The 144,179-nt window shown below is 34.4% G+C and overlaps 1 protein-coding gene across 7 annotated transcripts; it reads left to right on the top strand.

The window, feature by feature from the left end:
• The first annotated feature begins 53,602 nt into the window (after nt 1-53,602).
• LOC138377389 (platelet glycoprotein 4) lies at nt 53,603-125,641 on the top strand. 7 transcript variants are annotated; one of them, XM_069462273.1, is made up of 16 exons: nt 89,340-89,578; nt 96,489-96,582; nt 97,070-97,263; nt 106,775-106,935; nt 110,997-111,144; nt 111,585-111,764; nt 113,006-113,097; nt 115,067-115,113; nt 118,161-118,230; nt 119,135-119,322; nt 120,074-120,192; nt 120,905-120,978; nt 121,393-121,447; nt 122,567-122,731; nt 122,812-122,850; nt 124,863-125,641. In XM_069462273.1, the coding sequence occupies exons 3-14, from the start codon at nt 97,144-97,146 to the stop codon at nt 122,729-122,731; spliced, it is 1,419 nt and encodes a 472-aa protein (XP_069318374.1). In that variant the 5' UTR covers nt 89,340-89,578; nt 96,489-96,582; nt 97,070-97,143; the 3' UTR covers nt 122,812-122,850; nt 124,863-125,641. The 7 variants fall into 7 exon arrangements, with proteins under 7 accessions (XP_069318375.1, XP_069318377.1, XP_069318378.1 ...); XM_069462272.1 differs by lacking the exons at nt 89,340-89,578; nt 122,812-122,850 and adding an exon at nt 83,305-83,358; XM_069462270.1 differs by lacking the exon at nt 122,812-122,850.
• Nucleotides 125,642-144,179: the final 18,538 nt, after the last annotated feature.

Below are 144,179 nucleotides of genomic sequence, written 5' to 3'. Positions count from 1 at the left end.
CCCCTGTCAACGCAGGATGCAGGTCTACCCCTAAAGACTCAGACTCCAGGCCTACCCCAATACTAGGCCAGCACCTGTGGATTCAGGCCCAATGTTCATCAGAGCATCAAGTTAGCCCCTCTGAACCCAGGCCTTAGGCTGGCCCCCAGAGAGCCAGTTGCAAGCCCACCCACCTGCTGACCCAGTCACCAGGCTAGCTTGCTTGAAAACTCCAGCAACAAGCCCGCCACAGGTGTGCACTATGCAACCTTCCCAGAATCTCTGGGTGGGCTCACTGGTGAAAAACTTTCCCAGAGAAAACCAGTCTACAAAGACTGAAAAAGTCCCTATTCTTCAAATGCACAGATACCAACTCATAATAATCAAGAAAAATCAAAGAAACATGGCACAGCCAAAGGAACAAAATAAGCAGCAGTAACCAACCACAAAGAAATGGAGCAAGCAGATTTTAAGGAGAAAAACTTCTATGGTTCGAATATGTCCTCCAAAACTTCATTTGTTGGAAAATTAATCCCTCTACCTTCTTGAAGGGTTTAATGGATTAATAAGGGCTCTGACCTCATGAATAGATTAATGTCACTATCACAGGAGTGGGTTTGTTAGAAAAGCAAGCTGTCTCTGGCTCTCTTGCTCTTGCTCTCTTGCATGTGATGTTCTCCTCCATGTTATGATGCAGCAAGAAGGCCCTCCCAAGATGCCAGTACCGTGCTCTTGGACTTTACACTCTCTAGAACTGTGAGCTAAATAAGATTTTTTCTTTATAGATTCCCCAGTCTATGGTATTCTGTTATAGCAACAGAGAATGAACTAAGAAAGTCAAGAGCTTAGGTTTGAATATCATATATTTGAAATAAGTATTAGACAGCCAAATTCAGTGTTCAAGTAGGTCATCCTATATATGAGTCTAGATTGCAGAATCATGGCTACAGTATAATTTGGAAGTCATCAGCAATTCATGGCTTTTAAAGCTATAAAAATAGATAAGATAATCAAGGGAATATGTGAAGAGAGAAAAGAAGAAATCTAAGGACTATGTTCAAGATCACTTAAAGGAACTTGAGCAGTTGCTTTTAAGGTGGAAGGAAAAAAGTCAGGAGAATATATTGACCTCCTGGAAACCAAATGAAGAAAGTATTTTAAGAGATGGGAGTGACTCAGTCTGCTAAATACTGCTGATTAGTCAATTAAAAGTATATTAAAAATTAGTCCTTGAATCCAGCCAGGCCTATATTTAACATTTTCAAGGCCAGAGTATCTCTTGAGGCATATGTACTACATGTCTAAATATTTTCATTTTCAGTCAAGCTAACAAACTATTAAAGAAATATGTTATTTCCTCTTAGTAAAAAAATAAACTTCATAATGCTGTGAAAGGCCACGTTGAAACTTATCATCCTTTTATTTTTAGAGTTCTATACTTAAATATGAAACTGCGAAGATTCTGCTCCCATTTATCTCCCAGAGGAATTTCCAAAATCAGATGTTTGTGGAGGTATTAAGAGAGCTTGGATAGAGCTTGCCTGTGCAAGAGTTCTGTCATGGCAGAGTGCAGAATTGATAGTGGGAGGAGAAGGGGGCTCTCTGGCTACTGTTTGAACTGGAACATTGATCTTTTCCTCCTCTCAGTGATCCTGGTCCTGAACCTTCAGTTTGGAACTGGACTCTACACCATTGGCTCTCTTTGGCTCTCATGCTTTTGAACCACACCACTGGCTTTTCTGGGTCTCCAGCATGCAGACAGATCATGGGACTTCTCAGTCTCCCTAATTGCATGAGTCAATACCTTACAATAAATCTCTTTAACAATTTGTTGCAGTTTATTTAAATTATTTATATATCTAGCTTATCACCCATGTTAATTGGTAAACTGTAGATTTTGGAGCCAGAGAAATCAGAATTGTAATCCTGGTTTCATCATTACTTACAAGTGGCTTAATGAATGGTCATTATGTGGTTCAAAGGTGTTCCCTCCAAAACTCAGGTGTTGGCAATGTGATAGTACTAACAGTTAGGGTCTTTAACAGGTGATTAGGCCATCTGAGTGCCTTTCTTGTAAATTGGATTCATGCCCTTATAAAAGAGGCTTCATGCACTATTCACCTGTTTGTCCTTCTACCTTCCACCATATGAGAACACACTGTTTCCCCCCTCTGGAGGATGCGGTCCTCACCAAACAACCGATTCTGCTAGCACCTTGACTTGGACTTCTCAGCCTTCAGAGATGTGAGAAAATAAATTTCTGTTATTTATAATTTACCTGGTCTTAGCTATTTTGTTATAGCAGCACAAATGGATTAATGCACTCCATAAGCCATTTATGTTTTATCCTTTCATTAATTTCCTTAGGTAATTATATGGACACAATATTGTTAGGAGATATAGTCCACACTTTTGCCAGAAATACTGGGCATATTTGAACTGTAGAACAAGCGTATGTGCCAAATTGTAATATTAAGAATTTCAATTACTGGTTACTATCTGGGGAAATGGGTGCTCTTAAAATGTCTGGTAGAAATCTAAATTGAGACAAAATATTTGGTAAATTTAGTCTGTTAATTAATATTAAGAATCTAGCCTAAAGAAACAAAAATACTGATGTATAAGTGTATTTTTTTGCCAGGGTTGTCATAACAAAATACCACAGACTGGTTGGTTTAAACAACAGAAATTTATTTTCTTACAGTTCTGGAAGCTGGAATTCCAAGATCAAGGTGATGGCAGGTTTGGTTTCTTGTGAAGCCTCTGTCCATGGCTTGAGAATAGTTGCCTTTTGCTGTGTCCTTAAATGGCCTTTCCTTTGTGCATATCCCCGATGTCTCTCTGTGTGTCCAAATATCCTCTTTTTTATAAGGGTGCCAGTCAGATTGGATTAGGCCCACCCACCCTAACAACCTCATTTTAACTTAATCATCTCTTTAAAGGCCTTATCTCCAAACAGAGTCACCTTCAGAGGTATTGGAGGTTATAGTTTGAGCATGTTAATTTTGGGGGACACAATTCAGATCATAATAATAAAGTACAAGATCATTTTTGAAACAGTTTCAAGTTAGAAACTGCTTGAATAATCATGGTATGAATGAATGAATTATGATGTATTTATACTATAGAATCATAATGCAGCTATTAAAAATAAAAATTTAAATCTATAGTGATCAACCTGAAAGGCTGCCTGTCTTATATTGTTAAATAAGAAGAGCAAGTTGTAGGGAAATATAAATAGTGTGATCCTATTGTTGTAAACAACTAACAAAACATAGCTCCTTTACTTATGTATGTTTGTTTGTGTATGTTTGTATGATGATGGAGAATGTCGGGGAAAATATACTTCAGATTAATATCTTTACCAGGAATGAGGACAGTGAAGGGAGAGGGAGAATAGAGGAATATGAGTGTGGGGTACTATTAGTAGCTTTTTATTAATGTAGCTTTGAATAGTTTTACTTGATACAGAAAGATTTGTTTCTTTATGATGCCTTTGAAAACATTAATATAAAGTAATGGAACAATAAAACTTAAATATTTTGATCACTAGAACATACTATATGTTACTTGTACTTTAGTCAGAACTAGGCAATAGAATCTTCTGGAATGATGGAAATGTTCTGTGTCTACATAGTCCTATATAGTATCCACTAGCTACATGTGGCTATTGAGCACTTAAAAGGTGGCTATTGTAATTGAGGAAAAAGATTTTGAATTTTATTTAATTTTAATTATTTTGGATTTAAATTAAATAGCCACAGGTAGCTAGTGGCTTTTCAACATTATGTGTTGAGACTGTCTACGGACACTGCGATTTCCTGAATAATCTTCATCTGCAGAATCCATTCATCTTGCCACATGCAAGCCCTGTGACTACTGCGACAAGATTCAACTTCCTCCTTCACCTAACCATTACAAACTTTCACTGTATGTAACAACTTTGGCCCACTTTCTATGACTCATACTACATGAGTCCTAATCTAGCTTTTCTTTTTTCCTCACATGACCCCAAACATATGAAAGCTTATAATAAGTCACAAAGCTATTACTCTCCTGATACCAATTCACATTCTAGTGTTTTCATTCATCTTATTATTTCCATTTTCTATCTATTTATGGTCAGAGAGTCCTTACTAGCTTCTTGAAAGTAACAGGAAGAGAAATTAATCTATTTCAATAACTCTGCATTTTCTCTCCCTTTTTTGTACTGACTAAAGAATCATTTCATATCTCCATTGAACTATCTTTTCTCTTATAAATTCTCAAATGCCTTTTCTTCCTATTCAGCCCTATTTATATATCTGCTGAAATTCTGTACTACACTCATACTAGAGAATGATGCTCTTGAGGAATATATAGTTAGGGCATTAATACGAGTACACACGGAAAGAGAACATGTTATAAAAGGTTTTGGTAAATACTAAGTGAATTGTACACACACACACATAAACATACTTGTATGCACACACACACAGACAAGATTCAAATAATTTAGAGGATAGAACTATTACTTTTATATGGATATCATGAAATGTTATATGAAGAATTTATGACCTTAATGTGGCTTTGAATTATAGGTAAAATTTCAATGGATATAAGAATAGGCATTCAGAACATAGTTAAGAATACTAGAAGCTCATGGGATTTGTAGGCTACACACCAGGCAGACATACCATTCTCTTGACAGTCTTGATAGTTATGTAACGTTGTGTAAATTTCATAATATAAGTAAACTTATTTTCCTCCCTTGTAAAATGACAGACTCACAAAGCTCTTTTGAAGATTAGAAATAATGTCTATAAAACTCCTAGCATGGTGCCTGGAAGATCAACACAGAATAGCATTTATGGCTTTTCCAGATGAAGATGTCCTGAGATCTGGAGGCAGGAATTTCCACAGACACAGGTGAGATTGATAGTGCAGTGAGTTACCATGAACAGATCAGTTTTGTTTGAGAATTGTGTATATAAGGGAGCAATAGGAATCCAATAAATATAGAAAAATAGATTCAAATAGGATCGTGGAGGGCATTGAATTCAAAGGTAAGGAGTTATGATATAGGTTGGAAGCAGCCAATATTTTTGAGTGAGGGAGTACCAAGTGGAAGCAGCATTTTAAGAACGGGAATCTACTAGTGCCATGCCAGATGGATTGACAGAAAGGGGACTAGAAATAGAGATTCAAGCTAGGATCCTAGTACAGTAATTAAAATGGTAAAAATAAGGATGAGGATTAGAGCACTGAATGGAGGAAAGTAATTTTAAAATAACAGACAAATACCAGAAAAAATAAAAGATGCCTGATAGGAAGAAGAACATGGAATGAAAATTGGTTCAGTGAAAGGAACATCTTTTTTGGAGTCAGCGAGTCTTGGGCTCAAATTCTCTTTCCTAGATTTGTGACTTCAATCATATACTCAATCTCCCTAAGCCTCAGTTAGCTCATCTGTAAAATAAAATGATACCAGTTAATTTGCTATGGGATTGTAATATGATAAAATAGTAAGGTGTAATTTTTTGTTTCAGAATTGGGATAATGTTAGCATAAATAAAGAAGATCATGGGTAACAGAAAACACATTTGAAATAGAAAATAATAAGACTAACATTTTATTTGTTTGATTTAATATAACAGTAGTATCTCCATGAGGAAACATAAAACAGACATTTGAAAACTAATGACTAGTACTCAAGGGAGAAACTATTATTTTATTTTTTAAATGGAAGATATCTTAGAAGTATGAAGCAGAAATTAATGGCTACGATGACACCAAATTGTGAGGTTTTATAAATATGCAACCCTTCATCTCTGAGTTCAGACCATGAAGAACTTTATTTAGATCATGGTTTAATAGGTCTCTTAGCTAGCTGCTCTCACCTCTCCCATTCCTTCTCCATAACATGGCTAAATATATTTTCCTAAGCCCCATTCAGAAACCACTGATTTTGCAGGTTTGATATTCTCATCTCTCTGCTGTATGGCTCCAATATACCCTTCTACTCCCATATCTCACCACATTTCTGTACATATTTTGCTGTTCCAGGCAAGATCTCCTGGGGCTTTTCAATGTTTGTCAAAGTAAACTGTCATCATAAATCTCATACATCTTCAGGATTTCAGGGTGTATTTATTTTAAAATTGAAAATCTGTGCTATGCAAAGCAGAGCATTTCTTTTAGGTAAGCACAGATCTGGCAGTCAAGCTATTAGACTTATTCATGTTATGTGTTACCTCAATTTGGGTCAAATACAAAATGAGTAAGAATCAGATTGATTTTCCTCTGCCTTATCTTCAACAAATATTGCAAACCCAACCTTTTCTCATTATGGGAAGTGATACACCATTGGCAGAATGTAGACAAAGTCTTTATTATCCTTCATGGTGTTTGCTTAGAATGGACAGACAACATTACTATATAATCATTGGCTTAATTTTATTTTATTAATACCTGGAACCAGCTCCTTGACAGAGAGGATTACACTAATGTGAAATGAGTGAAATTATTTGCACCACCCTACCTCCCTTTTAAGAGTTTAATCTCTTCTCCTCTCTCTTGGTACATTCTTCTGTAAAGTTTCAGAGGCCTCCCACGACATCTCATTTTCTAAATAGCACACTTCACTCAAACCCTCCCACTCAACAGAACACCATAATTCTGACGTATTTTACCCCCTGAAGGTGGACGTTACCAAGGCTCTCTTAGTAAGCAGTATGAGATAATGGAAAGTGAAGTTCAGCTTGCTGAGCTTGTCTTCTTATCTAAATGTGAAAACATTAAAATCTATCTATTGTCACAGTGAGTGCACAAACAGACGACAGAATATTAACAAAGTATCTAGCATGTGGCAATTGTTCAAAAATGTTAATGTTCCCTTGTTCTGTGCCAAAAAGAGTTGTTGTGATAGCACTCACCTAGATAATCAGTGATGATTACATCTCTTACACAATTCTTTGTCTTGACTGGCCTAATGACATACTTACTAGAAGATCCCACACGGTATCCTGTTGGGAACACATGTTGGGCTGAGCCAACCAGGATTCAAGGGCTTACTCCCCTAGTTGCTAGAATGCTGTTGCCTAATAGCCAAGATCTGTCAGTTCTTTCCAGAAATTTCCCTCAGCTGAAGGATCACATACTTCCCTGGGGGATAGTCTACATCTAATGACTGGTGCTTCAAATTGGGGTAAATCTGAAGACCCATCCCAGCTTCAGAGCTCCCTGTGGGGTTGGCTGAGACCTTGTTATTGCTTTGTTGCAGCCCCATTTGCCCCTCTGATTAATACTGCTATTTACTTTCACTTCCCCCCAGATGTTGACCCTGAGAGCACTCCCTGATAATCTTCCTTCACACTAGTCTGTTTCAGAGTCAGCTTCCCAGGAAACCACACCAGTAAAATGCTCCAAGCCAAGTATGTCCAAAGCAGACCACCACCACTACCTCCACCGCCACCTCCTCCTCCAGCAAACCTGTTCTTCACACTGCATTTTATGTGCTGAACAGTGCTCTTTGACTCAGTTAATTGCCCAAGGCATCCTACTCATTCTCACTTCATTTCCCCATCCAAGGAAACACAGAGTTTTGACATTTTTAACTCAGTAATTTTTCTCTGACCTATGGCAGTTTTCCATTCATATTTCCATTGCTTTGGTTTAGACATTTAATTTTTCACTGCCTTATTGTAAAAAGGCATAATAAACATATGTTTTTCTTATGGTTCCTCTTCACGTTTAAAATATTTTATTATAGATTCATGTAGACTAACAGTGATTTCTCTAAGGCTCACATGGACACACTTGTGATTTACAATCATTTAGAGGACAGGAGAGTCTTAGATTGTTTGTTCAAAGGATCACCATTTCCTCCACACACACAAAAAATGTAGGTATTCAGAAGAGTAAATTTTTAAATAAGCTTAGATAGATTTAGCAAGGAATGTTGTATTACCAGAAACCAGAGTCATTGCAGTTGTTATTATTCTTTCTGCTTGGTAGTCAATGAGCTGAAGATCACGTTCTGAAACTAGGTCTTGCTAGGAATTGGAGCAGAAGGCCATGAGGACTTAGAAGCACCTGGAGGTTGTAGAAAGGAGGACACCAAATGGGAGCAGTCGGGAAGAATAAATAAACTGGTGTCACAATTGACAACAGTAAATTTCAAGTTCTATGAGGAGTGGCCTTTCTATAGCTCATTTGCTCTTGAAATTAATTGATCTTATTCATTAACATCACTCTTATCATCATCTTCCTTCACTTATGACACCCTTGAATGTCCTTTGAGAATAATACACCCATAGTTTTACCTGCAGTAATAGTTTTTCCGAGTAACTCACAGGTGAGAAATAACAGAAGTTAACTGCACATGTTCAGACATGTGTTACCTGCCTCTGGGGAAGAACTCATGTGTGAGCATATGAATCACCCCCCGACTGCCCCCACACTCATTCACTCAGGCTGCCAGATAGACAGCTGCTTGACTTGGTTATTCAATTCAAGAAGCAGAGGTTTGCCTTACTATAGTGCCCAGGGCCCTGCATGATCCAGCTCTTGCTAAACTGCAGCCTATTTTCTTGTCACCATCCCAGCTTCAGAGTTTCCTGTGTGGTTGTGACCTTGTTAGACTTTTCCATAAGAATCTTATTGTGATACTTATGGGAAATTCTAAGACCACACTCCCACTCTAGTCATACTAAGCATCTTAGCCACCACAGATATGGTATTTTTTCTCTGGATTCCAGGATTTTGCACAATTGTTCCCTCTATATTGTATATCCTTACTCCCTTAAACTCCCCCAATATTGACAGCTCTTTCTAATTTTTCAAGTGTCAACTTTGATGCCTTATCCTCTTAAAATAAAATCAAAAGAAAAAAAAAAAACCTTTCTACTACCCTAGATTGAGTCAAATACTCTGCTCTGTTCTCCCCTATGACTCTTGGCTTATCTTGCTAATAGTATTCACCAATACATAAAATTGAGTGATGTAATTTTGAACTCTTGAAATTCGGGCATGAAAAGAACTAGGGAAGATGCTAAATATTATTCACTATCGTAGTCAGGATCTTGGCATAGCACCTGACATATGGCAGGCATTCAAAATTTGTTGAAAGAAAGAGTGATTTCTGTGTTGAAATAAGTATTCTTTTGGCTACGTTGAAAAAAGTCAAATTGTTGATTTGAATGTGGTTAGACATAGTTCTAAGATATGGACTTTTTTGGAATTCTTTTTTATCTTGAATTTGTAATAGAAATGTAGGGCTCTGCATCTGTCAAGGTAGAACAAATCATATTTGCATTAACAAGCAATGCCAGAAGTCAATGTCTTGAAATATGAATGATTTATTTCTTGCTCACTGCCATAGTCTAAATATTTGTGTCCCTCTGAAATTTATGTGTTGAAAACTAATTCCTAATGTGACGGTATTTGGAATCGGGGCTTTGAGAGGTGTTTAGTCATAAGGCCAGAACCAGGGGGATTCGTTGCCCCTTTTACTATGTTAGGGAATAGCAAGAAGGCCCTCACTATGAGGAAGTGATCTGACCAGATACTGAATCTGCTGGTGCCTTGACCTTGGACTCCCCAACTTCCAGAACTGTAAGAACAAAATGTTGTTTACAAACCAACCAATTTATGGCATTTTCTTATAGCAACCAGAATGGTCTAAGACATTACACTATATGTGAATAAAATTACATGGAGAGAGTATTCATAGAATGAGAACATAATTCTAAAAATAGGGTTTTCCAAACATTTAACAAATAAAATGAAGAAAATTACATGATGAGAATAATTTATATCAGTTTCTGTTGCACCAAAATGCATTTATGTACACCTATGTGAACACAATTAAAGTTAATAACTGAATATTTAAGAATATTTATATATTTAAGCTATTGTCATTAACAAAATTTATCTAGGAAAGTGAGTCACTTGTCTTTGAATTATATGACTATTTTCTCTAAAGGAGTGATCTTTTACTTTTTAAAATTTCCAATAATCATGTTGAATAAACAAGTATGAAAGATTGTTTTCTTTTTATGTATATGAATTAGTCAAAATGGAAAACTTTCTCATAGAAGACTTTGATGACAGTTTGCAAATTATTTTCAACTTACTATATTTCTTTCAGGTTTTATGTTTTAGATTAATCCTAATCAAATTCTAAGACCTTATTTTTTTATGTTTTCCTGAAATATTTAATTATCAGCAGTTATTTCAGATATTTGGGGAATTGTTGTTTCCCTTACTGGTGTGCTAGTAATCTTTGGCTTATTTCTCCCAAGTGGAAAGAATGTCTTACTTTCAGAATTTTATTTTTTAACACCTTTTACTATTGAGAATGCAGATTATGGTATTTTGTTAAATGGTAATGTATATCACCTCCTAGTATTACTCAATTGTTTTCTAGCTTATACCACTGACTTTCTCCTTCTATAGGCAATATTCTCAAGACAGGACCAACGCTGTTAATGAGTGGAATAGGCAGATTGATAAATGTCTGATATAATTTGAGTGTTTCCAAATTTCTTCACAAACCAGCCCCTGTGTATCACACTCCCACACTGGCAGCACTTGTTAAAAGTAGCTATTTTAGCACTTTTATAAAGTTAACTCAATAAACAAATTTGTTTATCTGAGTTCTCTATGTTGCTTCTCTGTTTTCATATTTCATTTCTCAGAATTTTAAAGAACAAATTGTTAAGCTATTTTAAAACTGTAAAGAATAAGGAAGGGAGAGGCTTCAGTAACAGGGCAGAAACTATTAGCACAGCTCAATTCAATCACTCTCTTTCTCATTCCATAAGATTACTACTCAAGGAGAGATGAGAAAGGGTCAAGGAAAGCTAACCTTCTTCCCATGACTTGGAAATAATCCTCTCTTCTGTGAAGGGTGGGGGGATGTGTTTTCATACGTATATATCTGTATATCTATATATATCTCCACACACACACACACACACACACACACTCATTCTTAATCCTCATTCCATTCACTTATTTCAAAATCTCCAATAATTCATTTCTCTAATTACAATGAAAGGTAAATGGTAATGGAAGCCACATTGAATTCTATTAAAATTATTGCCATACTGCTTGGGCAAAATTATATGTGTCTGATTGACCTGAGGACTTCCTGAGTAGAGTGATTCCATTTTGTTTTTAAATTTTCATAGTACTTGCCACATCAAGCATTCAGTAAATATTAGAATAATAGATGAATGTATGAATTGATGAGTATACTTTAAAATATCATTTAAATATTAAAGTGATTTCTTGAAGAAAAATATAGAAAATCTATCTTTTGAGTGGTTTTAAAGAAGATTTAAAATTAATTTCCCAGTGAGATGATTCAAAATACTCAGATAAATTCACAAGATTGGTGTGAGTAATAAAGTAGTAACTAATAAAGATAAATAATAAGCAATAAAAATTAATAAGTTTTAAAAATGTAATAGATACATTTTAAAATGTAGGCCAAGTATCCCTTTGTGAATGAACTACCTTTATAAAAATGTGTTTTCCAAGGTCCTTTTGACAAGTCATGATGTACCAACCATAAAGGACAGATAATCTTCTGGCAATTCCACCAAGCAAAGCACATCCATATCAGTCCAAGTAGGCAATGATTGGGGCACCAAATATCTCATGGGAGAAGATTAATCACACTGTTTATGGAAAGCTCTTGGGTATGAAAGTTAAGTTGGGGGTGGTCTTCTTATTTGAAGGGGCAACACAGTTGCTTCAGAATCCTATGACCAATTAATTTTCCACCTTAGATCTGCATCCACCTAAGATCTGTCATATTATTTAATTTGCCTTTACTCCTTTGTCTAGTTCCTTCCTTAACATGACTGTATCTAGTCTTGATTGTCCTAGATTCATCAACTCTGGTGACCTTAAACATGGTTGAAATTATCTTTATAAACAAATGCAAAGAATATTTATGAACATGCTCTTTAGCCTGTTTTCGATAGCATAAAAAACAAGTACCATGCAATCTGGTATCAGACATAGCTTAGAAAAATATGAAAGGATCACATGAAAGAGAATATTTAATTAAAGTTTCAGAATTCTGTTTAGGATATCAAAGGATTCCAAAGCTTTAAGCTAATTTATCTTCAATTAATCATGTATTCATTATTATACACATTATTATAAACAGATGAGAATGAAAATGTTTCCATTTTTGCTATCATTTACTATATTATTCCATAAGTAATTCTGAAATTTTTGCAGAGAAATTTTAAGTTGTTCATTTATATCCTTTTTAATACTCCTTAAAATAAACTTTCTTGCATTTTATTCTCTTATTAGGCAATATAAGTGCAGAGGAGGAATCTTGGGCATTATTGGACTGATAAGAATCTCTAAAAGAATTTTTTTTCCTTGAACAAATCTGCAATTTGCCTATAGCCTAATTTCTCTAAGGCTTTAGCTTATTGACTCATCTTGACAACTAGCCAAAAGGGAATTCAAGGCAGGCACAAAGTGAAAAGTCACTGTTTTCTTCACTTCTGGGAATGCTTTTCTGGGTACCAAGTTGTTCTTGCTTTGTTTTAGCTAAAAGTCCCACCTAGGAAAAATTTATAGAGTGGAAAATTTGGGGGCTTGGGTTTTTGAGTTTTTTAAAACCCATTTTGTCTTTATAAGGCTCTCATTGCTGTTAGAAACTTCCCTTTCCTTATCTCCTCCTCTGTCCCACTGGATTCTGATAATCTTCTTACTTCCTTCTTAGCTTCTGCAAGAACAAACTGTGGAAGTCAGGGAACTTAACTCAAAGATCCTTCTGAACAGGAAACATGTTTTATTAATCTTTTTAATGTTTGTATCCCCTAGAGTCCTTGAGGCAAAGCCTTAACACATTTATTAACTGACTGCCTTACTAACTTAATGTCTACGTCAATGAGAAAATAAATGAATTAATAATCATAGCTATTGTTACAGATAATTTCCTACATTGCTTCCCACCTTTTTCTTTCAAGTTATTTTAGGAGGACAGTCATTATAATTAGATATTCACTTATTCTTCATTGTATTTTCCATTTTTAAAAATAATTCTTAATATTATTTTGGTTTGGCCTTTAAAATACTTGTTAAATGCATTAAGTTTAAGATTAAAGTAGTGTACCCTTATAAATATATGAAACCAATATTGTTTTCCTTTTCTTCGTTTCTCTTTTTTCTTTATATTTTGAAAATACTAGGGCCAAAGAAAGCACAATTTGTTCAAGTAAAGGAGGTATTTTTCTCTGGGAACAAATAGAATCCTCTTTCTTATGATTCTTTACCTGTCCCTATAAGGCTTTCAAGAAGTAACACTCAGAGCCTGTTATCCTTAAGGAAAATTGAGCAATGCTTTATTTTGCTTTCTGTCTCATGCTAGCTTTACAAACTCTATGATAAGAAAGAATGAAAGATGAGATAATATGTATCTCAGAAGTGCAAACTAAAAAAAAGAAAACATGAAACCTGGAGGCATTAAGTGAAATTAACTAGGCACAGAATGACACATAGGACGTGATCTTACTCTCATGTAGAATCTAAAAAAGTTGATATCATATAACCAGAGGGTAAAATGGTGGTTAGTAGGGGCTGGAATCCTCGAGGGGAGGACAGTTGAAAAGATGTTGGTCAAAGGATACAAAAATCCAGTTAGATAGGAGGAATAAATTCAAGAGCTTTGTTGTACAATATAGTGACTGCAGTTAATACAGTGTGTCGAATCTTGAAAAATGCTAAGAAAGTCATGCAAAGTGTACTCACCACAAAACTCATAACTATGTGAGGTAATACGTATGTTAATTAGCTAGATTGAGTCATTCCACAATGTATATATACCTAAAAGCATGTTGTACATAATGAAAACATACAATTTTGTCTGACAATTAAAAAAATACAAAAGACAACAAGAAAATAAAAAGGGAGTAATAAATGGAACTGTTACTGTAAAGAGAATGATCAAAATACAAATAAAGAGTATTGTGATGTAAGATATTAATAAATTAATGACATAAATATCTGAGAAAAGCCTATAAGTTTATGAAATATACAGAAAAACAGAAGCTTGGGATTTTATCGCTAGATGATATTTAGAGATTATGTAAATGCACACATGAAAAGTTTTTATGTCATGGATCAAAAAGACAGATATTTTTCTCAAATAAATCAGCCAGTTTAGACACAACACAAAATTAGAATCCAGGTTTTCCTACTTCAAGTCTAGTCAAGGATAACTTTAAAAAGATCTTTCATGTCATTAATATAAGCTCTCTGAATACAAGGATTTTGCCTTCTTCACTGTGTATCTCTAGAGTCTAGAACTAGGCCTGACCCTAGTATTGGTCACTCAACAATATTTGTGGGATACATGAATATACACTAAATATCCATTAAGACCTAATTTTTGAAGGGTTTATGATAATAAATAATAAATAATTAAGCACACATAAATAATTAAGATCCAAGGTATGAAAGCCCTATAAAATGTGATGTTATTTTCTTTAAATACTTGTGAAGTTTTATTAACTATTTTGAAACACATGTTAACTTCTGATAACTGAACATTTTGACCTATAAAAATGGCAATTTCAGCTGGGCGCGGTGACTCACGCCTGTAATCCTAGCACTCTGGGAAGCCGAGGCGGGCAGATTGGTTGAGCTCAGGAGTTCGAGACCAGCCTGAGCAAGAGTGAGACCCCCATCTCTACTAAAAATAGAAAGAAATTAGATGGACAACTAAAAATATATAGAAAAAAAATTAGCCGGGCATGGTGGCACATGCCCGTAGTCCTAGCTACTCGGGAGGCTGAGGCAGGAGGATCGCTTGAGTCCAGGAGTTTGAGGTTGCTGTGAGCTAGGCTGACGCCATGGCACTCTAGCCAGGGCAACAGAGTGAGACTCTGTCTCAAAAAAAAAAAAAAAAAAAAAAAGGCAATTTCATCTTTCAATTTAAAAATCAGACATAACTTCAATAATTCTAAGAATATTAAAATAATAATGCTATATTATGTTGAAAAAATAATCTATCAGCTATACTAATGATCTCTGATAATGGCAAAAGGGTTTTATTTTATCTGATTAGGCTAAATGGTTTAGCATAAGGATCATCCTAGGAGGAGCTTGTTAAAATAGAGACTTCTGAGTCCCTACCAACTGGGATTCCAGCCTGGAAAATCAAATCTAACTCGGCTTGGCATTCAAAGCCCTTTGTATCAAATCATGGCTTCTGTGTCCAACACTATCTCCTCATCAGGCCCCCTTTCTTCCCTCCAGTTTCAAGCATACATTATACATCCTTAAATCTCCTTGTCTTTGCCATCTCTATCTTAAATGCTGCACCATTTTGTCAAATTAATACTTATAAGCCCTTTCTTCATAGGTTTATTTAATTATTTATTATCTGTCTCCCCCACTATCTAGTAAAATCCCTAGTGGCAAGGCCATTCATTGGCATATATCAAGACCCGGGTACATTTCTCTGGTAAATAGAATGTAATCGATAAATATTTTTAATTTCCATAATTGAATGACATATGTCTACTTTTCTATAATGTGAAACCAAATAATCTAAATATGCAACAGATAACGCATATTCCATGCAGAGGAACTGCAGAGGGTGGACCTATTGTTCTCCTGGGGTGAGGGATAGTTTTAGGAAAAGCTTCACTGAATTGGTGCCAAGTCAGGGTTGAATTTATGATTGAAGGCTAGAGATTTTGTCCATAGGCAAGTACTGACTGAGGTTCTTAGTTTTAGTTCTCTTTGTCTCTTTCTCTCTCTCTCTCTGTTCTTAATCTCATAATGGAGCATGTGATAAATGTCTTTATTTCATTAACTTTTCAACTGTTATGGTTTGTTACTATCTATACCTTATTGTTCAAGAGCTCAATTTTATCTCACTTGGTAGTTTTGTCTTTTTTATATTTTTCTTTATTACAACTAGTGTGACTGTTCTTCTCCTTCATAGTGAATTTCTATTAGATTTCCATAATTCTCTTGGAATTTGTGCTCAGTATAAAAGGGAGTTGTCTTTTGGAAGCAACCCAGAAACTTTGACCTATAATTTACAACATTTACTTAATGACACAAAAGACAACAAACAAAAGAACATTTTTGAATGACCCTAGAGACTTTCCCCATTAAATCTAATTTTAGATTGTTTCAGTTCCTGCTATTGGAGGTCTTGGAAGCTGCAGTTCACACAGTGCTATCAATTTTAAGGAGAAGGCAATGGGAACATATGGGACCAAAGTTCTGTTTTTCATATTCTCCATATTAACCTCTCCCTTTAAAATTTAATCAGCATGAGAGGAAATAAAATTTTTTTGTCTTCATTGTACAATGGCAGTGATATCCTCTTCCATTTCCCCAGTGATAGATTCCAGATAGATTAAATTTTGTCTTTAAGTGTAAAATTTAAATCAGGCTGACTACTAAGAGCAGCTTGGGAAATATTTTTACCAAGCAGAGGAAAACTTTCTAACATAGAGCCAAAAAGCCAAGTATTGCTCTAAGACTAATCATAGGATTTACAATTCAACTTCAGAGTAAAATAGCTTGCATCAAAGAACTATTTGACATTTCACCTGCAATTTAACCCAGAGGGGAAAAATAGTTATGAGAGGAAGACTTAGGATTAATAGAGCTTTATATAGCTATATAAACTGAGAATTATGCTTCAGAATGTTTTCGGAATAATTATGAAGATGTAAAATTAGAAAGAAATAAACAGAATTATTAGAAACTCATTGCTTTTTCTGAGCTGTTTCTACTGATTCATGGAAAAAAAAGAAAGAACAAAGTACTTACAAAAATCCATAGTTCTGAAGAATTTTACCCATTTTTTTGGGGGGGTTGTTAAATAAGAAACATCAAAAATCTTTAAATATCAATTGTTCCATCCTGATGTGTGAAAAGTAGAATTGTCTAGACTGATATTTACTCCCTATATTGTGCACACTTAATGGTTCTACATTTTAATTGACATCAGAATTAAAAACAAGCTTTTTTACTTTAACATTAGAGAAAAATGTTCTAATTTTAAAAGAAGGAAGTCTTCAGTGATTCTATTCTTTTGATGAGTAATTGAATCTCTTTCTCTCTCTTTTTTCTTTTTTCAAGGAAGATTTGACAAATTTATATCAATTTCTAGGTCAATAAGTCTTAAGGCAGACATAATTATTGTTTTTCCTTTATTATTTGTTGAGATATTTCCAATATTTTTGTCATTGCCTGCATTCTCCTTCCAGATAGCTGCAGCAATTAGATCACTTCATCATTTAAAGAACTTTTTTTCCCTCCACAATATACAATACATGTGTACTATTTTAAGTAGCAATTGTTCTTATTTAGTGAGCTCCACTTGTACATGAGGGACTGTGCTAAGAACTTTGCATATGCCTCTTTCAACTTATAATGGTATTTACCTCCTTGTTTTGTCATGTGAAGTAAAGAGTTGATGAATTAAAACACTTTGAACAGTGGCCACTGGCCACATAGTAATCTCTAGGCATTAACTAATAATTAATATAATGCATTAATATATTACTTAATAGAATTGTTCTATAAGGTAGGTAACTTTTTAACATTTATATATTGAGGAAATTGAAGATTAGGAGTTTTAAGTAACTTGTTCAATTTCACAAAGTAAGTAGAGGAGCCAAAATCAGAATACATGTCTCTCTTATTCCAAAGCCCAAGTTTAAAATCTGCCTCTCCTATTGCTCCAGTGTTCCTCAACCCACATTGTGCCTCCCGGCATATACAACATAAAATGTGACGGAACCACAGCACCTTAAATCACATGCAAGGTTATGTGCATGCTGCTTACCGGAGAAGCACTTGCCTGAATTACACTTTACACATGGGATCTTTCATTCTATTTTGTTTAACGGAGGCTACTCCTCTTTTTAAGTCCCATTTCCGTTTTAGGTTTGTTGCTTTCTGCCTTTCCTGCTTTAATCTTCCCCCTATTGTGTCTTTCATCTGCAAGTTTAGAGGAGGAAGGTGACTCTTTTAAAGTAAAGCTATCCAGTCTCTCTTGGTGAAAACCAGAAAGTGCTCCCCAACAAATTCTCAGTACTCAGTAGGCAAGGCATGATACTTGCTTCACTTCATTTCAAAACTCTTTCTTACTTTTAGTTTACAATTTTAAGCAAGGTTAGGAATATCTCAAATGAGTTTTAGATTAAGATAGACTTTCTTAAGCAACTGGGTAAACTTATGTTGAAGAAATGAGACGCCAAAGCATTTTTAGTGAATCTGGCGCTCAGAACCAAATAACACATGATTCCTGTGATGAGAAAACACTCATCCTTCCACACAACAGCTAGCGGAAAAGTATTTCATTTCATTTCTTGTTGCATTACATGAACTTGTAAAAGTAAAACAAGGCAGAAAGGAGTAACTTGTAGGCAAAAAATCCACGTATCAGGGAAAAAATTTTGAGAAAATCTTTTTTGAGCACTAATTTTCATTTTTGATAGAATAGAAAATACCTGCTTATCTAAGTCGAGAGACCTTTTTGCCTGCTTAATTAAAAAGTTGTAAACATGTAATTACTGGGATAAAAATCAAGAGGAAAAGTCACCCTGCTACTTCCTGCCTTTCAAACAGGAATATAGGCAGACTTTCTGTTCTCTTCCTGTTCACTCAGAATTAGCCTCCATCCCACTGGCCCAGAGATAACCTTTTGTGATAACAAGTTTCTCTAGTGAGAATAAATTAATAATACTTTCTCCTGCAGAGACCAAGTTGCTGTAGAAATAGGGACTGCTTGTATTGATATTTCTCAAGATACTACTCTAAAATGATTACTTTGAATAGTTCAATGTTTTAAATGTGGTAAGCAATCTATCAGGACATATAACATAAATAATGTATAATACATCTAGAAATCAATATGATTCTATAATACAGTAAGGTGTCTCTTCTTTGCTTTTACCAACTCTGTGACACAAATCCTTGAATGAATTCATCAAGTCAAGTTGATACAACGTGACTAACCTAGAAATAATTGAAGAAGTCAATTACTTGTTCAGGATGACTGAACACTTAGTTTGAAATAAGAAATTTATAGAATTAACTTAGGAATATTTTTCTTTCATACCAAAATACCATGAAGAAAGTTCTAATTCAACTTTCAGGTGCTCAACTCTCAGTGATAACTTTTATTTATAAGACCAAATATATTATTCTATAACTTAGTAATTCATCTAAACATTTCTTCTCCTATGCAGTCACATCTCTTCTGTTCAGCCAGTTTTATCTCCAGTAAACACTTTTTATTCAATTTACCAAATTTTATGACCTTCAATTCTCCATGTATGACTCAAGAGTCCTATGCCATGCACATGTCTAAGCATGTGATCAGTGTGGCTATTGAGTTTTGGGGGTAAATGAATGTTGATTTCATTTGGCTGAAAGCTCAGATTCAAGTCTCAAGGATACTTTTTGGACTTAAAAAGTAATCTACTAGGGAATAATAATAAGCACCAATGTTTTTTCATTTCTCTAGAAAATTGTCAATAGTTTATGGAAAATTTTCATTTTCCCTTCCAAATTTTTCACTAGTTTCTCATGCTGAAGAATATTTTCTTATGGTGTTTTATTTTTGCTTTTACTATTGTTTATTATTATTTTTATTATCTTCACTAATTCTTTATGATGCCTAGTCCACTCATAGACAACATGTGCTAGATGAGTATCTCTTTTTAAAATTCAATTAAATATGCACGTTTTTAGAGTTTATTAGCTGAAGGCCTTTTTTTGGTGTGTTGTTTATATTGTTTACATAGATGAATGAGGCATGTACTAATCCCAACCCATGTAGTGCTTGCAATCTAGTAAGCAGAAATCAGTACATATACTCCAACTGGCTTATAATACAAGCCAAAAACTAGAAGGTGGAATGTGAGTCACATCCCATTTGTCATGTGAAAAAAAAAGAAGCAGAAGAAAGAAAGAAGATTTTCACCTTGGGAAATTCTTATATCCTTAAGGAACAAATTGTATTTCTTTAAAAATATATTTAACATTTATTATTAAAATTTGACCAATACATAAAATCAGAAAGTAAAGTGAACCATATATACCCAACCCCTCATATTTAGCTATTATTAACATTTTCCATAATTGTTTTGAAAAATGGGATTTTGGTGGTGAAAAATTTGGGGTGGGTATTCAATTAAAAGCAACTTTATAAGGAAAAATATCAGGATAAGGATATTCAGGGACTGTGAAAGAACAAGACATTTAGGAGGATAGGGGACAAAACGGAAACCGAGGTTATTTTATAGCTGATATATGGATCATATAAACACCAAGCTCAAGAATGTGTGTACATAAAGGAATGGTGGGGATAGAAGAAATCTAACTTCTTTTGTGTAAAACACTATGCTGCATCCTCCTCTCAGCTATCTTATTTCATATAAGATATTTTGGAACTTTTTTTTTTTCCTTTTTTAAAATTTTAATAGATTTAGGGTACAAATTGAACTCTTTTGCACGTATGTATTGTATAGTGGTGGAGATTCGGCTTTTGGTGTACCCATCACCCAAATAGTGTACATTGTACCCTCTAGGTACTTGTTCATTTCTAAGCCCTCCTACCCTCCAATGTCTCCAATGTCCATTATACCACTCTGTGTATCTTTATGAAGCCATCATTTAGCTCCCAATTATAAGTGAGAACATGTGGCATTTTTTTTCTGTTCCTGAGATACTTCACTTAAGATAATGGCCTCCAGTTCAATCCAAGTTGCTGCAAAATACATTATTTCCTTCTTTCTTATTGCTAAGTAGTAATCCATGGAATATACACACACACCACATTTTCTTAACCCACTCATCAGTTGAGGACACTTGGTTTCATTCCATATCTTTGCGATTGTGAATTGGGCTATAATAATATAATAATATATATCTTTGTATAATTTCTTAGGCAGTACAGAGAGTCAGTAGTATCTATGATCCTCGGTGGCTTAGGGAACAGTTGTTAGTTGATGCTGTGGGGAAGCTTTTCTAGGGACTTGAATGCCAGCCAAGACAGTCTTTGAGTCTCAGTGGTGGAAGCAGTGGGCTGAGTATGCCTGATTTTAGGCCACAGAGCAGCTTACTTTGGTAGCAGGTTTAGTGTGCCCTGGGGGGCCGATTCTTGGGTCTTCAGGTGGCTATCTCGGAAGCTGGTAATTGGAGCAGAGGGCCAGGTGTGTGTGAGGGGGTGTTCTCAGGCTCCTGAGCAGCTGGTGTGATGTCGAACATGGCAGTAGTGGTGGTTGAGCTACCCACTAGGATGCAAGTGGTCCGTGTTGGTGGTACTGGTAGCTGCAATGGATTGGACAGGCTAGTACCCAGCCCCACAGCTGCCTATCACACAATAGTGGGTTAAGTGGGCTTAAGTGTGCTTAGGAGAGCTTGGTCACCTCTGCATTTTGGCTTAATGGCAGCTATAGCTAAGTCAACTTGGACTCAGCCCAAGGGTGGGGCATGGCCCAGCATTAAGTTCTCAAAATGGTGCTGGTTGTGGGCTTGCAATGAAGGAGGATAGGGCCCCTTTCAGACAAGTGGCATGGACAAGAAACTGTAGAGAGTGCTGTCTGCTTGTGTCTCAGTCTCTTAGGAGCCCATAGTAGGGCAGTGGGAATTATCCTAGGTGGTGTAGGAGAGCTTGGGCTTCCCTGTCCCTCCTCAGCCGGGCAGGGTTATAGCTTCATCAGCCCAAAGTCAGCCTGAGTATGTGCACTGCCCAGCTTTAAACTCCCAAAATGGTATCATGGGGCTGTGATGAGAGAGGGTGGTAAATAGGTAAACAGCGTGGGCAAGAGGCTGGGGGCAGTGCCATCCACTTGCATCTGTCTCACCACGGCATGTGGCAGGGCAGGAGGAATTGTCCTAGGTGTGTGTAGGAGAGCTTGGGCTCCCTGTTTCTCCTCAGCTGGGTGGCAGCTGCAGCTGTGTCAGCCCAAATTCAGCCCGGGGCGGGGGAGGGGCATTGCTCAGGTTTAAATTCCCAAAATTGTGCCCTGGGCCTGTGACCAGAGAGGTCAAGGCCCTTCTCAGGTGGGCTGAAGTGGCAGGAAACTGTAGGGAGTGCAATTTGCTCGAGTCATGGCAGCTGGCTGTAGCATGGTGGCAGTGTCCCAGATGCATATTGGAAAGCCTGGTTTCCCTGCCTCTCACCAGACAGGTGGGGGCTGCAGCTGCATCAGCCCAGACTCAGTCCAAGGGTGGCGCACATCCCAGTGTCAAACTCTGAAAATGGTGGCTTAGACCTACAACTGGAAAGGTTGGGGCCCAACCCAGGCAGGCAGGTATTGTGGAAAATGCTGTCTGCTCACATCTCACAGCAGGGCAATGAGGACCTTCCTAGGGGTGCATGGGAGTGCCTGGGCTCCTCTATTCCTCCTTAGAGCCACTCAGTGACTGCAGGTGTGACCAAGGTTTCTCGTTATCTGTGGTCTCAGAATTGTGCCCAGCTCAAGTTGCTCTAGGCTCAGTTGCCTCTGGGATTCCACGTGGTTTCCCTTTTTGGAAAAACATCTCTGTGCAATCTCTAAGCAGTTCCTTATGTTAGGCCCAAGAAAGCATGGGCTGGGGGTTCTCTTGTAGCCAAAATAGTATTAATAAAAACTCATGTCAGAGAGTAGAGCCCTAGGGGCTTCTCTGTTACTGTTTCCCCACATCCAGGGGATTCTCCCGGCTGTTAGGCAGTCCCTGGCTAAGCAAGTTGCCCTGAACCCTCTCCTTACCCACTTGTGGTGCTTCCCATTGCTTCCCTGCTGAATCCTAGTGTTCTATCCTAGATGATCTGTTCAAAATATGAGACTCTGCCTACTATTCTGGTTCCTCTCCATGGAGAAGGCATGTACTATCTGTGTCTTGGTGTCCGTCCTATCTCCAGAGCTTTTTCTTTAGGTGACAGATCTTTGTAATCAGAATTTCTCTTTGGAAAGAATTTCTCACATATTGGGTTGCATGGCTTTCAGGGAAGAAAGCACGAATACGTGGAAGTCAGTTTGGGGTCTAGTAAAATAGTCACATGAGTGATAATGAAATAAAGCTGAGAACAAGGCTTGGAGGACAAGAAGTTGCAAGTACTCCTTGAGGTTAACTTTCAAGGACATGAAAATTGACAAGGTATGAATTATGAGAGAAAAGGAAAAGGCAAAATGAAAAAAATAATAAGCTGATATTCACTGAACACTTCCTGTGTGCCAAACACTGTACTAAATACTTAAATTATTTCATGTAATATTTGTAAACCTCAAATACAATTGTTTTTCCTATTTAAGGAGAAAACTGAGTAAGAAAGGGCTTAGTAAAATTTAATTAAGAAAAAAACCTTGCAAGTAGAAGATTATGTTGCAATTTCATAACCTATTATTTTTCTGTATTACCTCCCTAAATTCACTTAAATGCAAAAAGAAAATTAGGAGTGTTAGTGAAGGGAAAAAAGACGATCCTTTTAGTAAGGACAAGAGGAAAGACTGGCCATGGAGAATGATAATGGGTTTGGATATTGAAGCAGAAACTCCAGTCATCCTTCAATACTCATTCTCCTCTTTGCTGTAGTAAATCACCTTCCAATTTTTAACTAGTCCCTGGATGTCTAGAATAAAGAATACTTTACCAGCTTCTCTTGCAGGCATGTGTGAACATGTGACAAAATTCTGGCCAGAGGGAAGGAGGTGAAATGCTAAGTGTAGTGTCCAAGGAATGTCATTAAAGAACAAAGTTAGGTTCTTCTTCCATATCTCCTATCTGACAGGTAGTGTCAGATCCATAGGTTAAGGGCTCAGTTCCACAAGACTGCCACCACTTCAGACCCAAGTGCAAGTTCAGGTTGTCACCTGTGCTTCTTACTGTCTATAGATTGGAGGTTCCCATGACCCTCTTTGGGTTCCATCATTTGCTAGAATTGCTGACATAACTAACGAAAACAGTATACTTACTAGATTACCGGTTTATTACAAAGGATGTATTAAGGGATACAAATTAGCATCCAAATGAAGAGATACATAGGACAAGGTAGAGAAGGGTCCCAAGGATAGGAGCTTCTGTACCTCTGGAGTTTGGGGGCACTTCCTGGCACATGGTAGCATTCTCATTAACCAACCTGGAAACTCTTCCAGACCCTATCCTTTTGCATTTTTATGCGGACTATATTACATAGGCACGATTGATTAAATCATTGGCCATTGGTGATTAAGGGAATCTCTAGTCCGTTTCCTCTTCCTGGAGAGCAGGAAGTAGGTTTGAACATTCCAATGCTCTAATCACATAGTTGGTTCACTAGCAACAAGCCCTATCCTGTGGTTATCTAGGGGTTTTCCAGACACCTCATTAACATAACATAAACTCAGGTATGTTTAAAAGGGCTTGTTATGAATAACAGAAAATGTTCCCTTAATTTTTATTGCTATTATCACTTAGGAAATTCCAAGAGTTTTAGGAACTCTGTGCCAGAAATGGAATAAAGACAAAATATGTATTTTTTATTATTCTAAATCACAATATCACAGTGTCTAGGCCATCCAGAATACTTTTGCATTATATCTACCTGGTCCAATTTGCATAATGTCATATGGTCTCTCCTTACAGACACAGAGAGCGTTCTGCAGAATATGAAGATAATCAAGCATTCTCTGCACTATACTGTGACATGTGCCTTTCCCATATAAAGGCTGACTAATTTTTTTTATTCTTTTTATTTATGGAGATTGAAAAAATACATATGTTTTCTAGATCATTAGATATATATTCTACTAAGTGTCAGATATAATATATTGATGTGTTCAAATAAAATAACACATCCACACTGCAACCGCAATTGGGGCCACTTGGTTAAGTCTATGGTAGACCATTACTATCCATAGAGTTCTGCAAGAACCATTCAAATGAATTCAATGGGAATATCATGATAAGCACCACACACCATATTCTTAAATTTTTGAGAATGCTACTAATCCCTGTGATTCTATCTGGACTATGGTTTTGCATTTAAAATTTCAGGAGTGAGAAATTCTAGGGACATTCACTTTTTTTCTTATGCCACCCTAATAACTCTTACTCCATGGGTCAAGAAACAAATATAAGGGTTTTACCAGCTGCAAAATGTATCCATCCCAGTTTGGCACTTGGAGATCAAGAAAATACAGAGTAGGTCTTTGGACTTGAGCCCTAGACTCTCTTTTTTTTTTTTATTTCATCATATTATGGGGGTACAAATGTTTAAATTACGTATATTGCCCCTGCCCCACCCAAGTCAGAGCTTCAAGCGTGTCCATCCCCCGGACCATGTGCACCATACCCATTAGGTGTGTATATACCCATTCCCTCCTCCCCCCAAATGTGCCCAACACCTGATGAATGTTATTACTATATGTACACTTAAGTGTTGATCAGTTAATACCAATTTGATGGTGAGTACATGTAGACTTGTTTTATTACCTAGTCTACTTTATTTCTTCTATCTAACTGTATGTTTATATCAATTAAAAAACTTTCTTTATCCCTCCCCACCCCAATACCCTTCTCAACCTCTGGTAACTATCATTCTTCTCTCTACCTCCATGAGATAAATTTTTCTAGCTCTCACATATGAGGGAGAACCTGCAGTTATTTGTCTTTTTGTGCCAGTTTATTTCAGTCAATGGAATGACTTCCAGTTCCATTGATGTTGCTGCAAATGACATAACAATATTTCATTCTTTGTCATAGCCAAATAACATTCTACTGTGTGTGTGTGTGTGTGTATACACACACACACACACACACACACACTACATTTTCTTTTTCTTCTTACTTCAAAACATTAAGGATGTACAAGTATTTGCTACATGGGTGAATTGTATAATGCTGAAGTCAGGGCTTTTAGTGTGCCTGTCACCAGAATAGTGTTCATTGTACCCAATAAGTAAATCTTTATGCCTCATACACCCCTGACCCCCTCCCTTGCTTCATGGTTTCCAATGTCCTTAACATCTCTTTGTGCCCATGTGGACTCATTGTTTCGCTCCCACTTATTAGTGAGACTATGTAGTGTTTCTTTTTCCATTCCTGAGATACATCACTTAGGATACTGGTCTCCAGTTCCATCCAAGTTGCTGCAAATAGAATGAAAATTTCATTCTATTTTATGGATGAGTAGTACTCTACTGTGTGTGTGTGTGTGTGTGTGTGTGTATGTGTGTATCACATTTTCTTTATACAGTCATCAATTGATGGGTACTCAGAGATGTTGTTTCCACATCTTTGCAATCATGAATTGTGCTGTGGTAAACATTCTAATGCAGGTGTCTTTTTGATAAAATGACTTCTTTTCCTTTGGGTAGATACCAAATAGTGAGATTGCTAGATCAAATGGTAAGTCTACTTTTAGTTCTTTGAGGAATCTCCATATTATTTTCCATAGAGGTTTTATGAATTTGCAGTGTAAAAGTGTTGCTTTTTCACTGCATCCATGCTAGCATCTATTGTTTTTTGACTTGTTAAGAATGGCCATTCTGATAGGGGTTGGTAGTATCTCACTGTGGCTTTAATTTGCACTGTGCTGATGATTTGTGACATTGAACATTTTTTCATATATTTGTTAGTCAATTCACCATCTTTTAAAAAAACTCTGTTCATGTCTTTTGCCCACTTTTTAATGGAACTGTTTGTATTTTTCTTGCTCATGTGTTTGAGTTCTTTATAGATTCTAGATATTAGTCCTCTGTCAGATGTATAGTTTGTGAATATTTTCTCTTATTCTGCAGGTGGTCTATTTACTCTGTTGATTATTTCTTTTGCTGTGCAGAAGCTTTTTAATTGAATCAAGTCCCATTTATTTATTAAATATTTTTGTTGTTGCTGTATTTGCCCTTGGGTATTTAGTCACAATTTTTTGCCTATGCCAATGTCTAGAAGAAGTTTTCCTATATTTTAATTTAGAATGTTTATGGTTTCATGCCTTAGATTTAAGTCTATACTCCATCTTGAATTAATTTTGGTATATGGCAAGAGAGAGGGATCCTGTTCCATTCTTCTGCATGTGGGTATCCAATTTCCCCAGCACCATTTATTGAATAATGTCCTTTCCCAGTGTATGTTTTTGTTTACTTTGTCAAAAATCAGTTGGTTATAGCTATATGGTTTTATTTTTGAGTTATCTATTCTGTTCCATTGCTCTACATCCCTACTTTTTTATGCCAGTATCATGATGTTTTGGTTATTACAGCCTAATAGGATAATTTCAAGTCAGGCAATATGATGCCTCCTGATTTGTTCATTTTCCTTAAGATTGCTTTTGCTATTTGGGCTCTTTTTTGGATTCATATGAAGCTTATGATGATTTTTTTTTTAGATCTGTGAAATATGACATTGATATTTTGATGGAAATTGCACTGAATCTTTAAATAACTTTGGGCAGTTTAGGCATTTTAATGGTGTTGGTTCTTCTAATCCACGAGCAGGGATGTGTTTTCATTTATTTGTTCCATGATTTTTTTTATGAGTGTTTTATTGTTCTCTTTGTACAGATATTTCCCTTATTAGTTAAATATATTCCTAGGTATCTTTTCTTTTTTGCAGCTATAATAAATAGTATTGAGCTCTTGATTTGACTCTCAGTTTGACTGTTATTAGTATATAGAAATGCTACATACCAATGATTGACTTGGTTAATTTGAAACCCTTGTCTTCAGGCTTTGAAATTCTTTTTTTCTGCTTGTTATAGCCTGTTGTTAAAGCTTTCTGCTGTATTTTGATATTCCCTAAGTGACTCTTTCATTTCTTTACATTCTGTTAAGTCTTTTGTTATGTTGTCTCTTTAGAGAATTTTTCCTGAATGTCCAGACATATGCTTTGGGCTTCTTTGTGCTGTTTTTCAAATTTCTCATCAATTTCATCCATCACATTTGCAATCCATAATCTGAATTCCATATCTGACATTTTGAAAATTTTCTTTTGGTTGGAGTTCATTGCTGGAGACCTATTGTGATGCCTTGGGGGTGTTGAACTAGCTTGTTTTTGTTTTTTTTAATGTTGCCAGAGTTTTTATGCTACTTCTTTTTCATCTGAAACCTCTGCTCTCAGCTCAGGACAGTTAAGTTTGTGGTGTGCTTTTGTTTGTTTTGTGTATCCTTTGCTATTTTTTTCTTTTATTTTTTATCATTACACTTTGGTGGTTTTCTGTAGTGGTAACATTAGAGTTCTTTCTTTTCCCCATTTGTATGTTTCCTCTACAGGTGGCATGCCCAGGCATTAGGGGAAAGGTTCCAGGCTGAGTGGGCTTATCCTCAGCTCCCCCAGTGGTGTATAATAGACACAGGCAATGGTGTGGAGGGCAGGGTGATCCTTAGGATTCTCAGTTGAGTGCTTAGGTGGCAGCAGCTATAGAAGTAGTGGATAGGGAGAGCCTGTTCTCAGGGCTTAGGCAAGTGTGCTACAGCCCTACTGTTAGGGGAGGCAGGATCGCTGTTAATGGCAGTAGCCTATAGGGAGGTGGCTCTCAGGTTCTGGGGGACACTAGCTTTGGCCTTTGGTGGTGGCAGTAGTGATGGGAGAAGAGGTAGCTTTGGGGAGAGCCAGTCCCAAGACTGTACATGAGTATGCATGTTTCAGATTCTGGAAAGCACATGTTTTGCCTCCCTTTGTCTCGGGGCAGTCTGTCTGGTACACAACACCACCTGTTTTCCAGCATGCGGGACACTGTGTACTAGAGTGCTAGGGACCCTGATACTTTGTTGGGTCCAACTAGTGTCACACTGCTGTAGCCTTCAGGGTGGTAGCAGGGGGAGATTAGTGGTGCTCCAATGATGTAGAAATGTTGGGGCTGCCTTCCTGGGCCCCCTAAAACTGGGATATTCCCATCCTTAATGCTCCCTGTGTGTATTTCTGTCCCTGCATTTGTCATGCTAATTTGTGTTAATGCTGCTCTCTCTCTGTGCCTTTTTCACCAGACTGTGAACTTCTTAAGGGCTAAGAATATAGATTATAGTTCTTGTATCTTCCATGCTTAGAATGTAAGATGTGCTTTATAAGTATTTCTAGAATAAATGAATACATGAGATATTGTCTATTTTGCTAGATGACTATGATTCCACATCTGTATGATAGAAAGAAATGTGGCTGTGTAAAAGTCAAAGTACACACGCTTGAAGTTCTGACCTGGGGGGATGGGGTGGGGGAAGGGGATGGGTGCATACCTACATGATGAGTGCGATGTACACTGTCTGGGGAATGGACACGCTTGAAGCTCAGACTCGGAGGGATGGGGGAGCATGGGCAATATATATAACTTAAACTTTTGTACCCCCATAATAAGCTGAAATAAAAAAAAAATAAAAACATAAAAATAAAAGTCAAAGTACTACACAAGATGGGGGTCATAACTTCCTAATCTTTCTGTAGTCATTACATTATTTATTATAGAATTTCATATATGCTCTAACATTTCTATCAAATGACTTTTATAGAAGTTAAATTTATCTAGTGTAAATGTCTGGGGAGATAATTTGTAAGGGTCTGGAATTCTTAGAACATTGTTTTTGAGAATTTGCGGTTGTATTAGTTGTATTCACTTATCTCAGTTAACCACATTTAAAAGTTCAGTTTAAAAGATAATAATTGAAGTGATATACAACATGATCTAAAGTTTTTGAAAGAGCCTCATCGAATAATGATGTTAAAGTTATTTAAAATGGCTTTAGCCCATCAAAATAAACCTACAGATAAAAATAATTTTCAAGTTCTTCCAAATATAGCAGAATAATTCAGTCACCCATGAAGAGCATCTGACTTTTGAATTAACTAGGTTCCATTCAAATAGAAAACATTCCAAAACATGTAAGTCTTGGATAGTATGGGTTAAAATAAAGAAAATATGAGTGATGTGTAACTTTTAAAGAGTGACTGAATCTCTTGGTTAACAGAAAGTAGTTAGAATCAAATTTAAACAATACAAAATTAATTTACCACCTTCAAATCAAGGATATGTAATTTGAAACATGTTATTAAAACTGTGACGCAAATGTCTGATTGTTATTAGAGTAGCCCTGTAGCCTACGCCTGTTCCTGCCTTGCCTCCTTTCCCACTGAGACCTTAAAGAAAGTTTACTGAATTTGAGCCTGGGCTGCATCAGTCTTTGGATCTTAGACAAGCTAAGAAAACCTGACTGCAGAGGGTACAGTGACATTGTGTCTTCTGTATGCCAATTTTTCTTCTCTATACTAGAACCCCAGCTCTGTAGACCTTCTTGCTATCAAATCTTATCTTACCAGCCTCTTCCTCCATAGCCCTCTTTGACCACTTCCCTTTGCTGTCAATAGCTGGTCTTAGTCCCATTTGTATTATTTCTAATTGAGCACTAATTAGCACTGTGCTAATGTAAAACATGGCTTTAGCTACGAAATGAAAAGAACCCTTTCTCAAAGTAAAACCAAGCTTTCAGACACTAATGTCCTTATGGCCCATGATTAAGTTCTGCCTGTCATAAATATCAAATAATCAGTGTAAGTGCATTTTTTTTTTCAAAAGAGGGGGCAAATGGCAATGACTCAAGAGCTTTTGGCAATGGGAGATGAGAAAGGCCAATTCTAAAATAAAGGAATTTCACAAGAATGGGAGGCCAGGAAACCAAAATAGACTTCCACATACTTCAGATTTTTGTGTAGGAAGTATCCTGGGTGTTTTAGTTTTGCAAGGGTTTCATCTTGGGCGTTCACAGCTGTTCTGAGCTTCTGCTTGGTGCCAGGTTTTTTAACAGGCACTGGGACGTGCCACAGTGAAGACAAGGCTACAGGATTGGCAGGGCAAATATGTTTATTTCCATTTAACAGAAAGGAAAACTGAGCCCAGAGAGCCTTTCCAAGTGGCTTTCCTGAAGATCTTAGGGATAATCTTGACAAAACTACATCAAGAAAAAAATCTTATCATTTGTGACAACATGGATGAACCTGGAGAGCATTATATTAAGTGAAATAAGCCAGACACATAAAGAAAAATACTGAATGATCTCATTTATATGTAGAATCTAAAAAAGTTGAACTCATGGAAGTAGATAGTAGAATGGTGCTTATTAGGGGAAGTGGAAGGGGGGAGGTTTGGGATGTATTGGTTCAAGGGTATGAAGGCCCACTTAAACATGAGGAATAAGTTTGGGAGAGCTATTGTAATCTATTATAGATCATGCTAAATATAGTAAAAATAATGTATACTAGAAAGTTGCTGAAAGAGATTTTAAATATTCTCACCACAAAATTTGACAAACATATGAACTGATAGATATGTTAATTAGCTTGATTTAATCACTCCACAATGTATACATTATCAAATCATCATGTTGTACCCATAAATATATACAATAAAATATTGATAAACATTTCACAATATGAAAAAGGAAAAAGGATCCAGGTCTCCTCTTTGCTCTTCATTAAGACCATAACTACTACTTTAGACTTTAGCCATTAGATTTTTAATAAGACATTGGCATGTTTCTTCCATCCTGTGCTCATTTCCTTTTCACTTCAGTTACTACAGTATCGTTCTTAACCATTTTTCTGTCCTTTCCTCTACTTCCCAAGCACCTTTTGTTCTTTGCTGTTGTTATTGCATATGTCGCTCCATCATTTTAAATACATAGATACAGTCAGAAATTTCCATGACAATCTCTCCCCTAAGTGTGTTGGCCAAGACTTCAGGAAGGAAGGCAGGTGATGTGCCAGCATATTGCATAAGTGACTTGATCATGTGATCAGACACTGTGGTACAGGACAAAAAATGAACAGGGGGAGCAAAGTCAAGGGGGAAGGGAGAAAAACACAGAACAGCTACCACATTGCACTAGAAGCAGAGTAGGCTAGTAGATTCTTAGGCAACCACATTGTTAAAATAAAGAGTGTACTGCTAGAAAGAGGTGTCAGTAAAACTCAGAATCTAATTGTGTGAAGAGTTATTAGGCCACTTGATCCATGATCAAAGGCAAGACATAGACATGTCTTTTGCAACACAGAGCATGCACCCTGGACTTAGCATCTCCCTAGAGCACTTGGGATACACAGAGCTGCGGTGAGGGGTCTGGTTTACTCACTGATACTGTTTGTACCTTACTTTTCTCTGAAATTTGTTGCAGGTTTTGTTTCAAAGGATTATAGGAGAATTGAGAAAATTCTTAGAATGTTCTTTCATGCAATCTCTGAAGTGTCACTTGTTTTAAAATTTGTAAGGAAAGGAGTTCCCCTCCATGCTGGATTTTTCCTATTTCAGGCACCATTGTCTTCTGCTCATCTTCACAATCATTTTCAAATTTCATTACATATTTGGCAAAAAATGAATGACCAGTATACTCTGATTTTATATACAGTAAAACTTAGAAAATGAGCATGGTGAGGGTACTTGAAAAAGGCACTAACGTCTCTATCTCTCTCTTGTAAAAGAGCCTCAAGATTATGATATTTAAAAAAATCATCTTGTTTAAATTCTGCTGTTAGTAACTTTAATATTACCCATTATTTATACCCAAGACTTTGTAAATAGTATTACAAAAAGAAATATTCTGGGAGTAGGACCTATAAAAGATCTCTGGGTGTAGGAGAATTTAGGATATGAGCTCATTCTATTTATTCACAGCTTGATTTCTCTAGGGAGGAAAAGTATTCGCTTTTCATTACAGGATCTTCCAGGTAGAAAACAATTGTTCTTAAGCTTAGGACTTGAAACTGGTTTTTATTCAAGGCTGTATAAATTCTGGAGTTGGTAGACAATTGTAGAGAGAAGGTATAAGAAGGAAAAAAGGGGACAAAGTTTATAAAGGCAATGATTTGAAATGTTTTTTTAAAATAAGTTCTTAAGTAATCAATTGTGCAATCAACTCCCTCAAAATTGAATGAATACTAATTTTAAACTGAATTGGTACTCATAAAGTAGTCATAAAAATAATAGAAAGAATATTTTTTGTGAGACAATGCCAGTTCTATTTCTTGTACTAACATAAGTAAATAAACATTTGTATTTTTATTGCTTATACATTTACATGAACTAAGAATGTAAATATAACTCTGGTAGGTAACATAAAGTGGTATTTCCTGGGAAAAATATTCAAACCGTAGCCTTCATATTGTGCTTCTAGTCATAATTTTCAATTTTAAATTATTAATGCTTTTTGTTTTTTTTCTGAACATGATCCTTATACATAATTAGGGAAATAATTAAAATTGAAAAACATATATATAATGTTGTTTTACTCCACTATCTAAGGATGACCACTCTGAAGCCTTCCGGTGACAAGGATATTTCTTATTGCTTGAGAGTTGCACATAATGAAGGGCAACCATTGCATAGAATCAAAAGGAAATTTAATGGTATTAAAATTTTAAAGGTATGATAGAATTAACATAGTCATACTCACTAAATCCACCATGACAATTTAATTTTCCTCATGCATTTAGGCTTTACCCTTACTGGATTCCCATTTTTTTTTTTTTGATTGCAGAAGCATTTTTCTGACATTCTAAATACCTATTACTATGTTGCATTTTGCCTACTATTCCTAGATATTATGATAGCAAATATCTATAGAGCATAGTCAAAAACTTTGATTCAGATTTCAGGCCTTTTGTGCATCTCAATTTCAAATTTATATAGTAATGAATCCAAAGCCAAGTTTAGAACCTATACAATCTAATCTTCAAGGGTCCAGGTTTGTGACATCTCTTGTTCACAGATGAGAAAATGTGTTTCTTGGCCCTAAAAAGTTTAGTTGAAGCAACCAAGTACTGAGAAGTCATCTGAGTGACAGTATATTTGGAAAATATAGATTCATAGGTGATCCATTATTTCTCATTCATAACTGAAGTTGTGAAAATAAATACAACAGGCTAACTGGATAAGGAAGAATGTTATAATCAACTAAATACTGAAATTTAGTGTCAATTGGTCTGGCAGCAAGGATAGAGAATAATACTTGGTTGATAAAATAGAATTCTTATTCGGTTGATAATCTGCACTGTAGTGTTCTCCATATGAGTGATTTAACGTGGCTTAAATGAGACGGTTAATGTGTTAGCTCTGTAGGGTGAAATGTAGGAGTAGGAGTAGTGCAAGAGTGGTATAAACTGCACATTGAGTGAACACAAGCCCTAAATTATACCTTGGAGATAGAAACTGAGGGTAATGTAAAGACCAGGAGTCAGTGATGGAGTTGGCCTCTAATGGCTGTGGAATTTTGAGCAAATCATTTACCTTTTCTCATCTGTCATATGTGTGACTTGAGTTAGCTCTATTAATTTGCATTCATTTTTAATTAACTACTTTATGCATATGTGTCAGCAATTCTGATTTTCAAAATCATGACAAATCAGAAGTTTTCTCAAAAGTCAGCTTTAATCTAGAGAGTCTGAACCCAAGAAACCACAATAAAGAGCTTGACATTGGAGAGAATGCTGAGATCTAAAGAAAGAGATAGTTTAGCTTGATTTTAAAGTCATTTAAAATGAGCGAGATGTTAGTCTCTGAACCAACTATAGTCTCTGTATAGATCTTTATCCACATACAATCCAACAAGGTGAACCAAGACATCTGGAGATGTGCAAAAGAAAATCCTTGTGCCTGATGGAGACTCACTGTTCATAATTCTGATAGTAGAAAAGGTCAGAATTCAATAAAACTATTGATTGATAATTGATTATTCCATTAAAGTATTGATGAGTACATGCATTCAAAATCATTATTGAGCACCTGCTATGCTCTAAACAGTGATGACTGCAAAGTCACAATCACTTTCCTCCAGAAGCTTCTACTTTAGTGGATAATGATAATTAATAGCACAAGGCAGTATTTGTTAATTTCCAAATGAGCATCACAGACAGTAAATTCTTCAGAAGTTTATAAAAAGAAACCATCCCTCTGGATGGAGGAGTTCATAAAATCCTTATGCTCCCTGTCAGTAATCTGTCAATCTTTCATGGGTTACTAAATGCTCAACTTAATGTAGTTTCTTCCCCAAGGAGAATAGGCTGGTGTTTATAAAGAATTCCTTTTGACTCAATTTTTGCTATAAGCAATTTATTCATTTTTTTGTATTTTATAAAATGGCTGAAAACAGCAACAAATATAGATGGAGACACTAGTAATATAATTTCCTAAGAATTTATACCGTTTAAAAACAGATATATATTTAAAGGTATGCTGCAAAATTACTAGAAGTTTCTATGATATGATTGTAAACCTTAAAATACTTTCTCAAAAAGGAAACTTCTAAGATACAAAGAACAATAGGAAAATATTTATCCTGCTGATAAATTAAATGAAGTAATGGTTTATTTATCTAGGATCTAGATTCTTGATGAAGGACAAAGGAAGTTGCTTTGATATGCCTTGATTCAATCTCTTGCACTATAGTTATGTAGATAATGTTAACATTCTATTAAGCCACCAAAATATTTAACTTAACTATCCTCTCACTAAAGGAAACAATGATAGAAAAGCAGATATGGCATATGTTTGTCAATTTGATAGCATAACAAAGTGACTATAATAAAAAAAAAAAATTAGAGTATACTTTAAAAGAGTGGAAATGGAATGTTTCTGACACAAAGAAACGTTAAATGCCTGAGGTGATGCATACCTCAATAACCATGATTTGATTAATTTGCATTGTATGCCTGTATCAAAACATCACATGTACTCTATAAAGATATACAACTATTATATACACATAATAAAAAATAAAAAATTTAAAAATAGTTATTTAAAGACTGCAAAAGAAAGTTTGTAGATTCATAGAATTATCAATGGAAAGTTAAATGACTGCAACAATTTCTATTAATTCCATGAAATTATTCAAAACCATTGAGATATGTCACCTAACATAGGGATATTTTCTAGTTCTTACCCTATCTAAATGCTTTTCAGTTCTAGAGGATTCTTAGAGATACTCTAAATGTTGCTGAGTTATTGAAGACAAATGAGTCCATTGTTGAGACTATCCTGAGGATATATTCAAACTTTTTACAGGTCAGACTGATATACAACTTACTTATTTTCTATACCTTGTTCCTGTGAAAGTGAGAATGAAATTATCAGTGTGGCCAGGAGGAAGAAGGGAATCTGGAAACCATATTTAGTTGTTTAGTGTGGAAAAATTGTCAAAGATGGGAAGGGAATATGGACATCAGTAGGGAGAAAAGGAGGATGGAGAGTCACTGGTCACATGCACCTTTTATTTTGGGGGCCACTTCTTGCTCATTGGTGTGTGGGAAGATTTGCAGTTGTCATTGGGTGAGCTAAACTAATTCTCTCATAGGTCCATTGCTGACATGGCTCAAAAATGCAGTGGGTGATTCTCATTTTCAGAGAACTACTAACCCTCCTTTTAATGACTCTGTGTCACCATTGTAGCATAACCATCTCTCTCTCTCTTTTTATTTTTTGGTTGTGAATGACCATTTCTCTGAGTATTTTTAAAGAACCTTCCATAATGTCTATTTTTTATTATTTTTGAAATTGGCAGGTATTATATTTTTTATTATGTACAACATGAGGTTTTAAAGTATATATACATTGTGGAATAGGTAAATATAGCTACTTAATAAATGAATTACCTTACATGGTTATTTTTGTGGTGAGAGCATGTAACATTTACTTTCTTTGTATTTTTCAAGACTGTAATAGGTCAACATTAACTATAGTCACCTTGCTGTACAATAGATCTCTTGCAATTTACTTCTCCTATCTAACTGTAATTATGTGTCCTTTGACAAATACCTCCCCATCCTTCCCTACCCTCTAACTACCTCAGCCTCTGATAACCACCTTTATACTCGCTACTTCTGTGAGATAAAAAACTTTTTTTAGATTCCATATATGAGATTATTCAATATTTGCCTTTCTGTGCCTGGATTATTTCACTTAATATAATGTCCCCAGGTTCATCTCTGTTTTTGCAAATGGCAGGTTTTTATTCCTTTTTATACAATAATAAAAGGTGGGACTTTAACACTCCACCTTCAGCAATGGACAGGTCATCTAGACAGCAAATCAACAAAGAAACTTCAGATTTAAACTGCACTCTAGACCAAATGCACCTAAAGGACATTTATAGAACATTCCATCCAACAGCTGCAGAATACACATTCTTCTCAACTTCACAAAGGACATTCTCCAGGATAAATCATATGTGAGGCCACAAAACAAGTCTTAACAAATATAAGAAAATCAAAATCATATTAAGTATCTTTTCTGATCACAGTAGTATAAAATTAGTAATCATTAACAGGAGGAACTTTGGAAACTTTACAAATACATGGAAATTAAACATGTATACTCCTGAACAACCAATGGGTCAATGAAGAAATTAAAATGGAGATTTAAAAATTTCTTAAAGACAACTGAAAATGAAAACACAACATACCAAAACCTATGGGATACAGTAAAAGGTGTTCTAAGAGAGAAGTTTATGAGAATAAATATCTATATCAAAAAAGAAAGATTTCACATAAACAACCTAATGTTGCACTTCAAGGAACTAGAAAAATAAGCACAAACTAATCCCAAAATTAGTAGAAGGAAAGAAATCATAAAGAGCAGAGGAAATAAATGAAATAGAACCCCCCTCCCCCCAAAAAAGCTTGACAAAATGAAGAGGTGGTTATTTGAAAAGGTAAACAAAATTGACAAACCTTTAGCTTGTCTTACTAAGAAAAAAAGAGAGAAGACTTAAATAAATAAAATCAGAGATTAAAAATTGACATTACAGCTGACACCACAGAAATACAAAGAATCATACAAGGACTTTGATGAACAATTACACACCAATGAATTTGAAAACCTAAACAAAATGGATAAATTACTGGGCACACATAACTTACCAAGATTAAATTATAAAGAAATAGAAGATCTGAGCATATCTATCTCTCAATTGCCTGTTCTGGTACCCAGAAACACATTTCATTGACTTGCTTATTGAACAATTCATCCAATCAATTTCATGGAAAGCCTTCAATGTGGCAGATCCTGTGATGAACAAGGGTAAACTCACTAACACTGAATTGTGACTGGCAAATAACTAACCCAGCTCTTCAGGGGAATTTATATTGTAATGTGACAAAGCTTCCATCTAATATTAAGGCAATGGAATAGAGTTCTCACTTGAGATATTAATATTACTGAAAAACATGGAGGAGACATTTTTGGACTCAGGGATTTATATCATTTCTTTGACCCCACGGATACCTTAGCACTACAACTAACATACAATAGCTAAATAAATCAAATCAGTTTTTTCTGGGTTGTGAATTGCAAAACAAACATAAAATTTAGTGACTATGTTTTTCCTAGTGACTCCTGACCTTGGTGGTCTTTGCAATTCTAATCTAATCTCTGTTTTAGCTTCCAACTTCCAATATTCAAATACCTGTTTACTTTTTATGTGTCCCATATTTCCTTTCCTATGCATTATGGCCTTTTAGCAAGTGATTTGCTGTCTCAATGGCAAATGTTGATGAACATTGAGCTGGGGGATGGTGAGTTGGGGCCATTTTATCATTTATGTCCACTTCTGAAAATGTGCATAATACAAAGACAAAAGACAAAGAAAACCATAATAAAAGTGATTTTCAGATTGTCAACAAGATGAATATAAAGTTGACTTTTAACTTTGTAGGAAGAGAGAAGTTTATAGAAAGATCAAGCAACCCTAACTGTTCTTCTGTCCATTAAAAAAATATAATTATCAATTCTTTTTGCTTTATGAATTTTACATGCAGTTGAGTCTTTATATGAAAGACACTCAATCTTCTGTATTTCTAAGTTTCCTGGAAGGGGCGATGTTATGTAAACCTTGATCAAGAGTTAGACCTTGAAATCTTATCTGTTCAATTTACCCATTTCTATTGTGGCTGTTGTTAACTTAAATATCAAATTCCACAGGGCTATGTTTGTTTTTTAGCACATCACTTATGGTTTGAACCAGATGTTTCCTTTAGACTAGGTTAGGGCTTCTTCTTTGCTTCTCTTTTTTTCTCTTATAGTACATATCTACTGATATCTTCCATGCAGTCCTTTGTGGGAGATAACAGTGTAGAGTCCTTGAGCTGGCAGTTTGAAATAATGTCTCAGAGATAAGGAAGGAAGCTCTATGGGAAAAATGTGGAAATTTTTTAAAAAAAGGCAACAAACACAGTGTATGACTATACCAGATGAGCCTAAGAAAAAAATAGACAGCACTCTCCAATTTGTTTAACTGTGATCTTAATATAGAAGAAAAAAAAAGTATTATGGGGAAACATTCTAATTTGCATTGTAAATGTAGCTTAATGTTCAGATAAACTTTAATAATTGTCTTTTTAAAATATGGTTGAGTATTTACATGGCTTAATATTCTCCTTGCATAATTAAATTTTTCTGTTATGTATCATTTAAGGGAAAAAACAAAAATATTGCCAATATTATGCACTGTGCTTCTTTTGATGTGATTTTTGCTCCATATGACTAAATAGAAAATAAGTACCAAGAAAAGACATTCAGAATTGTACTGGCACTATAAAAAACAGATCTTATTAATTTAAAAATCTGCATTATAGAAATGAAAAAATTACAGTTTAGAGAGATTAATTGGTCTGTTTATGATCATGCAGCTTAGAAGTGGGAGAATCAGCACTTAACCCAGATCTCCTGATTCAAACTTATTTTATGTTCAAGTGCTCCTTTTATATGAGAAACACATTTTTGACAATAAAATAAAAATAGCATATTAAAAAACTTCTCTTTCCAATTTTTAAAAAGTGTTCTACACAAAATGCACATGAATCTCAACCACTGTGTCATTTAATTTTTAAACATTTGAATTGTTGAGTTCTGCATTTCATCTAAAACTCTTTGCAAGTGTTATATAATGTTCTTGTCTGAAAAACTATACTTTTTGTCAACATTTCATTAGATTTAGAACCAGCGTATTTTCAAAGAACAAAAATGACAAGACAGGATTTTTTTTTCTTTTTTAAAGCAAATGCTATAATTTAGGAATGGAGGCCAACTTTCTTGAAGTCTCTTCAAAATAAGGAGTTTATCAAGTAACTTTATAGACATGTACACAGTATATAAATAAATTCTTAAAGTACTCTTAAATACTAAAATGTCTTTTTGAAATTCATATATGACAAATGAATTTGAGAAGCCTAAATAGACTTCATCTTTAAACCCCAAACTGTTAAATACAGGCTGAGCATGTTGGGCACCACCTGCGTGACCACTGAGAGGAGATGGATTTTTCCAAGGTCTGAGACCTCACTGAAAATTTTCTACTCAAGAAACTAAGAAACTGTAATTGCTGGTAGAATGGGCCTAGGCAAAGACCCTAAGATAAAGCTGAGATCCATATTCCAGACAGAGAACCTATGAACACCAAGTCCCATGGTGAGGCTTGAGGTTAAAATCAGAGAAGTGTTCAAAGCTAGATGAGAGAGTTAGGAATGTGATGAGCACAGGTTAGAAATAAGCAGGCAGATGTGTGTTTCACAAGTTCTTTGAGCCGAGCAACACTGTTCAGAGGTCAGTGAATGCAGTCTGATTTCTTACATATTCTTAATGGAAACCAATGTCAGCAGTTAGTTAAAATGATTCAGGAATGTTCTTTTTCTCCCTACTGTTTTTTTTTCCATCAGAAATAATGGCCTATGGTCTCAGGGGCCTCCCACCCTCAGCTCCATCACACACACACACACACACACACACACACACACGCGCGCGCGCACAAAGGCTATTTGAAATGGACGAAAGCAGAAAGAAATTACATACTATTACATACTTGCATGTTCAACAGTTTCTGGGCATCTGCCTGCTGGCAGGTTTATGGCACTTACACCAGGCACATCACAAAACATTTATAATTTCTGGAGTCTTTCTCTACTGAAAAGTGCATGATAGGCTCCCGTCCAGTGTATTATCACTCTCTCTGGCAGATGTTGAAATACCTGGAGGAACATTAATGAAAAAATGTCCTCAGGTTCTACAATCATGATGTGTCTCAGAACAAAAGGTTACCTAAGGCTAGGTTGCAGGGTCAGGGTTAAAATCATACTAGTGACGCACGTCAAATGCACTGCTGAATGAGCGGTCCTAAAATTAATACATTAACAAAACAAGTGAGATCAGTAAAAAAATGTTTTCCAAAATTATATGGCTAGAGTGAATCCATAGTTTTCAAACCTTTGATCTTTGTTCAAATGATGACTTAGCCAGGCTTCTATGTCTTGGCCTTTATATTTTAACTGGCTCATTTGGACTGACTGACATGTAGTAACTCTACAGGGTTTTCTTAAAATTTTTTATTTGATTCTGTGCACCTTCAAATAGAATTTGAAGTACCCTACATTAAGTTAAAATTATCATTGCTTAGTTATCCCACCGTCAGCAATAATAGAAAACAATGTCTTTAGAATACCGCTTATAATTTAGTCAATCTACTTTATTTGTTTGGGCTTGAAAAGGCAAATAAAACAAAATGAAACATGCACCTTATAGGAGAAAAGCAAACTAAAATTATCAGTGAAAGTCCCCAAGACTAATTTTAGGAGCTTCTAGAAAGCTTACAATTGTGTTTCTAAATGAAGAAGATGTTTGAGAATATGAATCGATTAAGAAGTTAGGATAATAAACCTGAATTAAGGCCAAGTAGTAGTATGTAGTTTATATACCAATTTTGGTTATAAAAACACCATCAAAGATCAAAATACTGTATCATATCTACAAACACAAAGGCCAAGGTTAATATCACTAAATTTAGCTTACTTCTTTCAGGAATCTATGACTGTTGTCCCTAACTTTGATAATATATCAAGCAAGTATGAACAGCCAATATATAGGGTTTCTTAACCATCTAATAAAAGAGGCAATACTGAGTTTTTGAGGAGTTATTTGAAATTTATCTCACACACAAATATAAAAACATCTTGTTATATAATATTATTATTCTTGTTATATAATATTAATATATATTATTATAATATACAATATATTATTATTATTACACTTTATGCCAAAAATGTTTCGATGTTGATAGATATGAAATCTCTTCTCCTGTACCCTCATATTTATGACTGATTTCTGGCTATATGTTGAGTCACCTGCTGTATCATGGACATGACCACTTATTATAATCTAAACTCAGTAATAAGGTACGTGGACTTGACATGACTTTCCTTTATCTTCCTCTAATCGTAAATTGATACAAACAATATAAAATATTTTCTGAAATAAAAGTACTCCTTACAGGTACCTAGACTATACCCAATAAATAGTATGGAAGATATTCAATTTATAAGCTTAGAGTTCCAAGGTAAAGTACATAAATTTTGTATTTTAATGCCAATTTGTAAATAAGGAAATGGAAGATCATGGAAAATAAGAGCTTTCAAAAGTTTAGAATGATAATAATAGTAATATCAGGGCAAAAGGTAGCACAGATGTCTTGAATATTGTTCTAAATTTCTTTTTTACAAATCTAGGACACTTACAATTTTCAAGGAGAGTTGAAAATAACAAAGCAAAGAGAAATTATGAGCCAAGATATGCCAAACATGAAGAAAATAAATCGCACCAACCTTTCATAAATTTTCAATATTACCCTATGGAATGAATACCTTGCCCAAGCATTCAATTCCTTCTGTGATATTTCCCCAGTTTTCTTTTCCTTTTTTCTCCACTTAAAATTATTTTCTACTTTTTGAATTAGCAGAGCTTCAGGCAACTTGAATGCTTCTCTGTTTCCTGTATACATATTCCGTAGGTAAGGGCCTCCAAGTCTTTCTTTACACTGTTCTACCTAAAAGCCCATTTCTTTCTAACTTTTCCACGTATTCAAATCCTACTGATTTTTCAAAGCTTTACATAGTGACTGCTGTCTCTGTATTTCCTCATCTCTCTCTAAGGTCTCAAAGCAAATTACTTCTGCATATCTTACGGTTTTATAACTAGCTGCCTCATATTATAACTTTCTATCTATTATTGTAAAGCAGTTTTTCCCACTCATTTCTAATATTCAGGATGATAAAAATGGTAAATATGTCTGTTTCAATTCCTATTTTAAAATCGATTTGGAATGTAACTATTTAAAAAAAGAAATCAGTTTCAGATACTCTTTTTTTTTTTTTTTTTTTGGTTGAGACAGAGTCTCACTTTGTTGCCCAGGCTAGAGTGAGTGCCGTGGCGTCAGCTTAGCTCACAGCAACCTCAGACTCCTCGGCTTAAGCGATCCTACTGCCTCAGCCTCCCGAGTAGCTGGGACTACAGGCATGCGCCACTATGCCCGGCTAATTTTTTCTATATAGATTTTTAGTTGTCCATATAATGTCTTTCCATTTTTAGTAGAGACGGGGTCTCGCTCAGGCTGGTCTCGAACTCCTGACCTTGAGCAATCCACCCGCCTCGGCCTCCCAGAGTGCTAGGATTACAGGCGTGAGCCACCGCGCCCGGCCTCAGATACTCTTATTCGTCGCCAAACGAGCACACATTCAGTTTATCAAAACTAAACACAGATAGCTATAAACACAGCGTTAAACTTTATTCAATTTCAAATTATCATTTTTCTTATTTTTAAAATTTTATACATCATTGGTTAAAGATATTGAGAATTATAAGGCTATTGAAAATCATAGGTGAAAGCAGAGAAATCTCTTTGTGTATATATATAAAATATATATGTATGTGTAAATTGGAAACACTATCAGATCTGAAAATTACATTAAGTTGATTAGTATTTCAATAAAGCAGAGTTGTTTCTAGCATTTTAAAACCAGTGATCAAAAAGAAAATGTTGTGTCATATATATGTATTCTTTTAATCTTTCATTTATTTGTACAAAAACAAGTCACATCCAATAATGCAACTGATGGAGAAGTATTTTCATTAAGTAGCCTGCAACCTTCTTTCTTATTCCATAATTAAGAAATTTAATACTAGAAATATAAAAAACAATATTATGTAATTTAAAGTACAAAATGCAAACATTCAAAGAGCAATTAAGGAAGGGTTTGTCTGTATTTGATGACAAAAATAGTTAAACTTAAGCTTACTTTTTACTATGGTACTAAAACATTAAAACTTTTAATTAATGCATAAACAAATTATGCTTTTTATTACCCAATTATTTGAAAGTAAAATTTCTTTGTTAGTAGTTTAGTACTTAGTTTTCTATTATGTGAACCTTAATAATTTACAAATACAATTAAAATCTAACTCTTTATCTCATAATATTAAAAATTAATAATATTTTTAAACACTAGAAGATTTATATGTAACTATCAAAACAGGCCCAGGTCAGAAAATGTGTGGAAATGTTGATTGACTCATAAAAATAACTAAAAACTAAATATAATAAATTAATACTTTACATTTACTCAGAAATTTGATGTACTAGTAAGTAGATGAGTAAATATATGCAGTGAAAAGTGAAGGGAATAGCTCCCCGAGGTCAGCCTGTAGGAGCTGAGAGCCAACAGACAGCAAGGAAGCAAGGAGAGTCCTACAACCCTGAGGGACTGAAGTCAATCAATGGTCACGGACACTTAGAAGAGGACCCTAAGCCTCAAATGAGAATTCAGATCAGCCAAAATTTTGATTTCAGCCTTGTAAAACACTGAGAAGAGAATCCAGCCCCTTCATGCCAGACTTCTGACACACAGAACTATGAGGTAATAAATCGGTATTGCTTTAAGCTACTGGCTGTGATAATTTGTCATGAAGCAATAGAAAACTAATAAAATAAGGGTTTTCTTTTCTTTTTTTCTTTTTTGCTGTTAATTCCTACCATTTCCTATATCAAGACAAATAATTTGAAAGCTTTGTATTATATTATAGATTTTTCATTCCTCACAGATACTCTTTCCTGGAATTAAGGTTCAATGTTAAATCCTAAACATTTTTAGTTGTGAGTTAATGCAATAAATAAATATATGAGAAATAGATTATTCAACTAGTCAACAAACATTGCTGGTATGCTTTCTAAGTACCGAGTGTGCTTCTAAGCAGTATGGATATGGCAGTAAATAAGACAGCAAAAATTTCTGGCCTCAAGGAGTTTTCATTTTCATGTGGAAGATAGATATTAAATACTTTAATAAAAACCCCAAAATTAATATGTGGTAAAATAAGGCAGCATAATAAATGCAATAAAGTGGAGTTAGATGATACAGTGTGATGAGAGACTGTTTTACATAGTGGCCTCTGGAGAGGTACCATTTGAGCAGAGAAGCTGAATGGAGAGAGGGGGCAGAACTGGCACATACACATCTGAGGAAAGAGGGGACAGTGGCGGGCACAGCCACTGACAGGTCCGCAGGTGGGATGCAGTTTGGCATATCCCAGAAAGGCCACTGTAGTCTAGTAGAGTGCAGGAAATGGAACATAGTAAGAGATAAGTATAAAGAAATAATCAAGGGCCAAATCATGTGAGGTCTTATAGATTCTGAATCTTTGAAGATAATCTCTACTTCTGAACCTCTTATTAGAATGCTTGGGAGACGCTACCAATTTTAATGTCTATCATTTATAAATATCTGCTTAGTCAAGTTGCCTTAGAGTTTAGTGCATGAAAAAATCTGATGTCTTCTGTAGAACTTCTAAGTTTTCTTTTATGTTATAAAAGCTTTGCAACATAGTTCAGTTCCTTTGTGGTCCTGGCTGCCAGGAGACACCAAGTTTGAGCTCCAGTGAACGAATGGTCCTTACCTAAGGTTTTGGGGTAAATCCATCTCCCCTCCTTCATGACTATTTTCTTTGTTATTTGTTTCATATTTCCATTGATTTTATGTTGTTTACAATTGTTTCAAATATCTTTCCGAATACGTATAATTTAAAACAATAAAACCTCCACATTTGTCAATCTGGAATGTTTTTTTCTAAAACTATTATTCTTATGAAATCCATTTTTTAAACAATTGTTTAGTATAGAGGGACTATACATTCAATTAAATGAATAAGCCCTTAATTCTGCCAGTGAGGTTAAATATGGAAATTAAGTATGATAAAATAAGATTTAAATTGACAGGTAAAATAAGGCCTCATAGACAAAACTATGGGAGGTCACTACAGGAAGAGCTTTTCTTGGCAAAGGGGAATTGAAGAAGACATCACACTGAATTATGAAGTAAGACTACTGTGTGCTGCTGAATATGGTAATGCCTTCTGTACACTGCACAATCCTAAAGGGTGTCATTCACATTTTATTTGTGATAATAATATATATGATGTATTATACATGATATATGATTGTATATGTCATAAATATATAGTGTATGTTTGTATATATATGTATGCATGTATGTATAATGGAAATTTTCCTGCAGAGTGCAGTAACGTATCTTGAAGAAATCATTCCTTTCATTTGCACAAAGTTACCCTATGGGCTAATGGTAGCACTAGCAGTAATTTTTAAACATAGAAGTTCCCCTTAATTCATATTCAGTTTGACTAGGATGGGAATTAGACTCGTTTTTGTTTTGTTTTTCTCTTTTAAAGCTTCAGGTGTACACACCTTGTTAAGAATCATTTAATTTGGAGAGTAACATCTACGTAGAGAATTGAAAATTCTGGATATAAGAATTATTCGAAGCAGTGAAAGATGCAGGGTGAGAACGCAGGGACTATTTTATTGAAGAGCAGACTTGACTCAGGAATAGAAATGATAGGTGGAAGCCTTAAATACTGGTCTAAGGGCTTTAAAGTCCATTCTCACAGCTATGAGGATTATTAATGTTTTATTTTAAATAAATAAATCATAAAACCTAATTTGTATTTAGGAAGATTAACCTAATAAAGGAGAGGGGAGCAAATCCACATGCAGGAAGATCAATTAGGTAGTCACGGCCATGGTCAAAGTGCGTAGTGATGGAAACCAGACTTATGTAGAAGCAGTGAAAATGAAACACAGAGAACAAATAGAAAATACGTGGTGAAGTTAGAGTTGTTAGGAATTGGAAGAGGATTGGGTGTATGGGTGACAGTTTTAAGTTGGGTGACAAGAAGGATAGTAATGAAATTTATGGCGATTGAGGACACAGACTTAGAGATAGGGAAGGGGAGATGTGTGTTTAAGGCAGCTGGGTAGAGATGTCCACAGAAGATTGACCATACAGTTATACCAGAGTGAGTCAGTCATATCACAAACCGCCTAGCAGTTTAAGACTGGGACCCATGGAAATCTGGGCCCAAGTCTGGCCACATGGAACACTATGACAGTGGTGTAAGTTACTTAACAGTTTAAACCTGTATTTAAATTTATAGAATGATAAATATTAATATTATCTCAAGTTAAAAAATTAACTCAGCAGACACTATACTAGTGAATAGAAAATTCTGAAAAGTGCTAACTAATTTTATTATTAGGATAATATTTAGGGGTCAAAAAGTAGATTTTGGAATGAATTGTGCATTGGTGCTAAATTAAACCCAGAAAGAAAAGTCCTTTACCATGGAAGAGAAGATATAGGAAGACAAGAGAAAATATAGGCCCAGACCTTGAAAGATATTAATAACTACATTTTGATTGCAGATAGAGCAAAGGGAACCTAAGAAGTAGACAGAGAAAGGACAGCCAAGAAAGTATCTGATCTTTACATTAAACATTTGCAAAAATGGAGGGATCATGTGTGAAGTATGATGTAAGGGCTGGAAGTCTCCATTTTAGAGCTTTGCTAGAACTTTTTTATCGACCTTAGGATTGTCCTACTTAATCTTCCTATGTTTCCCTCGAAGAAAAGATCACTAGATACTGCTTTGTACAATTGCTCAGCAAGAAAATACATAAGAATTGTTTCTTTTTTTAATTAATTAATTTTTATTTCAGCATATTACAGGGGTACAAATGTTTAGGTTACATATATTGCCTTTGCCCCACCCAAGTCAGAGGTTCAAGCATGTCCATCCCCTAGATGGTCCGCACTGCATGCATTAGGTGTGAATATACCCATTCCTTTCTCCCCCCTACCACCTGCCTGACACCCTATGAATGTTACTACTGAATGTGCACATAAGTGTTGATCAGTTAATACCAATTTGATGGTGAGTACATGTGGTGCTTGTTTTTCCATTCTTGTGACACTTCACTTAGTAGAATGGCCTCCAGCTCTGTCCAGGATAATACAAGAGGTGCTAGATCACCATTGTTTTTTGTGGCAGAGCAGAACTCCATGCTATACATATACCACAATCTCATTACTGGGCATCTACCCAAAGGAAAAAAAAGACATTCTATAAAAAAGACATCTGCCCTAGAATGTTTATAGCAGCACAATTCACAATTGCAAAGATGTGGAAACAACCCAAGTGCCCATCAGTACGTGAGTGGATTAGTATAATTGTTTGATTCTTGATGACTGTTACCTGATAACATCAAAACAAAATTTTATAAACATAAAGTGCTGCCACATGGAAGTAATAATTATAACAAACCAAGGCTCTGTGTCTGATTTAAAAACCAGTGGAACATCTGCTTGGCTGCTACCATAATTGGCTACCAGCCTGTTGTTTTGTTGTGCTGGAAGAGGGACTTTATGTCCTGTGGATATTATTTGCTCTTGGTCCAGGGGGACCCAAGTTTCCATTAGATTACAAGTTCTATACACATTGCCAGATATGTGCGAGACTTACAAATTTTCTCTAAATCATATTTAACTTTTTTTCAAAGGAAAAATAGTATTGGATTTCTTTTAGTTTTCTTTGGTCTTTCCTCTGTGAGAATTAAGTATCTCTGCAAATTCACAGTCTCTAAGGTGTTACTTGGTGTATTGTGACCGTCTCTTTCATAGCTTTGTGAAAGCCTATGATACCAAACTAAACAGATACATTGATGTTGCATTACCATTGTTCATTTGTGTGCAGATTGGAATCAGTTCTGTCCACTCACTCATTTATTTATTGATTCTTTCATTTAGAAAATATTTTTGGAGCACCTTCTTCATGCCAATCACTTAGCTAGATGTGTTGTCATATGTTATCTGAAGAATGAGTGTACATACGTTAGAGTATAGAATGATTTCTAGAATAGCTTCAATTTAAAGACTTCCTCAATTAATGTCATTCTCCTTTCCTCCACACAACCACCACTGCAAACTGTTGATTTTACCTTCTAAATATTTCTTAAATCCATGTTTTTTCCTTCACTTTTCCTGTATCCATTGTAGGCCCAGTTACCATTACAGTTAGTAAAATGGCCTTACTGGTTTCCCACATCAGTTCTTACCTCTCTTCAATCCATTAACCACCTGCTGTCAGTGCTGTCAGAGACTTTATCTTTTAAATGTAATTCAGATCCAGTCACGTATCTTTCCAGATTAAAATACTTTAAAGGCTTCTTGTTGTTCCTAGGATAAATCCTTACAAATTTCTATGACATCTGACCTATCCTTAACCCTCCTGCATCACCTCTGAATTTCCCTCTCCTCTGTCATTCAGCCACATTGGCCTTCTGCTTTCTGTATTTAGTCACTTGACTCTACCATGCTCCTTCCTGTCCATGGCAGGCTCATTGCAGCTGCTTTTCCCTTACCCCTGAATGCTTTCCTAATGCTTTGCCAGCTAAAACCTGCTCAATTTTAGATATTAGCTCATTTAGCTCAGATATATGCAATATACATCCATATATACATATAATATCCATATATATCCACACATAAACAATATATATACCCACAGATGTATATTCATATACACATTTACACACACTATACAACATACATATATTTTATATGCATATGTATATTTGGAAAGTCTCTCTTATCTCTCAGTTTAGCTTATCTCATAGAAACTTTGCTTGTTTTCTTCACTGAACAATAATATGCTTGAGAGCACAAATTTTGGCACTTTCCCATTTTCCCCCCAAAGGAGTAGCATAATACATACTCATAAACAGAATCTCAATATATCTTGGTACTGAATGAATAAATAATTAAAAGACTACCCATCCACCTTCAAAGGGAAGAATGTTGCTTTGGGGCTATACTGTTTCATGTAAATTGTCAATAAGGTTTTTACAGTTAATAAAGATGACATTAGAAGAGATAAAAAAATAAGGTTATGAAGTTTAGCAATCATTTTAGGCTTCAAAGACTTAAGAGCACTATGCTATTAAATTATTTTAATAGTATATATTTCTATCAATCTTCATTATTTTTGAGTAGCAGACACAGAAAAAGTACTCTCCCCTAATTGTTTTTTCAAACATATATTATTTTTTAAATTGGCAGGTAAAATTATATTTTTTATTGTATATAACATGTTTTAAAGTATATATACATTATGGAATGATTAAATCTAGCTAATTAACATATACATCACATAGTTATCATTTGTGTGGTGAGGATCCTTAATGTCCACTCTCTTTGCATTTTTCAAGAGAACAATATATTGAAGTTAGTTATGGAGGCAATTGCAATAAAAATATCACCTTAAGCTGATGTTTGGAACAAGGACATTTCACATACATAGATTTGAGACTAGCAAGTTAAGCAGAGAAAATTAATATTAAACCTTTGTCACAGCTCTCCTGTAGAAAGGTGCTCCTTATAAAGGATATGTTTGTGTGAATTTGTTTATTCCATGCTAACAAAGAGACACTTAAACAGAAAACTTTGGTAAGAAGAGTGTGCTAATAGAATCCGTTACAAATTAGCCCTCAAATGTCTTCCAGATTCTGAATTTACATTTTAGGCAAGCTGATAATTATACAAAGGTGTTTTTCAAGTATGTTTTTTGTAAACACAAGTTATCAAGGTTAACACGTAAATATCTTGGTGAATAATGCTCGTTGTTTTCAAGCCAGCAGAGGGGTTTATGCCAAATTTTCTCTAGAGGACCACAGACTGTTCCTTCCCGGTTATGTTACGGAGCCAGAGGTTCAAGAATAGTTCACTGTGAACTCTGACACAATGGGCAGAGATACAAAAATAAGGGGCAAATCTTTGGTTTAAAATTTTTATTTCTCTAAAAGGATTTTTTAAGGCATCATATTATTAATGTAAAAGTGCTAAATACATTCCACCATGCTTTGCTTAGGGATGAAGTAAATGTCATTAATAACACTGGATGAGGCACACTGACTGATGGTGGTTGAATGAAGAAGAAAAATAACTGAAAGAAGGAAAATATCCAAAAGACATCAGAGAAACAGGACATGGGAGGTGTCGGGTAGGAGAGAAAGTATGATTGCTACTACTGCCACCATCACAATGTTGCTTTGTGTATGTGCAGATGAATTTAACTGCTTGTTCTGAGAAAAGATTTTCACACAGAAATAGGAAATTTCATGATAATGTCTTGTGAGGAACAGTCTACCAACAGCTGGGAACAGCTGCTATTAGCAGCAGGATTGTTACTTCAATTTTAATAGCTTGAAGTTAGGTCAGGCAACTGATCAGGGGAAAAAAAAGTCCTAGGTTCAGTGATTTTTCTGTGATGACATGTTAAATTGTGAAGATAGTTGGTGAGGAAAATTTCTGGGGATTCCCTGGTTGGAGGGGTCAATGTTCTTGTCCGGGTGGCTTACCACACAGCCATAGTCCTTTCTAGCTCATTCCACTACTGCCCTTTCCTCTCTCTCACCACCCACCCCTCATAAGCTGATGCTCAGCAGGGAGTAAAAAATTTAATGATATTCCGTTTATAATTTATGGAAAGGAAATTTAGGATTTCCTATTCTTACTTACAGTACATAATCCATATTTAGAGATAATAGTGCTTAGAGTGTCAGAGACATGCTATGATGTTTATTGTATTTCATAGAAAATATGCATAGATGTGTTCACTGATATTTTAACATCTCACTTTTTTGATAAAATCATTTAAAAGTTCCTCATTCAAGTAATAGAAAAATTACTTACACACATGAAATAATATTTTTTTCATAATGTAAAAGGTCATGTTCTATGATATTTGCAAACATATGGCCCTACTTTTCATGCAAAGATCTCCCCGGTATGGACCCCCTGTCCTGAACGACTGATTCCTTGCCACCTGGTTATCCTTCTTGGTGGATCAGACCTCCAGCTGGCTGAGAGGTGGGCATCAGGGCTGGCTCCCTCCAGGCTCTGGAAGATCAAAGTCTGCTTGTACGAACTGGCAAGGAGAACTTGAAAAACATAATTGCAAGAGATGAAAACCCTCTCTGGCTAGAGTTGTGGCTTATGGATTTTCTCTCTTTTCCTGTGTTAGGGAAATAATGCTTCTGGGGATTTCCTGGTGTCATAGCAATACTCTGTAGATACTCTGTAGGGACCATTTCTGTGCTTTCCCTAACTTTGTTTAAACAAAAAAAAAAAAAAAAAAGAGAGAGAGAAGAATAAAAGAAGCCTTGGAATTGCTCAAAGGATGGCTAATTTGATGCAGATTAAGTGTGGATGAAACTCATTTGTAACCTGTAAACATATTGTAGGATGGAAAATAAAACTTGCTTTCAAGTTAAAATTGTATGAGTTAGATTTTCTAATGAATCACTTATTAGCCATTTGTCCATTGTCAAAACTTATCTTTTGAGTCTCAGTTTCTTTTCCAGCAAGTGGGCCTCAAAATATTAATTTGAAAGGCTATTTTGGGATTAGGAAAAGAGAATGAAATTATATCACATCTACTTAGCAAAGTGGCAAGCACATGGGCAGTGCTCAATACCTGGAACCTATTATTGAAATATTATGAAAATACAGGTTTGGATATTTTGACAAAACAGCCATTTTTTTGATCTGAAATGGTGAATACTGCTGGTTATAGAACAGTTTTATTTAAAAAGTGGTAGCTCTAAAGTCCATCATTTTCCTTTAATGCCATTCTGTAAAAGAAATATTAATTGAAAATACTTAACACTTCAAAATATCAAGAGTAATTTGACTCTTTTCTAGTTTCTCTGATCACTTTGTTTTAACACAGAATTAGAGATTCTTAATATATGAATCCTAGAAAATGACTTATTGTTAAACATTTTGTCATTATATCTTCAGAGTAACAACTTTAATCACAAGGTCTGTTTGGGCTGAGGGTGGAGCCTCATTCATGTTTACCAGTAGTACTAAGCAAAATTGATTCTAAATCAACTACATTGTACAACTATTTCCAAAGATTTTTTAAAAAAACAATAATTTAAACCAAAAGACCCTGGCAAGGCATGGCACTTTCTGTCTCATTAATTGAAGCAAAGAAAAAAACAACCAAATTACTACTGAAAACATATAGGAGAAAAAGTACTAAGAAAGTTTACTAAATAGATACTTACATTTCAGGGACTCACCTGTTAAAATTCTGAAACAAAAATCTGTTTGTTGACTCACAGTCAGTATTCATTGTGTTGCTCTTATACTTAAGGAAGGAAAAACTGGGCTTGTCTCTATACTATCAGAGCAAATAGTAATCATGAAGAAAAGCAATTTGATTATTAATGATTGATTATTTGAATCTCCATGTTTCATAAGCACAGCAACTATCTATTATGAGGCATAACAGGTTTTAGCAGGAAAAGGATTAAAGGTTTTATTTTCCTCAACTGAGGCACAAAATGAGATTTTTCAAGTTAACTTTCATTTCATTTGGCTCAGGTGTCAGGGATCTATATTTATCTCGTGTTAGGCATGCATCTGAAGCGTTGGAAGGCTCTGGCTGTCAATGGCTTTCAGATGTCAGGATAACCTTGAGGAGAGATGAAGGCTTGAGACCCTGTGCCTCATTTCTGAGTTCCCAGCTGCTGTGCTGTGGAAATCATGTGTTTACTCTCTGCCTCTCCTCCTGCAACAGTCTCTCTGAAGCCAGTCTTGAGGTCTTACGTCTGGGAAAGCAGGCTCTTCTAGAAGTTGGTGAGCAGAATTCTTTTTGTCTGGGAATATGGCTATAAATGTCTTTGTAGTTGATGCATTATCATCTAGTAAGTAACAATTATTATTTTTGAGTTCTCTAGAAAGATAATTACTACCTGGTATAATAATTTAGTCTGTGATACTTCTTTTAACGTATTTATAAGTTTTCAACTAGATGGTTGAAGAAATATGACTTTTAACCCTTAAATTTTACATTTCCATAAGTCTCTAAATTCATCCTATGAAATTTCCAATTGCACATTTCAAACCTTTTTTTAGAAAGTGTCAGAGAACTTAAACTCATGATTTCAAAAAGTATACTTTCAATTGAAGTTTTTATCCCTTTAGATTTTTCTTAGTTGATCTGGCATGTCTTAATCTAGACAGATTTCTTATTTTATTAAGTTTATGTTTACCTTCTTACAGGCTTTTTAGAATATTACTCTTTTCAAAAGGATACTCTAAAAATCTGACCAATTAGATTTTTCTCTTCCAACTTGGAAAAATATTTCATTAAAATGAGACCAGAAGTTGGATGAACTTTGCTCATGGATTCTGAAAATGTGTTTGGCTTATTGTCACAACTGACAAATATATTTAAGAAATAATCTTAATGACTAATCTTCTTAATTTAATTCCTAGAAAGAAGAAAAACAAAAGTCTTTCCACACATAAAACTTATTAATCATTAGTGATCATAGACATTTTATTGATTGTAGAGAGCAGATATCTTATTTGTGGGGTGGGGAGAGATTTTGTTACATACCAGAATTTTCTTATATAATGTTTCATAATATGGCTATACAAGACCAGGAAACAATGCAAGGAATAATGGAGTAATGACTGACACAGAAAGTCAACTTAATGATATGCTTATTAGAGACAAATACTGATATTAAAAAACAACAACAACAACAATTCCTTCTGTCTGTCCGTGCTATTCTACAAATCCTGGAAACTAATTGAATAGGCTTCTTTACCTTTAAAAGAAGGTCATTTTCCTTTATTCTTTGGGGAATGGTTGCTTGGTGCTATACTGAATTCTAGGGAACCATTCTGGGCTGATACTTGTAAGAGCATAAACTTACTCTCCGTGAGAGAACTCAGAACTCAGTGGGATCTGGATCAAATGAAGAGAACTAGGCAACCTGTCTTGTTCTCAGGTATACCTGAGTAAATAATAAAAGTGGATTTGTAGGCCAATATATGACATTCCTGTAATCTCGACAAGATGAAAGGAAAATATTTTCAAATGTACTACACACGCACTAATTATTTGGAATCTGATCCTTTTGTAAAGGACAATGACAGCTTTGTAATTAACTGTTCTCAGAATTTAAGAAAGCAAGCAAACACCTGAGGACAATAAACAATTTTCACCTGGGAAAAAAATCTAAGCTCTTGAACTCAGAAAACTCATTGTCAGGCAAAAATAAGTAAAAAGGCTTTAAAGTGCTGACAAATCAATGACAAAGATGGTTTAAAACAGCAGAGTTGGACAATTAAATAGAAGAAATGTTTCTCTTATGGCAAAGAAATATAATAATATGTTTATGTGACTGGCTCATTTTTCTTCTGGAGCAAACTATTGATATATTCTTAATATTTATAAACTAATAGACCTGCACAGATAAATTCTTTGAAAACATACACAAAAATGTGAAATTAAGAAATAGTATAAAATTAATGAAAAAGGGAAATGTATTGGTCAGATGTGTGTGTTTTCAGCCTTTTGTGTCACCTCTGTCTTGCAACCTAAAAGGAGTGGTCCAGAATGAGGAGCAGGGACGTGCTGGGGGGAGGGGGGAGGATGAGGCCATGTTTCCATATCAGTGACCAGAACTCTTAGTGATGTCTAATCTACAGTGATTCTCTCAATCACAAACAATGAACTGTTATCAGGAAAAGGAAATCATCTAAGTACACATGGAATATAAAAAGAATATAGTTTACTAAATAGTGTTACTGTTTTGTTTATGTATGTAGAAGTACAGAAATTGGCTAGGCCACTGGAAACTTTTTTTTTCTTTCTTTCTTTTCTCTCTCTCTCTTTCTTTCTTTTTTTTTTGTACAAAGGGCAGTTAGTATGCCATTGGTTCCACGATAGGCTTTTTAGTCATTTCTTTATGGAGAAAGTGGGGTGATTCAGTTTTGTGTCTTCTGATAAATTCAGCTATGTGGAGAATAACACTTTTAGTGAGATGGTTGGTGACACCCTGTTAAATAGTTGAAGATGTTTTGAAATACACCAGAGACCTTTGTCACACAAACACTATCATATGAAGGAGGAAATGACAGAGAATTGGCATGCATTATGGAAGGGACATAGGAGACAGCTTGGCTACATTTACCAAGGACTCCAGAGTGTGTTCAAATGGAAAAGCACTGTTTGCCCTTCAATGTTTGTGAAGTTTAAAAGTGGAACAAGGATGGTTTTTTGGTGTTTCTTCTCATGAAATCTTCCCAATATAAATCTTACACTTTGTTCGTTTTAACTTTTAGGAAATCAAAAAGGATATTTGTAGTTATGTCCTGTTTTAAGGTATGACTTAATAAGAATACTTCAGTCTAACTGAAATTCATTTGGAAGCTCACTTTGTCCTATTCTGGAACTTCGTTATGACTGTTTGAAATGTAGCAGACACCATTGTAAGGTCTACTTCTTGTATCTCATTCTGGGAAGTTTTATAAATGAAGTAATAAAAATTAGTGTATTCAGTACAGTTGTTCCATAGCATAGAACCCTACACAGTGACTTTTGAGAGCAGACATAAATTTTTAATAAGTAAATGAGAACTTTTCAACAATTACTTTAAGACTGAACCCTAAAACACCAAAAACTTAAATTGGTTGAAAAAATGATGGAGTAGCTAACTTTCCAATTATTTATTCATTGGCATATTTTTTCAAAAATATTTAATGAGTACCTCTGTGCTCTAGGGATCACTATTAGAAATAATTTTGTGCTTAAACTTTGTAAGAATCCAGGATCATTTTATAGGTGGTTCTAAATTTTGTTCATATGGAATGAAATATTTTGGTAACAGTTAAAAAGAAAAACAATTTTCTTAGTAAATGATGAAAGCACAGGTTGAATTTTGCCGCTTTCCCGACCCCACACAAACAGACCCCTTAATGAGCTATCAATCTCCTGGGAAAAAATGTGCCAAACAGGTGACAGTTACATTTACAGAAGGAGTAGAAGGAAGATAAGAGTTGTTTTCCTAGCCTGTTCTAAGCTTTTTGTCATTGTCTTTTCAAATACATAATTTATGCTTGAAATGCTAAGTAATTTCATACAGCATATAGAAACCCCTCCAGAATAAAACAACATAAATTCAGCATGGACTCTCAGCTTTAGTTTTGATAACTTCCATTTGCTTCTTGTTGAACTGTTTTGCCTGAAATGGGAGCAAACACTAAGTTTTCACTTGGTCTCTTGGGGAGACCTCTAGTTTCTATAAGCCCCATCGTTTTAAGAGCTGCTTGGGCAACAGTACATCTCATCAGACACATAGATGCAGAATTACGATGCAATAGGTACAAGATGTGATATGGTAATATACAATCATAAGGGCATTGCTTATAGACCTTTGCTATTGCTTATAATCAGAGAGTCTTGGTAATACATAAATTCCATAAAGGCAGGGGTCATTTGTAACTTCTTGTGTTAGTATCAACAATGTCCCGGTGCTTGATTCATGCTAAGCACGTAATAGATAGATTCTATTCATTTATTTTAAAACATTACATCTAAATCTTTCCTAACCTAAAATGTTCACTTTGACTAAAAACTATGAGTAACATTTTAAGAATTTTGAATCATTTAAATAATTTAAGACATACTTCTTATGCTTAGTACTATTTTTTAAAAGTATCCAAATTATACCATAAAATACTTAGTCTGTGCAGTTTTTTGTGAGTGAAATCCTCAGATAGGTACTCTTATGTAATGTTATTACCCCTGCCTTTCCTAACATGTTTGTTTTTGCAGTATCCTCTACTCATAAAACTAGTTCTGAAATTTAATAGAGAAATATTCTATAATTTATATTACCCTAAGTATGTAGAATCCCAGAGGCTGAGAATTTCTCAGTGAATCAGTTCATGAAGCGCATTCGTTTCACCTAATACCACTCACTGACGTCTTACATCGTTTTGGCAATCTGCATGCAAAACTTAGATGTGCTTATTTCTGTGTTCAGTCTCTTAGATGTCTGTGTTGCATGTATTGAGTTTTGGATGAAACCAGAGAAAAACATTCAGCCAGTTGGTTCCACACTGGGTCCAATGGTCATCTTGGAGATTGGCTAACCTCGACCCCAGGTATGGAGTTGTGATTTATCGACTTTTCACTGTACGAACAACCATAGCATGCACAGAAGCTCTTCTTTGTTAGCCTAGTCACACAGTCCCCCAAAACCCTTTTTGGGCGGTGGAGGTGGTGGCCGGATGTTGGTAAAGGTGTAGTCATTTTTTTCTCCATCCGTTAATTCCTTCGTGACTTCAAGAGTCTCTTGAAAGTTCCTTCCCCTTATTCTTCCAAACTTCTGTGTATTGCATCCTTGTACTGTAGTCCTATTACAATAGTTCAACGACATTCTATTTGTTTTACCAGATGAAGTCAGGAAATATAAGATTAAGCAAGGGAAAAAGCAAATCCTAGTATTAAGAGGCAAACAGAAAAGAAGCTTACTATAATTATTCCCATTATCTCCTCTACCCATTAACATTCCTCTTGAGTATTAAAGATGCCATTTTGTTCTCTCAGATCTCCCATGCAAACTTCTGTACATAGTAACAGCAGAGCATTTCTGAAGCTGAAATCTTGTAGAGTAAATAAAAGCAGTCGAAACAATCTGAATGGTCTTTTGTAAAAAAGGAAAGCATTTACTAATTATTTACCATGGCAAAGCAACAGCTATGAAGCTTGGCTTTCTCCTGAAGCTTAGAGTTGGAAATCTACTTTCGGCTGCTTTCCTAATGTTTACATTTTTTCACAGCAAAAGCTGCAAACATTAGACATGAGGATAGTTCTTAGCACACACTTTTTTTTTTTTTTTTTTTTTTTAACAGAGTCTCGCTCTTTTGCCCTGGTTAGAGTGCCGTGGCATCAGCCTAGCTCACAGCAACCTCAAATTCCTGGACTCAAGCAATCCTCCTGCAGCCTTCAAGTAGCTGGGACTACAGGCATGCACCACCATGCCTGGCTAATTTTTTCTATATATTTTTAGTTGTCCATATAATTTCTTTCTATTTTTAGTAGAGATGGGGTCTTGCTCTTGCTCAGGCTGGTCTCGAACTCCTGAGCTCAAACGATCCACCCGCCTCCGCCTCCCAGAGTGCTAGGATTACAGGCGTGAGCCACCGCGCCAGGCCATTAGCACACTCTTAAATCACTAATGTTTACAAAGAAGAACTCGGAGTTAAGTGAGCTTTTATACCCTTGCCTAGTCAATTGTTTTCCCCAGTTTCCATTTCTGCAGATTTTCTAGGCTCTTCCACCACACGCCCTACTTTCTAAGTGATCTTAGCCATTTTCAAGACTTCAACTGTAATCTGTATGTGGAAGAGACCCCGATCACTCTTCACACCTATTTTATCTGTGTGACTACTGGTTGAGTTTTAGATGTGGACATTCCATTACTTGAGTTGAAAGTATCTAAACTCCTTTAATACATTACATTGTCACTGTGTTCTGATTCATGCTGTGTATTATCTTTATGTTCAAAATTAAATTATAAATAATCCCAAAGTGAGTGTGTCTTATGCTATGCTCGAATCTATCCTATTGTTCAGTAAAATGTGTCCACTGCAAATTATTTTTAAATAAGTGAATAGATTAAATTATAATAGCTATTCAGCGACTGCAAAGCACTCTGATAATTATGTAAAGTGCCTATTATTTAATGAGAAAAGTCATAAATTATTGGTTGAGGCACGCTATTGTCAGACTGCGTAGGTGTGAAACTTAGATTTATCACTTCCCAGCTTTGAGACCTTGAGCAAGTTAGTAAACCTCTTTGTGCCTCTGTTTTCCTATCTGTAAAATAGAGATAATAGTAACTACCTTATAAGGTAATTGTTCAAAATAAGCAAGTTAATACATGTAAAATATTTAATGCAAATGCCTTGTATGTGGTAAATGCTATATAGGGGTTAACAATTTAATTTTTATAATAATTTTAAGTAGATAGTGTTATCCCCATTTTACAAATGAGTAAACAGACTTGGAGAAATTTTAAAACTGGCCCAAGATCTTGCAGCTAGTTAGTGAAAATGCTAATATTAAACCCAGACTGGGCTAACCCCACCTCACCCCCAAATCTAATCCCACCTCTTTACCCTCCAGGTTAACATTATTTAATATCTCCTTTCACCTTGTTACTGAAGCCTGAAACCTGGGACTCATTCTTGATTATTTTTCCCCTCTGCCTATGTAATTACTCACCAAGGCTTAGCTATTCATGCTACCTTCTAAATATCTCCCCACATACGCTAAATATTTCTGAAATCTTTCTCAACTTCTCCTTCTCTAGAACCTCTTTTCAAGTCAAACCATATAATTTCCTGCCTAGATAATTTCAGTAGGTTTCCTCTGGCCATCTCTCCAGTCCTTTCTCCATGCTGATGCCAGGGCTACCTCCTAAACCCAAATTTTATCATGTACTCCTTCCCTAAAATCCTTGTAGTCCTATATGCTTTCAAGATAAATTCCTGAGGGAATAAATTTCTAGGTATTTAAGGCACCTGCTTCAGTTTGGTATATTATTTGTTGTATTAGGGCCCCACAATCATGGTCATCTGTGCCCACCTTTCTAGTGTCTTGCTCTGCCAAAACTCCTACACTGTACCAAAGCTTTACCAAAATATGCTTCCCCAGTTGTATGCTTCCTCTTTTGTATGCTTTCTCATGGACCTCTGTTTGGGGGAAGACCTTTGATCCCCCATAACCTCTCCCACCCTCTTTATCTGAACCTGCTACAGTCCTCAAGGAAGGTATCACTTCCTCCACTAACCCCACCATTCACTCTCCCCTGCCCTGGATGTAGGTGTGGCAATCTATAATAATTGCTTGTTTGTGACTCTGACTTCCTAGACATGCTGTGAGCTACTTGGGAGGGAGTTGTTTTGTTGATTCTCATATTTTATTCCAATTAAAAGTCCAGACTAAGAATACTTAAGGAATTTATCTTATCTTACTCTTGCAAGGGCTACTTATTAAAAAAACATATGCCAATGTCACTGGGAAAATATAAGTAAATTTAAAGAAATAAAGTTACTGATTCAAACTACGATAGGGAAGTAATTTCAAATGTAAGCTAAACACTTCAACAACAAGAAAGAACTTGATGGGAGAGACCATAACAATATTAGAGCCAGAAGATAATAACAGCAAAAAGGCTGGGGCTAGACTTTGCCTATCTTCTAGGCTGTGGTCTGCTAGTAAAGGCAGCCAGATCAGAACGTGGTTTAGCTTACGGGCATGATTACCCAGCAGGTGCTTGCCATGCAGGCAAAGGGTTGAGGGTAGGATAAGATTAGGAAAGGACATGCACTATGAAAGGTGAGCCAAGCTCAGCTTCTGATCTAGTTTTAAGTCCTTCCTTCTCTTGGAAAACAAAGCAAATGAATGTTGGAAACTGAAGAGTGAGAAGTATTATGCCAAAGCACACAGCTCAGTTTTAACAGCTGATTAAATCAGACAAGGCTTAGCACAGTCCTCAAAAATTGGTATGCGTGAGAGTAATCAAAAATGCTTAATTTGGTACTCACAGTGCTACTTTTACTGAGTTCATTTCTGCTATATTGCTATTTGTAATATCATCACCACCATTACTCTTATGGTTTTCCTAATCTGCATTTGTACCCTGTGGTTCCCACCTCATTGATTACCAAGGTTTTCTTCCCTTCTAAAGACAGAGTGTATTTTAATCCTTTCTAAGAAGTTATATAAAATTCACCTACCATTATTTTGATAGCCATTTACTGGGAGGGTTGTTATTTTCCTAATGATATTTTTCTATTCTTATGTCCTCTTTTGTAGAGATAAGAATAGTATAACTTAAATGTGGTGGCTGAGATGTCTTCTCTTTAGTGAAATTTTGGTGATACAGATTCAGAATTCTCCTCTATCATCTTTTGAATCAGATGCATAATAAAGCTCTTGGGAGTTTCACCTGTGGGGCTGGTGCCACCTGGGATAAGAACAAAAGGACTTCTCCCTGCTCCTCCCTACCATTGGCCTGAGGCAGGGATGCAGGTTTCAGTTCTCAAAAAAAAGAGTGGGAGAAGTTTTGAAGGACAGCAGATGACCTGTCCCTCTATTGTAACCTGCCATGTTCCTCATCTTGGCTTGCTCTTTTCTTCCACTCTTGACAGGGCTGCTCTCACCTCAAAATCTTTGTCTAATGTCATTTTTCACACCCATAATAATCTCTTCTGTTCCTCATCATGATGGCATCTTCCAATTTTCCTTCTTTAAATTTCTCTTCTTAAAAATTCTGAGAGATTGTTCTACCAAATATGTCATAACCTCCTGATAATACTGGTATTAGGAGCCATGCGTTTTAAGTGACTTATTACTGTCCATGTCTTTTAGCCAAAGACCACTGGAAACACATCTGTAGTTGACCAGTTAAGTTCGTTACTCACTGCAAAGAGAGAGAGAAGTGTATCACAGAGAACTGAGGGTGTCTCAGAAAGATAGTGTTAGGAAATAATCTGTTACAGAATTTAGACTTTGGTGAGTTGATTGGGGGAGGGGGGTGATGATGAAGGGAGTAGAGGTTTGCTATTAATTGGATGTTGTCAGGAGGAAGGGGAATTTTACTAGTGGGTGTCTTAATCTCATTTAGGAGGAAGGAAGACTAGACTGAGGCTAAAGTTGTACTTGATAAAGAAGCAGAAGTTACTCATATTAGGTGGGAAAGGGCATGTGTGGTATCTGTGGTTTGGACAATGTTCATAAGTGGTCTGTGTTCAGATATAATTTTAGAGGGGGCTTGTTTGGTCCTGTTCCATCATGGTCAGAGAGTGGTCTTATCTGAACTTAAGGTTCTATGAATTGTTTATGTTCAATAGGAGAAATCCAGGGCCTAGCTGTATGTGCCAGGCCAGTATCTAGAAACAAGACCTAACTAATGGTACCAGGCTAGCTTCTGGATGTCGGGCTGTTTTTTCTTTCTCATGATAAAGTTCTTTGTTATTTCAGTAATTAAACCTACATACCTGAAATCCAATTTCCACTACTTTGGTGACTAGGATAAGATTCTAGTAAAGTTCATTGGTAATTTCCTCCCTAACCCCTATGGTATGCTCAACACATTGGGTAATACAAAATGTTAATCCTATCATGCTAACAATCTGATAACCAATAAGAATCACAAGAGATCAATCTGTGTACAGTAACTATAACTAACATGCACAAATTGTTAAGGAAATTGATTCATTCTTTTGCACTTATACTGTAAGTCTAGTTTGTTACTTCAATATATACCATTGGCAGATCTGAAATAAAATGAAATATAATTTTAAATTTACTTAGTGAAGATTATTTGTAAAGAAATTGAAGGGTCTTTCTGCTTACTACAAAGAGAAAGAGCTTGATGTTGAGTTGTAAAACCTTAAAGTTGGGAATTCTTAAATCAACATATTTCTGAAAATATGCATCTCAGTAGAACTTATATAAATGTGGTTAAATATATATGCTCAACTTTCTATTTAAATATTCCAGATACCTCCTGAAACATATGGTATAATCTGATTTTTTTTTTTTTTGTTATACAACAATAGACTTTCTTTTGTTGATTTTTTTGGTATTTTTAATTTTATTTTTTACATTGACAGATAAAATTGTATATATTGCATACAACATGTTTTGAAGTGTGTGTGTGTGTGTGTATATATATATAGTGGAATGACTAAATTTTGCTAATTAACATGAATTACTTCAAGTAGTTATTTTTGTGGTGAGAACACTATAAATCCACTCAGCAATTTTTAAGAATATATCATACGCTTTAAAGAACATCTAGTAAGTGATTCAAGTTCCTGACTGAATGATATTCAATATATTTCAGTAATGTATAGATTCAGTGAGTGAAAACATCCCATGCTAATAATTTATTTTGAAACTTCTTATAAGTCTGTAGAGGAAGTGCCAGGTAGGGGAAGAGGGGATGAAGTGAGATAAAGCTATAATTAAACTTGATTTCATAAGCCACACATAGAAAAAGTGTCTTTCCTTTAAGCAATGTAATATTTCAGACGTTTAGAATATTGTTGCAAGCACATTTCCCATTAATCCAACCTGTCTAGAATGGGTACACCTTCTCTTCATTAAGCTGAATACAAGTTTTAGTTCAGGGCCTATGTCTTCCAGCATTATTTTATTAGTCATGTAACTGGACTTCTCAGCCCAATTTACTGCTTTTCATGTGACCTTTTAAAAGTGCAAACTCTTATCCTGTCCCTCTCCCCAGTTATAATTACTTAAAGGTTCCATTCTGCTTACAGAATAAAGTTCAGGCTCCTCAGAATATCATGCAGGGAGCTTCAAGGTCTGGGCTCCACTCACTCTCCTAGCTTTTGGCGCTTCTCTAAAAAGAGTTTTTGTACTCTTCCGAACATAGCACTCCCTTCTTGCCTCTGAGTTTATATGTGCTGCTTTTTCTGCTTCTATTGCTCTTTCTCTATTATCTGTGATTGGAAAATGTCTATTCATCCATTGAAACCCCCTTCTATTATTTTACAATGTATCTCCTCTTAACAAAACCACAATCCATTCAACATTACATTTTCTTCATCTTTGTAACCCAGCGCCAATCTCAAGGTGTGGAATATTTTAATAATTCGTGGTCAGTAAGTGTTGAGTGAATAAGTTAGTTTTGTAGCACCTTTCCTTCATTTTAACCTAAAGCTTAGAATTGTCTTTTTTTCTTTATTTTTTATAGTATCTCCAAAGAAATCATAGGAAATCAAAGGAAGTTTCAAGAAAACCCATAGAGTTTCCCTGATAGTCTTGCCAAAACAAATGGAAGGCCCTTTCCTGGTTACCATGATAGCTTTTCTTTGGTTCCAATTAGTTAATTATATGTTTCACATTTCCTTTGTCAGGTTAGACAATTCTAATTCCTGGAATGATAGAAACTTGCATTTAATTTTTATTTTGAATTTTGATTTGATTTTCAAAACATGTAATGTTTTCTCCCTTTGAAGAAATATACGCTTCTAGATGTTAGGAAGTCTTGTAGCATTTCTTTGTTCTTTATTTTAATTTGATTGTACAGATATTCATTGACTTACAATAGGGTTTCATCTCAATAAACCAGTTGTGAACTGAAAATATCCAAATAATGTAAGTCAAAAATGTAATTAATTCACCTAACCTACTGAACATCATGGCTTACCCTATATCTTACATTGGCTCTGAACACTAACATTAGCCTACAATTGGCAAAATAATCTAACACAAAACATATTTTGTAATTGTGCTAAATATATCATGTAATTTATTGAATACTGCATTACAGTATGGTTCCTGGTTCCTACTGACCATACTATTTTTGCACCATCATAAAGTTTAACCATATAATTCAGGGATTATCTGTATGTATATATTCACACAATAAAATTTGAGCAAATAATTGTGTTATCAAGATAGTATTTTGATAACCATTTTAAAAATAAATATATTAGGCAAAAATATATAGGCAAGCCTTTTGGAAGTTGATAATTATTTCTTAACATTTATTATTCGACAAGCACTATGAAAATCTCAGCAAACATTTTCTGAGGTCTATCATTGTATCAGTTGAGATGCTTTTGTCTACAAATAACAAAATACTCCAATAAAAGTAGCTGACATCATACGGAAACATTAATTTTTTTCATATAACAAGGAGTCAACACACAGGATGATTCCAAGCTGATCAATTCATGGGCCTACCAATGTTAGGCCTCTACGTTGGTTTTTCTTGGCTTTTATCTCATGGGTGCAAAGTGGCTGCAGCAATTTCAAGCATCCTGTCTTTATATCACAATGTCCAAAGGCAGGAAGAAGCTAGACTCAGTAGGAAGTCAGCCTTTTAAAACTGAGAACAACTGTCACTAAAGCTCCCTGGCTGACTTTCCTTTATGTCTCAGTGGTCGGCATTTTGTTACATGTTTGGCATATACATCTCTTATTGTCAAAGAATTATTGGCTTAGACTAATCAATATTCAACCGCTTAAGCTTGCGAGGGGTCTTGGAATCACATAGACATGAAATACCTGTAATACAAAATCAGAGATCAGTTAGTAGAGATCAGATGGAAGGAGCGGCAGTAACTTCTGCCAGGGCAGGTCCTATCTCAATTTACATGACTTCAATTTTTGAAAATTAAGAAATATTTGTCTTCAATCATTTTTAAAAAGTAAGACTGTGACTATGATAAAATCTTCAAATATATATTGGACACTATGAAGTTTTCTTTTCTCAAATGGATATGATATTGTCTTTAATCCTATCCGTGCTGCTATCATATGGGGTGTTGTCATGGGAGAAAGGGAAGGTTGATAAGACATTAAAGTGCCAAAACTTGGTCATACCTAAATTAGTTACAAGATCTACTTAGATTTGGGCAGAATTTTATTGCATTTATGTAAATATTTCTATTTTTTGTTACATATAATACTTATTCTCTTGTGAAAATGTTAAGAGAAATTTCATAAATGCTTTTTCTTTTTTACATTGTTTTATGGATAGTAATAGCGATTAATAATAGTGTGATACAATAATGGCTGAAGAAGCAGAGTCTGAATGCAGCTGCCAGTGTTTGACTCTTAGCTCAGCACTGCTTGACCTTGAGTAAGTTACCTAATCTCTCAGAGCATCACTTCTGACATTCATAATGTTGAGAAAGTAGTACTATTTAAAGGGTTATGAAGATGAATTTAGATGGTCCTCTAATGTTTTCAGAATGGTGTCTGGTTAAGCACTGTCTGGTCTGCAGAAAACGCTCTTTGAGTTAGCCACTAGTGTAACACAACACAACTTGGGTTTTTCAATAAACATGCCTCTGAAAAAAATATTATTATTTCACAAATTCAATATGAAGTGATACTCACAAGGAGTAAAAATGGTGAGTGATTGTTTAAAAAGCCCATCAGCACACAATAAAATTATGTCACCTGTACTTCAATCAGATTCTGGTGAAAGCACAGTGACTTTTAAAGTACTCACCAGAAACAGGCTTGGTTCTACTTAGCCCAAAGGAAGAAGGGGGGGGGTATAAGATACCATTTAGGTGAAATTGCAATTCGATTTAAAATTATTTCCCCAGTGACCTCATTCTATGAGGTTGCTCATCTATCTGAACATTTATTCATGGGCTTAATAAAGATTGAAGCTCACCTAAGTTCAGGGTAAAAGGAATCTTGTCCTGTTCCAGGGACTTTGGGGGTTACCTTTGATAGGGAAAGCAACACTCTGTTGCTTTTTGTCTAATTCAGTTGACCAATAGAGAAGGAGAGCCTACAGTAAAAACTACTAGTGGAGGCCAGGAGTAAGTTACACGTGGAGGGAGTGTGCTGTCCTCAGACTGGCCTCTGCTCCTGGTGAAGTTAGTAGAGCTTGGAAATGAATGTGACCAGAAAACGTTATATTTGTGTGGCACCTGTAGAATAGAATTTAAAATGAGTGATCCAGGATTGCTGGAAGACTTTTAAAGAAAGGGGAATAAAGAAGATTAGGAAAAAAAAAAAAATCCGTAAGGCCAGGTGCTGTGGCTCATGCCTGTAATCGTAGAGCTTTGGGAGGCTGAGGCAGGAGGATTGCTTGAGCCCAGAGTTTGAGGCTGCAGTGAGTTATGATGATGCCACAGCATTCTACTAGGGGTGACAGAGCGAGACTATGCCTTAAAAAAAAAAAAAGAAAAGAAAGAAAAAGGAAAACAGTACTTCTAAAAAGCTAACTTCTCATTGTGCTACAACGTAGGCTTCCATATTTTAGGAATGTTTTAGAGTGAAAAACAGAACAAAGAAAATTTTATCTGCTTTCAAATGGAAAAAAATTTCCAACTGTATTTAATTTGTTTAAATAAGAATGCATTACTTTTCATTTTATTGTGAATTATTATTTATACAATCTCAGATTTCTTGTTTCCTTAGGCCTGAGTATGAATGTTTGCTTTTTCTAACCTTTAACATTCACAGTAAGACAATATGCTTTTACCCACAGTAAAAGACAAATATGCTAAGATCTTTTTTTAAAATTTTCATTACTTATCAAAACAGCAAAGAAATCAGTAATGGCCATAAACACTTACGTTTTAATATTTTTAGTTTGAAAAGTTTTAGATGTAAAAATCATTAAAGTGCTTCCAAAGTTATATATAGGCCTTTAAGTTTGTATCTATTATTTTCGTATTAAATCTGGCTGTGCTTTTAATAACAAGTCAACATATCTGCTCTCATTTTCTAAATTTAAAGCTCTAAACTTACCAAGTAACAATAAAGATGCTTATCAAATGTATCAAATATGTTCATCTCTTCTAGCATCAAGTAAAATTTTTGTGTTTTGAAGTAGAATTTTTACTTTCTATTTATGCTTTTTACAAGTAAAGTTAGAACTTTTAGCAGTTTAAGACTAATTGCTTTTGAATTATAAGGTAAAAACTTCATATTTTTCAAATAGTGCCTGAACATAGCAGATGCTTAATTAAGTTGAAGTGATTTTTTTCTCATATATTATGAAGTCACCACAACAGCTATTTATATTTTCTTCCTGTAAGTCCCTGGCTTGTGGTAGAAATTGCTAAATTGTTCTATGGATGGAGAAATATCCTCTGCCGTCATCCTTCCTCTCCAGTGCCTGGGAACTGATCTTGACTTAGGTTTGAGAAAGGGGCCGGAATGTCATTTTCTCTGTGGAGCTTCCCATCTCTCCTTCTAAAGCCACTTCCTTTTATAGGTTATACTATAAACCTTACATTATACCACCTATTGTGCTAGTCTATAATTTTTTCTATATATATGTCTAAGTTTATTATCATCAAGCTAGAGTTTTATTTTTTTTCATATTCACTGGACCCAGAAATATCTGGTTTCAATGATTAGTTTATTAAATAAAATGTCAGTGTAGATAAATGTATTGTTTTAATGGTAATCTAGATATACAAATGATGAAGGTAATTTTAAAACATCAAAGTAGTATAGACAAATGCAACTCTGGGAGATTTATATTGATAAAAGGCAAGGATTTAGATATCAGTAAAATATACTTATACTTTATCATGTATCCTTATGTTTTCCTACTAATCTTTGATATTTCAGGCCAACTGGACACATAAACTCAAGGTCACCTACTTTATACCAGAGGCATATCTTGTTTTATTGCACTTCAACTTATTGCTCTTCACAGATATTGCATTTTTACAAACTGAAATTTTGAGCAGGTCCAGCAGTACCATTTCATCAACAGCACATGCCCACTTCATGTCTCTGGGTCACAGTTTGGTAATTCTCTCAATATTTCAAACATTTTCATTATTACATCTATTATGGTGATCTGGGAGAGGCAATCTTTGTTACTACTGTAATTGTTTGCGAATACCATGAACCATGTACATCCATATAAGATGGAAAACTTAATCGATAAATGTTTTGTGTGTTCTGACTGCTCCATGGACCAGCTGCCCCACATCTCTCTCCTTTCCTGAGGCCTCCCTGTTCCCTGAGACACAACAATAATGAAACTAGGCCAATTAATAACCCTACAATGGCCTCTAGATGTCCAAGTGAAAGGAGGAATTTCATGTCTCCTACTTTGAATAAAAAGCTAGAAATGATTAAACTTAGTGAGGAAGACATGTCAAAAGCTGAGATAGACCAAAATCTAGAACTCTTGTACCAAATGGTTAGCCAAGTTGTGAATGCAAAGGAAAAGTTCTTGAAGGAAATTAAAAGAGCTACTCCAGTGAATACATGAGTAATAAGAAAGTGAAACAGACTTATTCTGATATGGAGACAGTTTGAATGGTTTGGATAGATTGAACCAGCAACAACATTCCTTTAAGCCAAAGCATAATCAAAAATAAGGCCCTAACTTTCTTCAATTCTATGAAAGCTGAGAGATGAGGAAGCTGCAGAAGAAAATTCTGAAGCTAGCAGGGGTTGGTTCATGATGTTTAAGGAAAGAAGCCCTCTCCATAGCATTAGTGCAAGGTGAAGCAGCAAGTGCTGATGTAGAAGCTGTAGCAAGTTATCTAGAAAATCTTGCCAAGATCATTGAAGAAGGTGATAAACAACATATTATCAACGTAGATGAATCAACCTTCTGCTGGAAGAAGATGCCATCTAGGACTTTCATAGCTACAGAGAAGTCAATGCCTGGCTTCAAAACTTCAAAGATAGGCTGAATCTCTTTTAGAGACTAATGCAGCTGGTGACTTTAAGTTGAAGCCAATGCTCACTTACCATTCCAAAAATCCTAGGGCCCTTAAGAATGGTACTAATTCTACTCTGCCTGTGCTCTGTAAATGAAACAGCAAAGACTGGATGACAACACATGTTTACAGCTTGATTTACTATTTTAAGCCCAATGTTGGAACCTACTGCTCAGAATAAAAAGATTCCTTTCAAAAAACATTACTGACAATGGGTTGACAGTGCACCCAGTCAACCAAGACCTCTGATGGAGATGCACAATGAGATTAATGTTGTTTTCATGCCTGCTAATGCAACATCCATTCTGCAGCCTAGAGATCAAGGAGTCATTTTTACTTTCAAGAATTATTATGTAAGAAATACTTTTTGTAGGATATAGCCACCATAGATAGTGATTCCTCTGATAGACTTGGGCAAAATAAATTGAAAACCTTCTGGAAAGGATTAATCATTCTAGATGCCATTGAGAATATTTGTGATTCATGGGAGGAGGTCAAAATACTAACATTTACAGGAGTTTGGAAGAAGTTTATTTCAACCCTAATTCATAACTTTGAGTGGTTTAAGATTTCAGTGGAGGAAGTACCTGCAGACAGATGTGGTGGAAACAACAAAACTAGAATTGGCACCCGAAAATGTGACTGAATTGGCATATTCTCACAATAAAACTATAGTGAAGAAGAAGTTACTTCTTACAAATGAGCAAAAGAAGTGGTTTCTGGAGATGGAATCTACACCTGGTGAAGATGCTGTGAACGTTGTTGAAATGACAGCACGGTTTTAGAATATTGCATCAACGTAGGTGATAGAGCAGTGGCAGGGCTTCAGAGGGCTGTCTCTAGTTTTGAAAGAAGTTCTGCTGCGGGTAAAATACTATTAAACAGCATCACATGCTACAGTGAAATCTCTTGTGAAAGGAAGAGTTCAGTGATACGGCAAACTTCATTTTTGTCTTATTTGAAGAAATTACCACAGTATCCCGTCATTCAGCAACCACCACCCTGATCAAACAGCAGCCATCAACATCGAGGCAGGATCCCCCCCACCAGCAAAAAGATTATGGCTTACTGAAAGCTCAGATGCTTGTTAGTATCTTTTAGCAATAATGTATTTTTAAATTAAGGTATGTACATTTTTTTAGACATAGTGGTATTGCATACCTAATAGACTAGTATAAACATAACGTTTATGTGCACTGGGAAACCAAAAAAAATTGTAACTCATTTCAATATTCACTTATTTCACTTTATTAAAGTGGTTTGGAACTAAACCTACATTATCTCCAAGATATACCTGTAATTCTGGACATGTTTACATTTATCTGATTTTCTTAACTTTTCCTGTGTCAGTTATCTATAAAAATGTGGCTAACAAATAATGACACATGGTAGCATTTAGCGTGACACCTGACCCAGGGTAATATGTGAAGGAATATTTTCCCCTTCTTTATTCTTTCCTAGCATTTTTCAAGTCATCTTACATGAGGGAGGAGAAAGAGAATACATTAATTAAAATAGAAAAAAAAATTACTATATTTAATAATTTAATTTAAATAATTTTAAAATTTAAAAATTTAAGAACTAAAAAGAAATCAAAGAATCAGAATAGTTCTAAAAAATTAACTTCATACTAGTAACAAGGTACTAATAACAGTTTATAGGACTCAAAGAGGGTTATAAATTATTCCAATTATGCAGAAATCCTGGAGCTTAATATGAAGTTGACTAGGATTGCTGAAGGGAAACAAAAAAGAATAATGACATACGCAAAAAAGGAAAGAAATATTTTATCAAATAAATATCAGGGCAGAAATTGAGGGAAGAGCTGTAGAAAAGAGATAACAAGTGAGGAAAATAGAAACATAAGGAGAAAAAGTGATACTCTAGTTAAGGATTTTTTTAAATAACCATTAGGATTAGAACACGTGTTTCTAAATCTTTGGGTCTCTGAACCCTCATCTGTTAAGTGATCAGGATTAGATGATTCCTGAGGTTCCCTTAACTTCTGCAATGTGAAGGTCATAAAAGAAAAAAATGGATCATACAAAGATGTAGGTGAAAGTTCCTTGAACTATGAGTCACAGCTATTTTTATCTGAACAACTGTGGATTTCCTCTGAGTCCAGGAAACTTTGTGGTCTTCTATCCATGAACCTTTCTATGGGATTGTCTTCTGTGTACAAGCTGCCTTTCTAGAATGTGAAGTCCTTGAAATTGTTTCTAAACTACGTTGGCCAATTTGGATAGACACTATTTTTGGGTTATCCTGGTAAATACTGGTAGCTTCAATAAATAACAGTTCATCTGAGGCTCACATTTAATATGCTAACTACAGAACTGAGCTATCCGTCCAGTCATAGGCAAACAAGAATGCTCTAAAATCAACAGCTAGACAATGGGCCGTTCCTGAACTGAGCTTTAGGCAGCTGTCCTTGGGAGACTTTTTTACCCTGTTATGTAATAGTAGAGAATTAGCCACTAACATTTCTAGCCAATTCATAAGTCTTTGATACTATTAATTTCTCTAGTGAAAACTTCATTGTAAATATTTATTATACCGATCTCCTGTTCTGAGGAGATAAAGATAACTATTAATAAATTGTGGACTTTCATTAAATGCTAGGTAACCAGTTCTAGAATAAATTTTCTCAGCTAGGGTAACTGCCCACTTTAAGAAAATAGATTAAAAGTATCAAATTTTATTAAAGTATTTGAAGTAAATTATAGAAAACCTCACAGGGATCATGCTTTCTCCCTCTTTGTGGCAGAGTTCTGTGTATATAGTCAGCTTGTGATAAATATCCTTTTAGTGTGTGAGTGTATAAAGGTGTCTGTCATTAACATTAATCATGAGAGAATTACTGCCTTAAATGATATGGGAAAACATGCATTTGCAGCCTCTTTAAGCATGTGGCCTTTTTTTTTTTTTTTAGGGGGCCTTTATTTTTGTTTTAATTTATTTGATGGTTGTATGTTGCATATATAATATTATACCCACCAAATACTGCTGTCTCATATGGCAAAGGAATAAGCCAGAAGTTATTACTGTTTCAGGGCCCTGCCTAATGTCCTCAACTCAAGCTTTTCACAAAGCAGAATGTTCATCCATGCTTTGTTTCTTATCCCAAAGACCAGTGTACTTGCTGTTATGTGGTTCTTAGGAGGACTGTAAAGTCCTATAACGAAGACAGAAGACAAAAAGTATCAAGGGAATTGCTATGAGAAAGTAAGTAGGGATATCCCTGGAGAGGGAACTGCTTCTGTGTTCTTTTAAACGTCACAGATAATTGTTTCTTTTTTTAAAAGGAAAGAATTAGAGTGAAGAGCAGCTCATTTTTAAGCTAGAGAGGTTAACACACACTGCCTGCAGAGTTTACTTTGGTTTAGGAATCCCACTGCCCCACTGGAATGTCAGTCAAAATTCCACAGCCATTCTTGGACACTTGGAGGTGGGGCTGACTGATGTACAGCAGTGATTTGACCCAGTACTTGGAGCAAACACAACCAGAGTCATCAGTGTTAATTCTGTGGTCTTCTAACCAGCATTCTGAAAGTGCGTTAACATTGGTGGCCTTACACTCTTTCATCGGACTTCTAACTGGTAATTATGCCTGTGTAATCACTGTAAAGTTACCTAGCCTAAAGATGTGAGATTCCAGACTGATGCTTATAATACTAAAATCTCTTACTTTGGTCTGAGTTTTGCTTTGTTCTTGTCTAGCTTAAGATAATACTTACCTCTCTCTCAGGGAGCAGAATATATAAGGTATTGCAGGCATTCAAGCACTCTGTCCCAGACTTTTAGATAACAAGTTGTATCTAAAAGAAAGGAGAGGGAGTTGGTGAGGTGTAGTGGTTTTACTACAGTTTGTCAGTAATGATTACATTACTAAGTGATAAAAGAACATTCAAAAAATATTTGAAATTATAGTAACCCTCCAACATACATACACTTATATGCTTACAACAATGGAGGTTTATCTTAATAGAGCAACATACTAAAAGGGAAAGTTCATGTATAGTTATGCTTTATTCTTAAGAATTTATATGTCTCAGGAAGACTGTTAAATTGCAGATGGTCACTTGTTACCCAAACATGCAATTATAATGAATATCATTATGGAAAATTTGAGTCTTTTATATTAAGATTGTAAGACAGACTGGTAGTCTTCTCAGTTTTGGAGAAAGAAGAATTTATCCTCCTCTGTTTCTGATGGCCACCAATAATAAGTTAGAGGTCACAGGCTGTCTCTACTGCTGGCATTCCTAGGATGGCTCTAGACACAGGTGACTACTGTGACTTGTTGGAGAGGTGACTTTGCAACTTTTACTCTCAGGTTAGAGAACTCAGTCATTGTGTTTTATTCACTTGGGCTACTGAATCTTTGCACTAGCCAATAGGATGTACAAAGTAGTGCTAAAAAATTGTTAAATTAAAGCCAGCTTTTAATTTATAAATAATTCCTAAGATGTTTTTCCTAGTAGGAATTAGCTATATAGAATGATAATGGGAAGTATAGAAAAACAGGTACTGGAAGTAAGTAAAATATTGCAGATGACAGACTTAATTGTATATTACTGGTCACATATGATCATTTCTATAAATGACATTTTATGATTTGCATTCTGATATAGTGTTCTATAGGAATAAACAATATTTTTATGCCTTATTTTATTGATTGTGATTATCTTAAATAATTGGAAGCTGAGGCTGGTGAATTAAAATAGTGCAGGAGGCAATGGTTTGCCTCAGTGGGCGTTGTGTGAAGGTAGGGGTCTGAAGAAGGTGTTTATAGACAGGAACAGGAAATGATAATACATGTTTATTCAAAAAAGTATAAGCTTGAAGTATTCACTTCAGATCCATGCAATTCTAGTGTCATTGGGGTAGCTATTACTGTTACTCAGGTATTCTGGACAAGCCATGATTACATATTTCAACACAAAATCTCAAGGAATTGCTGATTTACAATTACCTATGTTACCTAAGTGTATGATAATTAGAAATGAAGTGACACACTGTAACATTACTAAAAGATATATTTTTATATTAAAAGGAATATATGAATGGAATTTATGAATGCTAGCATTATGTAAATGACTTTGTATGTGGAGTGGGGTTATGTATTGCATCTTATTCATTCATTCAACAGAAATGTTGTCTGCCCAATACATACCAGATACTGACCATTTTCTATAGCTAATATCACCCACTTAGCTCTAAATAATCATTAATGTCCAAATACAAATATTGTTTAATAAATAAAGACAATATCAGTACAAGAGGCGTTTTATGGAGGTCACTGCTCTATTGGATAATCAGGGGATCCTCTACTGAGTTCAGTACCACAAATTGTCCTATTTCTTTGTTAAGGATGATGAAAGATCAGTGGACTCCTAAGTATCTGCAGCCTGTGGAGTCTCAGGTTGCTTAGAAACTCAGTGACTATGGGCTTGCTATGGCAACCTAATTTATCAGTGAATGCAAGACTAACTTAGCTGCTGTTGTGGCAAATCTCCATAGTTTGCTGGTAAGAATATTCACATAAGTTCTTCTATCATACCTGTATTTTAACAGCTGAACAAAATAACATATTCTTTCAAATTTTGGAAATAATAAATTATAATTTAGAATGGATTACAACTACATGAAAATTAAGCTTAAATTCAGTATGTACTTTTAGTTATTTCAAATTTCTAATGTCTAGTGGTTACTGTCCCATTGCCTAAGTTTATATATACAGTATATGATTTGCACTAAATCAAAGGCATAAGAAAGCAAAATTGGTACAGTATATTATCTATATGTTAGGAAGAGTCTCTAAAAATTTGACCTATATTTCTGTCCAAATTTATAAATCTATATATGTATATATAGTGCATTTTAATAATTTCATTTTTCATTACTAACTCCTTATGCATAGGTCATATAAGAGAGGTTACCATATTATTTCTCTTTAAAATCTTATACCATGTAATCTGACATACAAATGTATTGGAAACTAATTTAGTTGAAAAGCACATTTTTGCAATCATAGGAAGGACATTAGGGAGCATAATCTCATTCTTACTCTGAGTATTTGCTCACTGTAGGACATTTACAATAATTTTGCTTTGTCTGGTTTTAGGCATGCTTTTAGAGTTTAATAACAGCTTCTATTGTTTTGCATATTAGTGCTATATATAAACTGTAATCTTCTCTGCACCTCTTCACATGCAAGTGTTGTATTTATCTTATTTTCCTATTGATTCCAACTTTTGTGTTTATCACAGTCAATAGCAGAGGTAGAGCCTGCAGGGTCCCCTGAGACAGACTACTTCAAGGCTCTATTTACTGTCCTTTTCTCCTGGGTTTTGACATTTATGCATTTTGTTTTGATGTTTAAGAATTCATCATAGTAAAGGTTCTCTTGAGATAGAAAGAATCAGTTTGACTCAGATTTTCTCCAGACAATGCTATATTTGTTGATACTGACAATTTTATTTTATTCATTTCCACATAATTCTACAAATGATCAATATTCTAAAATTCTCTAGTACAACAATTCAGCTAGGCAATGCCCCTGTGGAGGATGATAATATCTCATAGATGGAAACAAGTACAAAGACATTACCTGGAATTAATGGCCGTTGGACCAAAGCAGCAATTCCCAAGGGACCATGTTTAAGGGTCCAATGAGCAGGCCATACTCATCACCTCCTTCTACAGAGGTGCATTATGTAGTTGGACCAAAGTCCCACTGTTTTTAAACAAAACAAATGAGCAGTTCAGAACATTAAACACCCAAAGGAATCAAACTCTTATCAAGTGATCATGTATGCTAGTCTATAAGAAAATAGTAGATTAGCTTGTAAAAAATTAGATGGTAGAATATAAATATTTGAGAGACTTGGAGAGGATTTTTAATAGACAAAAACAAAACAATACAACTACTTATTTTTTTCCCTAAGCCTCTATAATCACATGAACAACTACTTATTTAATGATCTAAACTCAATATTTAATCATGCTTTTTGGTATGATTAAATTAATTTTAGAAGATTTCATTTTAATCAATATGTCTATTTCTGCCAATGGGTATGTAAACATAATTGGTACATTGGATCATTTATGCTTAAGAAAAGCTTATGGTGTAAAAGTATGTCATTCATCCTTGCATTATAGTTAATAAATATCTATGGAATGAAAGAATTAAAACCTTACATAAGAATATTTTCTAACGTGGAATAATCAAACTACCTATTTAATACATTGAGAATTTTGCTTAAAGCAGACTACATTGGTTCTTTATTCCATTACATGCATAGTGTCTAAACATACAATGTTTAAACATGAAAAACAAAGATTTGGAAAATTGCCAGTCCTTTTAAACTTGATATCAGATAACTTGGATAAGTAAAGATACCTTCTCTCCTACCAAAGTATTTAAAGTACCCATGTCCTTTTTTTTAACCTATGATATGATATCATAATATAGTTTATTAAGGATCCATTCAGTGAATATTTGAGCACCTGTTATGCATCAGGCACTATTTTAAACTCTGGGATATGATGGTAACCACTACCTGCATAGTTTTGAATAAAAACATTATAGGGAGTTTCATTGTGACCTACTCCCTTCCTATTCATGAATAAACCAATAATGATAAATTGAGATGCTTAAGAATACTTTCTATGAATGGGACACTAAAGTGTTCTGGGGATGTATAGATGAATAAAATATAGTCACGTGATATCTTAACATGAGCTTTGTTATATGACTGTATTTGTTGCATATGGTGTAGAAAAGCATATTACAAGAATAATTTTCCTTCACTATTTTTTTCAAAGAGACCTACTTGTTAAGCTATTTTTTTAAATCACACTTAATAAGCTAGAAATTTGATAGATGTTTTAGTTGTGATACATGTGATCTAAGTTTCATTTTCTACATAGAATCTCAAGGTATACGTTTGGCTACTTTCAACCTAAACTAACTGAAACAATACAAGGATTTCTTGGCCCATGTGACTGAAAACTCTAGTGTTAGCACTCTTCAGGCACAGTTGGATGAAACTGCTTGCTCTCTCTTCTTAACTTTCTCTGTTCTTTATGTGGATGTTGGGTTTGACCCAGGCTGGCTTTCCTTGAGGTTATGAGAGGGTCCCCAGGAGCATGGCTCGATGCTTCCTTATCCCTGTACATAGGGGATGGGGACTGGGATGGAGGAGATATAATAGAAAAATCAATTCCCACCAATGTTGAACAAAGGAGCACAGTTTTTGTGAGTCCTGAGGGAAAATGCATGTTCTTATAACATTTCCTATTTAATTGAATAAAGGGTAATATTAAATAGAACACTGACATTTTTTGAGACGATATCGTGTTATTATCTGCACAGTAAAATATGGAAACAACGTTTGAATCCTTCTGAACTCAGTGTGTTAATGGGCATCTCTAGAATCTAATAAGCCACACGTGACTTCTGGAAAACAAGGTACTCTTCAGTATACAAGATAAAATAAGGATCTCAGGATGCTAAGTCTTGAAAAATGCTACTATCTTTCTTCTGAGAAACTCTTAAGCATATTGAAGTATCCCTTAAAGCTTATGAGTTAGTTGAGATGACTAAATTTAGTCAGACTTATTCGTTGTGCTTCATCTATACAAATTAAAGGGAAGCCCTCAAAACATTCACATATTGGAATTTTTCTAAAACAGACGTTGCCTATTTTGAGTTTGAATATTATTCACCTAGGCTTGGATGAAAAGTGTCTGAAAGACTGGCATATTCCATGATAGCCATTGTAGCACACAAAGAAAAGGTTTTTCAAATAATTGATTTGCACCAGAAGACAAAACCACCACAGGATTTTCCCCCCTAACCTAAATGACATTACAGATAAGCCAGGAAAATTTTAATAAATAGCATAAATTTAATTTCAACTTCATTACTTGAATTTTGATAGTTTGAAGAATTAAAATATTTTCTAGTACATAGGGTGGTAAATATATGAAAAGAATAAGTGTCAGAATAAGGTTCACTGTTGACTAAATATTTTTGATACTATTTGGAGACTTATTGTGGTTAAACTGCCACTGGTGGCTGTATGCCTTTAAAACAGAAATATGTGTTAAGTGGATAAAGTGAGCATATCTATAAAAAAGAGTGGAAGACCAAAGGGACTTATGATATCTCCTAATTTAAGAATATTTGTGGTTTTACAATGAGATATCACTTAACTCCAGTGAGAATGGCCTTTATCAAAAAGTCCCAAACCAACACATGTTGGCGTGGATGCAGAGAGACAGGAACACTCATACACTGCTGATGGGACTGCAAACTAGTGCAACCCCTATGGAAAGCATCATGGAGATACCTTAAACAGATTCAAGCAGACCTACAATTCGATCCAGCAATCCCATTATTGGGCATCTACCCAGAGGAAGAAAAGTCATTCTATAAAAAAGACACCTGTACCTGAATGTTTATAGCAGCACAATTCACAATTGCAAAGATGTGGAAACAACCCAAATGCCCATCAATTCATGAGTGGATTAGTAAATTGTGGTATATGTATACCATGGAGTATTACTCAGCTATAAGAAATAACGGTGATACGGAGTCCCTTTTGTTCTCCTGGATAGAGTTGGAACCCATTCTATTAAGTGAAGTATCCCAAGAATGGAAAAAAAAGCTCCACATGTACTCACCAGCAAATTGGTTTCCCTGATCATCACTTAAGTGCACATTTGGGAATAACACCAATTGGGTATCGGACTGAGGTGGGGGGTGGGGAGAGGCGATGGGTGCATAACTACATGATGAGTGCTTTGCGCACCGTCTGGGAAATGGTCACGCTTGAATGTTCTGACTCTGGGGGATGGGGGGTGGGGGGAGGAGATGGGGGTATAACTACATGATGAGTGCAATGCGCACTGTCTGAGGAATGGACACACTTGAAGTTCTGACTCGGGGGGATGGGCAGGACATGGGCAGTGTATGTGGCCTGAACTTTTGTACCCCCCATGATGATAAGCTGAAATAAAAAAAAAAAGAATATTTGTGGTTTTGATGTGAAATTGTATTAATTTAGATGTAATTACAAATTTACATACCTAAAACCAGGTATCATTCTGAAACAAGATGAAAATGAGATCTCAAATAGTCAAAAATCAACAGAACAGACAAATGTATGTTCACAAAGAAGAAGGAATAATTAAAGAAGTCTATACTGAAAGTTTATTATAAAAATGATCTTTTGGAATTTGCTTCTTTATAACATGGGAAATATTTAAGGGTTTTTAATTTGGGGCTGCAGAAATGGTGTGGTGTCCATATTTTCATGGATTTATTTCTCCTCAAATTTTTACTCACTGCATTCTCCTTTCCTTTAACCTATTGTGCTTATGCAATTTTCCCGGAGGAGTTGTTGAAAATGAGAGGAAAAACAGGCCTAGCAGTGATCTGGGATCATGTCCAGAAAATGTTTTCAGTCCTTGTAATACATTAAGGATGCTGCTCTGAGCTTTGTAAATGCAGCTTGGGAACATGAAGGATATTTCTAGAGAATTCACTCTGAACACAAAAGCACTGTGTACTTAACAAAAGGAGTATTACGGAGTATACATATACTGAAACATTCAGACATCACAAGCATCTCAATTCATGTTTGTATCTTTACCGATGAACTGGCCTGGTGGCATTGTGGAGTAGGATAGTTTGCTTACCTAAATACCTCAACTGAGAGACCTTGTGTTTCAAAAGCCAAAAAAAACAAAACACAAAACAACCAACCAACCAAACAAACAAACTCCAAAATAACAAGACAAAAAAAAAAAAAAAACATTGCTATGTCCTAGAAGTCTCTGAGAATCTGTGTATTAATTGAGTACTACAAAAGAAAAAAGCAGAATTAATGGAGTCATTTGAGGGGGACATTCTATAACAATTAAAATTCCATTTCTACTATTATTTACTTAAAGCACATCCCCAGAATAAAAGAGAAAGGTGACATTCAGAAATCTGAAAGAGGATGATCACAATAAACATATTTGTAGTTCTTGGTTACTTGTTGGAGAACAATGAGGAGGACAAACGCTTGCATAAAGACAAGATTCATGATACTTAAACCTACCTAGTAGAGTTAGAAGGCTGAACGATTTCTTTCTACATCATCACAAGTTAAAGTGCTTTATGAAGTCCGTTGTCATCGCTCCCTTATGTGAAACAAACTTTAATGGGATTATTAAAGTGTCAGTGCTAAAATGAAGTTTGGTAAGTCAAATTTCTCTATTATTTAAAATTGAAGTGTGGAGATTCCTAAATGAAGGTTTTACTCTACCCTTTAAATTTATAATTTCTTTCATTCAAGCAGATAGCCAGCTATCACAAAAACACATGCAGGAGAGTTGAAGGGTTTCAATAGTTTAGAATGATTTTGGGACCTCGTTAGTACTTGGATGGGAGAATGATTTTGAATTTCTAAGATATGTCTTATGTATTATAGAATGGTAGTCTGCTACTTTTTATTCTGTCTGAATCTTAATGTTTTCTAGAATATACTCATGGAAGTATGATGTAAACAAAGCAATTTAAATGACTTAGAGTATTTCCAGAGAAACATTTGTTTCTGAAAGTTGTACCATATATGTACATATATGAATGATATATAAAACACATTTATGTATTTGTTTTTTACAAAGTATTGTATGAGGCTTTGCTAAATTTAAAAATACATGTAGCACAAGATGTTCCCAGTTTTAATCCTATAGATTCTAGGAGATCTTAAGAATGTCTTTCAAGTTATTGCAAGGGGTTTATTTGAGAAGTAGTGCTCCAGACCAAACCTGCTGGTCTCTTGGAAGACGGAGAACTCAGGCTTGTCCAAGAGCAAAATCTTCCCTTAAGCCCAGTGGGAACCAATCTGGAAAATGATATTTTGATTTACCTGTAGTGTTTGATAGGTTGTTTTTATATTCTCTTAAAACTACTAGCAGAAGCTGCTGTGTCATTCAATTGTAGAACTGGTGCCAAATGGTTCTTCGAAATGTCAAGGCAGAAGGATCACATTTCACATTTCTCCATTCAAAAAAAAAGGCATCAGAGATATATTATTTCCTGTGTGATTTTTTTTAATATTGTTACATAACATGCTTAGTAGAAACCTTTTTTCTCCCCAGCTTTAAAAAAAATTCTAATTAGGCATGCTTCCATGTCCTAGAAAATGTGTGAATGTACACACACATATATATGTGTTTGTGTCTTTCAGGAAGCTAATGGTCAAATGGTGTGTGTCTTTAAACGTAAGATAATAGATGGTCAAATGGTACAATGTCTATGTAATTAAGTTTTTAAAAGACAGACTTGTTAGTGTGGTTTGGTATGTTTATGAAATGGACCAAAATCACTTAAGGTCTCATCATCCATCTGATTTCTTTATATAAATTGTTCTGTTTAATGTATGCATGATACTGTTCAACTTTTTTATTAGTGTTATCAAAATAAGGAAAAATAGCATTTTAAAACACATTTTGACCAAGCCCAAAACTAATATAAATGTAAATTGATTTCTCATCTAACCCTTCTTAAAATTATTTTATTAACTTCATTTTTAAGACTCCACCTCAGGGACTATCTCTTTAGTCCAGAGATATTACAGTATTTCTCAGCACTAAAATTTGTGGTACTTCAATTACAATGAATTTTGTATCTTTCTGCCCTTTGAAATTTCTATTTAATTGACTTTTTTCCCTCAGCCTTTTCTATTTTATAATGTGTATTTTATATTTTATAAATGCTTGTTTTGGCTATCGATTATTGAATTTTTTGCTCTGCTATTTTGTCACTCCATGTTGTGAGGCCTAGTTGTTCTTCTACCTAGATATTTCTGTTTTTTCCCCTAATAAGTTGTATTTATACAGTAAGTGGGAAATTACCTGACAAACTATGCTGATCATAACATTTCCTTATGTTTCTTAGCATCGTATAAATCCTGTTTTTTTCCCTCTCTCTCTCCTTAGTTATTTTTGCAAACTGTTCAAATAAGGGGACATTTATGTATTGATCTGGCCATGTTCACATGAGAGCTGTCCACATATACAGAGGTGCTTTCTCTTTAATCTCTTTTTTACACACAGCTCCTATTATGGTTTCCATTAAACACATAGGTAAGATTATTTTATATTTTCAATGTATGTTTGCTTTCACCCTGTTTGATTCATTAGGCCATGAAGTTTAAGTCTAAATTTTAATTACCCTGATATTCTACATTTTATCTTTAATATGTCCTTGAAAATTTTTAAAGGTGATCTTTGAAATCTCTATTGTAGTATCTCAATTCACTGGCATTACATTATACTTGTGTCTTTGCAATTTCATATTCTTTTTAAATTGTATAGATGTATGGTTTTATTCCTGCATGTGAAGTCCTTGCTAATCACATAAAGCAGGTAGAACATGCTGTTAATACTTCAAAAATGAACATGCTAGCAACTAAAAACTGTATTTTCATATATTTCTTATATACTTATATACACACATGCTTATATATGTACAAAAATGTGTGTATGTATAAATCTCCATGACTAATATTCTCTAAGGATTAAAGTGATAAAGCAAATGTTGCCTTAGTTTTACATTGGTAACTAATGTTATGAGATAGTGGAAAGGTCATTAGAATGAAATTCTATTTGTTTTATTTAATCTAGAATCTGTTAATTGCCACCTATACAATGTGTTCACTGTTCATTGTTTGTTGTGTCTAGATATAATTTTTCTTTCAATGTCATATCAGGTCATTTAAAATTGTTATCCAATTTATGTAAACATTTTGAAAAAGAATATGTAATATAAGGTTACTAATAAAGAACATATTTATCTTTTTTTGCCCAGAAAAGAGCACAGGCTCCTTAGTCAATGTGCTTGGGTTTTAACTCTTGTTCTAGCAAGTGGTTGCTAGGTGACTAGTACTAGCTAGTTATCTAAAGAGCCTAGTAGGTGGTATTGGTCAGTGAGGTAATGTCTGGCTGCAGTCTGCTCTCAGTTCTTGGTGTGCTCTTGGCGAAAGAATGACAAGACACACTGAAGTGTCAGGTCCAGGCTCCTGGCAGATTGTTATCCTAGTTATTTGGCTCCTTCCTTGGAAAAAAAATCACAAGCAGGACCAGTGCGACGGAGTGACCACAAGCAGAAAGCAGTTTCACATGAGTAACTTTTTATTATAAAATGAAACAAGTCTGTCTCCACAAGTGGAGAGAGACAGATTGACTATCTCTCTGGAAATTCTCCAGTTGTTTCCTTGTATTGTCCTGGTCCCGGGAAGGGCTTTGGGAGATGTGGGATGTTACCAAACAATCAACAGGTGTTCTCAAGGTTGTATCTTCTATGCTAGGTCCTTCTCTGAAAGCCTGGTGGGGGGAGGGGGAGGGGGAGAGAGGTTGAGGGCGTGAGATGAACTACAATGTAGATTTTAAGCTAATGACATAATTGGCATTAGGTTACTTGAGGTCACTTTCCAAATCCTAGTATGCCTAGACTGGGGAATTCCCAGATTGGTAAAGTGTCCTCTCCTTACCCAGGTGTAGCAGTTGCCCTGGATAGGATTAGGGGTGAGGCCAAAACAAAACAAAGTGCCTGCCCTTATCCTTCTTCCTAGGTGGGGCAATTGCTCAAGGCAGCACCAAAGCAGGACACTCTTGTTCCTAGAAGAGATGGAGATCCTAGCCATCTATCTACCTAACAGTAATACGTGTGAAATACTTAGCCTAACACCTGGCAGGCAGATAGTAAGCTTCCAATATGTGTTAACTCTGTTATTGTATCGTCATCATCATCTTCTTCATGATTTACAAGTCTTTGCTTGCCCGTACAATCTAGAATTACAATGCTAGTTATACTGAAATGCGTTTCCTTTGCTGAACTGTAAAATAAATAAATAAATAAATAAATCACTTAGATGTTATCTAGTACTATAAACTACCAATACCTTGTATCTACATATAGCTTTACATTTTTAAGTTTAAATATATCTGATTTGATATTCAGCTTGAATGTGTAGGTAGACTCCATATGCTTTTCCTCTTTGACAAAAAGGACATCAGGAATAGAATATTATGTCTTGCCTAGTTCACAAATCCTATTGTTAATAAAGCTGTGGTTAGAATTGGGCCATGTGATCCTTCTTCTAGGACTCATAATGCTTGTGTCATTTGCTTTTCAAATATGTTGCAATATTTGTGTTACTCAACTTATTGTACTCTTCCTCTTCTACTTCGTGTTAGAGTCCATGAATCAGCTTATCTAAAAATACTGTTAAAAGCATTTTTAAAAACCCTGAAAATGCTAAAAGAAACTTTATTATGTTTCTTATTCTCCAAGTGGAGAAAGCCTTTTGAAGCATGAAATAATCTTAAAAGGAAATGACTGAAAGGTCATGGAATAAAAAATAAAAACTTCTTTAATTGAAACATACAATAAAAATAAATTGTCAAATTAAAAAAAATTGTCAAATGTCAGAGACTATTTTCTTCCTAATTAATAAGGAAAGAACAAACCAAGGGGAAAAAATGGGCAATAATATTGTGCGAAAAGTTTTAAAATAAAAATGGCTAATATACTTTAGAAAATTGGTTAAACTTCAGTCAATTTAATATTTACAAAAAACAACCATAACATACTTGTTAGAAACTTAAAGTTCAGCATAAACCAGTGTAAGCGATGTATGGAGACAGGCATTCTCACACATTGTTGTGTACTTGTATGAACAGAAGTTTTGAAAATTCTCCCTACCAAAGAAAAAGCACACACTTTTGTCCCAGAAATTTCATTTCCTACTTTTTACTGGTGTCCTAGCACAGGTATATAAAACTGAGTGTACAAGAATATTTTTTTATTGTTTTTGTAAGAGCAAAGAACTAGAAATAATGATATCCATTAAATAGGGGACTGGACATTTAAAAGATGACACATCATCATGGAATATTTTTCAATAACAGGTAAAGGGTTAACTCTATTCACAATATGGGAATACCTCCAAGGCACTTGTGAGAGGCAAGTTGAACAAAATATGATTTAATATATGTATTATCCCATATAGCTATGTACATAAGTTTAAAATTATAAAGTTGCTGGGGGGGAGGGTAACATATACCTAACATTGGTGACGTCTGAGGAATAGAATTGGGAGTTGAAAGAGACTTCTCATTTCACACCTTTCTATAATTTTCAATATTTTTTACTTGCCCATATTTAATAAATTCCCTAAAATTTTTAGGAATAGCCAATGATAATCATTATTAAACTAAAACTACACATCAGGCTCTGTGTTAAATCCTTCATATTATCACTCTTAATCTTTGCAAGAATTCTGTAAGGGAGATATTTTCACTGTGGCTAAGAGTTATGGTAGTTAGCAACAAGTCGTATGCTTAGGAAGTGGTGAATTCCAAATTCAGTCTCGGGTCCATTTACTTTCTTAGCAGTTGTTCTTAATTCCAATCAAACCATTACTTACACATGATGTGAACAAGTGGCACAATAGCCTCTCATTTCCATTCATTCTCACTATTAAAATATTAATATTGTGATTATAATAGTTTTTTATGTCCATTTATTCAACTGCTTACCAACTGTGAGCCTGTTCTGTACTCTGAGGGTTCAGTGGTGAACCATTCTAGCAGGTGCAAAGACAGGACAGAAACAAGTCAATGCCCTGGTTTGTCTGATGGTGATAAGCAACCTGTGGAAAACTAAGCAGAGAAAGAGAATGGGAAGGAGGCTTGCAGGAAGGAGGGGTGATGAGAATGGAAGCATTGTTTGAGTGCCTAGTAGTTGGCAGCCCTGTGTCAAATATTGTACACCATTCACCTCATTTAGTTCTTATTTCCCCTCTTACTTAGTTTTCTCAACTTTTTGATTAAGAAAATAAGGCAATGGATGTGTTAATTACCTTGATTGTGGATCATTTTTATAACGTATGTGTAATCAAAACATGTATAACTTGAATTTTTATTTGTTGATTTATATCTCCATAAAGCTGGAGGAAGAAAAAGGAATGAGTAGTTATTTAACTTCTAATCCCAAGTCAATATAACTAGTGCCTGCTATGGTCAGGATTAAATTTTATGTCTGATTTCTAACCCTGTGTGTTCTCTCACAAAAAAACTTCCAAAGAATTGTGCCTGAGCTGACTTAGTTACATTGAAGATTTTCTCCTGTCATTCTAACATATTTATCTAGTACTGTGATGGATTTACACAAGGCAAGGTATTCTCTTATATAAATCCCTTCAAAATTTGGTGGATGTATACTTTCTCAAAAATGAAAACCCCAACCAGCATTCTTTACTCTAAAATGGATACAGCATTTTGCTGCCTTATTGTTCAAGGTATATATTTTTCTCAAAATGCATGGTTGCAGATTTGATTCAGCTGTTTGCTTTCTGGGTCTAGTGTGCTAAGCTACACAGGAACTGTTGTCTATGAGATTGAACACTTAATAGCTGCTTCTGGGAATGTAAATTTGATTCTTTGGACTGCTCATGGGACTGTGTGACATTTTCCTCTCAAGTGACAGAAGATTTGGATAGCATTAGGCTACTGACTAAATAATGTTTCAAGTAAGTTCAGTGTGAACTTAGGCATCTATTTTGCATCTTTTCTGAAATATTTTTCTCTAGTAGTGTTCATATTTTCATTATGATTTAGCTATTCATTCAGTATGTTTAAAATATATTTAAAACAGGTCTTATCTGAACTCTTGTATTGGTAAGTTATTTCTAAATTGTCATATTGGTGTTTGTATGTGTGGGAATTATAGTTGAGAAGAAAATAGATCAAAGTGGCTTAAAAACAAAATAGATATCTGCAAAATAGATATTCTTAATCAAAATATGTACTGGCCTTCATACTACCTGTTTATGTCATACAACCAAGATAAAAGGTCATAGTTATTTAAGGGAATTACCTTTTAAAGTTTCCTTACTTCTCTGTAAGTTATTTTAAATTAAAATCATAATGAGATTGCACAAGGCCATTTCTACTTTATCCTAATTAAGTGCTCTAAAATTTGGGAAAAAATTCTTAAAATATTTTATGACTTCTTAACTAATTTTTAAATAAGTGTCATAAAAAATACTCTGAAAACAGAAAGGATTGCTTGAGGAGAAAAGAGTGTTTTGGGTTCCCTTCCAATTGTATCGAACTGTCTGCAAATGAAAGGATTCATTGTATGACTCATATCCCCAGAAAAGACAGCATGAACAATCTAATGATAAAGACTAGCTTAAATATGATCTGGTGGACTAAACATATTTCTGCCTGTTATTCTTAGCTTGCTTTATTTCGAGGTTGATTGAAGGCATTTATCCAGCTATCTATTGGATATATGCCAATGTACCCTTCTGAAGATTTTTCCTGCATGATTTTGAGAATTTCTTTTTTGTAAGAATGAGGTCCAAATATAGTAGGTCCTTCTTTCCCCAAAGTGCAAGGTGTCCTACTTTGATTCAATATAAAAATAATGCTTGTTTTGAAAGTGACTTAAGTGTATACTTTTTTACATTTAAAGATCCTCCTCAATAATAATTCTATTTAAATGTTATTAATAGTCAAGATTTGGCTGAAAAAGTTTAAAGGATTTATTTTTTGTAGGAGGACTGTGCTGTACTCATGAAGCTTCTGTAAAACTAACAGAAAATGATAAAGAGTTAAGAACTTTCAGCCAGAACAATGGGCTATTTCCTTTTTTAAGTCTGTTTGTCATCCTTGCTGATTGGCAGTTTCCACTTGTTTTCAGACTTATTAGTTTCAAAGTATTTCAAATCTATGCTGTATAGAAAAGTACATTTTATTTATGCTTAATGAGGTAAGTTTTGTAAGCTTAGTCATGACAGGGAAGTGAGAATGTGATTATACTTCTCAATTTACCCTTTTGCACGTGAAATAATGATTGTGAGCTAAAACAATATGTTAGGGGCAGCTCAGCAAGTCAGTTCCTTTTTTTTCCTCTGGCCTTTGGCTTACTTGGATGGGCAAATGGCCCAAAAAAAAAAAAAAAAAAAAAAAAAAACAACAAAAAAAAACTGCTGAATGTCTCAGATATAGATAATGGGTCTTCACCAGACAGACCATAGAACCTTATGAGCCATACTAGTAGTGTGCTGTGTGTGGGTTTCTTTCTTTGTTTTTTTCAATTGCTCTGGCAACAAACCATACTCTGGGATCTGACGTTGTAGGTTTTTTTTTTTTTTTTTTTTTCCTAAAGCATATTTAAACTCTCACACACTTATGTAATGAGGATTTTTCTGAAGAATAACATTTGGTCTTATTAAGAATTGTCTGTCAAATGTTGGAGCATTTGATTGAAAAATCCTTCTTAGCCTTTTTAAAGGTAAGTCATATGATTTCTCTTTAAATGAAAAAGATCAAGGGATTTCCCATCTCCCAAATAGTCGGAGATGACACTATTATATAGATACTCCTAAGAAATTATATAACTAGCACAAGAAGTAGTAATTGTTTTCTTAAAGTCATTTGGCTTTATTTAAAAATCAGGTTTCTGTTGCTTTCCAAGTTATCAATCTTCCTATATTTTATGTTTAAAAAGAATTAAAACCATGGTCAATGGCCAATGACATGTCACTTCTCAATGTTTAATGTCTTATTCTTATCTTTAAACACTTACTATTTAGATGATTTACAGTCCAATTTGAATTATGGAAAAAACTATCATATTTAGGGTATTTTACTTAAGTTTAAATTATGAAGAAGGTCATTATAAATGAAGATCAATATAATGAGATTAGTTGTTATAAATGACTTGCCTCTCAGGTCAACATGTTCTCTCTTATGCAATTACTAACTACTTATTACTTTATTTGTCATTATGTTGTTTAATTTTCAATCTGAATTACATAATTTTTGGTTAACCTGACTTTGTCTACATGATTAAATACAATGTATATTTTGGATATGTGCTTATTAAGTAATTTTCTTTAATGAACAAAGATATTTTATTGTTAATGGGAATGTTTAAAGTATATTTTAAATAGTAATCTGAAATTTAATTAGTGCAAATTGTTAGAGTAAGAATAAACCAAAATTAATACTTTTGGCAATTCAGTAAGCTTATTACAAATATTACTGAATTATTATCTTAAATGGTAAAACCAAGTTTAAGTAGAGGATAAATCATTCTGGAGAAATTAATTAAAAGGCTCAATTTACTTCTATTAAGTAAATTTATAAATAAGTGTAAATGGTATAAATTTTCTAGAGTAAATCTCATTTTCTGGAATCGCCAAGTAGCATATTTAAAGATATTTTATAAGATTTACATGTACTTTTCAGTCCTTTCCTATGTGGTTTTAGGTTAGTAATATCTTTTGAGGCTAGGAAAACATTGCTTTAAATATTGGTTCGTAAGGAGACCAAAATGAAATACTAAAAAAATTTTATTATGTAGTATATAGTGGTCCTTTGGAGTTTATAAGAGAAAATATGTAGGAAAATTTTATTAATTTACTGCAGTCATTATGGAATCAGAACAATAAACCAAATAGAGAACTATCAGATAACAGGTTAGGCTGGGAGAAATATAATTACAATTAGAGAGGTACTTGCACAGAGTGTACTGAAATTTTTGGAATTTACCTCGGAAGTTATAGTTGCCGCCCTTATTTTTTATAAAAATGTTTTGGCCAAGTTCACTCAAATACTTTTGAATCGTGTGTGTGTGTGTGTGTGTGTGTGTGTTGCCTGAAAGAACTAATTCTGTGACTATTTTCTGATTTAATCACAAGATGTTTTACTTCACTGGCCCAAGATGTGGCTAAAACTTTCAAGTAGCATTGTTCTAACTAGTAGCTGCCTTGCCATTTCATGATATTTTAATTTTATATATATATCATCAGTTTTATTATAATCTGTTTTGTAAATCACCACCATTTATATAAAATATACACATTCATTATATTTTTAAAAAATAATACTTGACCACTATGAAATAGCATCTTAATGTTATGATTATTTAAAATAACATTTTATGATAGCATTTCAAAATAACATTTTACATGATAGGAATTTTTATACATTATCTTATTTAATTTTATTTAATACTTGCAAGCTAATTTGATATAGAATAAACTAATTTTACATGAAATGGAATCACAGTCAAACTTCAATACTCAGACAGAGAATTGAATCTACGTTTCCTGACTACAATGCCCAGAATCTTAACCACTGCAAACCTTATAATATCTTTCTGTTTGTGGAAGAATTTTGAGTGTTGGGGAAAAAAGATAGCCTTCCTATTGTTTAAGGTTCAAAGATTAAGAATGGCTCTAGACAATTGTCTTTTTTTATTATTTTATTTCAGCTTATTATGGGGGTACAAAAGTTTAGGTTATGTATATTGCCCATGCCCCCCGCCCCCATGTCAGAGCTTCAAGCGTGTCCATTCCCCAGATAGTGCGCATCACACTCATTATGTAGGTATACACCCATTCCCTTCCCCCTGTGTGAGTCAATATAATTCTAAGAGAATCATTTCAAACCTGTAGTAATCCCTGGCTCATAAGTCTCTAAAAGATGGGCTTATGTCTGGAAGGATCCTGAGTATAACATATGAAGCCCAGTGTATTTATTGTATTAAATTTCTGAGACTACCATCAAAAAAAGCTTTAAACTGCAATGTACTTTACTAAAGTATGTTATTTTATATTACAGATGTCTATAAAATTTTTTCTGTTATTTTTTACCTTCATATATTCTGATAGGATGTAAACACACCTGTGATTGTGTAAATAAGATGCTGATGATCTCCTAATTCAGTGATTTAAAAATGATTGGCAGAGCCCTTGAGTTCTTTGGAGATGACTCAGAGCCCCACTGAGGTGTGACTGGAAGGGGAAAGAGGCAATTCCTGCCTTTTCTTTTTAAATTTTTAATTCGTTTTTATTATTTTTGTAGAAATGGAGGTCTCACTGTAGCTGAGGCTGGTCTACAACTTCTGGCCAAGGTGATTCTCCCACCTCACCCTCCCAAAGTGCTAGGATTACACGTGTGAGCCACCATGCCTGGTTATATTCCCGCCCACCCCTTTTTAAACTGTCTTTATATATTGATATTGTCTGTAAAATTTAACTTGAAAGGAGAATTCTATCTCCAAACAGAAGTTTATAAAGATTGACCTAATGACCTGTTTCCACATGATGAAACATAATCAGATTTAAATGATTGATTTGCACCCATTTTTACTGTCTTGGATTTGAATCTACATCTGACTCATGTGTAGAGAACCATGGCTTTGTTAACACACATAGTTAAGCCGTAGGGTAAGAATTTGAAAAAATAATTAATTTTGAAAGCAAACTTCCATACTCATATTTAACCTATTATTGAATTAGACCCCCCTAATAACTACAAAAACTGTGTTTTAACAGAAGATGCTGTATTTTTTACTGAGAAAGACTTTGTGTATTCAGTGAATGACAGTGAAAACCAGAGGTATGTGGTCTAGTTTTCTGTCCTAGGAAAAAGTGGAAGGAAGGCTTATAGATATAGTAGAAAATTTTAGACATCCAATGGTCAGTAAGAAAATGTCATTTGGGTCTATCACTCATTCATGGTACATGTACTCTGGAAATCCAAAGTTTTTCTCATAGTTCACATCCCAGCAAATATTACCTCTGGGTTATGCCTTTTCTGGGTAGAGTTTCCCAGGGAACACAGCTTTATCCATGCATGGGAATAATTATAAATTCTCTGGGGATTTGCGTTAATGTTCTGGTCTGTGTACTGGAGAGGCTTCTCATAGCTCAGCCTGCTGCAGCCTTTGGTAATAATAATGAAAAATTTTTAAAAAGTTTTAAAAAAGCTCAATCTCTGTTTAGCTTAATTTCTCAGCATAGTGGGAGGGTATTTTGCCTAAAAGTTCATTATAGATACACTCTGCTAATTTGACAAACCCCTCCCAAAGAAAAGGAAGTTCTATTGTACCTTCCTCTTTCAAAGACAGCCAGAGGAATAGGATCCACTAGTGAATTCTACAAAATGAATAGTATTTGTAGTATATAAACTGGATAGGAGACAGCTGATGTAGCTTTAGAATCAAGAAAGGTATGTAATTAGTGGCATCTTAAAACATGCCTTTTTATCTTCCCTTATTTACACAAGTCTCAATAATTAGTTTTCTGTATCTGTAATTATTTTTTATTATTTTTAAATTTAAGTACTTCAATCATAAATTAAATTACAGATACAGTTGTAGTGTCTTATCTTTCTTATAAATGACAAATAGTAAAAAATAAAATTTAACTCAAAGTAAGCAAATGAAATTATCTATTTTAATATATAAAAAATTTTTTATTAAGAGAACTGAATATAGGAGACCCAAATTTTGCATGCTCTAAAGAGCTAAATATGCTGGAAGAGTGGACAAGATACCCTTTCTCCCTGAAGATGTTATGCAGCATAACAATAAATTATGATTATAATAAAATATTTCATTATTCATGGTGTCATGGCATTCACTAATAAATGAATCAATTATCTTGCCTATTCTTAGGAAAAAAGTAGAAACGTACATCAAGGTAATAAAAGTGAATCAATCAGTTGAAAATCTCTCTCTCTCTTAATATATTAATGCATGGAAGAAATGATGTTAGACTAACACTTGCATCCTTGCTTATATTGGATCCAGTCATATCCAGACCAATGTTAGACTAATAACTAACCACATGATTCAACAGAATAAATTAATTGACACTTCTGTTTTCTAATGAAGTTGACTCAACAGCAGTGGGATGTGTACACTATTTCACTTCAGTTTTAAGTTTAAGCAGACAGAGCTAGGCAGTACCCATTCCTATCCATTTCTCAAAATATCTGGGCTCAGAGTCCATAGAAGTCGGAGTTTTCAGGTCTAGAGAGGGAGGGATCAGAGAACGTGTGCTGTTCCCTGGGTTCTCCAGTTCTCTCTCTGCCCCTGGTAATAACTCTTCCTTGTAATGCATGGGGCTACTTGAAGAATGAGTCTGGAAAAGGTCAGATAGATTCACAATGAGGTTGTGGCATAGAATTTGGAAAGGGCAAATGGATGCTGATGTATCTGTCTTAACAGCAATAGATTTATAATCTTAAAATCATTTTATATTCCATCTGTCAGAGTTGAAAATGATATCAAAATTGAATGAATAATTATTAGTGAAGTTTATATAGGACATGATAAACTAACTTTCCAAAAGAAAGAACTTAATCTTTGAGTTAAATAGATTCATAGTATATTCACAAAACTGGAATTTAACACTGAGTGTTTCCTGCTGCATTTTCTAATGGGCTCTCAAAACCACAGGATTCTAGACTTTTCCTAGAGCTTCCTAAAAGTGGAGAAGGAGAGCGTGAGGCAGGAGTAGGGAGACCAAGTTAGGAATGAGTCTCAGCTGTATAATCGCAGTCATTTTTGCCTATTGGTCTTTGATGCAAGAGTTGAATTGAGGAACCAGTTCAGCTGCTTAAATTAAAAACTGCTAGTATCACCTTAGCATGTCATTTTATACATGAGGAAATTGAGATATAGAGTGGTTTATCCACTGTCACCTAGCAAGAGAGCAGTAAATCAATCTTTGGTCTAATCTCTAGACTCTTAATCTCAATTGCATCAGGTTGGATCCCTGCATTTTGATTGCTTCCTTAAGTATAACTAGTAAATAAGAATTGGGGGATGATCTATGAAATGTGCATTCAGTAAGATGTTGTGTACTTAATAAGCTACCCTGAATATGATTATCAGTTCACAGCATGCAGAACACCAGAATGGTATTCTCTATTTAGCAGTTACTATGGTTGCTTAAAAGAGTGTGTTTCAAGAAAAGTTTGAGGTGCTTTACAATTATACTTTACAGAGAAAATTCCATTTGATAACATCCAGCCCTTATCATTAGCCTTAAATAACTTGTTCCATTGTTATTATGACAACCATGGTCAAATCATAGGAGGTAGCATGTTACATGATTCAAGGGGGCAGGGAAAGCTATTCTTCCTATTCCACCTTCAAGCAGTTAATAAAATGTCAGTTCAGCCCCACTTGCTCAGTGAGACATAAAATTCCACAGGAAAAATAAATCACTTGTTTAGGCTTATGTGTTTTCCTTTTATACTGCAAAGAACATAACACTAGTGAAATACTCAAGCTGCCACATCACAGAGGCATTGGTGTGAATGAGTTTGCTGCATCCTGTGATTTACAGTAGAAATGCCCTAGGTATAAGGAAGGTGGTAGGTAAAGAGAAATCCTAAAGGGTAAGAAAGAGTATATAAGTAAATAAATAAAATTGCCAAGGAAAAATTTTGTAACATTTGTCATTCTCCATTTTTGGGAAACAATTTCATTTTCTTAGCTATGCAAGTAGTATTTTTGAAAAACTAAATGGTTCCTTAAGTGAAAGCTTCCTTAAGTGAACCATTTAGTTTTTCAAGTGAAAATAAATACTCATAAAATCCTAAAAGTGATACTTTATTGCAACAAAGCTATAGAGGCAAAACCTGAAATCATAACAAACCATAATTTTTACTATTTAACTTACAATAACAAGAATATTCTGTGTGTGCCTCTCTTTTATCTGTAGCCCTCTTTTCTGTTGGCATGTATGTTTTCTTTTGTTTATGAGTCACAAAGCACATTCTGACTATCAGTGACAGGTCAACCCCATTATTTTAAAAAATGCCATTATGATTAAATAGCTCAAATTAATGTGTTTTCAAATATTATAAGTAATAAATTCATATTAATTTCATTACAATTGGATCCAATCATATCATACATTATATGCTTCCCATCTTTATATAATAACCACATACTATACAAAGATACCAAAAATAAGATTGACTGAAATACATACTAGCCCAAACTAGTTGATTTTTAACAGAATTATCAGAAAATCAACTGTACATGACAAAACAATATAAGTTGTATATGGTAAAAAAAAAACTTTTGAGATTGGTAAGAAAGCAATGTGTATTGTTAACACAAGACATCCTTTACATTATATATTTTCTTCAAATTCTTTGCATCTATATTATACCCAAAAGTCATTAACAATTAAAATTGAAAATAAAGTGTACTTCTTTAAAATAATTCAGCATTTTAAACACTGTTTATAAGACAAACAATTCAGGTATGAACTCAGTATGAAATTTTCTTTTAACAGTCATTATAATTATGGTGATATTAGAGAGTATCCTAGTATTAATTTTCTGACAATAGATTGTTTCCATTTACCCATGTTTTTTTGTTCTAACAGCTTGCTCTCGAATGATTAGAAGAATTGATTCCTTCTGAGACTCATCAGTTCATTTCCTGTAAAATTCATGTCTTACTGTTTATTCATGAACAAGGTGTGATAAAGAAAACATCGGTTAGTATACTTGCTTAACATTTTGGTGCACAAGACATCGGTTCATCCATATCTGTTTGGAGGAGAACTCCAGGCAGGGTGTGGACGGTAGTGTTTGGGTGGAGAAGCTAGTTAGAGGATGAGGACGCAAGTAAGTGTCCAAGTGTCCTAGGCTGAGGGAAGAGAGAGGAAGGTGAGAGTTCTCCTTGGATAAGATTTCAATATGTTAATCAACCATAGAAAGAAAATTTAAAATAGAACTTTGAAGAAATTCAAATATGACACTATTACTTCTGTCAGTGGTAGATAATTAGAAGCAAAAAAAGGGGGAAAAGGCCTAGGAAATCCATTTGGTAAAACAAAAAGAAAAGCATTTGTTTATTTAATACTGGCAAAATGATCTGTTCCAGTTGCTTGTTTTCTTTATACTTTGATCTTTTCGTACTGATTATTTAAGCTTCTGTTTTATGACTTTTTTCTCATGATAGAACCACACCTCATAGAAACCACCTTAATCAAATCTTGGAGTGTGAAACATTAATTCATCCCCTGAACAAGAAAAATGGGCTGTGATCGAAACTGTGGGCTCATCACTGGAGCTGTCATTGGTGTAGTTCTGGCTGTGTTTGGAGGTATCCTAATGCCAGTTGGAGACATGCTTATTGAGAAGACAATTAAAAAGGTACAAGTAGTTTTAAGAATAGTTCTTTTCATTCTGATTTGTTCTATCTTCTCTTTTTGCTTTGGGTACAAGCTTTATATTTCATGATTATTGGCAATTTTGTGTCTTTGACACTAAGATAATTATGAACCACTGCAATTCTACATGATAGAGAAGTGACCATGTGTGAGATGTTACAAGTATAATGTATATTTAACGTGAGTATATTGCTATCTTATATAAATATCCACATTGTGATAACAGCTGTCTATAGGTATGCAAGGTAGTAGAAATAAAAATATTTTTAAATGTGTCCAAATAGTATGTTGGCATGCTTTTGAATAAGAAATAGTGAATTTATTTTGTGACGGGATATTTATAAATGTAGTGGCATTTTAGTTAATACTGAGAAAAGTAAAACAAAATATACGGATGAACGTGTGTGTGTGTGTGCGTATGTGTATAAAACATTGTATTTGATATTGAAAAAGAAATCTTTGGTAAACTGTTTGGAAAACCTTGTTTTTTGGTTTGATAATCCACTGCTTTATATAATGTGTGTAATGATCTGATTGTTTCATAAATTATGAAGTTTTGCATTTTATTCTCAGAAAATATTTTCAGAAATATGTAAGGCATCTCTCAGTATATAATAAATTGATTGCAGTTTAAAATAATAGAATGATTCAATAGACAGGCTTCGCACAACAATCTAGAATTCCTCTCCCACCCTAGTTCATTATAATTAGCTATACATTCACTCATCAGAAAGTTTAATTGATAGAGGGAACCAGAGAATATAGGCGAAGCGCATCTGCTGAAGTCCTAAACCAGGAATGGCAAATTCAGATGGCTTCACGAGTTTGGAGACAAGGGTTAAACAAAACTTAACGTGTCAAGAACAAGATAAAATGAAGATCCGGGAACAAATAAGGTGTGTGTCCTGCCTGAAGGCATGCACAATCATTTTTTGAAACATAGTGCTGGCTAAATAAAACATATCCGAGTGCTGCCTTCAGCTCTCCACCTGGTTAGGATGGCAATGACCTAGACAAAGAGTTATTAAGGGTAGTGCATGATGGAGAACAACAATTTTATTAAATTTTTTATTGTTGTGTTCTTTTTAATATATTTGATCTATGGTTGGTTGAATTTGTGGATGTGGAAACCGCAGGTACAGAGAGCTGACTGTAGAGTGATTTCTGTCTGTTTTATTGCTAACATAGTGTAGATCTTTACCTCATATATTTAACTGAAAATATATATATAAAAATTCAATGTTATCCCTGCCTTGGAATTCCCCGTTTTCTTGAGAGTATTTTTAACGTAGGCCAGTGGAGAGAGACTGCGATGGGGAGGCAGGGCTTGTCTAACAGTGGATGGAATTGCCATTGCTCCGGCATCCTTCCTGCTCTGTGACTGTGCTTCCCACATGGACCTGCTGCCGAGAAAGCACAGGATCGGTGTCTGTGTTAACACATAGACTATAACTTATCTTTTCATTTCCAAATTGAAAAGCCACAGTAATCTCACAGTGCACAGAAATTTAGACTGTTTATCCTGATACATAATTCATGATCAATAGCTGAGTATTGATCATTTAATTTTTTTCTTTGTCATGCAACAAAATTAGTACGTATGGACTCTTTGGGGTGCCATGTGAGATGCTAGGATCTATTTTAAGTTAATTCTTTAATATTTATCTCTTCTTATAATAGTTAATCATGAGAAAGAGTATTGAGACTTCAAGATGTGCTTTTGTAAAGTGACTAAGAGAATCAAATAAATTATCTCAACAAGTGTAAGATATAACCAGGGAAAAGTATATTGTAATTTAAAAAAAAAAAAAAAACATTGTGAGACTCTAGAACTGAATTTGAAAAATAAATGTTATTTAGAAAGAGAAATCTCTCTGAATATTCAAGAAACTTCAGGAAGAAGGTAGGACTTGAGTTGAATTTTAAAGAAGTATAAAATTTTGAAAGTCCAAAAAGAACTGCAGTAAAGGTATCAAAGGACTAATGAATTGTCTGGAAAAATTGTAGAAATGAAATTAAATTCAGTGAAGAGGGATGGAAGGAAGTAGAGAATGTGCCAAGAATACTGGACTAACAAGAGAAATGTTTAGAAGGCAACATTTAAAAGCTTTGAACATCAGGCAGAAGAATATTTAATTGATGCTGTGATACACAAAACTAGTTGGTATGTTACATATTAAAATCTGCATTTAAAGATCGATATCATCAAATGTCTAGCATTTATTTAGTGCTTAAGAACTTCCTATATTCCTTTGTAATTGATTTGTCTGAAATATGTATGAGAAGATCTTATTATTTTACCCATTTTACAGGCACAAGTACCTAAATCAACTTGCCAAGCCAACAGGAAAAGCAGTCTGTTTCTAAGCACAGGCAATCTAAAGCGAGAGCCTAAATGACACACAGTCTTGTACACTATGCTTCTGCAGTAGAAAGAGTTGGAAAGTGAGGAGACTAAAGACAGGAAAACAAGAAAAACAACTATGTAGGACATGACCAGTTTCAAGAACAATTTAAGGTTCCCTCGTAGAAAGATCTTTCCATGGTGAAGGAGGTATGAAAAACTGATGGGTGAGGCATGCAATTGAAGTTTAGATAGGGGGACTAAATTAGGAGAGAGGGGAGTAAAAATAGTAAACTCAAGATGTCCAGTGGAGTTACAGATAGAAATGTGCACCTTAGAAAATAAAAGAGAGGTTTTATAAGTAGTTTGATAGGAACAAGAGTCTGTATTTCAAAGGTCAGTTCTCAAATAGATTTGACCATTTCTATAGAGATTATAAATAAAGCTACATATTAGATTTGTTTTTAGAGAGGTTGAATGTAGAGGGGAAAGAACAGAAAGATTACTATAGCATTTGTACATAATTCAAGGGCAGGAAGACAAAAGTAGAAAAGGAAAAGAATGGTCTTATATTGAAAAATAGAAACAAAAGAGTCTCATTTCCTGGAAGTTAATAGGAGGCCAGAACTCAAAGAAAGAGAGAATGAAATGTTCTCAGGCAGATGAAAATTAAGGAAATAACGGTTACAACATGGTCACTAATGATTTTGAAGGTATAATTTAAGGTAAGTAGGTAAATAAAGGAGGGGGAATGAAATAAAGAAATAGAGTGTTTTTCCTTCTTGTTTTTGAAATAAGGTTTATCTGTGCAATATTTTACAAGACAAAAGGGAGCAGTATGGATTCAGACTCCAGGAGGAGGAGGAGGCACAAAACTAAAATTTGTGGAGATTGTTAAATGATAGTTTGCATTGTATGCCCACTACAAATCGATAGACTAAGACACATTAGAATCCCTACAATGGTCAAGGTCTAGAGTCCATGTAAGGCTTAGCCTGATTCTGCTCTCAGATTTCTATATAATCATGTTGACCTTATCAATTTTAGTCATATAATCATGCGAGAACTTTATTTACATAAGGCTGTTATTTTTAGTTTACAAAGCTATTTTGAAAATAGTATTGGCATATGTATATCTTTGGCATATATTAGGAGTCAAATCTCTGAATTATGTGTAAGCCTAGAGAGCCAATTGTCTTATTTCTGCCTCAGAAACACTTAGGATAATGCTGTTATTTTACAAACATATGAGTTTGTTACTGGAGAATTCTTGTTTATCACTGAAACTCATTGAATATTACTTTCTTTAATTAACTAATAGCAAATTCAGGAAGTTATTACTTCTGTACAAGTGATATTTTGAAATAGAATTAAAATCCTTAATTGAAAAAGATCAGAAAATAGTCTTATACTGTTTTCTCATTTATAGAGTCAGTGCTATGATGCCTTCTAATTCTAAAAGATGACACACTGACACTATTAATATCATTTGGAATGGTCTAAAATAGTTCACAAATCTTACTTAACGATATATTTTACTTTTGCTCTCTATTTCCAAAGGATGTTTTCTGGGGACTTCATGCTTTTTAGGGATTATAGCTGCAATCTTTCTTACTAGTATTTTTTGACCATGATTCCTAATAGATTTGTGTGAGGCCAGCAAGTTTATGCAATCTTTCTAGATAGATTAAAAGTCAACAGCACAAGCTAGCATGAATGTAGAAACCACTAGAGCACCTTGACAAAGAGTCAGAGTTCTGCCACCATTTTCAAAAGATAATTTATCACTTGATATTGTTAATATCACTTGATAAAATGTTTAGTGAATATTGTATAACAGGAAATCTTAAGTAAATTTTAATTTTCCTATGATAGTAACAATAGTACATTACAAGGGATTTAAAGGTTTTTTTCCTGTTAAAAGACTAATATTCAATTATACCATCAATCACTTCCCCGATTCTTGGAAAAAAATGATCCCTTAGTAGCTTGTAAGAAATGCTTTCAGAGAAAATACATTTAAATAATAACTTTATTAAAATGACTACTGAATCAAGAGTCAATATTTTAATAATTTAAATTATGCTTATATTAACTTTATAATACATACTTATATTTCCAGATACGATAAAATAATTTGTACTTTTTCATAGTATCTAAAAAGCTAAAAAATAAATGCCTGAAGTTTTGGTTGTTAAAGATGATAAAATTTGTTTTATATTTAATGGCATGCGAATAAGAAACAATCCAAAAATTTTAAATTAAAATAACAGTATAAAACTGCACTAAACACTACATTTATTTGCATGTAACTCCAGTAACAAATGATAGGTAAAAAACAATGTTTCAAGAAATAGCAGGTAAACATTGGTAACTTTTTTCCTCCAGCCCAGTTTCGTATCAGCTTAGTTTACTTTTCTTGACAAATGCAAAATTTCCCATTTTAGATTTTTGCATAAATTCTTGTTGTTTAATTTCTGGGTTTAAGAAACCTATTAAAGATTTCTTCGCCGATACATTTCACCAAAGTTTATTCTGGGTTTTAGCAATGATGATAATCTGAGACTAAAGCCATTTTCTGATTCTCAGCAAAACTCACTAATAATATTCTAATTCATTCTCTTCTTCTCAACTTAACGCTTGTACATAATGCCTAAAGATGGAGGAAATTATTTTAAAGATGGGGAAATTGTTCTCTTTAGGACCAGTTACAAGCAAATTGTAAGAGTGGATGGGAATGATGGAGGCTATTTTCAGCATGCTTCTGCTTTTTAAAGAAGTTTTTATTTTACTGGGGAGAGAATAAATATAAAAATGATTTTAAATAGCAGAAAAAGAAATATCCCAGGAAATTACAGTGCCTTTTGGCACGTGACTGGCATAGCCAGTAAATGCTATGAACTAAGCAGTGAAAGGAATGTGCAGAGTAAACGATGTTAGAGTTCTTCCTTTTAGGCTTTACAAAGTACTAATAGCTGACATTTATTGAATGTCTTCTTTGTGCTAACACTGTTCTAATTGCTCACATTTATTAATCCTCATAACCTATCAGGATAAATATTTAAACTTTATGAAAGATGCTAGTTTTGACTTTCAAAAATACCGAGTTTATATTACTATTATTATCCTCATTTCACAGATAAAGAAACTGTGGTACAAAGAAATTAAATAACCTGTTCAAACTTGAATGATTATTAAGTGACCAAACTGGAGATCAAACTGATAACATTAAATTTCATTGGTAACTACTTCATTCTGTGCTTTAGGGAAGAAGCCACTATAATTTGTTAGGGTGGGGATACGGTAAGAGAATCTGATTCATAGATTAAATCTGCTAAGCAGGATTCTGTCTCTTGGTGGTACTTTGTAAAGTCCTTGAGAAATGAGACAATATGTTTTCTACATTTGTACTCTACCTACTCCATGCACAGGAAAATATCGAGGGCATTTTTAATAATTACACTTCGGTTGCCAGTCATGTAGATAACTACTGTTTTCATGCATAGTAATAATCAAGAGAGTATGAGTCTATATAGAAGATATTACTATCGTAAACATCTTTTTTTCAAATTAACATAACAGAAGTTTTAAGGTCAGTGGCTTCCAACCCAGCTGTAGACCATGCAATATGAGAGTCACTGGGTTGGAACCTAGCTGTTACCGAGGCTAGATAGTCTGCATATTTAATGTCAGGGATAAATACTGACTTATACATTAATCAAGTGAGAGGATCTTAAATTACATCTCTTTTTCTGTATGCATAATTATCAGCATTGTACTTCAAACTTACTGACATATTTGCAAAATAGGTTAGATAGTCCAAGTCCAATTTAAAATCAAGCCCTTTTATTTTTTAAATTTCAGAATATTACAGGGGTACAAACGTTTTGGATACATGAATTACTTTTGTACAGATTGAGTCAAAGATATAAGTGTGTCCATCACCTAGATAGTGCGTATTGTACCTGTTAGGTATGAATTCACCCATATCCTTCCTCCCTCCCCACTGGCTTGATTTCTGTTGAATTTTATTACCATATGTGCACATGTGTGTTGATCCATTAGTTCTAATTTGGTATTGAGTTCATGTGGTGTTCGTTTTTCCATTCTAGTGATACTTCACTTAAAAGGACGGGAAACCAGTTCCATCCAGGTTGCTACAAAAGGCATTAGTTCACCATTGCTTTTTATGGCTGAGTAATATTCCATGGTATACATGTACCACATTTTATTAATACAGTTATGTATTGATGGGCACATGGGTTATTTCCACATCTTTGAGATTCTGAATTGTGCTGCTATAAACATTTGAGTTCAGGTGTCTTTTTATAAAATGTCTTTATTTCCTTTGAGTAAATACTCAATAATGGGATTGCTTGATCAAATTGTAGGTCTATTTTCAGTTCTTTGAGCTATCTCCTGGCTACTTTCCCTATGGTCGTACTAGTTTGCAGTCCCACCAACAGTGTATAAGTGTTCCTTTCTCTCCCCATACACACCAGCATCTGTTGTTCTTTTTGATAAAAGCCATTCTCACTGGAGTTAGGTGATATCTCCTTGTGGTTTTGAATTGCATTTCCCTGATGATTAGAGATGTGGAGCAATTTTTTATATGCTTATTGGCCACTTCTGTTAATGTTTTTTGCCCACTTTTTAATGAGTTTTTTTTATATTTTCTTGCTGATTCACTTGAGTCTTTGTAGATTCAAGCCCTTTTAAATTCCAAAAGGACATAAAAATCTTTTGCTTCTTTTAAAATTAGAGGAACTTGCAATATGTTTAGTCTTGGTACTCAAGGAGTGATTATACAATTTTCTAATACAAACCATAGTGTTAATATCAGAAGAATTGCATTCCTATTTTGAATACTTTAATATTCCTTATCTCTTTGTCTCTGAACTAATCATGGTGTTATGGAAATTACAGAAAATTAAAGTGAGAAGACCTGATCTCCCCATTATTTCCTACTGAAATTTGTCATGTAACATTGACTCAGACATGTCTTTTTCTCAAGAACCTATTTTCTACCTCTGAAAAAGTGGATGGGGTTAGATGGTCCAGATTCTAACAATTAATAATGCATTGCATTCATTTCAACTCTTTGTGTTTCAACTTTGCCTTATTTGTTCCTATAGATATTTGTTTAAATGAAAAAGTGATTTAAGAGTTTAGAATAAAGGCATAATACACTTACTATGTCTTTTGGTATTTAGGTGCATATACATTAGTGAAGCATTCTGTCCTGTCAAGCATATACTATCATAGACTGCTTTCAATTCTATAAGAATTTATTGAATTCCTTTCATTAAGAACCGAAATAAAATATGTACTGTGAGAGGCACTTTATTAGTAAAGATATTGCATTGATACTTATTCTCACAGTATAAGAATCTTAACGTGTGTGTATGTGTTTTCCTTTCATAAAGTCTGTTGGAATGGGTAAATTATCAGTTTTCAGCTACTATATAGCTTTCAGTTTCAACATCGTCATCAAACACTTTTATACTTAAGAGCCATAATACTTTAAGCAATTTTTTCTTAATGCCAAATTCTTAGTGTGGAAATAAGGCCTTTGGGAGCAAATAAAAAGTTTTTTGAGGACAATTTTTTGGCAAAAAGAGGTTCCAACATCAGTCTAGCAGGTCCAGTATACCCTGTGTAAGTGGATTGCAACAGCACAAGGTTTTGTAATTCCATTTTAACTTAGTCCGAGTTCTTCTCTAAGGAATTCCTTTATTCTCTGCATTAAGCAATAGGTAAAATATCCTGAAAATACAAAACTTAATTTGACTTCTACCAACTAAATGCAGAGGGTAATGGGGAAAAAAAGAGATAGTAATAGCATGGTGTCAAAGAGCACTAGTCTAAGGGTCGGAGACAAGGATTTTTCCTTATGATTCCACTACTGTTTGCCTAGGCTACCCTTCGGATAGCCACCTGGTTTCTCAGAGCCTCAGTGTGCTTTACTAGAAAATGTGACAATATTCTATGTCCTGTCCTGATCCATCATTCTGTGAAATGATGCTTCCAGGTGAAGGAAATAAATAGGTCACATTGTTCCCATAGTCATGACTCTCTAAAAGCTCATTTTCTGTGAAAGTGGCTTTCTTCCTCTTCCTCTAACACACTAAAGTTAAGTTGGAGCTCTTTAAACCTTGTCATTCCTCCCAAGGCACTTATTTGGAAATATTACCTGCCACAAAGTCACCTTTGTTTGCACTAGCTCCATAGTCTTTCAACTCAGAATGAGAGCCATGGAAGGAAACTGGGAGAACATCTATGGTAACTCCCTCATGTTACAGATCATGAAATCGACCCTGAGGGGTTTGGTGACTTTCCACTTTGTCCTAAAGCGAGGAATCAGATTCCTTATATAGGGTTTTTAATTCTGTCATTGGTATACTTTCAGTACAAGGGGCATCAGTGTTTTTAATGGATTTCATAAAGGAATAACAGGACAGCTTCCTTATCTTGTCCTTTTCTTTAAAAAGTAGTAACCCAATAATTATGGATTAGGTTGTTATAATTTTTGGAAACATTTTACTAATGGGTTGTTGCAAATATACTGAGAGTTAGGGAAGCCATATTGAGCAGGGTTTTGAAGGCAAGAAGTCAAATTTGTGTTTGTCATTCAGACATATCTATTTTTTTCATGTAGTAAATGTCATTATCTTCTGAAGTGCCCAACTCCTGAAGAAAAGGGAAGTTTCTAATACCTCTAGATTTTTCTCTCAATTTTTCTGTTTTGTCTCATCAATGCAACTCACTTAGGAGCAGAAGAGAAGTTAATGTTCAACCTGATAAGAACGTTTTAGGACAGCTTTAATAAAATTTGCTTAATAACTTGTGTTACTGACTGTTACAACATTACCAAAAGAGCACTCTCAAGCTTGCCAATGGTTTGTCTCAAAATAAACAGTCATGTCTTCAGTATTACACACTGATTCTCTTTGTAAAAGGGTAACTAAAAGAGGTTGCTATAAAAATCTGATGAGAACACTTATGCAAGTGTGGGACAAGGTTGGAAAGGTTTTCTTGAATGAGGTACTTGAGCTTGGCCCTTTATTCTGGCTGTCTAAAGGTTATAAACAAACTCTAAGTGCCTGTATTTACTACAAAGAAATAACCCTACCATGTTTTCTTTTCATAGGAAGTTGTCCTTGAAGAAGGTACAATTGCTTTTAAAAATTGGGTTAAAACAGGCACGGAAGTTTACAGACAGTTTTGGATCTATGAGGTGCAAAATCCACAGGAAGTGATGGTGAACAGCAGCAACATTAAAGTTAAGCAAAGAGGTCCTTACACGTACAGGTGAGTCCCACAGATAAGTGGCAGATTGAACATAAGTGACTTTGAACATATGTATTTCTAAGAAGGCTTCCACTTGATGAATGCCATTGCACTGAAATGCATTTCTTACTGTCTTGCCAGTAACATATCTTGAAATATATTTCCTACCTGTGTAGAGTCTTAATCTAAGGATTTAATGATTAGAAGATATTTATTTTTAATAGATATATACATTACCCAGCTATTTATTAGACAGTAGATAGAAAACAAATACAGATTTTTAATAAATTTACCAGCATCAAATAACATCTGTATGTTTATGAAGTTATTATACAAGTGTTTGGCACTTGTGGCATATATACTCTGAAATATGCATGTTGAACAGGGAAAAAAATTTTCAGTCTTTAACATCTTAAAATTAAATGTATACATTACATTGGTGGTTCTTAAAGTGTGGCTCCTGGATCAGCAGCAGCAGCATCACCAGGGAACTTGGTAGACATGAAAAGTCTCAGGCCCCACCCCGGACCAAATGAATCGGAGACTCCTAAGTTGGGGTTCACTAATGAGTTTTAAAACCCTCTGGGTGATTCCAATACATACTCAGTTTTGAAAACCATGGCACTAAACTTATTTTTACATAACTATGGTATGGATTTATATCCAAACTAATATCCAGATCATATAGATGTATACATATATCTAATAGTGTCATTTTTATATTTTCTCTAGTACTAAGACTATTTGCTACCTTTAGTTTACATTACCTAATAGTTTGACACTTTCTTGAACAGAAGCTTAGACTATTAGAACTAGAAGAAATGATTAGCCAGAATCTTTCATTTTGTAGGTAAACAATACCTTATACTATTGGATATAAGTTGACTTGTTCATGCTCACACAAATGTAGGAAATGGTACCTCTTGGATTTTTGTATACATTTTCTATTTAAATTACAGACTATGTATTTTCTAGTTATTAAAGTAAAAGGGAGATTAAGTTGCTAAAAACACTAACTTAACCGAGGATTATAGATATATTTATGATATCTTTATGGAACCTAGTTAAGTGCTGCTATCTCATTTGTTATACAAATGTATGTTTTCCTTCAAGGACAATTCATTACAACTAGTTACATACCATGATTAATGATTATCACAAAATTTTATATTTGTAATGATTTATTATAATTCATAGTTTTAGTATCTTATCTCTTTTGGATATTCTATGATTGTGTAATTTTCCTTCCCCTCCAAGGCATCAATATGTTTCTAGATTGACAACTCACACCCAAAATATGATGACATAACAGTAGTCATGTGAAGGTAGAGCCTCCTACCTTAGCATGCGATATACAAGCTGCAGAGGGCCTTGGTGCCCATCCTGCCTTAGCAATTTTCCCCAAGTTTCCTGTCTCTCTGCCCATGTTTGGGACTATTCAGAACTTTGTCAAAGAAGACTTGGTTTTCATTGTTACAAGAAAAGTCTTACTCTGGAAAATGTTTTTTTCACGGACTTAGAGTTGTTATGTTCTTAGCAAAAACCTACGCAGATATTTTGTTTCAAAAGAATGTTATAGGTATAGTACGTACGGAAATCTAGAATTCACATGACCTAATGAGAATCTGAGCATAATTGTTTAAAAAGTAGAACCTGAATGAATAAGTGTGAGGAAGAAATGGTTTTTAGAATTTGAGGACTCATGTTTTCTGGGCTTTTAAAATTTGTTTTGGGGAGGTCATGTTTTCTATTTTAAGGCTATTATTTGGGATATGAGGAAATATAAACATAAAATTGACCTAGTTCTCCTCTGATAGTTGACAACTCATATCTATTTTATTCTTAGAGCCTTTAACCTACCTAAGGGACAAAAAGGGGGTTCGTTAGATATACTTGATTTGCTTGGGGAGGAGTTGGAAGGAGGGTGAGAGAAGAGGAGTTGCATTTACAGCTGCATTTTATAAACAATGAACTCCTCTTTATATAACAATTTGAAAGAGATTCCTAACCAACTAGAAGTCATCTTGTCCCATGTCATCATCAAATGGAGTCGTTTTGTTTGTCTGAATGTCTTAAATAATGTGAAAACTGGTTAGCTTTCAGAAAAAAGTTAATACTTCGATAGCCTTCTATGTGTTGAGGTAAACATGCTTCCTCATAGTTAATTATACCCTAAACCAAGTTGACATTAAGAGTGTAGGAGATGTCCCTCCTCAAACAGGATCTCAGGCTTTATTTGGCCGATGAGTGAGTTTGGTAAAACTTTGAGAAGATATGACATGCGACAAGCTATAAAATCCATTGCTGGATTGAGATCTGACATATCTTACATATCTAACCTACACTATCTTTATGAAGACATTGTGATGCCTTCAAAATATTCTCAGATACAAATCTCAGAGAGAAATCATTTTTAAGTTACTTTGCTTTGGAAGGAATACAAAGAAAGCGATCTTGGGAAAACTCTAGGAAAAATTAGTTTCCTTGACGTTACTAACCAACACTTCCCCAAACTTGTATACAATGTAATTTTTAAACAACAAAAAATTAGTAATTATGTTCTTTTTAAAAGTGCAATCTAAAGGTAGGGCTTAGTTTTAAGGAGTTTCTCTTAGTGAGCGCCATCTACTGGTGCAATGTTGTAAGTATACTTTAGGTAAGCTCTAGAATTTGGGTCATAATTATTTTGCTATTATTTTAATATATACACATAAATATTCCTGAAAATTAAACTACTTCAATTTTAAATGTTAACAATATGTACTCCAATTTTTAAATAGTTATTTGAGAGAAAAAGCCTTGCTTATAATTAATTATCCTGGGTGCTGTTTCAGATTTTTGTATTCTTTGTATGTCTGCAGTACTCCAATGAGAATAAATGATGATATTTTAATGTAATTATATTAAAAAATATACATATTTATACCTAATTTTGAATAACATTTTTAAAGAATCAGCCACTAATGCATTTATTTCTGAAAAATATTTGTTGAGAACTCACTGTGTCTAAGGCACTGTGCGTAGAGATACAAAACACTGATAATCCCCACCTTAGAGTAATTTACATTTTTACTATAGTTTAATAAAATGTTTTTCTTTAAATTTCAGTCCCTTTTTTTAGTCTTTACCTTAGCTATTCACCTAGTATAACTGACATCCAAATATATGCTAGCACAATCATGATGTATACCTCATTACTTCTAAGTGACTATCTTGTACTTGCAAGGTATTTTTCCCCATAATAATCGCCATTTACCACATTCTTAAAATGTAGTTGGCACTTTGCAGCATGGAGATGTTAGAGCCAGGAGCTTAGAACTAGTATGTATTCAATATGTGGGGAGAGCCAGGGGGAGGGAAGGGTTAGTCTGGCCCTTAAAAATAAAATTATATTCTAATTCTCAGTAAAGTACTGATAAAGATAGAAGAGCCAGCACTGGATAGCCTATGTACTTTGAGGGTTTTTTCTCATATAAGAAAATGTGCTCTTAATATTGCCCTGCTTAAGCCTCTGCACTCTTTCCTCCTTACCCTCAGGATAAAGTCTGTCATCTGAGTATAGAATACGATATTTTCATGTTTGAGATCTTTATTTTCCACCACTCTCCTTCTCACTCAGTGATCCAACCACACTCAAACAGTTGCGTTCCTTAAAATATATAATGTTCTTCTTATCTTACACATGAAAAAATTCTTATCTTACACATGACACTGTCTGCCTTACTTTACCTAATTAACTTCTCTTTGTTATTTAGACCACTTAAGTGGAATGGCTACAAATTGTGTCTTGGCTCTGATCTCCACCATGATCACCCCAAACCTGGATTTGTATCCATTCTGTGCTTTCCCTTGGAGTCTGTGTAAACTCCCATTTTAATGCATATCACTTCTCCTCTGCTATTTTAATTTCCTGTTTGCTAGTTTAAGACCCCTTTTGATGAGTATGCTAACACTGGCTTATTTAACCCCATTGTTTAGCATAGTATCTGGCATCAAATATTTGTTGAATTAATATGGCATGTGAGATCTAATATCTACATAAGCCAAATTTTTTGACTTTTATTTACTTCTGTTTTTTCCAGAGTTCGTTATCTAGCCAAGGAAAACATAACCCAGGACCCTGAAGACCACACAGTCTCTTTCGTGCAGCCCAATGGTGCCATGTTTGAACCTTCACTATCAGTTGGAACAGAGAATGACACTTTCACAGTTCTCAATCTGGCTGTAGCCGTGAGTAGACAAACCACAAAGTTACTTGTTTTAAAATACTCTAGAATCCACTATAATTAATCTCATCATTAGAATTATTTGTAGGCTTTATTTGGCCATTTTTGTAAAAATGTGTTCCTGTGTCATTATTTTGAATGGAGTTAATAGGCATTTGGATAGATGGCAAAATCATAACAGTCAATTCAGTTTGAAGACCAGTTAAAGTGTATCAGTAAAAAAATAGGACTTGGAATGTCTTCTTGTGGCTGGCATTGAGGCAGACAAATGTAATCATGTAGGGAGATTAGACAAATCACACTTTTAGTTTTGGCAGGATTTAGCAATAATTTAAAAGATTTTGTTGCAAAATTTTTATTAAATTCAATTTTAGTATTTAATACATTTATTTGTTAAAATCTGATATTGTATTGGTGTCCTAAACAGTGATTTTGTTTTTGTAGGCTTCAGCCCATCTCTATCCAAATGCATTTGTTCAGTCGGTACTCAATTCACTTATCAAAAAGTCAAAATCTTCTATGTTCCAAACCAGGACTTTGAAAGAACTGTTATGGGGCTATAAGGATCCATTTTTGACTTTGGTTCCATACCCTGTTCCTACCACAGTTGGTGTGTTTTATCCTGTAAGTACCAAATATGAATGTCAATATTGTTGTCTTCTAATTAAATAAATAGAATGGCATTGGCAAGGCATAATTTCATAATTTAGTGTATTAGCCCTACTGCTGATCTGGAGATATATATCTGATATATATCCTAAATTTTTAAAAAAAGTCCGTATCTCATATGGCTTAACCTTTCCTAGTTGGAAAACTCATCTGAATTAAACAATTAAAATTTAAAAACTGAGATATAATCAGGTATCTACTCTTTTATAAATATATAATTTGTCTAAAATTATAAGCTAGTATGTAAATCTTTGAATACTATTTTTGGTTTTACCTTTTTGCATAAATCAAGTTAAATACCATATTTTTGTGTGTATGTTAAATGTATCCATCCTGTCATTCCCTTTTCTCCAGACCTTTTACAAATCTGTCTTGGTTTATATTAAAATGTTAGCCTAAATTTTCACATCTCAATGAGACTGATCAGTCAATAAGCCTCATTTTAATGGGATTGAAAATAAGAATTTCCGGTAGTCCACAAATGTCATGAAACGGCAGTTTGAAGATTAATGAAAATGTGAACTTGATGGTTCACTGATTTACAGCTTAAAGTTTTGAATTACAAATGGAATAAATTGACTATTGAATGGGAATTTTTGCTATGATTTCATTTGTCACTATACATAAATATTATATTCTCCAGTTCATTGTTATTATTTTACTTTTAGATAATGTTTAGAATTACAAGGTTATATATCAATATAAATGTAGAAAGCCTTCAGGAATCAGAGATTCAGTAATTATTTTAACTCAGTACTCATAACTTTTTCCTTGACTAAATTTTAATTTTGTATGCCTAATTTCTATCAGATCGCAACATTTAGAATAACTTTACAAATCATTGTTATTCTAGGTTTTGTTCAATTTGCCCTTACCTCGATGTAATAGGAGTCATGATCAAAATGTCCATATTAGCTTAATTATGACCAAAAGTGCTGGAGTTTGGATCATGTCAACTTCCGATGTTTATTTCAGCATTTAGCACGCATTTCTAGGAACGTTTTTATAGTCTATCCTTTAAAACATTCTAAAGGCCAATAATGTAAAAACCTTACTGCATATATATTTCAAGTTATATAAAATAATTATGAATAACCAGTGTTTGGGAAATGGGAAAGTGAGTTAATTACATATTTTATAACTTGAAAAATATGACTTGTTTTACAAGCAATTTTTTCTTGGACCTATCTTTTCAGTACAACAACACTGTAGATGGAATTTATAAAGTTTTCAATGGAAAAGATGACATAAGCAAAGTTGCCATAATTGACACTTACAAAGGTAAAAGGTAAGTATCTGGGTATAGCATGTGTGTTTGTGTGTCTCTGTACGCGTGTTACTAGCGTACTCTAAGGCAAGAGTGGTATTTGTTTCACAGTAGGTAAAGCACAGGCATCAACCTGTGGAACAGACTTGCTATATCTCAGCCCTGGAAACTCCTGTTCCAAAAGGCATCAATCCTTTAGTTGTGCCAACTGGCATGTTCACACCAGTGCACAGCTGCTGACTGTCAGCCCCAGTTTAGGGTTTGGTTTACCTTTATGGACAAATCCAAAGGGACTATTTTCATCCTTGCTGCATATCCAGCATCACAGTATAGCCGTGCAATTAGATAACAACAAATAAAAAGGAAGAAAATCAACACATCAACTGACTGTCTAGGAGACAGAAACATATTTGGTTTCTTTACTTTTGTAATAGAGTATATCAAATAACATTGTGTATTCCAGTGACATGACCTAAATGTGCCTATAAAAGTGGAAGTTTAATGACTCCATGTGAATGCTTTCATGACTTCCCCCTGCAAATGGTCTTAAAATAATCTTCTATGTTGATAATTCCGTTTTAACATTTATTAATGCAAAAATGGAATTAGGATTTCAAGTAAAGTTCTAAAATTTACATATGAAATGTGGAAATAAAAATATGCCACCTTTAAATTGGTGAAAGCACACGATAGCTTCATAAAGCCATTATTTGCTTTCTTTCCTAGTTTTGCTTGTTGATCTGAAGTATTAATAATTTACATGTGTAAAATAGGAAGGACCCTAATAAATATCAGGGGAGAAAGTCTTTTCTTTAAAGTTAATAATTGTGCTTTAGAACAGTTATTTCCTGAAAAAGGATAATGAAAACCAAAAGAGATGAAATGTTTTTATTAATATAAGTAACCACTGCCTCAAACTGAGTTTGTTTTCTGTTTTTTTTTTTTTTTTTTTGAGTCTTTATCTAACAATTGCATGTAAGAGTTAAATATTAACTAGTGGAGTACTTTTTGTGCTAAAGAGTCCATAGTTATTTATTTTTATAGAAAAGTCAAGTGGAGGAAAACAAACAATTCTAAATGTTTATTTCAAAGGAAATCACATCAGTTTCTTATATTGAGGAACAAGGAGCATTTCAATATTATAGAGGTTTTAAGGGGAGTTACTAAGCACTTCTAATTAGAGTAAGAATTTCACATTGCTATAAAATTGCAATAAGGTAGGTTTCAATCATCATGGCAAGACTTAGCATGATTAACAGCTTAATCTGTTTAAAACATAAGGAACAGCTTGTGTTGACATTGCACTGGATAATGGGAAAAAAAGTGGAAAAAAATTTTTTCCCATCATAAAAAGTGGCTGAAGATTCAGGGAAACATTTACTATTTTTTTTTACTTCTAGATATATACAGCTTATTTATATACCAGAGCATAACTAATAAAATCTGTTTTACTTTAATTCCAGCACATGCAAGAATTTAAAGGGAGAAAATATATACTTGTTGATTATCAACATGTTTTGAATCTGAATTGATCCAAATTCCTGCTGCTTCCTTCCTTCCCACTTCCTTGTTCAACCTTATGCTGAGCTTACATCAACCCACTTAACACTTTCCTTCTAGTCTCATACTAATGAATGATTCATTTCTCCCATTGGGGAAGAAAACCACTCTCTCCTAAGTAGAGATCTAAATTTCTTATAAATGTTTTTAAACTTTTTTTTTTAATCCCAAGTTGTTTCTAATTACCTTAACAGTTGGCAGTTTTTATTTTATGACCTAGCCATGTAATGATATCAGGCACTTAATTTATTGCAATAAGAGAAAAGGTTCAAACAAAGCATGAACCTGAGTGAATTAGAGAACATTTCTTAAACTTATCCCTTGCCACATCTAATCTTCTTATATTAGTAGAAATATTGAATCATAATATAAAAAGTAATGTGAGAAAGGTGCTCTTGAAATGAGAATTTTCTCTCTCTTTATTCCTAAGGAATCTCTCCTATTGGCCAAGTTATTGTGACATGATTAATGGTACAGGTAAGGACATTTGTTTTATGGTAATAGTCACAATGAACCTACCTCATCTTCTCTCACAAATTCACTGTCATACCTATAGTGCTCTGAAAGTTGAGGGTATGTGTTTACCTGTGTTTATAGCTCCACAACAGAATTCAGAATCTAGTTTTATATAGGCTTTAGTAAATATTTAATGTGATGGGATTTCTGAAGATTAACCATAAAGAAGTAGCTCTTATTGCATTACTAGGGAAATGTTTGCTTTGTAGAATCTTTACTTAATGAACTGCCATCCTGGCAACAGAAGTAATGGTTAAAACAAAAACCTCAAAGTAGTTACTAGTCAAATCTTTTGTAAATATTTTAGATATAACTTAAAATTGAAAGAATAAAAAATTAAGATAATTACAAAAGAGAAAACACACTGATACCAATGCAAAAAGGGTCTGGCCTGGGTCTGGTTACTTGCTGCATAGAAAGCCAATTACTGAGTCAACAAGTATTGCTGAGGAAGAAAGGAATTTGTAAGGCAAAAAATATCAGGAGAAGGTGAGGGGGAAGCAGCCTCAAATCCATCTCCTGACTAAGAGAGAGTACAGGTTTTTTTTAACAAAGGGGCTTCATGCTTTTGGGGCAGGTTAGTGAAGGATGGTGAGTCTAGGCATCAGAAAGTCCATGTAGGAAACTTCAAAATCTCAACTCTGTTGTCTTGCAGAAATTCTATAATTTGGGGGAAAAAACTCAAAAAGGTTAAAATAGTTATTGTTACAGGGTTCTGGTTATCAAGCCCTACAGGACAGAGAATCTAAAACATGAGAGGAAGGAGGTTATAAAAAAAAATACAGGGATCATTGAAATTTGTTCATAGAGCCAGTTACAATATTTCTAAGTGAGGTTTAAAGCCAAGGTAGAATCAGTGAAGTTATGAGACAGAACCATCTGTCTTGGATAAGATGGTCAGAATGAGACAGAATCAAAAAAGACTAGATGTTTATTAACCACATAAAATGTAGATGAAAATAAGCATTCTGAATTAGAATCAGGGAAAAAACTGTAAACTTAGATTTAGGGTATGGTCAGATCTGGTTTATTATTCTCCTTGAAGAAAAGGAACATATACATATGCCTATGATGTTTAAGAATTAAAATTTTAAAAGCAATGGGAATCAAATACCATGAGGGAATTACAATTAAAAGTGTACTTTCAACTACTAAGAAACAGTAGCATGAAGTTTACAAAGTTGGTCAGAGAATAATCTAAATGGATAAAATAAAGATGAAGAAAATTCCATAAAAAGGAAGCACAGAGAATGTTTACTTTTCCAAAGGCATGATTGAGATTTGCATGCTTATTTAATTCTATCACTACCTTATAGAAAAAAACAACAAAAGCATTGCTGGTTTTGCTTTGCAGGGTTTTGGGCTACTGGAGGGTAGCTGAAGAAATTCCTTTCTAGGTAAAGCATTGCTGGAAATAAATTGTCAAGTCCTCAGTCTTACTGACTCTAGTATAGTTGCACAAGCATAAAATACTTAGTCCTTAGATACAGACAGAAATATACTATGCTGCTCCTAAATAGTAAAGGATTCTTTATGGGGTTAGGGGAAAACAACCATTAAACAATTTTGCCCAAAGCTAAGTAGATAGGTTTAATAAGAGGCTTAATTAATGACAATAATATAAATACATGTGAATTGGGCATGAAGGTAAAAATACCTAAAGGGAAAATAGAAGTAAAACAAAATAGGAGCAGAGGAGGTTGGACAGGAAGGGGATGTGTCCTGCGAGACAGTCTTGGTTACAGCACTAGGGAAAAGAGTAATGCAGTGTTCCAAAGTGTTTTCATCATGATTTAGAAGTGAAATCTTTACTTGTAATAAGTTTGAAAAGACATTAAATGAAAGTATTGATATACATTTAGAGTGTTTCTTTTGGGGGGAAGAACGCCCTGCTAACATCAGCTATCCCGTGGTCATTGCCCGTGATAATTGCTGGGTAGAATTATGACATACTCTTCAGTGATATTTCAGATGATTTTTAAAAAGTTTTTCAATGTATTTTTCTTTAATTGTTAAGGTAACAGGAAGACAGTTGTAGGCAATGCCTATACAAGGACTATATGGGAAATTTAAGCTGGACTATAATATCCAACGGTCTCAATAGCAGGATCAAAAAGGGATCACAAAATCACTGTTGTTGTGTTATGTTTCACTTCTCACAAGAGTGTAGATGAAGATAAAGTCAGAAGGTAGAAACTCTTGCCAGAAAAAGAACCTGGAATTCATCATTTTAAGCAAACATATTCAGTAGTAGCTCATAAAAATACCTGAACATTATCAATTGGTGATATTCATTTGAGGAGTGAATGGAGGAGTTAACTAACTAGATTTTTTCTGTCTCATGTTGTCTTTATTGAGTCTTTTTTTATATTTCAGAATATTACTGGGGTACAAATGTTTTGGCTACAGGAATTGCTTTTGTACAGTTTGAGTCAAAGTTATAAGTGTTGCTATAGCTATTCGTAGTTATTTCTTCATATAGCCAAACTCAATAAATGACTCTTTGAATTTGATGAGTATGTTTTCAAAGAATTTGCAGGAAATTTTTTAGTGAGAGAAATAGTTTTAGTAAATAGTTTTAAAAATATTAATCAGCCATTAGGGCAGATAAATGAATCACTATTAAAAATAAGAACAATGTGGATATGGCAGGAATTTTAAATGAAGTTTGTGGTAAGAATAATACCACTTTACTTATGGGGTGGGGTATTTAAAAAAATCACAGTTTTGTTTATTAATCAGTTTATTTTGTACTTGTGAATGTGTATAGTGTACAGATGTTGTTGAATATGGTAGACATGTAGCTGTAAGGCACTCGACATGTGGCTAGTATGATTTGAAATGCACTGTAAGTATAAAATACAAACTGGATTTTGAGAATGTAAAAAATGAAGCTACTATTTATTTAGGCAGTTTGCCTTATATTTCTATTGCCCATGCTGGAATAGAGATTTCTAGATTTTTCTAGAACACATCTAATAACTTGCTACTGGCTTGCTTTTAAACAGATGCAGCCTCATTTCCACCTTTTGTTGAGAAGACCCGGGTATTGCAATTCTTTTCCTCGGACATTTGCAGGTAAGACAAAGACATTAAGGTACGTAGGTGAACCAGACCTCTTTCTTCCCAGTGCTGATTAGGAAGATTTCTTGATATCTTAAGAATAAATATAATAATATAGAATTCATAATGTTTATTAACTTTTTGGAAACAATTCTCCTACATCCTTCAATCTTTTTATAATGCAAACCATTTTCTTTGCCATTTCTAAGCAAGAGCTAGTTTGCCCTTCTTTTAATAAACTAGTAGTCTATTTAATAAGGGCATGCCAAGTCCTTCTAAAGGTGTCCAGAGACGATGATACAAATGTAACAGAACTGTGTTAACTGACATGCTCTAATCAAATTGGCCGTGGTGGTGGCAGTAGGTACCACAAATGTATTGGGTGTATTAGCCGTATCCCTAAACACTGTAACTGTGGGCAAGCATATAACTTCTGTAAATCTTTTCCTTATATGAGAAATTGAAGAGAGCGGTTATTTTTTCATATAGTGGTATCTGGGGATTAGAAGACATGTGTCTTGAGCCCTAGCACATTGCATAGGTTACGGTAGACACCTGCTAAATGATGGAGGTGAACAAGATATATATCAAGCATGCACACACCCCAGCAAGCAAATGGATTTCCTCTCCAAGATTAAATCATTATAGACAGAAACTTTGAGAAATGACTTCAGTGTAAATACTCCATGGTAGTTCATAAGCTTAGATGGTTTTGAGAACAAAGATAAGAACAGTTCATACTCAGGTATGAGTTCTGGTATGCGTTTAAATTTCACAAGAACTTTTTTTGCTAAGAATTAAACAAGACTTAAAATTCTAAGTTAAATGAAGAATATAAGAAAAATATGAACCTCCAGAATGTATTAATAGTTCAGAACCCTGGAATACAGCTTTTTAAAAAAATTTTATCTGTGTCTAGGTCAATCTATGCTGTATTTGAATCTGACATTAATCTAAAAGGAATCCCAGTGTATAGATTTGTTCTTCCATCCAAGGCCTTTGCATCTCCGGTTCAAAACCCAGACAACCATTGCTTCTGCACAGAAAAAGTTATCTCAAAAAATTGTACATCCTATGGTGTGCTAGACATCAGCAAATGCAAAGACGGTGAGTAAATATTCACAGTAGCACAGTCCATGACATAATTTGCAATATTCCTTAAAATGGAACCTTTACCCAGAATGCAAAATTTAAAGCAAGCAAGCAAGCAATCAGGGCAAAAGAGAAGGGTCATGACAGAAAATGTGTTAATTTTGTATTGTTTCAGTGTTGCAAAATTTAGTTATCATTAGGTAAAAGCACACCAGTATTTCCTTGTGCTGCTTTTAGATTTAGGGTAAAAGAATAATTTCTAGAACACTTGGAGCATCCCAAGTGATCCATTTACTATTGCTCTAACCTTTTCCCCTAGAAAATATTTTCAGTATGCTTCTACAATAAGAATTGACTTAACACACAAAATTTGGAGTCTGTGTTATGTTGCTCATATTCATCATGAAGGGAGTGTTGATGAAAATTCTTAAAGAAATTCTTAGTCCATAGATATATTGCTGCTGAAACATGAACATATTTAGTTGCAACTTTCTATTCAGTAGCTAAACTATACAAATTGAAAATTGACATCTAAGGAATGTAGAACAGATATCAACTAACTTATTAGTAGGATGCAGAGTTTTATTTTTGTAAAATAGCCACCTGATGTTACACTTCTCTCCCATCCTTATCCCCAATCAGTGTCCAAGACCAGCTATGTATATTTTTATGGAAAAAGCTTTATTTTCAAGGAAACGTTTTCTGAGTGATTTGTGAAATAAGCAAAGTTAGTTATCCCCAGTTGACTCTTAAAATTTGTCTTCAGGAAAACCTGTGTACATTTCACTTCCCCATTTTCTACACGCAAGTCCTGATGTTTCAGAACCTATTGAAGGCTTAAATCCAAATGAAGAAGAACATAAGACGTACTTGGATATTGAACCCGTAAGCAAATATATTATTGATCTGCTTTGGTTGATATTGAAAGAAAAACATCTTGTCAGTTATACTTGTCAACCAAATTTATTGAATCACATTTTGTGTCAGTGAAAATGATATGATTTCTTCCTAATTAAATTTTAATTTTATATATGTAATTCCATAAGCCTTTTTAATAAATAAAAATAATTCTAATTGGCTTCAAATAATTTTATGTTACTATTCTATGTTTAACTACAGATATTGCTTATATGAGAAGTCATCATATATGGGATTAAAAGATTTTATAGGAATTCGGAGCATGATCTGTTATACTTTGTTATAGCACAATAGTTTTATTCTTTAATATTTTTCTTTTCAAAAGTTAAATGCAATTCTAGAATGTTTCAGTTTAAATAATGATAGTTACAAGTGTTAACTTATAATGATAATTACAACTAATAATACATGGATTCTGACTGAATATGTATTTGGATCATATATAGTTCAGGAATTAATTACATGATCTCTAAAACCATTTCAGGTAAATCACAAATATTAAGTTGGGCAAAGAAATTGTGTGTATATGCATTGATATGTACGTAATATATTTAATCGGTCCAGTTAACTAACTTTTATAATTTTCAAGGAGTCCTTCTTTACTTTCTCTTCTGCTGCAACAAGTTTTAGGTATTATAAAATAAGAAGTTTGTAGTTATTTTAGTTGTTCTCTTTTTAGATAACTGGATTCACTTTACGATTTGCCAAACGGCTGCAGGTCAACATATTGGTCAAGCCAGCAAGAAAAATTGAGTGAGTCTCTTGAATAAGGTTATTTTTATACAATTTGTAGTATTTCCTTGTTAGAATGTAAGTCTATCAAATCTTTAGCTTAAGATCACTAAACAATCATTATTAAATGCTTATGATAACTTTCGTCTGTAATAAAATGTGAGCATTTGATAGCATCTCTCATTTTGTTAGCTAAATATTTCTTTAACAGTAAATTTCTGTGCTCGGAAAAAATTAAGTAATTAGAAATCTGTGTTAGAAAGATTTATAAGCAAAAGAAATGTGAGAAACAGACTAAAATTTAAATGATTCATAACAGGGAACAAACTCAAAAAAGGCAATTCTGAATATTTATTTATACTAGTAATTATTAAAATGTTTATAATATATGTATAAATGTATTTATATTTTCATAATTTTCAATGTCTATTGCAGAGCACTAAAGAGTCTGAAGAGGAACTATCTTGTGCCTATTCTGTGGCTTAATGAAGTTAGTATTTTAATCTAGTCATTAAAACAAACTTCTTTGTATATAAAAAGCTTTTATTTTTTTATTTATTTTTTTTTTTTTGAGACAGAGTCTCACTCTGTTGCCCAGGCTAGAGTGAGTGCCGTGGCGTCAGCCTAGCTCACAGCAACCTCAAACTCCTGAGCTCAAGCGATCCTCCTGTCTCAGCCTCCCGAGTAGCTGGGACTACAGGCATGCACCACCATGCCCGGCTAATTTTTTTTCTATATATATATTTTTAGCTGTACATATAATTTCTTTCTATTTTTAGTAGAGATGGGGTCTCGCTCTTGCTCAGGCTGGTCTCGAACTCCTGAGCTCAAATGATCCGCCCACCTCGGCCTCCCAGAGTGCTAGGATTACAGGCGTGAGCCACCGCGCCCGGCCTAAAAAGCTTTTAATATTTCAAAAGAATGTATAGTATTTGAAGTTGTATGTATTTCCATTGTTCATATGGAGAGGTTAACAAATTACACCTATTTGAGAGACCCTAATCATATAGAAATATGACCTTGTTTTCAGTTTTCCTTTTTTAAAGTACTTCCTATCATTTAGGATTATCTTCAAAAAAAATTTTTTTCTGGTTATAATGCTTGTCTTAGGGAAGAGGCACATGCATGCAACTGAAAGTAAATTAAGATTCAATATTATAGCACTAATAAAAGCCAACTATGCATATAAAGGCTAGGTTAGAGTAGGCATAGGAAGTCTATCCTGTGTCCTGACAAGATATTTTTAGTGTAAACCACTGCATTGATTAACCACAGGAATAGAAAAGACATTGAATTTCCCTCTGTCACTGGGAAACATCCTTTGGATAATTAGGCAGTAGTTCAGAGCCAGTTCTGAAGATCAAATGTGTCACAGTACAATGTAGAGTACTTGCTATACATCACTTGTAAAGGGAGAGGGATTATCTTTCACTCTGTAAATATTCTATGTGGCACTTATTGCCTTCTTTGACATGCATGAGGAAGTCCATTGACTTATAATACAACTGACTAAGGCCCATACAGGTGTTAGAGAAAAGAGTAATATATATAATTGGAGGGTTGGAGTGTTAATCTGCCCAAATAATGGTAATTGTTAATTTGCTTACAGACTGGGACCATTGGTGATGAGAGGGCGGAAATGTTCAGGAAAAAAGTGACTGGAAAAATAAACCTCCTTGGCCTTGTAGAAATGATATTACTCAGTGTTGGTGTGGTGATGTTTGTTGCTTTTATGATTTCATATTGTGCATGCAGATCAAAAAAAGTGAAATAGGTAAGTAAACACAAAAAATATATATATTGCTCAAATAATGCAATAGCTTATATATGACTTGTTTGCATTTTATCAAACAGTTGTTTTACATTATTCCATAAATATTTCTGGACTTTTGGGTGAGTAAATAAGACCTATGAATGTCAAGCAGATCACTAAATTACATCTTTAATTCTGGGGGAGAATGGAAATAAAAGATTTAATTGTGACCATTGTAAAGTTGCCACAAATAACTTTTGTCAAAAATTTTAACTTGTTCATTTCCCAATTATATAGCTATTATATGTATTTCAAAACCAGATAAACCATTGACTAGGAAAAGTTGTATAAATGTAGATATTGAAATGGAAAAGGGAAATAAGCTAGAAATTAATGAGACCTAAAACAAAAGTAAGCTATTTAAGAGAATACTAAAATGAAAACAGGATTGTTGCATGCTGGCCATGTGTTCTCCAAATCCAGGATGTGTACCTTAGATGTCTAATGTGAAGACCTGATGAACAATTGAAAGACTTTACCCAAAATTTGAATATAACAGTACAAGAAAAGGAGAAAATGGTGTTCAACACAGTAAAGTGAAATTACTCAGAGTTTAGAAGAAAAACAAGTAAACAAGATTTTCATAAAAGTGGTTCAGGTCTCTGTGCTTTGGTTATTAGTGCCCTTTCTCCCCTGTACATAAACAGGAATAAATTCCTGACCTCCTGAAGGCTTTTCTTTAGATATCATGGATGCCATTGGTGAGGGAGAGGTTTTTCACTTTCTCAAGCACTCCCTTTCCAGACTTCTGAAAAAAAATACACAATGTAAATAAAAGCAGAATACTTGCTACAAAAATCACAAATTCACAACAGCTTTTTTCTATACTTCCAGACTAGTGACCTTAAGCTGCTTTGTATAGAAATTCAGGAGCTGCTGCTGATACTAGTAGTTTTTGAGCTATGTGCCAGTATCATGCTAAACATTTTACATGAATGATCTCATTTTATCCCTACTACAATGTCATGAGTTTCCAATAGTCTGGGTTCATCAGCATCCACTCTATCTTCTGGAGACATTCATTGTAACAGAAGCAAAATTATGTATGACCAAAGTATAAATTAGTTAAATTAATGATTTTAAAAAGTAATTTTGGGATTAAAAATTCCTGTTAGTGGCAGAAATAATCAGAACAGAAAATTGGTTTGCCTCCCCAGACACAAAATATTTGTTTTCTGAAAAGACTGAATACTTCTACCTACAATTTATTTGGACAGAACGTTTTCAAAATGCTAACCTACTATATTCACATTACAATAAATAAAGGAAATATTTCACTACCTTTAATCATGACTTGTTATTGGGCAGGCATTAAACAAAGATACTTACAAGACCACTTATATAATCAAGAAAAAGGATTATCCACTGAAAAGTACAAAATAAAGTGTTCTATTGGGAAAACATACTTTTAAAAAGGAAGATATAAAAGTATTATGTATTAAAGTTAAATGATAAATTTCACTACTGCTTAATGATCCCTGGCTGTCAGATTCCTTGGGTCTTAGAATTGAAAGCTTGCTAGAGTGTCCTTGTCAACAAATGTTAGAGTTGCTTACACATTTTTGTCTTTATGAGGAAAAATTACTGCCTTTTCTTTTCTTTCTTTTTTTTTTTTTTTTTTACAAGTAGAGAAGAAAACTTTTCTTGGTTTACTAGATTATATCTTTGGGCAGATTTGTGAACAATTGAAACAAGTAAGGAGACAGGTGTAGAAGGCGGTGGAGCTAATGTGTGGTTTTACTCCACGCATCACAAAGGAAGCTAAGCCAATGGTCCTTTTGAAAGTAGAAGATATACCTTTAAATGGAAGGTGGTCTGAAGGATGTGGCAGTGCTGGTCCAGAGCAGATTCAATTAGCTACCATTCCTTGGGTGGTACGTGCTGCTCTCCAGAGTGGGGATGTAGCCCTCTATGTATGGTCTTTGAATGGAAATATGCATTGCCTTATTGGTGAAGTCTGAGAACTTCTCTGTGCAGCTTGAGAAACTGGGCTGAAAAATAAAAAGTATGATATCTTGGATACATATGATTTCAGTATCATCTATTATTCCATAGCTTTCTGATAAGTAATAACATGTCTTCTACTTTACAGGCAGCAAATGAGTCTTTATACATCTGCACCAGCTACGTCGGGACCTTTGGTGATACCAATGCACAAAATGAAGATTTAATGTGCTTCAATTTTACAAATCACACCTTCTCTTTTAGTTGAAGAAATGGTGGCACTATTTTTTGTTTTTTCTCTAAGCAGCACATTTCAAAAGGATTAGCAAGAGATCATTAAAATTTATACTTTGACTAAAACCCAGAAACTTTTAAAATGCATCATTTCCACAATTGAATTGATTTCAGTTTCTGCAGACTCGCTCAAGCATGAACCAGTTTTTCTTTTTTTTGGTTCCAAGTCACTAATCAGTTCCATGATCTAAACAAATTCTAAGCTCTACACGCCTGTCGGTCTTCCTCAGCAGCGGGAAAGCATCATCGCCCTAGTAGTCCCCAAGACTGACAGTACAGTGCACTTTATGAGCACCACATATTTTGAAGGACAATTTAAGAATGCAAAATGATTGCCTTGTAACCATTTATTATATCTTAAGTTTCTTTCTCTATGGAATACTTTGCACAGCAACAGCAGGCATCATAACCATTTTCTTTATAAAAATATGGGCTTATATTTTGTCATTGATCATGCAAATGGACATTTTTAGCACACTTTATCCTTTAAAGACTGTCATTTTCCACATACTTCAGCTCTTCTGGAAATCTGAGTAGATTTTGATGTTTCTACTCAGTTGCAATTTATGCTTGGCAACCTCAGAATGCTGTTCTAGCATTAAGAGATTTAAAGGATAATAAAGGAATTATTGTGTGAAACATTACAAAGAGTAATAGTTGTTTTTTCTTTTTGTTCTCATAGTCACCTCAGAAAGACTGGTTTTGACCTTTAAAACAGCAGTCCCCTACCTTTTTGGCACCAGAGACAGATTTCACGGAAGACAATTTTTCCACGGGTGGGGGTGGGGGTGGGGGTATGGTTTCCAGATGATTCAATCATATTAAATTTATTGTGCACTTTATTTCCATTATTATTACATTGTAATATATAATGAAATGATTATACAACTCACCATAGGTTGGGTAAAGCCTGCTTTGATAGATATTCTTGCTTAAATTCCTGTGCTTTATCTAGTTCCTATTGTGCCACAAAATACCCTAATTTTATGAGGTATTTCACTGAATTCCTATTTCTTTAAAATCCATTGTTCTTTCTGAAATATTCTTTACAAATTCGATTTTGACCACATTATTCTAAGCTAATTTTTAAAGCTGATTGGAGGAAGAGCAAAAAAGATATTAGGTATCATCCTTTGCAACAGCAAAACATGAGTTCAAGACTGAAGGAGACACATTAATGGGTAATCCTACTTTCTTTTGTAGGGTTTTACTTATTGTAGAGAGCACTAGTCCTCTTAAAAGTCTCTGGAATAGAAAAAAGAAAACAAACTACATTTTGTCTTATGTGCTAAACACACAGAAGAATACAGTACAAAAAGTAATAACTGGCCTGTTTGGATACAAAAATTAAAATAACTTGGCCTCTTCATGGTAGCCACCTGGGTAACTTGAAAATTCCCATTGAAAATCATAAACTAAGATACTGCCTGGCTGGAGGGATCTGTTGAGTCTCTGAAGATACTTGAAGCATACTGATTAATGCCTCTCCTTTCAACCGGGAGGCAAAAAAGTATCCCTATAAGATGATAATGACATTTAAGATAAGACTCCAGTCTTCTACATGTGGCTATCCAATTTTCCCAGTACCACCTACTGAATAAGGATTCTTTTCCCCAGTGTATGTTTTTGCCTGCTTTGTCAAAGATTAGATGGCTATATGAGAATGCTTTTATATCTGTGTTCTTAGTTCTGTTCCATTGGTCTATGTCTCTGTTCTTATGCCAGTACCATGCTGTTTTGGTTGCTATATAGCCTTGTAGTATAGCTTGAAGTCTGGTAAATTGATACCTCCCAATTTGTTCTTTTTGCTTAAGATTACACCTTTCACCTCCTGCAAAAATCAACTTACGGTAGATAACAGATTTAAACCTAAGGCATGAAACTATAAAAATTCTAGAAGAAAATGTTGGAAAAACTCTTATAGACATTGGCCTAGGCAGAGAATTTATGAAGAAGACCCCAAAGGCAATCACAGCAACAGCAAAAAGAAATAAATGGGACCTTATCAAATTAAAAAGCTTCTATATAGCCACAGAAAGTATCATGAGAGCAGACAGACAACCTACAGAATGGGAGAAAATATTCGCATGTTACACATCCGATAAAGGGATGATAACTAGACTTTATATAGAACTCAAGAAAATCAGCAAGAAAAAAGTCAAACAACCCTATCAAAAAGTGGGCAAAGGACATGAACAGAAACTTTTCAAAAGAAGATAGACTAATGACCAACAAACATATGAAAAATGCTCAACATCTCTAATCACCAGGGAAATGCAAATCAAAACCACAATGAGATATCACTTATCTCCAGTGAAAATGGCCTTTATCAAAAAGTCCCAAAACAATAAATGTTGGCACGGATCCAGAAAGATAGGGCCACTCCTACACTGCTGCAAACAAGTACAACCTCTGTGGAAAGTAATATGGAGATACTTCAAAGAGCTACAAATATAACTACCATTTGATCCAGCAATAACATTACTGGGCATCTACTCAAAAGAACAAAAGACATTCTATAAAAAAGACATCTGCACTAGAATGTTCATAGCAGTACAAGTCACAATTGCAAAGATGTGGAAGCAACCCAGGTGCCCATCAATACATGAGTGGATTAATAAAACGTGGTATATGTATACCATGGAGTTCTACTTGACCACAAAAACAAGGGTGATCTAGCACCTCTTGTATTATCCTGGGTAGAGCTGGAGCCTATTCTACTAAGTAAAGTATCACAAGAATGGAAAAACAAGCATCACATGCACTCACCCTCAAATTGGTATTAACTGTTCAACGCTTAAGTGCACATATAGTAATAACATTCATTGGGTGTCAGGTAGATGGGGGTAAGGGGATGGGTATATACACACCTAATGGGTGCGGTGCTCACCATCTGGGGGATGGATGTGCTTGAAGCTCTGACTCGGGTAGGGCAAGGGCAATATACGTAACTTAAACACTTGTACCCCCAAAATATGCTGAAATAAAAATTTAAAAAAATACTCCAGACATTTAAAAGTCCATTATCTTTGCACTAGGACATTTGTAAACACATCTGTCTAAGACAAATATTAAGGAGAGTTCTTGAATTCTTGAGATGTGGAAGACTGAACTATATAAAGTTGAAACTCTTAAAGAAATAGATGTTTATTGCAGCATGATTCACAATTACAAAGATGTGGAATCAAACAAAGTGTCCATCAAATTCATGAGTGGATTAATAAAATGTGGTATATGTATGCCAGGGACTACTACTCAGCCAAGAAGAATGGCTCAATGCCTTTTGCAACAATATAAATGGAACTGGAAACCATTATCCTAAGTGAAGTATCTAAAGAATGAAAAAATAAACACCACATGTACTCACTATTAAATTGGAACTAACTGGTAAGCACACATGTGCACAGAGGGAAATATAACCCAATGGAAATCAGTCAGGAGGGTGGAGGAGGGGATGGACAAAAACCTATCTAACAAGTACAGTGAACACTATCTGGGTAATAGGCACACTTATAACTCTGACTCAAGCATTACAAAAAGCAATCCTTGTAACTGAAAACATTTGTACCCCCATAATAGTTTGAAAGAAATGAAAAAAAAAAAATGGATGAGAAAATACATATTGACCTCCTGTATACCATGACTGTAATCATGGAGTCCTGACTTGTCATGACTGAGATCTTAACATCTTCATACAGGAATGATCTCATGGCATTTAGGTATCAGAAAATATTTTGACCTGTGTTTGTCTTTAATATTGTATAACTAAATACATATATATTACAATTTTAATTATTACACAAAACTTCCTTTCTCAAATTCTATAAAATGTATACAATACGAAAGACAATTCATACACAAAGATATGAAGATTATATAAGTATCCAGTAGAAAAGTAATTCTTTAAAGGGAGATTTTTATATGAAAACATTGGAGTTTGAATGTGTGTGCATATACATGTTTGTTGTGGTGGAGTGGGACATTGTTTTACCCTGGTGAAAGCATATGGTGGTCAGAGAGGTAAATGGTTGAACACTGCAAATATTCTTGGATGAATTAGTGTGCTTTATCCATAGAAAAATTGTACTATCTTGTAGAGGGGCATATTTTCATTCCAAATTGTGGTTATTAACCACAAAACTTATAGCTGTTATTTATAAGTTTGAAAATCCATACTATCTGCAAGTGGGTTAACAAAGAATTGACAGCATCTATAAATAGGTTAATGCATATTGTTCTTTACAATTAAAGAATTAAAATAAGCTGTGTAGCTTTCACTTCTGACAAAGAGGGGTAAAGGGGGTATCATTTCAGGAAAATACAGCTATGCACATATTATCTCTGAAAATTCACTCTGGCAAAATGCTAAATGTTTGTATTAAGACTTGTACATGAGCAATAATCTGTCAATCTTTTAACCTGTTATCAAGGGCTGAGCTGCATAATCATTACCTTTCTAGTTGGAGTTTAAGTGTGTTCGAACTGGCAGTTCAGTTTTTCTGAGTCCAATTTATTGGTGACACTGTGGCTCTTCACTACACTTGCCTCTTTTGGCCTATCCACCATTCTAAGTGGATTTTTGCACTCAAATAATATTGTCCATTATGGTTTTCTGTATATACCAACACCATTACCTATGACTGATTTTCCTGAGTTATTTTCATAGAGCTGAGCTAATGAACTAAAAATGAGTTATGTTTTATGTTTGTACCAGCTAGAGGAACAATCTGCTTTTTCCTTTTGTGGCTCAAGGTAGCTGTGTTTTTAAATATTTGTGAAAATAAATACTTCTGTCAGGAAAACAGTTGTGCTTTTTATTTTTGAATGTATTGAACTTTCATGTTTGCTATCACTACTATACTTTCATATCAGTTGTTATCTATTCATGAGTTATTTACATATCACTCCTGTTTTCTTTACCCAACTATTCTCAGATGCTAGTAGCTTATGTCTACACATTGCAAACATGTTCTATTCCATTAATACATATTCATGAAGGGGACTATGACATAGCTAGGACAAATGTAAATATTTTTAAATCTTCCTTCTATAGTTAGCTAAAACCTGGAAACAACAGCCTCAGCATCACCTGGGAACTTGTTAAAATTGCAGACTCTGAGGTCCTACCTCAGACCTACTGATTCAGAATCTATAGTTTAACAGGATCTTTAAGTGAAATGTCCCAATTTAAGTCATGTTGAAGTTCGACTAGCAGCTGTAAGAGTTTTATTGACCTGTTGCTGGTATTAGTTTGATTTACTCACAGAAGGACATAAAAGATCAAAACTATACAAGCATACTGACATGACCTTGTAAATAGCAATGATATTTTCACATGGTAATAAAGCTAATCTATATGGCAGAGTGGAATGTTAAGTGGTACTAACTTTATATACCCTGGATTTGCTAGAAATCTGTTATTTGATATACTTGACAATATTCATGACAAATATTCACATTTACTGCATGTAAAGTAGGGAATAGGTGAGGGACAGGTAAGAGATACTAAAATTGGAGATATCTGCTAGAATTTAACTAAGATGGAAAGTAACCATCTGAATAAAAGGACTCTTCAGTATCCAGTAGTCTTAAATATTATATAATTATGATGAATATAGTAACAGCAACAGAGTTTTACTCTGGGCAAAAACCTGGGTCAGATTGCTTGCTTGCTGCATTGTCTATAGTGGAGTAGAGAGCAGGGGAAAAGGAGGAGAGAAAGAGAAGTATAATACAAACAGTTTGTCCACGATGGAGAATGACTACACAATCAGATGAATGAACAAGGCTACTGTGGACGAAAGAGTTGAACGTGGAACTATATGGGTTCAAAGTGCCAGGTTGACAGCTATTGTTCAGCCCTAATCCCATCTTCAGTCCACACAGTTGAGGACTACAGCATTTGTAGAAAGATGGGTCTACATAACAGAGAAGGGTGGGAAGCAAGTGGTGAGTAGTTTCACATACTCCACTTCCTAAGAATTTAAAAATTCAATTATTGGAGACTTCTGTGGAATCATCTCAGAATAGAAATTCACATTACATGACAGGCTTAAATATCTTTGTCTTTGGATATAGACTAGGGAGCCAGACTATACAAACTTTCTCTTTTCTGGAACCTGTTTGAAATAACACATGCTAACGTTGCATATTTCCTCATAGGTATCTGAATAATCACTTACAAATAGTCCTATAAGTTTGTGAAACCATGTCTATGCTTGCTACTAATTTAGGAGTTTCACTTTATCCATTCTCTTGGGCCTTTCCACATTAGTCCTACCAAAAGCATACACTCAGCTTGTTTAGAGGAAGTATGAGTCAGCACATGGGCATCACTGGAGCAATGGTGATTTGGATCCAGAAATTTCCCCCGCAGGTAACCTCATGCTAGAATGTGTTACTTTTCTGTATTATTTATGTTTTCCTTATTATTTAAGAACATTCAGCCCTGCTAATAAAGGAAACAAATAACAAGGACAGATGAAGCTAAGTATGGAATGAAAGAGCTAGTATAACATGTTAGACGTGAAGCGGAGCACTTGCTGAAATTAGGAAGGGATGGAATTATCAAGTATACATGAGTGACTAAATGTGTGTAATACACTACATTCATATGGGCCACAAAGCTATCCCACTTGTACACCTTCTGACAACATGCAGGAAACAAACATGGCTCCTCAGCAGGTCACAGGTTCTCTGCAGCTGTGGCCAGGTGAGCTTGCCCCTGTGTCTCTCCAACATAGCAAGGGTGAATTTTGACACCAGGCACCTTCCATAGTTTGAACTCCCTTGCTCATAGCCCAAATCTGGTCTTAATAACCACACTGTTAAAAGAGAAGGCTTATGCAACACAGAGAGAAAGATAGGGCATACGAATATCATGTACTTTAGGATTTAGATATAGTGGGACTTTCACCCTACTTTTTACCCTGTCCTAGGTTTGTAAAGCTGCTCCTTCTCTTTGCCCTAGCTTCTCACTATGTATTGGAAGTTGATTAATAAATTATGCTATTTGAACATCTTAAGTAGTTCTCTGAGATTTCCTGTTCCAAGACCTCTGGGATGCCTGGTAGTATACTTGGAGGATACCATTGCATCAAGGTAACCTCCTATACAACACTATGGTTTTTATATGGGGATTAAAAACAAGTTTGTTTTGGATAACTGCAAATGAAAAATATGTACAAAGTGTTCAACAGGCTTGCTAAATTAACACATTATAAATATCATATGTGGTATAAGGCCCATAATGCAAATAAGCATATTTTAGCAATCATCTGATAGTAGTTGTCTAAAATCATTTGATTGACAAAGCCTTGGATTAGTTGACACTGATATGTAGATGAGCATAAGATCTGTGTGGACACAAAGCCATGAGGAGTTAGCAAGTTACATTTGTGAAATGTAAGAAAAAATCTCGGGATCCTTAGGAGAAGGGAAGGTCTCTAAAGGTAACTATGAACTTGACTTGAGGGTGTAATCCTTGAAAATGTTAAATGGGATAAACTTTTATAGTCAGCTATTTTAATTCATTGCCAAATTGTAGAAATATTACAAAGAAAACTCTCAAAGTTCAATGTATATCAATAGTAAACATTAAAACTACATTTGACTCAGTTTTCTATAAATGCTGAATAAGTTATTTATTGATGAAAATGTGCTTCAGCTACTAAAACAGAAATCAGCAAAATTTCTGTAAAGGAACAGATTAAAATATTTTAGGCTTTGTAGGCCATATGGGCTCTGCAGGAATTACACAGCTCTGTCACTGCAGCACAAAAGCAGCCATGGACAATAAAAAACAAATGGTTATGGCTGTGTTTACAAATACACAAGATGGGCTGGAATTGGCACATAGTCCACAGTTCATTGATCCCTAGAACTGAAGTTGCTTAAACTTTGTAGATTGTGATATGATGGATAATTACTTGAATGACTTGGTTAATCTGAAAGTTTCCTATAACACTAAGATTGTACCAGCCCACTACAAACACATACATAAGAAAAGGCCAGGTAGGAACAGTTAGGGCCTTCATCTCTTGGCACACCCAGCAAGACATGTAGGAAAATAAGCCCAAGGATGACTGCCACTTTCAATAGTACTTCAGGCTGGATAGTTTGTTATAGGTTGTTTTTTTGTTTTGTTTTGTTTTGTTTTTATCTTTCCAGTCCTGTGATACAAAGTTTAAATTCAGTAAATAACATTAAAATGATTTATTCTCAGAAGTTTTCCCAGAGCCTTTAATGTTCTATAAATCTATAAAAGGAAAAATTACTGTTCAATGTTTACCAAAGTTTTATGATCATGGAATGCTTTCATTTAAGAATAATTGTTTAGGAATGCAGAATACGTCCTCAAAAAAAGTCTTAGGTGTTGATATTTTGCTTGCTTCCCATAATTTATTTCCTAACTTTTCTTTTTAGTCACCATAAGATAGTCATGTATTTATTCTATTCATGATTATAAAGTGCCTAGGACAGTAAGTGGTACATATACTCAATATTTGAAATGCTAATTGTGTCCCCTATTCTGTGGCTTTCACTGACATGTTTACCTCTATCATCTGATCATGGTAGTGAGTGTACTGTTTTATGTTTGTGCACCACATGACACATTCCTGGGCTATGTGGCTACCATTGGTATGGAGAATGCCAAACAGTCCCTTAATTGCCTGCCATAACTGTCTGAAACTCTTCTCTCACTCTTACATATCAGATACATTAATATAAAAGAAAATTGAATAATTAGTAAATACTTAATTCTGTGACAAACCTTATGCCCCATCTTACAATTTTTGATTAATCTATCATTACTTATAGGTGTTATAAATCTGTTAAATGCCATGAAAACTTTGTTCATAAAAAGAAAGAGCTTTGTTAGCTGTGGCAGACTGACTAGTGATCACTAAATGTTTGTCTGCCCCTTTGCCCCTTTCAGATCTCTACAGTTAGGAGGAATAATGTAATAAATTTTGGCCAATTTTGTGTGGATGGAAGTGTCAGGCAGCAAACCTCAGAAGCATTGAGGAGCTTCCACATCTTTGCCAACTGATGCTACAACTGACAACAATACAGAAGAGATGGTGAGTGCCATCAGTTTGGATTCCTAAGCGACTATGCAGAGTAAACCCCTAGGCTCTCAAATTTGAGGGATGTGAAACTGTTGTCATATTATTCCATGAATATTTTAAGTTACACTATGGTAAAAAGTTTGTTTTATCATAATTTGAATAAAATATTCCCCCCAAAAGTGAAAGGTTTTCAAGTTGTTCTTGAAGCCACCAACATCCTATGTAAAACCTGTGCTAATTTTGAAACCTTGTAGATCCTGATATTTGATAATTAAAATATTCTGTAGCAATATTTACTAAATGGATAAATCAACAAGACAGAAAAATAATAAGGGAACACTAGACTTGAGTCCACTTTTGAACAAATTGACCTCACATAAATATATATAGAACTTTTCATTCAACAGAATCAGAATAAACATTTTTCTGCAGTGCACATGGAACATTCTTTAAAATAGACTACGTGTTAGCACATAGGTCTAGAAGACAAATTTATTAATTATAAGACTGAAATCATATCTATTATCATTCTAGACCACAATGGCATGGAACTAGAAATCAATAACATTAGGAATCGGGAAATTCAAATATGTGGAAATTAAACAACATGCTTCTTTGACCAATGAGTCAAAGAAGAGATCAAAATGGAGGCCAGGCATGCTGACTCATTCCTGTAATCCCAGCACTTTGAGAGGCCAAGGTGGGAGGATAACTTTAGGCCAGAAGTTTGAGACCAGCCTGGGCAACACAATGAGACCCCATCTCTCCAAAAAAATTTTTTTTAAATTAGCTGGGCATGGTGGTGCACACCTGTAGTTCCAGCTACTCAGGAGGCTGAGAGGCAGGAGGATCACTTGAAGCCCAAAATTCAAGGTTATAGTGAGGTACGATCAGGCCCATGCACTCCAGTCTGGGTGACAAGACCAGATCCTGCCTTGAAAGAAATAAAAGAAAAATAATAGAAATTAAGAAACAGAAAGAAAGAAAAGAAAGGAAGGAAAGGAAGAAAAGGAATAAAAAGAAAGAAAAATCCAAAGGGAAATTTAAAAATATCTTGGGATAAATAACAATAGAAAGACAACATACCAAAACCTATGGGATGCAGCAAAAACAGTTTTAGATAGAGAGGGAAGTTTATAGTAATAAACACCTACATAAAAAACAAAGAAAGATCTCAAATAAATAGTTTAACATTACACCTCAAGGAACTAGAAAAGGAACAAACTAAACCCCAAATTTACAAAATTTAGAAATAAAAATAAGAATAAAATTAAATAGGAACAAAAACTCATAGATTCAATAAAATGAAGTTTTAAATAAACAAAATTGACATACCCTTAGGTAGTCTAAGAGAAAAACAACAGCAATAATAAAGATCATAAAGGACTGTTATGAGCTATTATATGCTAAGAAATTGGATATTCTAGAGAAAATTGATAAATACCTAGAAAAATATAACCTACCGAGTTAGGAAGGAATAGAAAGCCTGAGCAGACCAATAGCACAGAGAATGAATAAGTAATTAAAAACCTCCCCCCAAAAGCAACAATAAAGCCCAGAAAGACCAGATGGATTCACAATTCTATGAAACATTCAAAGAATAATTGAACCCAATGCTCCATAAACTTTTCCAAAAACAGAGCTAGAGGGAAAACTTCCAAACATATTTTATGAGGTTAAAGAAAAGATTTCAAAGACCTGTATTCTCCTCTTGTTGACAAGAGGCAGGGCATTTGCCCACACACATAGTACACAACTGCTACAGCACACAAATAACTAGCAATTGAGAAATCCATCACACTAAGGGTATCTATAACCAAGGTATCCATCCAGAACCCGAACCCCTCTCTTACAGTACCCACAAAGTCAAAGGTCCTTACCCAACATACAGCCACACTCTTAAGGAGAGGGGGAAGTCCTATCTAAACAGAAGAAAATCCAAAACCAAAAAGCAACAGCTGCTCAAGATGAGAAGAAATCAGTGAAAGAACTCCAGAAGTATACAAACTCAGGATGAAAGGACTCCCCACAAACGATCACACCAGCTTTCCAACCAAAATGAAAATATTGAAATGACAGATAAAGAATTCCAAATATGGATTATAAAGAAACTCAATGAAATCCAAATAAAAGTGGAAAAACAAATCAAATAAACCTGAAAAATAAGAAATGAATTAAAATTTTACTAATGACATAGATATATTTTAAAAAACAAACAAACAGAATTTCTGGACATGAAAAATTCCATTAGGGAAATACAAAACTCAGTAGAAAGTTTTAAAAATAGATTAGACCAAGCAACAGAAAATATTTCAGAGCCTGAAGAGAAATCCTTTGAATTAACCCAGTCAAAAGTAAAGGACAAAGAATGAAGATGAATGATCAAAGTCTACGAGAAATATGGGATTATGTAAAACAGCCAAAAATAAGAATCATAGGTATCCTTGAGGGTAAGGAAGAAAAAGAAAAACAGCTAAAAAACCTATTTGAGGGAATAACTGAGGAAAATTTCCTTGGTTTGCTAGAGTTTTAGACATACAGATATAAGAATCTCAATGAACACCTGGAAGATTTATTGTAAACAGGGCATCCTTAAGGCACACAGTCATCAGACTAGCCAAAGTTAACATGAAGGAGGAACTCCTACAAGCCATGAGGCAAAAACATCTAGTAACTTACAAAGGAAAACCTATCAGAATAACAGCAGACATCTCAACAGAAACCTTAAAATCTGGAAAGAAATGAGGTCCTATCTTTAGTCTCCTAAAATAGAATAATGGCCACCCTAAATTTTGTATCCTACAAAACTAAGTTTCATAAATGAAGGAGAAATAAAACTTTCCCGGACAGGAATATTCTAGGAGAAATTGTTATCATCAGACCTACCCTTCAAGAAATGTTTAAAAGTGCTATATTCATGGAACAGAACTAGTAATACCAACCAGTGTAAAATACCACCCAGAATATTTTCTTATTTTAATTTTATTTTTTTGAGACAGAGTCTCACTCTCTTCCCTGGGCTAGAGTGCCATGCCGTTAGCCTAGTTCACAGCAACCTCAAACTCCTGGGCTCAAGCAATCTTACTGCCTTGGCCTCCTGAGTAGCTGGGACTACAGACATGTGCCACCATGTCCAGCTATTTTTGTCTATATATTTTTTAGTTGTCCATCTAATTTCTTTCTATTTTTTTTTTTTTTTTTTTTTTTTTAGTAGAGACAGGGTCTTGCTCTTGCTCAGTCTGGTCTCAAACTCCTGAGCTCAAATGATCCACCCACCTCGGCCTCCCAGAGTGCTACAATTACAGGCATGAGCCACCATGCCCAGCCCACACCCAGAATATTGATACCACCCAGAAGTTAAAACTCACAGCTCGTCTAAAACAATAACACAAGGGAGAACATAAAACAACTAGGTAACAATCAACATGATTACCAGAACAGTATCTCACATACCAATACTAACATTAAATGTGAATGGTCTTAATGTCCCCCTTAAAAGATGTAGATTGGCTGAATGGGTAAAAAACACAACCCAAATATATGCTATCTCTAAGAAACTCATTTAACAGGAAAGATTCTCATAGACTCAAGGTAAGCAGGTGGAAAAATATATTTCATGCAAATGGAAACCAAACTCGACCAGGAGCAGCTATTCTCATATCAGATAAAACTGACTTTACATTAACAAGAATAGAAAAAGACAAAGATGGTCATTACATAATCATAAGGGGATCAAGTCAACAAGAAGATATAAACATCCTAAATATAAATGCACCTAACATAGGAGCTCCAGGATTCATAAAACAAATTCTACTACATCTAATGAAACAAATAGTGATGTCATAATAGTCAGGGAATTCAACATTCTACTGACAGAAGCAGAGAGATCATGTAGGCAAATGACCAAAAATGAAACACCGGACTTATATGGAACTCTAAAACAAATGAACCTAACAGATGTTTGCAAAAAATTCTACCAAAAAATTGTAGAATATATATATTTCTGGTCATCACATGGGACATTTTCCAAGACAGATCATATGTTAAGCTAAAAAACAAGTCTCAGCAAACTTAGAAAAATCAAAATCATACCATGTATCTTCTCAGACCACAGTGTTATAAAACTAGAACTCAGTTCCAAGAACTCTCAAACTATACAAATATATGAAAATTAAATAATCTGTTCCTGCATGATCCTTGGGTTAATAATGAAAATGAAAATTAAAAATTTTTTTTGTATTGAGTAATAAAGGAGACAGAAATCTTCCAAAATTTGAAAAAGCAAAAGCAGTGATAAGGGGAAGTTTCCTAGCCTTAAATGCGTTCATCAAAAAGAAAGAAATATCATAAATTAATGCCCTAATATCATACTTCAAGGAGCGAGAAAGAGAACTAAACTTAAAACTAGCAGAAGAAAAGAGACAACAAAGCTCAGAGAAGAACTAAATGAAATGGAAATTGCAAAGGATAGATGAAACAAAAAGTTGGTTCTTTGACAAGATAAACAAAATCAAAAGATGACTAGCTAGATTAACCAGAAATACAGAAAGGATTCAAATAAGCTCAATCATAAGAGCAAAAGGAGACATTACAACTGATACTACAAAAATACAAAATATCATCTAAGAATACTATGAAAACCTATACACACACAAACTGGAAAACTCAGAAGAAATGGATAAATTCTTGGAAACATACAACCTCTCAAGCCTGAATCAGGAAGAAATAGACATTCTGAACAAATAATGAGTAGTGAGATTGAAACAGTAATAAAAAAATCTCCTAACAAAAAGTCTCCAGACCAGACCAATTAACAACCTAATTCTACCAGGCATACAAAGAAGAACTGGCACCCATTCTACTGAAATTTTTCTGTAATATTGAGGAGAGAAGCCTCCCCAACATATTCTACAAAGCCAGCATCATCTAGATACCAAAACCAGGAAAGGACACAACAAAAAAGGAAAACTACAAACCAATATTCTTCAAGAACACAAATGCAAACATTCTCCACAAAATACTAGCAAACTGAATTCTACAGCACATCAAAAAGATAATCCTCCACGATCCAGTAGGTTTCATCCCAGGTGAAAGAATCCCATCCCAAGAATGGTACAATATATACAAATCAGGAAATGTGATTCACCACATAAACAGAAGTAAAAACACAGATCAAACAATGATCTCAATAGATGCAGAAAAAGCATCTGATAAACTCCAGCACTCTTTCATGATGAAAACCTTCAACAAACTAGGCACAGAAGGAACATACATCAAAATTATAAAAGCCATACATAACAAACCCACAGCCAACATCATCCTGACCAGGAAAAGTTGAAAGCATTTCCTCTAAGAACTGGAACAAGACAGGGGTGCCCGCTGTCACCACTTCTATTGAACATAGTATTGGGAGTCCTACCCAGAGCAATCAGGCAAGAGAAAGAAATAGAGGACATCCAAGTCAGGAAAGAGGAGGTTAAACTATTCCTGTTTGCAGAAGATACAATGTTGTATCTGGAAAATCCCAAAGACTTCATCAAAAGACTTCTAGAATTGACAAATAAATTCAGTAAAGTCTCAGATTAAAATATCAATGTACACAAATTAGTAGCATATTTATATACTAATAACAGTCAAGCTGAGAGCCAAATTAAGAACTCAGTATCATTTACAATAGATGCAAAGAAAAAAATCAGAAAGGTACTTAAACAAAGAGGTAAAAGATCTCTACAAAGGGAACTTATAGAAGAAATTATAGATTTGGAACTGACAGAAGAAATTATAGATGATAGAAGAATCACTGACAGAAGAAATTATAGATGACATAGATAAAAGGAAAACATCTTATGCTCACGAATCAGAAGAATCAACATTGTTAAAATGTCCATTCTGCCCAAAGTGATTTACAGATTCAAAGCAATTTCCATCAAAATATCAACAATATATTTCACAGATCTAGGAAAAATAATCCTAAACTTCATATGGAACCAAAAAAGAGCCTGAACATCCAAAGCAACCCTAAACAAAAATAACAAATTAGGAGGCATCACATTACCTGACTTCAAATTATACTACAAGGCTACAGTAACCAAAGCAGTATGGTACTGGAATAAAGGTAAATACATAGAACAATTGAACAGAAGAGAGAACTCAGAAATAAAACCATATAGTTATAACCATCTGAATTTTAACAAACCATACAAAACACACACTGGGGAAATTATGCCTTGTTCAATAATTTTTGCTGAAAATTGGATAGCCACATGCCAAAGAATGAAACAGGATCCATATCTCTTGTCATATACAAAAATTAACTCACGATGGATTAATGACTTAAATGTAATACCCCAAACCATAAAGATTTTAGAAGAAAACATAAGAAAATCTCTTCAAGATATTGGCCTCAGCAAAGAATTTATGACTAAGACCCCAAACGCAAATATAGCAACAACAAAAATAAGTAGGACTTAATTAAATTAAAAAGTTTCTGCACAGTAAAGGAAATAACCAAGAGTAAATAGACAATCTACAGAATGGAAGAAAATATGCACAAACTATACATCCATCAAATGGCTAATATCCAAATCTAAAAAAACTCAAACAAATCAGCAAGAAAAATATATCCCCATTAAAAAGTGGGCAAAAGACAAATGACCAAAAAACACATGAAAAAATGTTCCACATCACTAATCATCAGGGAATTACAAATCAGAACTACAATGAGATACCACATTATCCCTATCAGATGCCCATTATTAAAAAAATCTATAAACAGAAAAAGACATCTGCACTCACAAGTTTATAGCAGCACAATTCACAATTGCAAAGATGTGGAAGCAACCCAGGTGCCCATCAATACTTGAGTGGATTAATAAAATGTGGTATATGTATACCATGGAGTATTAGTCAGCCATAAAAAACAGTGAATACTTCTTGTATTATCGTGGATGGAGCTGGAGCCCATTCTTCTAAGTATCACGAGGATGGAAAAACAGATACCTCATGTACTCACCATTAAATTGGTAATACTCAATCAAAACTTATGCACACATATGGAAGTAACATTCACTGGGTATGGGAAAGTGGGAGGGGGAGCTAGGAATGGGGAAACTCACACCTAATGGGTACGCTGTGCACTGTCTGGGGGATGGGCAGGCTTGTAGCTTTGACTTGAGCAGTTCAAAGGCAATTTATGTAAACAAACAGTTTGTACCTCAGTAATACTCTGAAATAAGAATAAAAATTTAAAAAAATCTATAAACACACAGATATGGTGGCACAGATATGGTGAAAAAGATATGCTTATACACTTTTGGTGGGAATGTAAATTAGTACAACCTCTACTACAAATAATATGGAGATTCCTCAAAGAACTAAAAGTATAATAGGCTGACCATTCAATCTGCAATTCCACTACTGGGTATCTACCCATAAGAAAAGAAGTTATTTTATCAAAACGACATTTGTGCCTGAATGTTTATTGCAGCTCAATTTACAATTGCAAAGATATGGAATCAACTTAAGTGCCCATCAATTGAGGAGTGGAAATACAAACATCATATGTTCTCCTTAATAAGTGGGAGCTAAACAATGGGTGTACATGGTCAAAGTGGTGTAAAGAACATTGGAAATGAAGAAGGGGGAGGGTGAGTAGGGGTTGAAGGATAAAAACTTACCTACAGGGTACAATTTACACTATTCCAGTGATGGGCACACTAAAAGCCCTGACTCAGCATTATACAATTAGCCCATGTAACAAAAACACTTGTACCTCTTTCATATAATCAAATAAAAATTATTAATAAAAATTAAAATAACAACTGAAAAACTAAAAAAAAAAAAAAAAAAAATTAAAATCTCTTCCAGGGTGCTGTTTGATGGTGGAGAGTCCGTCCAACCTTGTTTGGGGATGAGACTCATTCATAATGGCAAAATATCAAAAATAAAGAAAAACTATGCATTGTATATTGATCCTAATAAAATTTCTAACATCATTTGTTGATAAAACTATCTCAACATTTTAGGTAGTGAAGGAGAAATTCCTCAACATAATAAAGGACATTTATGATCATCCTACAGCTAACATTATAATCAATGGGGAAAAACTAACTGAAAGCTTTTCTACTAAGATTCAGTACAAAACAAGGATGTCCATTCTTGCTATTAATACTTCTATTCAACATAGTACTGAATATCCTAGATAAGAAAAAAAATGGCGAGCACATTGGAAAGCAAGAAGTAAAATTGTATTTGCAGATGACATGATCCTATATGTAAAATACCCCAAAGATTCCATGAAAAAAACTGTTAGAATAAATGAGTTTAGTAAAGTTTCAGATACAAAATCAGTAGCATCTTTACATACAAATAATGACTTCACTGAAAAGGAAATCAAGAAAACTATCCCATTTGCAATAGCATAAAAAAAAATACATAGGAATAAATTTCACCAAGGAGGCAAAAGGTATACCTTGAAAACTATAAAACATTGATGAAATAAATTGAAGACACAAATAAATAAAAAGATATGCTTATGGATCAAAAGAATTAATTTTTTAAAAATGTCCATACTACCTAAAGCAATATAGAGATTCAATGCAATCCCTATCAAAAACCTAATGGCATTCTTCACAGAAATAGGAGAAACAATCCTAAAATTTGTATGGACCCACAAAAAAACCCTGAACAGCTAAAACGATTCTAAAAAAAAATGTTGAAGGCATTATATTAATAATTCCTGACTTAAACTTATATTACAAAGCAATAGTAATCAGAACAATATGGTACTAGCATAAAAAACAGACACATGAACTGGTGGTATAGAATAATAGATAGCTTAGAAATAGATCCAAACATACATGATAAACTAATTTTTGACAAGGGCACCAAGAGGAAACAATGGGGAAAGATAGTCTCTTTAATAAATGGTTCTGTGAAAACAATTTCCATATGCAAAAGAATGAAACTGGACCCTTATCTTACACCATACATAAAAATCAACTTAAATGGATAAAAGACCTAAATATAAAACTGGAAACTATAAAACTTCTAAAAAAGAATGTAGAGTAATAGCTCCCTGACATTGGCCTGAGCAATGATTTTTTAGCTATCACAACTAAAGCTCAGGCCACAAAAGCAAAAATAAAAAATGGGACTACATTAAATTAAAAAGTTTCTGCCCAGCAAAGGAAACATGAGCAAAATGAAATGACAGCCTATGGACTAGGGAAAAATAGTTGCAAATCATATATCTGATAAAAGGTTAATATCAAAAATTTATGAAGAATAGTAGAAAAATAAGTAACCCAATTAAAAAATGGATAAAAGACTTGAATAGACATTTCTCCAAAGAAGATATAAAAACGAGCAACAAGCATATGTAAAGGTACTCAGTGTCATTAATCATCACGGAAATGCAAATCAAAACCATTGAGATATCACCTCATACACAATAGGATGGCATTTACCAAAAAATCAAAAATAATCAATGTTGATGAGGGTGCGGAAACAAAGGCTATCTTGTCCGCTGTTGGTGGGAACGTGGATTGGTACAGCCATTATGAAACACAACATCACAGTTTCTCAAGAAATTTAAAATAAATCTACCATATGATCCAGCAATCTTTCTTCTGGGCATAAATCTAAAAGATATGAAATCACCACCTCATAAAGGTACCTGCATTCCCATGTTCATTGCAGCATTATTTACAATAGCCAAAATTTGAAAACAACCTAAGTGTCTGCGGATAGATACATGGATAAAGAAACCATGCTACATATATACAATGAAATATTATTCAATCCTTAAAAAAGAACAATATCTTACCATTTGCTACAACACGGATGAGCCTAGAGGAAATAAGCCAGAAATAGGAAGGAAGATATCGTACGATCTCACTTATATGTGAAATTCTTAAAAAAAAAGAAGCGTCAACATAGAGAACAAAACAGTGGTTACCAAGGGTGGGGACAGGGAAAGGAGAAGGAAACGGGGAAATGTAGGTCAGAGCATACAAAGTAGCATGTATGGAGGATGAATAATTCTAGAAATCCAATGTACAACATGAGGACTATAGGTAATAAAATTGTACTGTATATGG

This window comes from Eulemur rufifrons, chromosome 29 (assembly GCF_041146395.1).
Source record: "Eulemur rufifrons isolate Redbay chromosome 29, OSU_ERuf_1, whole genome shotgun sequence".
Lineage (NCBI taxonomy): Eukaryota > Metazoa > Chordata > Mammalia > Primates > Lemuridae > Eulemur > Eulemur rufifrons.
Note: the sequence above shows the minus strand (reverse complement) of the source record. Positions and strands in the feature narration are given on the sequence as shown.

Bases quoted from the DNA above. Each gene is read 5' to 3' on its own strand.
- LOC138377389 (XM_069462272.1), top strand. From the start codon at position 97,144: ATGGGCTGTGATCGAAACTGTGGGCTCATCACTGGAGCTGTCATTGGT. The intron at 111,145-111,584 runs GTGAGTAGACAA...TTGTTTTTGTAG, and splicing joins TTCTCAATCTGGCTGTAGCC to GCTTCAGCCCATCTCTATCC. The intron at 121,448-122,566 runs GTTAGTATTTTA...ATTTGCTTACAG, and splicing joins CTATTCTGTGGCTTAATGAA to ACTGGGACCATTGGTGATGA.